Below are 124,397 nucleotides of genomic sequence, written 5' to 3' on the forward strand. Positions count from 1 at the left end.
ATTTTCGACGTATCGACAAGTGGGGTCTTAAATTCGACGGAACTTCGAAAACACCTAGCGTAGAAGATTTTGTTTTCAGAGTAGAGACTCTTAGAGCAGATTATAATTGTCCTTGGTCAGAAGTACTTAGGAATTTTCATCACTTTTTGAGTGGTCCAGCTTTAGAGTGGCTTTGGGATTATAGAAGGATGCATAATTATATGTCAGATTGGGCTAGTGTAAAAGACGCTTTGGTTAAGAATTTTCATAGATTTGAGAGTGACTTTGACATTCAAAGGAAGATTTTAGATAGAAGACAGATGAATAATGAACCTTTCGATGAGTTTTGTAATGCTGTGTTGCATTTGAGAAATCAACAACGTCATCCCATTGGCGAGCAAGATCTAGTTGATATTATGAAGAGTAATTTGAAGCCATCGATGATGCAACTTCTTTTTGCCATCAGACCTTGTAGTTTAGATCATTTTAGAGCAGAAGCTAGAAGAGCTGAAAATATGCTTAACAATCAACGAACTTTCAATCCTAGATATCCACAGAAACATGTTAATGAATTTAACTTCGTACAAGAAGATCAGAAAGTCTTCGAAGATGTAGATGCTATTAACAAGGAAAGAAAATTAATATGTTGGAATTGCCGAGAAGAGGGTCATACCTTTTTCGACTGCACTTCAGAAAAACTTAGAACTTTTTGTTATAAATGCGGATATGACAACACTGTCTATCCGAAATGTCCTTCTTGTCAGGGAAACAGAAACCCGAACGTTACTCGATCAGGGGTGGAGAATCGTTCGAGGAACCTGACAACCCCAAACCAATAATAAGTATAGCCTCACCATCTAAAGATTCTCAAATTAGTTCAAGCGGTCATAGCTCAGACGATTATGTTAATTCGAATTCGAAGAAAATATCCATTTTGAAAAGGGATGATTCATATTTACCTAGCAATAAAACTGAAAGCGAAGTTCAATATTATGATGGAGACCCATGGCATATTCGCATGGAAAAATATAATGAGGTTAAAGCGAGAATTTTTGGAACAACTTCCGATAAGATTGCAAAAACTAGACAGAGATATAGAAAGCGAAAAGAAATTAGAAAAGTAATAGCCTCCGCCAGTTTAAGCGAAGAAGCTGATGGCCGGATATATACCACGATTAAGATTAATGGTAATACTATTCAAGGTTTAATCGATAGTGGAGCAACAGTTTCTTGTTTGGGTGAAGGATGTTTAGATTTCGTTGAGATAGCAAAGCTAGTTATTTTTCCGTATAAATCAGCCATACGTACAGCTGATGGTAAAGCTAATCAAATTATAGGACGTGTTAGGTCAGTCATACATTTCAATGGACGCTCGAAACCAATAGATTTCTACTTGGTTCCGTCATTGAAAATGTCACTTTTCTTGGGAATTGATTTTATCAAAGAATTTAACCTAATTAGATTTGAAGTCAATAGTTTAGCTACAACAGAAGACAATTCAGAAGATGTTTCCGAGAGTTACCCTCGTATGCATATGTTAAATGACAGACAGAAAGCTATTTTAGAACAAACCAAATCTTTGTTTCCATGTTTTTTAAAGAAAGGTCTAGGAAAGACATCACTTGAAGTTCATAATATAGACACCGGTAACGCTGTACCTGTGAAAGAGAAACACTTTCCGATTTCGCCAGGAGTTCAAAAACTTATGTATGGGGAATTGGATAGGATGCTTTCACTGGGGGTGATCGAACCGAGTGAGAGTCCATGGAACAATAGAGTCACGTTTGTACAGAAAGGGGAAAAAGTTAGAATTTGTTTAGACGCTCGTAAGCTCAACGATCTTACAGTGAAAGACGCCTATCCTCTTCCCCATATAGAAGGTTTATTGAGTCGTTTAGGAGATACTCATTTTATCTCAAGTATAGATCTCAAAGATGCCTTCTGGCAAATTCCTTTGTCAGAAGCATCGAGAGAAAAGACAGCGTTCACAGTACCAGGACGGCCCCTGTACCATTTTACGGTCATGCCTTTTGGGCTGTGCAACGCAGCCCAAAGGTTATGCCGTCTTATGGACAGGGTCGTACCTGCCAGGCTGAGAGAAAAAGTGTTTGTATATCTAGATGATTTACTGATAGTGTCACCAACTTTTGAAGAACACATAGCGTTATTGACTGAAATAGCTAGATGTTTAGAAGACGCCGGACTTACCATAAATGTTAACAAATCTAAATTCTGCTGTAGTGAGCTAAAATACTTAGGATATATAGTTGGAGGAGGTTTACTTAAACCTGACCCCGAAAAGGTTAAAGCCATTGATAAATTCGTTTATCCAGTTAATGTGAAACAAGTTAGGAGTTTCTTAGGGACCACTGGATGGTACCGACGTTTCATTCGGGATTATGCCACCATCACAGCGCCCATCACAGAAACTTTAAAGAAGTCTAAAAAGTTCGAATTTAATGAAGAAGCAAAAACTTCATTCGACAAGTTGAAGGATTGTTTAATAAATAGTCCAGTTTTAGCGCAGCCTGACTTTGATCGTACTTTCTTTATTCAGTGCGATGCATCTGATGTAGGCGTAGGTGCCGTTATTTTTCAAGAAGATAGTGAAGGAGGAGAACATCCTATAGCGTATTTTTCTAAAAAGTTGACAACATCGCAGCGAAATTACACAGTAACAGAGCGCGAATGTTTAGCGGTCGTCTTAGCTATAAAGCGTTTTCGCCCTTACATTGAGTTATCAAATTTTGTAGTGATTACTGATCACTCGAGCCTTAAGTGGCTCATGTCACAAAAAGATTTATCTGGACGTTTAGCTAGATGGAGTTTACAACTCCAGGCATTCACTTTTGAAATAAAACATCGCAAAGGAACACAAAATGTCGTACCTGACATGTTGTCGCGGTATGCGTTAGATGAAATAGACATTGAGAAAGATATTATGATTGATTTAGAATCCCCAGCTTTTAATTCTGAGGATTATAAGAATCTTCGAGAATCAATTTTAAATGAGAAAGGTATGTTGCCAGATCTTAAAATAGTGGACCAATACGTTTATAAAAGAACTACTCCGTATACGGGGAATGCAGATCAGGAAGTCCATGCCTGGAAGCTATGGGTTCCGACTGAGCTTACCAGAGACCTTATTAGAAATGCGCATCAGCCACCGAAAACTTCACACGGAGGCATCGCAAAGACCATTCGTAGACTCAGAGAGTATTTTTATTGGCCACACATGAATGTTCAGATTCGAGATTTTATAAATAGATGTGATACTTGTAAAGAATCTAAGCCATCTAATACAATTTTACGACCTCCAATGGGACGTGAAGCTGATGTAGGCAGACCGTTTCAGCGGTTATATATAGATTTTTTAGGACCTTATACGAGATCCAAGAGAGGAAATAGTTGTATCTTTATTGCGATGGATTATTTCTCAAAATATGTTTTCTTAAAGCCAATGGCTAAAGCAAATGCCAGAAATGTAGTTAACTTTCTAATTCAAGAAATATTTTATAAATTCGGTTGTCCTGAAACAATCATATCGGACAATGGAGTTCAATTTGTGAGCAAAGAATTTGCCGATTTGACAAACACATTCGGTATAAAGCATATTAGAACAGCGAATTATGCGCCTCAAGCTAACGCAGCAGAGCGCGTTAATCAATCGGTTCTTGCCGCAATTAGATCCTATCTGAATGATAATCAACAAGATTGGGACTTACACATTTGTGAAATAGAATGTGCGCTTCGTTCGTCAGTACACTCCGCAATTGGGGCTACACCCTATTTCATTTTATTTGGAACCAACATGATAACTCATGCCTCGGCATATAAACTCGCCAGACAACTTGACCTGCTAGAGGATGCTGAAAATCGGATAGAAAGCAGACATGAATATTTAGAAATCATTCGTGATGGAGTAAGGAAGAACTTGCATCGAGCCTACGAAAAGAATGCGACAAGATACAACACGCGATGTAAAGAAACCAGATTCTTGGTCGGACAAGAAGTCTTCCGGAGGAATTTCCAATTGTCGGATTTCTCAAAACAAGTTTCAGCAAAACTCTGCAAGAAATTCATAAAATGCAGAATAGTCCGTAAGGTCGGAAATAACCTATACGAAGTCGAAAATTTACAAGGAAAGTCTCAGGGAGTATTCCACGCCAAAGATCTGAAGGCATAATACCCGGACCAACTACCTGTATTCATCGTGTGGTGGTGATAGATTCTCAATGTGGAGATTTATCATATCAGCAAATTGTGTTTGCTGATATGATAAACTTTTCCAAACCGACTTTGGATGTGTGTACCGTGTCATGTGAAATGCCACTTCGCAAAGATCAACGATACATCATCCAGTAATTGCAAAATGGCAATCACAAAACTACATACGACTCTGCAAAAATTGAATTATAGCAAACCTGAAGTTGGTTGCAGTTCGTATAGTGGACAGAGAAATGGACAAGAGTTGCAAAATTTAGCAATCACGACCAACTTAACTTGCTTTCCTGTTTGAATCGAGGTCGTGTTAACAAGGTCGTTGTCGGTCGGCGAAAATTAATAAAGTGTGGCGTTGATTTATTGGAAGGGCCATGTGCCGTACTCAAATCGGCCAAAAACATAAAAATCTTGTCCGAGGACAAAGGAGTAAACGCAAATAAATAAACCGAACTGCATAAGAACGACGATAAACTAAATATTTCGTGTTTTTCTGGATGCAAAAATAATATCAAAAAAATATTGGAAAAGCAGATTTTGCAATTTTAAGAAGAATACGAACGGCGAAATTATATTTTATTGCAAAATATGCAAAACCATTGTTCCAGTTTGAATATATTCAGATTCATAAACGCAAATTATCATTTTGATTTGACGACTCTTCAGCGACAAGACATCACACACGCACATTCAACGGAAGCCGCATCACAAAATCGTCCGCAGAACACACCTCTATGATTCACCACAACTATCCAGAAACATCAATGAAAGAGCCCTAACAACATCAGCGTCAAGCCATCAAAACCGTCTGTGGCCATAGCATAAGCCAATTTGCTCTTTTCAAACAGACTCAAACACCACTGCATGTGCCCGCTAGCGAGCCAGCAACATCATCTTTAACGGATTCTCAACAACCATCATTAGTCTACTTCAAGCAAAGCCAAGAGAAAATTGCCCCGAAAGGGCAACAACAACAACACCATATATGTCAGTGCTAGTGTAGACCGACTTAAAATAGCCAAAGAGAGAAAAGAGTGGTTAAGTGTATTTGTTTCCAACGGTGAAATTCGAAAAAAATAGGAAAAAATAACATCATAATCTCCAATACCAAAACTAGAATACACCAAAACAGAAATTTCGGGTGTTTTTATTATTCAATGTTTACAAAAATCAAAACACAAAAAAAAAGAAACATGCTATGAAACATCCAAAAGCCACCAAAATAAGACAGTGTTTTTATAAAGCCAACAGGCCATCATCGTTGCAAACCAAAATAACAATCCGTGCATAGTGAAGCAACATTCATAATCCAACAAACAGCCGAAATAAACAGTGAACATCTTTTATTTTATCCATCACTCGAACCAAAGAAAGTAAAGAAATTAAAGAAATAGAATTGAAAAACAGTGATTAAAGATTGTGAAACACAGTTGAACAACACCAAAGAAAAAGATGAAATCAACGAAAGAAAATAAGCACCAACAGTGATCAAATTCTTTACTACAAAAAAAAAGAAAAAAAAAGAAAGAAACCAAAACAAACCATCAAAGCTAACGAAAATGTGAGAAAGGAGTAGTGATTAGTATCGATTAATCTAGTTGGCAACGCCAAGCAAACCCGAAGAGAAAATAAGAAACGAAAAAGAGAGAGATTTTGTGTTGTTGAAAAAAACTGCTGAAAACAAACAAAAGGAAAAAGTAAAGTATAATATCAAACGAAAGCAGTGAAGTTGTTTTGTTAGTACAAATATGAGCTAAAGCACACAAAATAAAAACAAGAGCACCATTAAACAAAACAAATAATTGAACCGATTTTGTGTACAAGTAACGAACTTTTCAGTAATAAAACGAAAGAGAAAGAAAAGTGTCAGATTAAATGAATAATTATTGATATACTATCGGATTCAAAATACGACAAATCAAAACAAAAAAAAGTTCCAAAGTAAATAGCATTGATATTGTGTTTGTTTCACTTAGATTGTCACATCCCACTATAAGAAAAATTAAGCGAATAAAACGAGGACTACAGAAGAAATTAGTGATTCGATTTTGACGTAAAGCAACATAAGCAAGAAAACAAATATACGTGAATCGGTTGGAAATAAAGATTTTGCACTCTTACGAATTCTATGACAAAGTCACCATAAATAGAGTGTCAATACAAAAGAGAAATAAACCGAGCTTTTGGGAAACAAATCCAAATATCAGCAAAACAAAAAGAAATAAACAGTGTTTTCTTAATACTCCTGATGAGCTAGTGCGGTTATATAAAATAAAAATCGACAAATTTAATAGACGAAGGCAAGACGGAAACAGCGATCGGATTCGCTGACATCGAATTTATACGGAAATACCACAATTAAATGTTTTTGCCAGATTCGTTTTGCATCGTTGTGTTGTTGAACCAATTGCAAGTTAAATCATTGAAGAGCGCAACAAAATACAGTTTTCATCAATTATCAACACTTATCATCGAGAAAGACATCATCTAGAAATCAACTAACTGCGAGAATAACACCTCATGAGATGAGTTCATCGTCACACAACATTCAACAAAGCAGCTGATTTAACATTTGCAAATATTCTGTACCTAAAATTGTCATACCAGCCTCGAGTAAGTACCTTTTTTGCCGAGTGCGACCAAATGGAGACCTGTCGGTCAAAGCGGTCATTTGGAGAGCAGCCTATATGATGTCATGTTTTGTTTACCTGCAATTTTCTTCAATTATATTTATACTTGATTCTACAATTTAAAGTTATAAGCCAATTATAAATTATACACTAGCTTTATTAATTTTTGTGGGTGGTTTTATACCGCAGTCAAATTACTGCGTAACTCTAAATTTTACAAAAAAAATCTACATGGTTACAACGCTTAAAAAGCGATTCAAAATTCTGAAGTTTACCAAAATTCTAAATTGTTTAAATGTAAACGTTGATTAAAATCTTAATTAAACCTATTTGTTTTTAAATAATTCATTCATAAATATTTTCTTTCAATACGAGATTTTAGTTTCGCCTGATGGATATAGTTTATCTATGAATTTATTGACAGGAATACCTTAATATAGCGCTATAATAGGGTCCACATTGATTTTCTTCCCCCTTAAAATATGATGTCGAACTAAGATTTCGTTATGAACGCATAAACGAACTTAAAATGAAGATTTATAGGAATATCGATATAATTACCTATTTATAAGTATATAATCATTTATAAGATAATCTAAGATTGTTTTATAAGAATAAAATGAAAATTGAATTTGAAATTTCTCTTGATGTCTGAAGATAACTTCAATATGGTTGGGTAGGAACAACGGATGGTAGGTATTTGGTGAGTGGTTGAATCAATCGTTTAGGTTTTGGGACAGTCCTAAATCAGGCCAAGGATTGTCATGGAAGGTTATAGGTGAGTAACCGTGGGAGGGTAGCCGGTAGACAAATAACATCTTACGTCACAGTAGGTTTACAACTAGTAAATATTTTCACCATGGATTTGGTACGGATGTTTGATAAAGCGAGTGACGAATGATTGAACTGAAAAGAGAACTTTGATTCATAGCCCCGTTTCTTTTTAATTTCTATTGTTTCTGGGAACACACTGGTTCAACTAAATTATATATTGACCATGATGTTTCTTCTCCTGGCTGCAACGAACACCCCCCAATGCCGACGAGCTCAAGCCGCACACCTATCGACAAGTAGCCAGTGTAGCAGTCAGAAGGAAGGCAGTCTTGTAAAAGTCTGAATCGTGACAAATGTTTTGCGCAAAATATCCACAAAAGGTATAAGAAAACGGTAAAATATTCTTCGTGAAGCTTAAATAAAGATGTTGTACATAGATATTCTTTAGAGAAGAGAAATTTTTGTTATTTATATTTGATTAAAAATATGTTTTGACAGCAAATGAAGACATTCAGGGCAATCACGAATTTTTCCCTCGGAATTTTCCGCACGGAAATATTTTTAAAATGAATCTACAAAAATATTCTTTTTAGGACATAAATATGGAAATAAAAAATTCTGAAATTGGGGAAAGGGAAAAAATTCCGCATGGAATTTTTATTCGTGATTGCCTTGATTAGTTGGTATTATTGTATCACCATCTTTCTTGCAGCATTATACCAGTGTGAAATATTTGTTATTTTACCAAAAAAATTAAATTTTTAACATTTTGTTGTTTTATTTAGGAATTTATCTCAAACATCTTATAAACTTCTTCATTTCGAGATTTAAAGAAGGTTTGAAGTTTTTTTGTGCCCGCGTTAGGTTTAGCTATCGCATATTTCAAGTTCAAATTCTCTTTCGTATTTAAATAATCATCTTCTGAAGAAAATATCACTTTAATATTTGGTACATTATTCGGTTAGGATACCCAGTCATACAATTCCCGAGCTGTAGGTATTTGATCATAAATTTAGTTAGATTATTGTCCAGCTGGTGCAATAATTGCTAATCCATTTTTAAAATCGAAAAATGACGCAGTTTTTATGATGTTTAATCGTTCGAATTACTACCAAACTCTTGTTGTTGAATAAAATGTTTGATGGAAAACAAAAAATTTTTCAAAAAAGACAGAAGTTAGGTTGTAGTCCGAACGAGTTTGTTTTCGAATCGTTTTAGTGAAACATTCCATAAATAAAACAACAAAGCAAATTTTGAAAAAAAAAATATTAATTTTGTTGGTGAAATAACAACTATTACACACTGGTATAAAGAAAAAATTTTATTGACAAATTATAAAAAAATAAGAAAAAAGTAGTTATTCGAATCCTACTACCAAATAAGACTTAAAAGTTTTGCAAGTTTTGATTTTAAATATTACATCCAAGCCCACTATGAAAAAAGGTTATCAATTTTTTTATTAGACGCTTTAAAAAAATAAAAATTACAAAAAAAATCTATTTGGACCAATATAGTTTTTACAGAATTCGACTTTTTCAAGTCGCGATATCTCTGGAACCGTAAATCAAAAAAATCTGAACATATTCTGAAATGGTTTGCTGATGAGCAAAAAAAAAAAAAAAGGAAATCAAAAACCACTTTTTGCAAAAGTGTCCGATTTCACTCAGAAATCCATTCTTGATAAAGATAAAATTCTGAGTCTATATACCCATGTCCTTCTGTTGTAATCACTCTAGCGTAAGCAATAGTTGAGCTGGAACGCTATATTTTTGCATCCGATTATCTTTTTCAATAAGAGGTCAAGTTCAAAGCCCCATTTCAGGTATTTTGACGATTTTAGCTACAATTTCTGACCGAACTACCTGTAATTTGGCGTTTGAGGTTCCTAGTAGTCACATAAGGTCTCCACCAAAAATGTCAACATTGGTCCATGTTTTTGTATAGCCCCCATATAACGGTACCTCCCATTTTTCGGTATTTTGAGTATTTTAACTACATGTTTTCACCGAACTATCTGCAATTTAACAGGCCCCCCACTTGCTTATGTCCCTGGTCATAAAATTTCTCCACCACCAATTTTCAACATAGGTCCACACATAGGTCCAACATAATGGTTGCGCCGATCGAAAAAAAATGAATACATTTTCCGGCGCTATATACATACGTATGTAGCTCCAAACCGACTGGAACCAGTAGGGAAAGGGTCAAAGTCGGTCGGGGCCGACTATATGATACCCTATACCACTGTGAATATTAGGCCGGGACGATTTGCAAACCTTAACGAGCCCTTCGCGTTTCTGATTCCTGGGATTGATTTGAGCAAAAAAGTCCTCTGGACCATAGATCTACCGTGAAAATCGAGCCTCCCGATTTTAACTTTAAGTTTTTTATTGACGCATATATTGACGCATATAACAGCCAAATCATTAAGATTTTCGATCCAACACAAAGACAAAAATTGTAGCCAAGACAGTAGTTGAAAACTCTCTAATACATCGCAAAAGCATTGAAAAGCTCCTTCAGGCAGTTTTGCCTTAAGAATGTGCAAACTTTTCGGAAAATGTCGATAAATGACATTGTGCTACAAAATTTGAACAGAAAGTTATTCAAACGTTCTGATGCAAAATTCCATTGTGTTGGGATCCATGGAGAACGAAAATGCCTTTACTTCGTTTGGGTCACTTCGTTTTATTTTTTTATAACAGTAAAAGTAGTGAAAATCTGAGTTTCTTATATTTTCAAATTTAAACGGGCATATCTTATTTTTTCATCAAAAGAAATCCGTTGTGGAAAAAATAAGATATGCCCGTTTAAATTTGAAAATATAAGAAACTCAGATTTTCACTATGTATTAGAGAGTTTTCAATTACTGTCTTGGCTACAATTTTTGTCTTTGTGTTGGATCGAAAATCTCAATGGTTTGGCTGTTATATTTCAAAATATCCAAAAAACGCCAATAAAAAACTTAAAGTTAAAATCTGGAGGCTCGATTTTCACGGTAGATATATGGTCCAGAGGACTTTTTTGCTCAGTTCAATCCCAGGAATCAGACACGCGAAGGGCTCATTAAGGTTTTTTTCCTTCCACACAAATCGCCCCACCCTAGTGAATATGTATAATATATATGGGAGATATACATATATAAATCTGAACTGATTTCGATATCATATGTTATACTTATTACTAGACCAAATTCCGTCACACATTCCCGGGTGTTTGATGCAGCAAATACGTGAAGTAGGTCGAAACTATATTCATATGGGAGCTATATCCAAATCTGAACTGATTTCGATATAATTTGGCACATTTATTTTTAGACCGAATTCAGTTACACATTCTAAATTCCATTAAAATCAGACGTATGGTAACATGGGGCGCCTTCGCCACTGGGGCGGGTACGCCAGCGCCGATTTTCTCGCAAAATACAAATGCTAGAAAAAATCCGTTAAAGGCAAAATTGTGAGTTTAATGAATATCTATCACCCCTCAAAAGTTGGCAGATGTGTCATAAGTATGGTATCGGACGCACGCGGTTTTGTGTTTTGAGGGTATTGGGAAAAATAATTATGGGAGGTGTTTTTTGTGATATCTTCTTTACCTTTTTGATATCAAAAACATATTTTATACCGTTAGAAAACAACTACTGAAGAATAGAAATCCCAATAATATGCATGAAAAAACAATAACAAATATCAATATATTCATATTATGAGATATGTTCGGGGTGGGGCGCCTACGCCATGATAGGGGTGTGGTGGGTTAATGTCAGAAATTTGTCATGTTTAACTTCAATTCTTTATGCCATAAATATAGCACACTATAATGTGAAGTTAAAATCAAATAGTATCATAAACGTATCTTGTTCTAGTTATATCATGATTTTTGTACCTAAATTCAAGGAACTATTGCAATTAACCGCTAGAATCGGTTACTTTTTGTGAATTTTAGAATCATTTTTGATTATTCAATAGAAAACATGTTCCTTTTTCGCATAATGTTGATATTTAAGGAAAAAGTATGGTAAATTACAATTTTAGAGTCCGTTGGAAAATGTTCAATATCGATACTGCCCCATGGGTGGGGAGGCTTCGCCACTTTTTAAACATTTTGTAAAATCTCAAAAATAATATTTTAAAAACATAATTATAACCATTTATATATCAAAACTTATAGTCAAGATATGTTAATATTTGTCCCAAATATAATGTTTGAAAAAACTTTAACGTTGTCGGTATGAGAACATTTTGAACAAAAACGTGGCGAAGGCGCCCCATGTTACCATATATAACGTGTTTGGTGTAGCAAATAAGTGAAATCGGGCGAAAATATATATGGGAGCTATATCCAAATCTGAACCGATTTCGATATAATTTGGCACAAATATTTTTAGACCGAATTTAGTCACGCATTCTAAATTTCATTTAAATCGGACGTATATAGCGTGTTTGGTGCAGCAAATACGTGGAATCGGCCGAAAATATATATGGGAGCTATATCCAAATCTGAACCGATTGAGATATAACTTGGCACATTTATTTTTAGACCGAATTCAGTCACACATTCTAAATTTCATTAAAATCGGACGTATATAACGTGTTTGGTGTAGCAAATAAGTGAAATCGGCCGAAAATATATACATATGGGAGCTATATCCAAATCTGAACCGATTTCGATATAATTTGGCACATTTATTTTTAGACCGAGTTCAGTTACACATTCTAAATTTCATTAAAATCGGACGTATATAACGTGTTTGGTGTAGGAAATAAGTAAAATCGGCCGAAAATATATATGGGAGCTATATCCAAATCTGAACCAATTTCGATATAACTTGGAACATTTATTTTTAGACCGAATTCAGTCACACATTCTATATTTCGAAATCAAACATATATAGCGTGTTTGGTGCAGGAAATACCTGAATTCGGCCGAAAATATATATGGGAGCTATATCCAAATCTAAATCGAATTTCGAATTGTTTACGATATCGGTTTCATATTCCACTGTGTTCTATAGAAAATTTGATCAAAACAACGTATGCTGCAATCCGATTATCGTTTATTTTTCTCGTTTTGAAAACGGTCATATTTTTGTGGTCGATTTATAAACGATGTAATGAATTTTGAGAACTTTTTCGGAAAAAAGCTTGAAATTTAAGCACGCATATATAGAATAGATACATTTATTTTATTTATTTTTGGTATTTTTTGTTACGAAAATTTTTGATATTTCGATAAAAAGCACAAATCAAAAATCTACTTTTAACATTTTTGTTTTCTCCAAATTGGTGAAGACACCCGCTCAAGCGGAGTACACACGATCAGTTTTGACTACCAGTTTTTCTCAAATAATCGGTTGCTTGCCACACGTTTATTTTTGTCAGTCTTTAGTCAACCACAAAATATTTTGATGTTGCTGGACAGTTTGAAAGTAATCGATATTTCCGAAAAATAGACAGTCAAAACTGATCGTGTGTACCCCGCTTTAATATTGTTGCATTGTTTGTAGTTCTCATATAATAGGACAAGAATTTCCACACTAAACTTCCAAAGCCAATTTAAATAAGAACACAAATTTATTTTATTTCTTATTAAATTTTTTCGGCTTTGCCATCGCCAAGACTAAAAAAGTGTTTTTATTTCTATTTTTCTTCTTTCAACTGCAGATTAGGGATCACTCGTCCGTTTTTTGTTTTGTGGTAATTTAATGAAATTAGGTCTGTACGATAACTTCGCAAGTAAAAAGTACTTGCAAGTACTCAGCAAGTTCTCAGTAACTTCTCCACTTATTATACTCCACTTATATTACTCTATCGAAGCTACAAATTTGCAGAGTGTTATCGAACAAAAAAATTGCAAAAACTTGCAAGAAGACAGCTGATTTGACAAACAAGAATTTTGGCGGATGAGATTTAATTTAACAATCGATAATTGTATACGAAAATTGTTTGATTATCCATTGCTACAAAAATAATTCTCTTTCCATATCATAAATTAACGGCTGGCCGACCACATGGTGTTCCTCCTACTCCATGGATGCGCCGCTTTTTGCTGGGATTTGATACCTTAGAAATAAAATAATCGTCACATACTACAAAAAAGTTATTTTACAAAATCCATAAGTCTTTCCATAATTTGTTTTGTTATCTCTTCTCCTTTTTATCACATACCTGTATGTACCCAGCAAACCAAATGTCTGATGTCCGACACGTGTGAACAATTTCGGAAGCAAAGTCGTTCAGATTTCGTTTCGATTTCTAAACGATTTTTCGGAGAGAAAATAGTTTAGATTTTGTACCGATTTCGTCCGGATTTCGGAACGAATGTTGGAAAGAAATTTCCTTTCCGAATTTCCCAAGGATTTTCTTCAGATTTCGTTACGAAATCGGACCGAAATCGATCCGATGTCCCTCCGACATTTCGTTCCGAAATTATGTCAACCACTTCATACAACTTTCGTTAAGATATCGTTACGATTTCGGATCAGATATCGGACGTATCGTCCGAATTTCGTTCCGATTTCGTTACGATGTCGGTACGATTGGTTTGCTGGGTATATGCCGAGAAGGAACTATGGATCTACCTCGTTTCTTTTTGTATGTAACATACAAATACACAGAGCATATCGTCGGTGTCATGCTTAAGTGTGCAATACGCCATTTTCCGTTTTGAGATAATCGCATTTTAAAGTTTGCGTCAAAACTGCGTGGAGCGGACTAAAGAAGATATTTATATGTTTGACTTGAATATATTTGCAAAAATTTAGAGGATTATCTGTTGAAAAATAAAAGTTATAGAGAATTTTTTAAAAATAGAATTTTTGTCGATTTGTTCCATATCCACACTTATGACGCAAATGTAAAATACGGTACATCACATGGAACAAAGTGACAAACAAATTTTCTATCTTTGCCACAATAAATCGAAAATATAAGTTCTGATTTTTGAAATGCATTTTTAAACATGTAAGTTTTTAAAATATGTATCGATCTCATACCTGAAGAAAACCTAAGCTTCCTCGTCGAAACGTGGATATCTCGGAAAAAAGTCGTTCATGTTAAAAAAGCACATGATTATTAATCATTGATTAATGATTAAGAACGATTTTGATGAGTAGTTTATAAAAAGCAGTTGTAAAGTAGCGGATGCTTATCGTTAATTTTAAGTAAAACGCATCTTTTGATATATATAATATTTTCTTTATTATATTTAGTTTTTTTTCGCTTGTTTATAAGTTACTATAATACATACATCTAAATTTTCAAAAAATGAAGTTATAATTTTTGCATTTTTTATTCATCGTTACAATTTTTATTTTTATCTTTGAGTTTAATTTGTCTCATTATGGTTACAATTGAAAGAACAAATTTTATATACGGGTTTTCTTTTTTCAATTTTAGTTTTTATGCTGTAAATATTACACTTTATACAATTGCATACATATCTACAAACGTTTTATAAAAACAGTCACACACTGATAGATTACATACATACTTTTCGAAGACAACTGCAATTGGAATAAAGTTAACAAAAATAATTGTTATTTCTTTTAGTTTGTTAATAATGAGCACTAAAATGGAATATTTCTATTTTTTAAAGACTATAATTAGTAAAGTTTATGAATTTTTGTTTAACATCACATAGGATACCGAAATTATTGTATTTTTTGTTTTTTATTTTAGTTGTATGTTAAATTTATAAATTGCATTTAATGCATTTCACTCAAAAAGAATATTTTTGATTTGTATGGGGGTGAAGAAGATGATTATATTTTGGAAAAAAAAATAAAATCGAATTAATTTTGAATTGAACTACGTAACACTATTATTTGATTGTTTATGGGAGATAAATTGACATCGGTTATTTAAATAGAAAACAACCAATGCCATCTCACTTTCAACATCTCGCCTTGTTATAAATGAACAATGTACACGATTTTTTATAATTAATTTTCAAAAATGTAAACCTTTCAATTTTGGTTTAACTATATTTTTTATTATAGAACGAGTAAGTGAAAGAGATAAATTCCCCGTAAATAAACCGTTTGAAATTGGGTTTTAACAGTAATTTACCATCGAATTAAGCTGAAAATTCAATAAATATCCTCGAATTGTACGTCTCCTATATAAATCACCTTTCACAATCGAAACGCAATAATTCTGTTACATACGGGTATGTGATGGAAAACGATTCGACTCGTTTTGCCATAAATCGAAATCGTATATCTCTAATTTTGGTGAATATTTTAATGAAATTGAAAATGGATTTTAAGAGTATTATTCAAATAAGGGGCTTTTGCGAAGCAAAACTATATAAATCATCAACGGCACTCCGATTATATACCATTTCGATTCTGCAAATCGAGTCGATTCGGTTTTCATCACATACCCGATAGTTTTCTTTACAAAATAACATGAAAACGACAATTTGTTCATACATATAAATAAATTGATTTATAATAGATTTTAAAAGTTATTTTTATAATGTTCATAATAATAGTTTTTCAATTAATTTATTTCTTAATTTTGTTCTATAATGTTTTGTATGTATATATTATGTTTGTTGCATTTAAAATTGTTTCCACTGAATAATTTATTATTATTTTTTGTATTTGTTTTTTTTTTATATTAATAATGATTCCCATATATGCATGTAAATTTATCATAAGATATCAAACATTCCAAATATATATAAAGTCTTTCATTTAAGTATTTTAATTCTTCCAAAAATACACATACCAAAGTCGAATTGTTTTTCTAATATTTTTAGATAATATTATTTATATATTTTTTTCCATTTTTCATAAAATGTTGTGGTCTTATATACTTATAGTTATGAATATAGTTTCTTTTCATGCTTCCATTTCGTAACAGACTTAACAGTGAAAATGTTACATAGGCACATTTTCGTGTATTTCTATAGTATAGAGAAATTTAGAACAAAAGAAAATTATTAGAAATAAATATGGAAACTACAGCTTTATTAGGTATAGAACAGAAATATTATTAACATGTGTCTAAAACCTGTTTCTGTTACTTTCTTAAATGAACGAATATATAAAAGAAGTTTGGAAACAACATAAAAATCCTCAAGACTCCTTAAAAAGTATACTGGTGAACACGAATTTTGTTCCATTCGATTTCTTTACAGTTCATAAGTCGATACCTACATTAGGCAATATTCCTTGTGGCAATTGCAAGTTTGATGGGGAGACAGGTGAGTCATACACAGAAAAAAATATTTCAAGAATTTTTACATATTTTCGTTCGGGATGTATTTTTTTCATACTGTACAGGTACCTCACATAAGATATATTTGCAGTTTCTTATTTCCATCTGAAAGTCACTATTTTTCCAAAAATGTGTAAGATTTTCATGAGATACAAAATCACTTTCCTATTTTTCCCGATATTCCACTATTTACTCTCATATTTCCTCTCTTGGTTGGTAAATGCTCTCAACTTTGTTCTCGTCGTCTCACCATCGTATTGACAATGTATTACAAACCACAACACAACCCCCACCATCGTCTCACCATCACATTGAGACTATATCAACAACCTAGCAAACCAAATGTCTGATGTCCGACACGTCTGAACAATTTCGGAAGCAAAGTCGTTCAGATTTCGTTCCGATTTCTATACAATTTTTCGGATAGGAAAAAGTTTAGATTTTGTACCGATTTCGCTCCGATTTCGGAACGAATGTCGGAAAGAAATTTCCTATCCGAATTTCCCAAGGATTTTCTTCAGATTTCGTTACGAAATCGGACCGAAATCGATCCGATGTCGCTAAGACATTTCGTTCCGAAATTATGTCAACCACTTCATACAACTTTCGTTAAGATATCGTTACGATTTCGGATCAGATATCGGACGTATCGTCCGAATTTTGTTCCGATTTCGTTACGATGTCGGTACGATTGGTTTGCTGGGAACCTACAGTGGTAGTTTGGGTATGTGTTGTGGTGTGTATGTGTTCCCAATAGAAAATCGAGTCTTCGATGACATTTTCGTCGACGATTCGTTGACGAATATTCCGAAATTGTCATGTACGACAACTTGCATGACCATGTCTTGCATTGTGTCTTGGCAACAAACCGAAAAATGCTCAAAAGTGTGCTTTGAAACAATTGTACACATATTTATCCAAATATAAATTTTTTGATTTGTAATAAATGAAAAATTATAATGTCATAAAATTCGGAAACCGCGTTACTGATTGAACAATTTTTATTTATACAAACGGCATTATGTAAAAAACGGTAAGCTAGAATAAATAGATTAAAATGCTTTAAAATTAATTGTAGTTATTCTTTGAATAGGTGCATGTACGTTCCAGTCATGGAGAACATTGAAAATTCCAGCGACTGTAAAATACAACGTCTGTGGTATATGGTAAGATTATAGAACATTTAGTGGATATTCACAGCATTCATTTAAAACCGTTTCTTTTTCCAGAATCCAAAAATAAAGAGAGGTCGCCTTATGGTCAGGTGGGGTAAGACGTGTATGGCGTGGTAAAGCTGGAAGAAAATGTTGGATTGCGGAACATACGGGAGCTAAGTATTATTAATTAATAAACTAATTTATTTTGTAAAAATAATATATTTTATAATTAAATAAAAATTTGACACCCGACAACATAAACGAAAATGTCTTTAGTTGGGTCATCGATGACTAGTAGCAAGACAGGGTCGGTGAAGCAGTCGTCGACGAAATACGGGGATTTTAGTCATCTAGATCGTCGTCGACGACAACTTCGCTTACCCTGTCGCCCAAGTTGTCGTGCATGAATACTGGGACACTTGTGTGAAAATGTCGTCAACGATCCCAAAGGGCTGTCTGCAAAGAGTCCTCAACGAATTGAAAGTGTCGTGCACGAGTCATCAATGTTGTCTTGAAGACACTTTCTACTGGGTTTGGATACACACCACAACACATACCCAAACTACCACCCCAGCAAACCAAATGTTTGATGTCCGACACGTCTGAACAATTTCGGAAGCAAAGTCGTTCAGATTTCGTTCCGATTTCTAAACGATTTTTCGTAGAGGAAATAGTTCAGATTTTGTACCGATTTCGGAACGAATGTCGGAAAGAAATTTCCCTTCCGAATTTCCCAAGGATTTTCTTCAGATTTCGTTACGAAATCGGACCGAAATCGATACGATGTCGCTCCGACATTTCGTTCCGAAATTATGTCAACCACTTCATACAACTTTCGTTAAGATATCGTTACGATTTTGGATAAGATATCGGACGTATCGTTCGAATTTTGTTCCGATTTCGTTACGATTGGTTTGCTGGGACTGTAGGTCCCAACAATTTTGTTCTTAGTTAACTGACAAACCAAACAACTACAGTGCGTTTGGTGTTGAAAAAACAAAGTGTTGGCTGTATAGTTCGCAAATACAAATTTTTAATTTCTTAAATATAAAGGCAACATCTAATATCTTAACCTAGTGCTGATAGACTCAATATGTATGTACATATGGTTCGTATTGTTCTGCTATGTTCACAAGACGATAACAACTACAGTGAAAATCATTAGAAGAAATGGTAAGTTACAATAATACAAAATAAAAACATTAATTAATAAAAAGCAGCAAAATGTGTCTCTGCTTTGGTTGGTGGTGTTGTTGTTGGTGGTTGTTAGTCAATAATAACAAAAACAACTCGCCAAAATTGTTTTTTTTTTAACCTCAAAGCAGTATTTTTTTTCTTGCTTTATGAAAGGCGTTCATGAAATGCACAAATTTGAACCTTGGCAAGACTTTATGGACACTATTCCTGAAATGCAGTAATTATTTTTTCTGTGTATGGTAACCATTTGCCTCTCAACACCCTCTTCCACGGACAAACTGACAATTGCCGCAAGGAAAATTGCCTAATGCAGATATGGACTAACTCAAATTGCCGAGTTATTTTCGAAGCCGAAAGCAGTTTTTCTCCATTAGCTGTTTTTTGAAATATAGTTCAGGGTCCGTTTTACGATTTTTACCCAGCTTTTCTTTTTCCTTGGTCATGGATATCTGATATTGTATGTCAAAATGCATGGGACGTCTACGGCTATCTTCATTCGCCACTGTGACCGGTCTGTTGTACGGCTTTTTGCGTCCTTGACCGTCCGCCTTGGAGATAACTTTTCCAGCGGATGTGGATGCCTTTTCCGTACTCAGTTTCTTCCCCTTGGTTGTACGCTCAACGGTTGCAGCATACGAGGTTGATGGTTCAACTAGCTGAGAAGTCATCGTCTTCTTAGGTGAGGGTTGTGGACCTTCGGTGGAACGAACGCGCTTCACAGATTTATGCTGTGGGGCATTGTTCGTTCAACCAGAAGACAATGTTTCCTTAGCTGGCATTACCATCTCCCTGTTAAGACCGGCATTTCCAGCCGCTTCACCTTTGCTTTTCGGAGCAGAATCGGGCTTTGAGGCAGAGTCCTTTACCGGTCGATCACCCTTATGGGTGCCCGTTGGTTTGGGGGTGCACTCAATAGCCTCGGGTTAGGCTTCGGAACTGAATTCGGCTCAGGACATTTGCCAGAGGCAGTGGGCTTAGACGGCTCTACTACTTTATTCGGGAGGAAGATCCTTTCCACCTGGAGCTCGCGATGAATTTCAGCTTACCCCTGATGAGGTGGACCTCCCTCGCCGAATGCATGTTCGCATCTCTCCCTACGAACTTGCGAAGATAGGATACGGCACGTTTAAATTGTGTAACAATTCCTCACTATGCTCATCCCGGACAAGCCTGTCGAGGAGTTCCCTGCTCTGTCGTCCCCGACCATAACTGCGGTCCTGTCTGCCGTAGACTGGTTTTCACCAGCCCTGGCTAAATCGTGTTCCATTAGAATTTCCGGGTCGTAATCTATTATGGGGGTAGCAAGTACAGCTGTAGCTGCCAAGGCATCCACACCTAAAACAGCCGGATCACAATCACTTGATTTCGACGACACATGGCTTGTGGTCTCACCAACGTTTGCCGCCGGTACTGGGTTATTAACTCCCTGCACCGTAACTTTATTTCTCATATTCGTTCTACCCATTTTAGTTCATTTGTTTAAGGGAACTAAACCGATCCAATTTTTGGTCCACGAGGGGTCCGAAGACCCCCAAGGTTTCCACGATGTGCAGGGTCGGTTCCGGCTTTGGTTGCCCTAGGTCAGCTCCGACTCCACACATCGCAGAGACCCTCTTCCCATCCGCCACCCGGGAAGAAGCGCCTAGTAGGAGAATGGCAAACTTAATCCACCGAATGGTTGTGGGCATTATTGTGATACAAATGGTGCTAGAGAAGGTATTTTTCGGCTTTATTGCATTTTTGTGGATGATGCGATTGCTTTGCGTAAGGTCAAATCTGGAGCTATTGGTGTTGATGGCATCCCTATTAAATTTTTTAAAAGTGTATTTCCATATGTTTCATTGCAATTTTTGCACTTTTTAAATACGATATTATTTATGACGTCTACTTTCCCATAGTCATGGAAGGTAGCTCGAACGGTTTCGGTTCCGAAAAAGGGGGAGGTGTATGATGTTTTGAACTTGCGCCCTATATGCATCTTGCTGCAATATCTAAAATTGTGGAACATATCATTAAGGACGCTATTGTTGAATACTTAGATGGCTCCAAGTTTTTAAATAGTTCGCAGTTTGGTTTTCGCCGTGGACATAACTCTGCTACGCATTTGCTGTGTCTCACTGACCTTATCAGTTTTTAATACAACTGATGTTGGGTTACTTGTTGGTCTTGATTTATCAAAGGCCTTTGATTCAATAGATCACACTCTATTACTTGAGAAGCTAAGGTTAAAGTTTGATTTTGCCCCTTCAGCGTGTAAGTTGGTGTGGTCGTATTTGTTGGGGAGATCTCAATTTGTTGAGCACTAGGGAGTCAGTTCTGAAGTTTGTAGTGTTCGCTGTGGTGTCCCTCAGGAATCTGTTTTAGGTCCCTTATTGTTTATAATGTTCGTTAATGACATTGTGAGCTCTGTCTCGGACGATAGATGTAGTTTGTTTTTATATGCCGATGATGTCCACATCTTCTTTTGAGGTGCGAGTATTCCTGAATTGGAGTGATTAGCCAGTACTACTTTGCAGTCTTTTTCGGCATGGAATAAAATCATTGGATTGATTTTTAACAGTTCTGGTGATGTTTCGGCGCCTCGTGTCCTTGTGAATTCTATGGTTGTTAACGTTGTAAGTGAGATGAAGTGTTTGGATTTGATTGTTGATAGTAGACTAGATTTTAATAAGCACATTGATATGGTAGCGTCGCGCGTGAGATTCCAGCTTCGGCGTTTATACAGTCTACAGGTGTATTTACCCTTACATGTCAGGAGGATCGTTGTTGTTGTTGATGTCGCATGTTAATTATTGTTTGGAAGTTGTATCTGGTACTTCTTCTTATGAAATTCAGCGTGTCCGTAAAATTGTACATTCTATTGTCCATTATGTGTATGGTTTGCATCAAAGGGAACATTTTTCGCAGTTTGTGGTTGACTTACTTGGATTGCCTTTTGATAAGAATGTTGATTTTCGACTTCTCCAGTGCCATTACCGAATTATGAAGAATTCTTCCTCCCCCCTCCATTGTAAAATTAGATATTGGCCATATTGGCTTCTTTATATTACTATGTAGAAGTAAATAAATGAAAATACCACAGAACCAAGCCGCACACCCGACGACTGCCGAGCCGACAGCAAACCGAATAGCACAGAACCGAACCCCAAACCCGATTACCACCGAGCCCCAAACCCGATTATCACCCATATGATTGCCATCAAGCCGGCAGCAACTACCTTAGTGTCATCGAGTCGACATTAACATGCCGATTGCCATCGAGCCGAAATAAAAAACCCGATCACCATCGAGCCGATTACGACATCCCGATTACCATCGAGCCGACTACAACATTCCGATTATCATTGATCCATTGGTTATCAAACTCACATCTCATCTTTATTCCTCACACATATTGTTCGTATGTCAAACACCAAGAGTTTTATAATAAACATTGAAATTGCAAACACTCGTGTTTTACTTAAGGGTTGTTGGTCCTTAGGACGACCCTGGCAGCGACTGAGCTTACCTGAGCCGTAGACAAAACCACTCGTTATAGGTTCGGGAATGTCTTAACCGTCGTCCACAATTCATTTATTATTCTTCAGTTGATTTGTTCCGCTTATGCTCATCTGTTCCGCTATGCTCTCAGACCGACCTGTTAACTTCCGCAGGTATGTAGCGAGCGGATGCCGCAGTAATAATGTCTCATGATTGATGAAAAAGCGACGTTCAGAGGTGATGAAATCTCAATTTCTGTGTTCTGTATTGTAGCTTTGTTAAACTGATTAATCCGTATTCACAATAACCCCCAAAATTGTTTAGTAATTATTTTCTTTGGGATGGCAATGGAAGTAGATTTGAGCCAATCTTCTGGATATTATGCCGTGTCGCATCTATTGCTCATTGGATGTGTTTATATTGCGTAAATCTATTAGTTTAAATCTTCAGAGTGAATTTCTGAATCGGTAGCCTTTTTTAAGTTTGTATGACACGTTCTTCATCCCTGATGGCCAAGCCATTGCTGCTTACGCAATTAGCAGCAGACACAACAGCAACCACCATTTGTGGCCCTTGTCCTCACAAAGGCATTCGATACCGTCAACCATGCCAAGCTGTTCGAGGATATAGAGAAAACCAATCTCCAGCCATGTTTGAAACGTTGTGTAATCAACTATATGTGCGGACGCCAGTCGTTTGTGGAATTCAGAAACAAGAAGTCCAACCCCGTAGAGTGAAACAGGGAGTTCCCCAAGGAGGGGTGATATCTCCGGAACTGTTTAACCTCTAACTTTCTGAAATTCCACACCCTCTAGACGGCATAGAGATCGTGATGTATGCGGATGATTGTACGATCTTGGCGTTGGGTCCTAACGTCGATGACATATGTGTAAATGTCTACATAACTGACCTAGTGCACTTCTTCCATCTGAGGAATATGAAAATATCCGCCGCTAAATCCACTGCCACACTGTTCACCACATGGACGGCTAAAATGAGGCTCCAACTGGACATATTGGTCGATGGTAAAATGATTCAGACCACTAACTACCCCAAAATACTGGGTGTAACGTTCGGTAGCATGTTTAAGTCGCCCGCGCATGCCACAGCTATTTGCGATAAGATCAGAAGTAGGAACAAGGTGTTCAAGTCGCTGGCCGGCAGCACTTGGGGAGCTGACAAAGAAACCTTGTTGACCACATACAACGCAATAGGCCGGTGTGCGGTAAGCTATGCGGCGCCAGCGTGGTCTGCAAAGGTTAGCATTACGCAGTGGAAGTAGATTCAAACCTGCCAGAATGCTGCCCTGAGGACTGCAACAGGGTGCCTCCTCATGACACCAGTGGACCATCTTCATGGGGAGATGAAGATTTTACCGGTGCGTCGACACAAAAAGATGTTTTCGATGCAGTACATGCTTTGTGTTATCGCAGTGAGCATCCCTGTCATGGACAGGCTTCCTCCACCCAGGCATGTCAGGAGAGATCTTCATGACCTAGAGAGAGAGAGAGAGAGAGGTCCAAAGGTATAAAAGAGAACCTCTGGACCAACGAGCCTATCAGGCAGGCTTGGATAGCATTCACACTGATATGGTTGCGCAGGCAGTACAGGCATACAGTGTGAATGCCGTACTTGGAGACCACCCCCCATCAATGGCAGCAGAAGAACGCCAGCTGCCAGGCAAACACGAGTGGTTTTAGCCCAGTTGAGATCCGGACGATGCAGCAGCCTCAATTCGTATTGGGCCCGAATTGACGCCACGATATCCAACACATGCCCAGTAGGGCTATAACCAAAAAAAATACCACCACATAGCCGTGTAGAGCATGACAAACTATTATGAAATGTGGTGTCAATTTTTCTCTACCGCGAAAAAAGTTTCCGCACCAAATGCATTGAAGTTCTGTGATGCATTTTTTAATTTTATCTGTGATAACAACATATTTGCTTTTCATTAAAATTTTTATTTTTTTGTAATCTAATTTAAAATCATTATCAAAGCGTTCTGGACCAATTTGTTGTAAAATCGCGCCATTTCGGACCATATTAAGATTTTTTGACACTATTGCAATTTTTGGTTTTTCTTTATAAACTCGTGAATTTTATGTTTCTATTTTTTTCACCTATCGGACCAGGGAATATGGGGTCATTTGCAACGAATTCGCGAAAGTTACAGGCTGTTTTTGTTGACTTTGCTTGTGAGAATCGTATTTGTTTTCTACAAAAATACAACACCAGTACCATGTGGGGAATTCTGTCCTAATAATGAAAACGCGTTTCTAAGATCGATTCGGTGAAAAAAGTCTCCGCACCAACTTTGATTACTAAAACCCTTTTGATGCTTTTTCTACTTATAATTTTAAATTTGCTTTGTTTGAATAAATATTTATAGAAAAAAATACAATTCTCACAGGCAAAGTCAACAAAAACAGCCTGTAACTTTCGCGAATTAGTTGCAAATGACTCCATATTCTCTTGTCCGATAGGTTAAAAAAATATAAACATAAAATTCACGAGTTTATAAAGAAAAACCAAAAATTGCAATAGTGTCAAAAAATCTTAATATGGTCCGAAATGGCGAAATTTTAGAACAAATTGGTCCAGAACGCTTTGATAATGATTTTAAATTAGATTACAAAAAAATAAAAATTTTAATGAAAAGCAAATATGTTGTTATCACAGATAAAATTAAAAAATGCATCACAGAACTTCAATGCATTTGGTGCGGAAACTTTTTTCGCGGTAGAGAAAAATTGACACCACATTTCATAATAGTTTTTCATGCTCTACACGGCTATGCGGTGGTATTTTTGATATTTGCAAAAAAGTGCAAAAAGTTATATCCCTAATGCCCAGCATGTGGATTGGGACTACACGATATACTGCATTTTTTTAGCTGCCCAGCTAACCCCACTCACCTGTCTTCTGATTCCTTATGGACGCAACCAATCCAGGTTGCAGGATTCTTGAATCTGGATACAGAGGAACCTGATAACTGAAATAATACACAAACGAACACATTTGCGTTGCTACAACAACCATTTATTTTACACACAATCAAGCTACGTTATCGCAAGCAACACAAATGCCTATGCACGCGTGCATAGGAATTTATTTCTTTTCTCTGCTGGCCACCAATATTCTAAATACATAGCTATGCTTCTTTACCCTGAGGTAACAATTGATTTTGACCGACAACTTGTTGGGCACCCTGAGAGAAGAGTATTGCCACTTTAAATTGCTCAATCATTGACTTTTGAAAGAGAGGGGAGTCTTTTTTATTGCCTCAAGGCAAAACTGTTATCATCTTTTGATCCCGAGGCATCCCGACGCAGTAAAAAATATGTTTGCAGAATATTTAACTAAAAATGTGTATTGAAATAATAAGCATTTCTTAAATTTAATTTTTTTTTTTGTAATTTATTAATGTTAAATTTTGTTATTTTAAATAACATTATTATAATTTATTTTTTTATTATAGCGAAATACAGTAAAGGAATATTTTTTATTTTAAATAATATTTAGTACTTTAATTTGTATACCTAATAAAACTTTGTTCCTATAATGTGTTTAGGTTGAAATTAAATATGTAGATAATTTTTGTTTTGACTATTTTCTTTTGTTGTTGATTGAATATTTTATTACTTTATGGAAAAAGAGCTGTTACAATTACTATTTGTTCCTTGTTTCTTATACAAGATGTGATGTGTTGTTGTTTTAATTTTTAAATATTAATTTGTAGTAATTCTATAATTTTATTTTCTTTTTTGTTTATGGTTTATTTTTCATTTGTATTTGGCACAATTGTTACTAATTTAAAATTAAAAAAAAAAAACGTTTTCTTTATTTAAACATGACATAAATATTTATATATAGGCTTAATTTGAATTATTATTAAATATATTTTTGTTTCGTATCTTTTGTTGTATTGCTGGGCAACGGTAGTGATATATGTTTGTTTTGTTTTTTTTTTTGCTTTGTTGTATATGGTCATATTATTTTGCTTTTAAGAGTTATCCTTCTTTTTTGAATTTATAATTGAGCCGAAGGAATTGGATATGCATAATTTAAAAAAAAAAAAACAAAAAAATAATTTGCAAAATCATATATACTATGTATATATGTATGTATGTAAAAATATGTAATTGGAAGATACAAGACCAATATTTTTAAGTGTGTGGGTGTGTATAATTTCTTTTGATTAAACTAAAAAGAATACTTTATAAAAGACTAGAATTCTATATAAAACTAATTAAACAAGTAGTTCAAAAAATAGATACATTTTGGAATATAATTAAAAGCAATTTTTTCTATTTTATATCGTACACAATATCAAAGTTAAAGGCATATACTTTTCAGAATAACTTTTCGAATGAAATATGATCTTAAACTGCATCAAAGTGCCTTGAACAATGATCGCTCTATAGAACATCTTGGAAGCTTTCAAAGAAATAACTTAATTTTGAGTTGTTTGAGTCAAATCGAAAATCTTTGACTATAGCGAATATCTCCTCATTAAACACTATGTAAGTCAACAAAAATTATATACCTTTCTTTGCGGAATTGTGTCATTAACTAAACTAAAGACCATTGTATTAATTTAACTATAAACCATTTACATTCAGTACCATGGATTTACACATTACCTCCCACTTGAATTAATTGTATGTTATATTGTTTAATTTTAAAATATTTAGAATTTTTACTTAAAATTATTTATCGTGTTTATACAAAGGTATAGAAAAGAACTTGTTTCTTTTTAGGATGGGAAGATCACATGCAGGAGGGCATCGCTGCAGTATAATATGGACTATAATGATGTAAGTATTTACCTTAAAATTGAAAACGACGAAATTTAGTCTTGCCACATGGCCTTGGCCCTCCTTCATCCTTATACAAAATGCATTAGATTAGATTTAGAAACAAATTGTATGTATGTAACTTAATTATGTCTTTGACGTAACTTGAACTTATACAAAATTAAATTGTAAAATATAGTACAGAACTTACAAAAATTATATGTATGTATATTATTGGGTGAATAGATAATGAATTTGCTTCATTTCTCATTATGTTTTAGTTTTTTTTTTCTCACATAAGTTATCATTTTGATAGAGGCAGCCATATTGTAAAATTTGGTATTAGTAATTAATAAAAAACACATTATTACAATAACACATACCCGACTTCAAAAAACCATTTTGCCCACCTTTGGTCATGCATTTTGTTTGTTTGTTTAGTTTAGTTTTTGCTTGTTTCATTAAATGGCTTGGCCAATAAAATGGATTTAATCATCCCATTCATCATCATTACCCGATGATTCAGATTCATCATCGGATGATTGCATAACACGTCCACGATCTAATAGCGCTCTTCTCAGAGCATCTGCTAAAGCATCGGTACCCGAAACAGTTTCATCATTAGCGCGACTTGAAGGAATTTCACGACTACTAGCCGGTTTAAGTTCAAAGCCCATACGAATTTCAGACATTAGATCAGTATGTGAATCTCCACTGCCAGTACTAAGGGCTGATGTATCCACTTTCTGTAATGAGAGTGAGAAAGATAAGAAATTTATTAATTAAAACAAAACAATTAAATAGTAATTAGTCATTATAATAAAGGATTTTAAGGGATACTTTTATAAGGGTTATATTTATAACGGCAGAGGGTATACCTCAATCTAACAAATGCGTTCAAAATTGACAGGAAATGTAGTGAAAACTTTAAACAGAACAAAACCTAATAAAAAAGAATAAAAGTCAGCCACGAGACACCACAAAGAAAGTGTAAACATTTCAAAATACAAGCGGTAGAAAATATCGTAAACGCAATTTGTGTAAAATAGTGCAATTTAAATATTATGTAAAATTAGGTATGTATGTATCTTTGGGTATATTTTTCAGTTAATAAGGGCACAACAAAAGTAATTGAAAAACATCTTACCTTAAGTTTGACGCCTTGACGTATACTATCCATAAGTTCACTACGTGTATCTGATACAGGTGGTAAACTAGACGGTACTTTAGTTTCAGTTTTAACATGCGTTGTTGTAATTGAAGGTACTTCACCCATGGCCGGAGGTGGTGGCGGTGGTGGAGGAGCAAATGAAGCCGCTGGTGGTGGAGGAGGTGGTGGCTGAAATGATATCATAATAAATACAACGATTATTGTATGTCCAAAAAATATAAATTAGGATTTATTAATTTACCGGTGCTGTACTAGGAGCTGGAGGTGGTGGTGGTCTAGAGGGTGGCGCAGGAGCTCTTGAAAGACCAGGCACTGTTGTAGGTACTGGTGGTGGAGGTTGTCTAGCTGGTGGAGGTGGTGCAGATCTTGGTGTTGATGTTGTTGTAGTAGTCGTAGTATTGCCATTTTGAGTCTAAAGTAAATTAAGAAGAGAAATAATTAATTTAAAATATTTTTATTTTGTTTTTCAAAATAGTCAGGCTTAATCCCATAGTCGTTGTTTTAATATTTTATTAAAACAACTTTAATTTATTAGTGGGAAAAAATTGGCGATGTTTACCAAGGGGTAAGGCAGGGAATACTATAGTTTCAGATCTCGCCACAGATCTTCATCAGTTCCCTTATTTCTTGTTTTTCAACAAGAAACTTTTTATACCCAAGTGTCAATTGCTAGCTCAAATAGATACGTGCGCAAAGAAAAACTCTGATCGAGAATTTCTTTGGCACTACCTAAACTCTAGCAACTTCACTTGCAAACAAATCCAAATTTTTCCCACTGCTATGCGTTCGTCGATTCTCGACGAAAAAGCACATAACTAATTTGTTGGTATTGCATACTACAGCAATAAACAACATTTTGACGGTGCCCGGTCTCACAATTAGGAGGGTTGGCGTTTTTTGTTTGGGATGACGACTTCTATTTTGTTTTTCAAAATAGTCAGGCTTAATCCCATAGTCGTTGTTTTAATATTTTATTAAAACAACTTTAATTTATTAGTGGGAAAAAATTGGCGATGTTTACCAAGGGGTAAGGCAGGGAATACTATAGTTTCAGATCTCGCCACAGATCTTCATCAGTTCCCTTATTTCTTGTTTTTCAACAAGAAACTTTTTATACCCAAGTGTCAATTGCTAGCTCAAATAGATACGTGCGCAAAGAAAAACTCTGATCGAGAATTTCTTTGGCACTACCTAAACTCTAGCAACTTCACTTGCAAACAAATCCAAATTTTTCCCACTGCTATGCGTTCGTCGATTCTCGACGAAAAAGCACATAACTAATTTGTTGGTATTGCATACTACAGCAATAAACAACATTTTGACGGTGCCCGGTCTCACAATTAGGAGGGTTGGCGTTTTTTGTTCAACATCGCCAATTTTTTCCCACTAATAAATTAAAGTTGTTTTAATAAAATATTAAAACAACGACTATGGGATTAAGCCTGACTATTTTGAAAAACAAAATAGAAGTCGTCATCCCAAACAAAAAACGCCAACCCTCCTAATTGTGAGACCGGGCACCGTCAAAATGTTGTTTATTGCTGTAGTATGCAATACCAACAAATTAGTTATGTGCTTTTTCGTCGAGAATCGACGAACGCATAGCAGTGGGAAAAATTTGGATTTGTTTGCAAGTGAAGTTGCTAGAGTTTAGGTAGTGCCAAAGAAATTCTCGATCAGAGTTTTTCTTTGCGCACGTATCTATTTGAGCTAGCAATTGACACTTGGGTATAAAAAGTTTCTTGTTGAAAAACAAGAAATAAGGGAACTGATGAAGATCTGTGGCGAGATCTGAAACTATAGTATTCCCTGCCTTACCCCTTGGTAAACATCGCCAATTTTTTCCCACTAATAAATTAAAGTTGTTTTAATAAAATATTAAAACAACGACTATGGGATTAAGCCTGACTATTTTGAAAAACAAAATAGAAGTCGTCATCCCAAACAAAAAACGCCAACCCTCCTAAAATATTTTTATTAAAAAAAGTAACGTCTCTACAACTTACATGATGATGATGCCTTGTTGGTGGCGGTGGTGGTGGTGGCGCAGCTAATGCTGTTGTTGTTGTCCTAGGCTTCTCCACATTTTCCTGTTTCACAATATCCAAAACATTTTTATTTTGTATAAAGTCATAGATAAACGCTCTGGTGTCACGATCACTCAACTGATGTTTAGATACGCCAGCCTTCGCAAAGAACTGTGTAAGAACTTCATCATTTTCATCACCCTGACAATCAAAGCCTTTATCATCATCCCAACCCACATGGGATACGTGACGGAAATTGGTTGGTGCACCAATATCACATTTATTAACTTTTGGTTTTTGTTTTTTACTATTGGAAGACGATGACAGCGAAGAGAATAGATGTTTCGATGTTGGTTGAACGGGTGCTGGAGCTGGTGTAAAATTGATAGTACCAATTTTTGAGGCATTATTACGTAACTGTACAGTATTTGAATCGGGTTCTTTGGGCAATGGTGCTAGAGGAGCTGATGGCGCCATTTGTGATTTTCGTTTATTGCGTTTTTCTGTTGGCAGGAGGAGGGGAAGAAACAAAATAAATAAGAAGAAGATAAGCAAATTTGTTTCTCTTTTTCAAAAAATAAGTTTTGCTGCAACATGTAGGCGTTAACACAAAAAAGTAACAAATCTAATTTCTATTGCGATAATTATGACATTTAAACATTATGACATGGACGCTTACAACTAAATTTTAATTGTATTATATTAATGATTGGGCATTTACTTATTTTGAAATTTAACACTTTAAAAAAAGCTTGCGGGAGACAGACAGACAGATACTACGTAGAGTTCAGTTCGTACTTACTTGAAAATAAGGTATTTAGAGGCAAAATGTATTTCGACATGGGCATATGAAAAATAGTCCTTAAAGGTATGTGGAAGTCGAATGAAGAATATACTATCTAACTAATATTTAAGATGTTAAAGTTATGGAATGACAATTACAAATAAACGACACTGCATTTGGCTTAACGGCAAACATTCCATACATGATGTTCAACATGTATTTTTTCAAAGTCTGATATAATCGTGTGTTCGTTTGTGGAATATGTCATTGCTGGTTGTGGCGTGCTTGAAAGATGCTTTTTGCACATGGTCTTCAATCCTATCATGTATCATTTGAGAGTTAGGAGCAAAGATTGAAGTGAATCCTCGTAAGAAATCTAGCGACTATATATCTTGGTAAGAAATCTAGCGACATTGAGATCGTAACAAAAGCGGATCATTGTACGATTCTGGCGTCAGATACATTCCCTGATGTCATTTATGTAAGGCCGAACACCTATTTGACTGATCTTACCATCTTTTTTCACGAGAGGAATATGCAAATATCCGCCACTGAAACTACGGCCACATGGATGGCAGAGGTGAGAACTCAGTTAAATGTGATGGTCGAATTTCGACCACAAGCAAACCCAGAATTCTAGGGTCAGATTCATGTCGAGGGCGCACGCCACCCAGAACCCCTAGATCAACAACCTTATCAAGCATGTTTAAATAGCATTTACACGACTATCGTGTGAAAGCGGTCCTCGGAGAACACCCCCCATCTATTGCAGCTGAAGAGCGTTAGCTTCCACGACATACCAGAGTAGTTTTGGCTTAACTACGCTCGGGATGGTGCAGCCGTCTGAAATCCTATAGGGCAAGGATGGACATTTGCATTCGGCACAGGCCCGCACGACGCTCAACATACTCCAGAATACCTGCGATTACATTCCATCTGTACTTAAAACCATCTCTAGCCTTGAACTGGAGATAGACCCAGAGCCTGATAAAGCAGAAAAACGAACTTACCAACATATCATACACTGTTACAACAACAACGAACAAGAGAAAAATGAAATCATTAACCTTACTAATTCTGGATGGAGTCACACTAGGGCTCTTTTAAGAAGCCAAGTAATTCCGAATCATTCCTCACCACCAACTAAAGCGGAAAATAAATGTGGAAGAACGTGCCAAGATAGGTCTATTAGCACTGCAAGAACTCCTTCGACAAATTTAGGAATAAGACCAGATGTCATCTATTGAATTCTTGCGACCATCATACGACCAATTCTTGCCTATGGAACTCTGATGTGGTGGAACGTCTTGAGCAAAATATCACATCTAGGTAAATAGAATAGTGTCCAAATAGCGGTAACAACACTTATCATCGGTGCTACGAAGAACATTACAAAGGCTGCTCTCAATTTGGTACAAGATCTCCACAATCTTGTAGTGCAGGAACTGGCATCTAAGAGTGCCAGTTCCCGCCTCTAGATGGTATGGAGATTTGTAACGATGGCTTTAAGGCGGAAATTAGAAAAGGAGCAAGCGTCTATAGTGATATCATCAACTTTCGACTCGCAATATTTGAAATTAAAAAAGGAGTAAGACTCATAAACAACATGAAAACGGACATATTTGAACCGGTGACTATCTACAACAACAACATTTATTGGTTCTCTGGCCATTCCAACATGGAAGGAAATAAAATAGCGGATGAAGTGGCGCGTTGCGGATCGAAGTCAACCGGTAGGGCAATCGACAACTCAATCATGCCACCCTTGCGCCATTGCGGCAGTTGAAACAAAGATTTCGGGATAATGCTAGCCAGAAATGACAATATGGGATATCCTCTCCAAGGGAAGCACCACATCTCTACTTTCCATAAAGTAATCCGACCTGAAACAAACGGCAGCAATAATTACGGGCCACTGCAGAATAAGATCAATGTCTTGCAAGTGAAATTGTAGAATACTGCAGTTTATGCGAAGATAAAAAAGAAACCATGACAATTGAACACTTATGTAGCTGTCCAATAGTCACAACCAAAAATACTGCAAATTATGGGTGAACACACGATCCAATCTCTGACAGCCTTTGCCAAACGGAGCCAACAAGTCTGCTTCTGCTCGCCAAGGGTCTTAGATGCCTGCAGCGAGAAGGAACTACCGTAAAACGAAACATGGCAAATACTCAATTTTCTTTATACCTAAATTCTTCAATATCTTCCTTAAAATTCTGTAATATCCCAGCAAACCAATCGTACCGACATCCTAACGAAATTCAGACGCTACGTCCAATGTCGGATCCGAAATCGTAATGATATCCTAATGAAAGTGTGTGAAGTGGTTGACATAATTTCGGAACGAAATGTCGAAGCAAAATCGAATCGATGCCAGTCCGATCTCGAAACGAAATTGAAGAAAGTTCTTAGGAAATTCGGAAGGCAATTTTTTTCTTCCGAATCTTTGTTCAGATTTCTGAACGATTTCGGAATAATGTCGTACGAATTTTCGTAAAGATTTCTGAATGATTTCGAAATAATGTATAAACATCGAATGGAATAAAATAGTTTTCTCTAACGCCTTTTTTATTGACCAATTTTTTTCTATCATGTTTTTTATCGGAAGATTGTAATTTCAAAAGTTTCTAATAATTTTCACTGTTGTTATCATTTTGTAACTGTTGTTATCATTTTGTAGTTATACTAGAACCATGTAAATTTTGTGTACGAATATGCTGTCGATCAGCACAAGATTCAATTATTATATGTTGCATTTATATTTAACATATTTAAACATTGTTCACGCGAATTTTATGACAAATTCAAACCCTTGTTATTAGTTGTTACACAAAGTGACGTTGGTGTTTGTTGTAAGAATGAAAATTTGTTTCCGACATTTCGCTCCGAATTCGCACCGAAATCGGAAAGAAACATTGGTATATTCGAAAAGAAATTTACTTCCGACATTCGCTCCGAATTCGGAACGAAATCTGAACGAATTCCCCTACGAAAAATAGTTTAGAAATTGGAACGAAATCTGACCGGTTTCACTTCCGAAATTGTTCAGATGTGTCAGATGGTTTGCTGGGATCTTCTCTCTGTCCACAATGTCTATTTTCTATAACTTCTTTGATGAACATATTTGATGTTGCTTGCCCTTCCTTTACATAATGAATTTATTCGAGACAAGCCTGTGTAAAGACCCTTCCGTGTCATGGTCTTTTCTGGTTAATATGGCCCAGGCTTATCGAATAGGAGATCTTTTTCGACCTGTCATTTTGGTATGGTTCTAAAACTTTTATGTTTTTATAAACGCCTTAAACTTAAAATTGTGGTTGGTGTTAAAATGTCTCTCAAGTTTGCGTTAACATTGGGTTTATTTCATAGATAAATAAACATGAGTTGTATCAATAAAAAGAAGTGTTGCGGTAAAAAGGCATGAACGGCTGCTATTTTCTTATTGCTAATTTGGAATACAAAAATTAATTGTTTTGAAGGTTTTTTGTTTGTTTTAAAGGTAGGTCACGGGGCGCCCTATCCTACCAATGTATCTGTCATACACAAAACTCAAAATATTTAAAAATTAAAACGAGTCCTTTTTCATTGAAGAAAGATGTGCACTTCCTGAAAATGGTTAATTAATGTTTTTTATATAACGATGAATGTTGTGGTCGGTTGGTTAATCACTTCGAAAAAAGTATGATAAATAATATTCAATAAAAAGACACGAACAAAAACACAAACAACAAAAGCAGAGCATAAACAAAAGCTAACCTAATTTCTTACGGTTTCTTGTTTCAATGGTTTTATCCACAGCACGGTAAAATGAGTCACATTCATCTTCGGAGACAAAATTTAAAGCGATATGACCATCCTGAAAGAAACCAAAAAGAAAACATATTACGATAAATAGTTTTGTTTTCTGCAATCATCTCGCACACACACTTACCTGACCCTCAAATGTCAATAGAAATGATCGGGCTTTATTTATTTTCATTGCATCGTACAGCTCATGCTCCCATATCAGTTCATGTTTGATTAGGCAAAATGCTCGTAAAAAATAGGAACGCAAATCCCAATCTTTGACAAAACACACAACGCCGGTGTGTTTCTTTTTCCAATGGGAATGAGCGGAAGCTTCGGTTTTGTAAATTTGTACCACGGCTGTATTGAGAGTCTGTAAGGAGAAAAAAGGAAGAAATTTCAATATTAGATTTGAAATAAAGTAGAGAATATTTCTTCTTAAAGCTATAAATGAAAGCGGAAGAAGTGAACCTACTCAAATGCTAGTCTGGAATATACTAAACAAAGTGACGCTTCTGCTAATCCTTTCAATTTCATGCATTCTCCTGTTTTAAGTTTATTTTTAAACCAATATTCATGAAGTGTAATTTCCTCGACCAACACCTACCATCATGCCTAAGAATGAACAGTGGTTAAATGTTCTTAAAAATATATGTAGATAAATGTATACATAAAAATTTAATATAGTTTCGGAGACAAAAAAATGGGTCACTATCACGCACGAACTATAATAATTCGCTCTCTTTAAGTTGCTATAATTTTAAGCTTTACACGCGTGACACGACATGCGTTCTTTTTTAAATGGGACTATGTACCTTTAAAATCCCCGTTCTCGTACAAACAGAATCCCAATTAGCGGTCCACACGAACTATAAAAATTCCCTTTATTTATGTTTTGGCGGAGTACAAAATTCTAGTATTTATGTTGCTAAAAATATAAGTAGTTCGTATTTAGGTTCTGAAAAAATTACTCACGACAAAAAATGTAATGTACACGAGTGTCACGAAGGAGGTTACGTCATCATAATAATTAGCTTAATTAGCTCTTTTATTGTTTTGATATACCTTTGAAAATAATGACGGACGAAAAAAGTGTATTGTACACGCGTGACACGAAAAGAGGCACGACGTCGGTTCTTTTTTAAAACTTTGGGCAGCCATTCCATGGCCAGGCATCTCGAATATAATCGTAATTCCTCAATTTGTTACAAAATACCTAATTTTAATAAGTGGGTACTGGATTTTAGGGAATTTTCTGAACCCTTGTTTCGGTAAAATACGGGCTTCCCAAGAAAAAATACACCATTCAAAACAGGACAACAAAGACTACCGGCAATAAAAAACCGTGAAATAACTGCACTTTTGAGCGAATGGTGTATGAAGTGCCACCCTTTATTTATTTGAACATTTCGGATCCAAGTAGGAAAGTATATGCTGATAACATGGACTTTCTGCTATTAAATCTTAATCACGATCCAAAAAGTGACACTCTTCACTATCCGAGAGGTGGGGTTGCATAAACTGGATTTAATAGCACAAGTATTGAACTTTTGTGGAGGAGGTACCTGAAGGACATAGTCCATTTTAGAACATGCTTTTATCATGATAGTCACTCCTTTCGATAATTATTGGCGGGCACGAGCAGTTGAAAAGATGCAGCGCATCATGCGAACTCATGTTGCATGCTGGTCAGATGGTATTTTTTTATCTGCTCCCCAAGTCCTAGGGACTTGAGGACCTTGTTCCTGCTTCTGTGGCATGTGTGGAGGACTTTTACATGCTGTCAAATGTGACCCCAGTACTTTCCGCCGTCCGTCCATGTGGTGAACAGTTTGGCTGTTGACTTCGTGGCGGATATTGTCATATTTCTTGCGTGGAAAAACTCAACATGATCAATGAGATAGGCGTTTAGACTGACACAAATGTCATCGACGGTGGGACCTGAGGCCATGAGCATACACTCATCCGCGTACGTTATTAACTCAATGCCGTAGGGAGAGCGTGGAATTGCAGTAAGGTAGAGGTTAAACAGGTCCAGGCATATCACCCTTCCTTGGGGACTACAGGACTTGCTTGGACTTCTTGTTTCTGTATTCTACGTATGACTGGCGTCAGTCCTATGCTACCCTCACTGTTCTGTGGTACGGTCTGTTCTCGTTGAGGCGTGCAGTGTTGTTGTGGTACTATACTGCTTCCGGAACTCAACTGTATAACACGCTCTTATGCTGGAGAGGAGTAACACATCAAGTATCTTTGCAACTTGGAATAGAAGTGAGATCGGCCTGTATGATTCCCCTTCTTTACCAGGTTTCAACAACGGGACCACCTTGTCCATTTTCCACGCTTCGCGAACTATTTGTGTTGCTAAAGATACGTTGATGACCTTGCTCAAACTGGTCTGGATAAACATCTGCAACATCATCCATCGTAAATTGTGGTGATTCCTCATCAAGTAAAACACTTCTATTCGCCCGTTCGCTATCTGGGTGCTCAATAAATTGTCGGCAAAAGTAACCCTAAATTTAGGAGGGTTGGCGTTTTTTTTTTTTTTGGGATGACGACTTCTATTTTGTTTTTCAAAATAGTCAGGCTTAATCCCATAGACGTTGTTTTAATATTTTATTAAAACAACTTTAATTTATTAGTGGGAAAAAATTGGCGATGTTTACCAAGGGGTAAGGCAGGGAAGACTATAGTTTCAGATCTCGCCACAGATCTTCATCAGTTCCCTTGTTTCTTGTTTTTCAACAAGAAACTTTTTATACCCAAGTGTCAATTGCCCTCTCAAATAGATACGTGTGCAAAGAAACACTCTGATCGAGAATTTCTTTTGCGCTACCTCAACTCGAGCAACTTCACTTGCAAACAAAACCAAATCATTCCCACTGCTATGCGTTCGTCGATTCTCGGCGAAAAAAACACATAACTAATTTGTTGGTATTGCATACTACAGCAATAAACAACGGTGCCCGGTCTCACAATTAGGAGGGTTGGCGTTTTTTATTTGGGATGATAGCAGTGGGAAAGATTTGGTTTTGTTTGCAAGTGAACTATCGCAGTCTCCTCCAATCCTGGAGGAGCGTCCTCATTCACGGTGCAAAATGTAATATATATGTATAATGGTTCCACAAATATCCCAGAAGGGACGAGGGAGACTTCTCTCATATCAATGAGTGCCGATTCATATTAGCTCAATGATATGGGACCTACAGTTAATCGCCAAGTCCGTACGGCGTGTCTTAAGACACCACTTATAGATAAGTTTACATGGCTAAAATACTCAAGAAATGTCGCCAACATTACTGAGAGGTGTTTTGCCACTGCTGAATATTTGTGTTGCATGGCCTTAGCGACCCTTCTGTGTCAAGGCCTTTTCTGGTTAACATGGCCCAGGCTTACCGAGTAAGAAATCTTTTTTCAACTTGTCATTGCCACCATTGAAAAGTTTTGATGTTGCCTGTCCGGGGAATCGAACCCACGACCTTCAGGGTGCAAGGCGGGTGTGCATACCATTGCACCACGGTGCAAAATGTGGAGTTATCACTTTGCTCAGCCAGCGCTATGCCTCTCTGACCATTCACTAGGGTTGAATGCCATAACTCATGATGCGCATTAAAAACTCCTAGGACCAGCCGGTTATCACCATTCAACAATGGCCTGATGTCAGGCGAATAACGCTATTAATCGGCGGGATATACACATTTAGCGGTTCCACACTTTATCACTACCCCCATACACTCCAAGTATGGATCACTAAAGTCGAGCTCAAGCGAGAGCGTTGCTGGACAGACTGGTGCAATAGTATTGCAAGTCCACCATCCCCACTTCTCGTACGATCCAAGCAAAGAACGTTGTATCCATCATAACTCTAGGTGTTTTCAGCTTCGTTTCCTGAATCGCCGCCGCGACCATTAATATTTCTTCGACTAATAATATTCATGATCTCATTGAGGTTCCCACGAAGACCATCGTATTTAAACTGCAGGAATGTCACATTGTCAGGAACTGGAACAGCAATACGCGGTGTAAAAGACTGCCGCTGCTACTGCTGTTGGGGAGATCGCTGGGGAGTTCAGTATTCCGATGAAGACGACGAGGTACCACTGGGGTTTATGGTTGGCGCAGCACAAAGCAACATAATACCTATCGCTAAACTCCCTCAGGAAGGTCAGGGGCCGGTCGATTTTTTCATTCACGAGCAAATACTCGATCGAATCGGAAACCGAAATTAGGCTCCAGGCCTGAACAATTCCTGAAATGCATCCGTTGCATCACACCGAAACCGACCTATGGTGTACGAGACGCTGAAAAACTTGTCAAAAGCATGGTGCGGGGTTAATCTCTACCACGGCACGGACCAGAATAATCCGGAGAAGGTATTCCGGGACATATCGCTCCCAAAATAAATATAAAGACGAACATGTAGTTGCTGGGTTGAAAGTGCCTGGCTGAGATAGTGCTTCCTCGCGTTAATCTGGTACATAGAACCGGCTTTCGCCGGATTGGGTAATTTAAGTTGTTGTTGTTGTAACAACATATGCTATGTTTGTATGTTCGTTTTCCTGCTTAATATGGCTCTGGCTCTATCTCCAGGTGGCTGCTTCAATGGGTTGTACGCTGCTGGAGTTATTAGAGTAGGTTTGGCGGGACATTTGAAAGGGTGCAGTATATCGTGCGGGCATATACCGCATGCTGGGCAGATGTTTTGCACGGTGTTGTCAATCTTTGTCCAATATTAAGGCGGATGTACCATCCCTAAAGTAGTTGATCGATTTGTACTTATGTTCGCGGACCACATTGGCGCCGCATAACTTACCACATATCGTTATATGTGGTCAACAAGTTAGCTACGTCTGCCCTTAGATTCTGGAGGAGAAGGAATTCTGTTAGCAACGACCGGGACGTTCAACTCTGTGCTCATGTCCGCAGTCCTTGTGGTGAAAAGAGTGAGGACTTAGATTTAGTGGCGGATATTTGCATATTTTTCGTAGGGAAAAAAGACGGTAAGAACGATCAAGTATGAGTTCAGCCTTTCAAAAATGACATTAGGGAAGGTACCCGATGCTATGATGGTACAATCATCCTCATACGTAACGATCTCAATACCGTCTGGAGGGCGTGGAATATAGGAATAGTAGAGGTTAAATAACTCCGCAGATATCACCTCACCTTGGACAATCCCACATTTCTGATCGTTATATACGCTCCGTAACCGGAGAGGGTATGGAAGGTCAGGTATTCCTCTCTAAAGAATATTCTGATCCGACACTCCTACCATAATATGGTGTGGAAGTAAAGTAACTATTACTAAACCACTGTTCCAAATAACAAACGAAAACAAAATTACCTAAGAGTAGTCGTCGTCCGTATCATAGCCAAAGTAACATCATTTTATTTCGTATCAATTCATATGCGTGAATACTGTTGCATACAAATGAAGTACGGACGACGAAGTACTGTGGAGATTTGTTTGTTTGACTGCAATCACCACTTCCATTCATATACCAACGGCCACTATAGTGGGGATGGATATTTAAATATGGCATGTTGGATAGATGTTTATGGCTAATAGACAAATGATTGGACGTGTGGTAAGACACTGCACAAGCAGCAGAGTAGTGGCAGCTGTTTGCTGCAGTCTCTAATAATAATGAAAATAAGGGTTATAACAACGACGGCAACGACGATGATGACAACGAAATCAAAAATGTGTAGATATTGCGTTTTTTTCTCCATTGGCATGTCAGTCACGTTTGAATAATATCAACTATTGTCGCCAAGTGTGTTGTTGACAGATAGTTAAGCAGAGAGCTGGTAAAACAGCAACATCAGCTGCAGCAGAGGTAATTTGTGTATTATGGCCACAGTTATAATGCAAAAATATCAGCAAATGTATTTTTAAAAGATTTGCATTGTCCGCATCCAAAGCTATTGAGCAGAGGTTGTGTGGCTTGTGTATGCTTGGCAGAGGAGAAAATCTTCTGCAGTAGCTGCTGCTGAATATGTTGTTATCAAAAAATTGTTGGTAGCCAACAAATAATGTCTTCTTTAGAAATCATGTTTATTGCGAGGCTACTTTGGGTAATTAGGAATGACTTAAAATAAATGCATAAAAATAAAAAAATAAATAGTCCATAAAAATAAATAGTCCATTTTTGAAATAAGATGTGCAGAAAATTATCATTCCTCAGAGACTGAAGAAACCCTCAAAAATGGGTTCGCAAATTTGAATCATAGAAACGCCATTTACTGAAAATTATATTTGCAATAACGTCACCTTACTGCAACTTTCATACCTATCCCTCGAAGTTCATGTTCGGCTTAGGTTTTTATTAGCTAAAATTCTGTCAGGACATTGACGGTGGTATATGATGACAAACTTCGACAAGAAGGAAGTTTCTTTACAATTTACATGAGGTCGCGGTCAGTATATCTTTATAGATAGGGGTGTTTGAGTGTGTAGTACATGAATAGAATGTTGGACATAACCAATGCTACCGCCTTAAAAAGGAAATAATATAGCAATGACAGTGACAATGCCTAAGAAGAGTTAGTAGAAGAAAATCAAATAAAAAACTCCATAAAATGGAATTCATTTATTAGAATAAAATTCAATTTAAATATAGAGAACATTGAAATTAAAGAAATACCGATTTTTTTACTATGAAGCATATGATGGGTGGAATGTTAACTTTGCCGTTCCCTTTGAATTTTCGGACGAAATCCGTTTCAGGCGGTTTGGAGCTCCCCGTATGTCCCGATTTACATTAGGCGATTTTCCTTGTGGCAATTTTTCTCGTTCTCTTTTAAACTTGCCTCTATTTCTGCAGATTTTGTTTTTAAAACATTGGAAATAATGTCAAAAACCAAAAATATAAAAGGAATTGCCTGAAAATTGACAGTACAAGCAATTTTATTCCATTTCCATTCCCCTAACGTGTCTCTCCAACAAACTGAGACTTGTCGCAACTATACTTGCCTAATGTAAATTGGGACTTATTCTGACTGGCTGGTACGCATGATAACTCTTGAATGAATAAACCGATTTAATTTAAACTTTGCACCTCGTAATTTGTTGTTCGAACTTAGATCAAGTTAGAAGATTGGCTATATCGGACAACTCCTTCGGGAACTTCCCCCAAAAAAGTTCAACATTTCTCGCTAAAATGTTGCGCACGGGAGCTCTAAAAGAGGAGTACCCTTGACGGCACGGGCCAATATGGATGTACTCGGTTTGTACATCGATGAAATGAAATAGATGCCGGGAGTGGGTTTGCTCTGGACTCGCCCAGATCCGGAACTACGACATGGACTATGTTGTTGAATGTTGAACACATCCCCCAGTCGTCGTCATCAGAATACGAGACTAGTATTCGTTTTTTAGCCACAATAAATAAATGGTGAAGTTTTCTAATCGATTGGACCATAATTCTTTCAAAATTTTTGGTGAATATGCACTTTGGTCCCCATACAAATTAGAACCAACTTTCTAAGTTATCTACAGAAACACCATTTCCAGTAAGAGTCTAAAGAAGCACCTTTCGTTCAGAAAGGATCTAAAGAAGCACCTTTCGTTCAGAAAGGATCTAAAGAAGCACCTTTCGTTCAGAAAGGATCTAAAGAAGCACATTTCGTTCAGAAAGGATCTAAAGAAGCACCTTTCGTTCAGAAAGGATCTAAGGAAGCACCTTTCGTTCAGAAAGGATCTAAAGAAGCACCTTTCGTTCAGAAAGGATCTAAAGAAGCACCTTTCGTTCAGAAAGGATCTAAAGAAGCACCTTTCGTTCAGAAAGGATCTAAAGGAGCACCTTTCGTTCAGAAAGGATCTAAAGAAGCACCTTTCGTTCAGAAAGGATCTAAAGAAGCACCTTTCGTTCAGAAAGGATCTAAAGAAGCACCTTTCGTTCAGAAAGGATCTAAAGAAGCACCTTTCGTTCAGAAAGGATCTAAAGAAGCACCTTTCGTTCAGAAAGGATCTACAGAAGCACTTTTCTTTCCAAAATGTTCTATAGAAGCACCCTTTCTTTCCGAAATGGTTTATAGAAGCACCCTTTCTTTCCGGAATGGTTTATAGAAGCAACCTTTGTTTCCGAAATGGTCTATAGAAGCACCCTTTCTTTCCGAAATGGTCTATAGAAGCACCCTTTCTTTCCGAAATGGTCTATAGAAGCACCCTTTTTTCAAGTAAGGGTCTGAAGAGGCACACTTTCTTCAAGTAAGGGTCTAAAGAAGCACCCTTTCTTCAAGTAAGGGTCTGAAGCAGGGTTTCGGAGTCGGAGTCGGAGTCTACGAGTCGGAGTCGAGCAATTTTGCTGGAGTCGGAGTCGGAGTCTGAGTCGAAAAAAATAACTCGACTCCGACTCCGGGCAAAATTTTTTTCTACGTTATAGATATATAACCTTAAATTTGGAACAAGAACATTTCTTTAAAATGATTATTTATTTTAAAAGAAAGGTAACAGATAATATATATGCAAATTATATATTATACTAAGTTAAAGGACAATTCACAGGATATTTATATATCAATCGAATTAAGATAGGACCTTTAACCTCTTTCGTCAAAAGTCTTACTGGTCTTCTCACAAAGGTCTATAGGTATTCCCATCTTGTTTTTTTTATGAAAAGTCATCATTGTCTTCTAATAAAGGCACTGTGGTCTCTATGGGAAATCTTACTGAATACACTGTGACACAAAGCGGAAGTTAAGATCTGGGGGAGGAAAATTCCTTTTGGGAATGAAAGCCCCAATTGAGAACCCCAAAGGATCCCATAGCTGAAATTTCTGAGTCATGACATAATGATTTTTTTGATTGACCCTCATCAATCATTGAAAAAATAGCTTTATATCTCTGTTTGGAGATATTGTTTCATCATTGTTAGATTACATGTTTTCAGTTAAATGGAATGACGAACCTTTATGTCAAATATGCTGTCCTAGCTTAGTTTATTTCTTGTCCTTTTTGTTCTTGAACTCAAAAAGTAAAACAAAATGAAATTTTCTACAAAAATGTTCCACCGAAAATTATATGTAGGTTTTCCATATCCAAGAAATCGATATTGTCATGTTTTAATTGTCCGTTATCAGTTTTACCCGTTACTTTCTCAAAAAAAGAAACGTATGTTTATGTGTATTTCGGTAAATTTCCCATAATCTATTAACTATATATCAAATTCGGATGGTTACGCTTCTGAATTAGGCATCATAATTTCGTTGTTGGTTAACAGAAGCCTCACAAACGGCGAATCTTTCATCTAAGATTCATTAAATACTAAATGAGGGCTTTAGATGTAGATATTCAAATAACAGAATCTGTCAGAGTTTTCTGCACATTCAATTGCATATACGAAATTCAATGAAATACATAATCATAGAGTTTTCATAAGAAAGGATCGGGTAAAAGTGATAAAAGACAATAAAAACATGACAACATCGATTTCTTGTCCTAGTGAAGCGACACTACATAAAATTTTCCTAGCAATATATTTGTAGTCTATTTTCATGCACGAAATCTCATCGTTTGCTAATTTTTCAGTACCAAAAAAAAATCCATCTGCCTTCGTGCTAAGTGGTGTACACAATATATCTCAAATATTTCAATAAAATTATCCACTCCATACCAAAGCTCAAAATGTGAGTGCTGTATTTTAGTTTAAGGGGTGATCCCTATTTATAAATTTCAGAAAAGGTAGAATGTATAAATAGCATAGAATATGTGGTCAAATTTTTAAGTCGATCGGAACAATATTGCCTCAGTATGAGCGTTGGATGGGAGCAATTTATTTTATTTTGTATGCAGCATATAAACCTTGTTTTTCTCGAAATCGGCCACAAAAATATATGACAATTGGTTTATTACTTTTCGAGATAGAGTTGGCACCGCAAAATGTTTTAATGAAAACAAATTTTCGTAGACGACCTCAAACCTTCGTAAAAAAAATTCAGCCAAAAACTTACGTAGTTTTCTCGAAAAAAATCATGAAAAATGACTTTTATTGAGCTTTACAACTGGTCTCCTTTTAAGGCTAAGCACACTAAATCGTAAATTGCTTATAGTTTTTATTGCATGTAGTCCTTACGATTTGTATTGCCCCATCATTTTCAAATATTTTGAAGGCTTAAAGATTTCCTCACTCGGAAGAAATCCGTCCAGAATATACTCGTGCAAAAAAATGAAAACCGACAACAACTTTCTAACTTTGCTATTTTTCAATGTAAGATTCGGCAGAAACAGTATTGATATGTTCGAATGTATTCGAACCAATGCCCTTTCTAATGAATAAGTAAGAAAAAACTAACATATTAGCCTATATCGGCCAAAATATAGGAAAAAGTTAAAAATTTGTGCACATTTTATTCATTTTTAGTGGTATAGGAATTCACTCTCGGAGTCGACCCGGAGTCTGAGTCGGAGTCGGAGTCGTGAAAAAAACTCGCCTGGAGTCGGAGTGGGAGTCGAGCCAAAAATACCTCGACTCCGAAACCCTGGTCTGAAGAAGCACACTTTCTTCAATTAAGGGTCTGAAGAAGCACACTTTCTTCAAGTAAGGGTCTGAAGAAGCACACTTTCTTACAGTAAGGGTCTAAAAAGCACCCTTTCTTCCAGTAAGGGTGTAAAGAAGCACCCTTTCTTCCAGTAAGGGTGTAAAGAAGCACCCTTTCTTCAATTAAGGGTCTGAAGAAGCACACTTTCTTCAAGTAAGGGTCTGAAGAAGCACACTTTCTTCAATTAAGGGTCTGAAGAAGCACACTTTCTTCAATTAAGGGTCTGAAGAAGCACACTTTCTTCAAGTAAGGGTCTGAAGAAGCACACTTTCTTACAGTAAGGGTCTAAAAAGCACCCTTTCTTCCAGTAAGGGTGTAAAGAAGCACCCTTTCTTCCAGTAAGGGTGTAAAGAAGCATCCTTTCTCCCAGTAAGGCTCTAAAGAAGCAACCTTTCTTCCAGTAAGGGTCTAAAGAAGCACCCTTTCTTCCAGTAAGGGTCTAAAGAAGCACCCTTTCTTCCAGTAAGGGTCTAAAGAAGCACCCTTTCTTCCAGTAAGGGTCTAAAGAAGCACCCTTTCTTCCAGTAAGGGTCTAAAAAAGCACCCTTTCTTCCAGTAAGGGTCTAAAGAAGCACCCTTTCTTCCAGTAAGGGTCTAAAGAAGCACCCTTTCTTCCAGTAAGGGTCTAAAGAAGCACCCTTTCTTCCAGTATGGGTCTAAAGAAGCACCCTTTCTTCCAGTAATAGTCTAAAGAAGCACCCTTTCTTCCAGTAAGGGTCTAAAGAAGCACCCTTTCTTCCAGTAAGGGTCTAAAGAAGCACCCTTTCTTCCCGTAAGGGTGTAAAGAAGCACCCTTTCTTCCAGTAAGGGTGTAAAGAAGCACCCTTTCTTCAATTAAGGGTCTGAAGAAGCACACTTTCTTCAAGTAAGGGTCTGAAGAAGCACACTTTCTTCAATTAAGGGTCTGAAGAAGCACACTTTCTTCAATTAAGGGTCTGAAGAAGCACACTTTCTTCAAGTAAGGGTCTGAAGAAGCACACTTTCTTACAGTAAGGGTCTAAAAAGCACCCTTTCTTCCAGTAAGGGTGTAAAGAAGCACCCTTTCTTCCAGTAAGGGTGTAAAGAAGCATCCTTTCTCCCAGTAAGGCTCTAAAGAAGCAACCTTTCTTCCAGTAAGGGTCTAAAGAAGCACCCTTTCTTCCAGTAAGGGTCTAAAGAAGCACCCTTCCTTCCAGTAAGGGTCTAAAGAAGCACCCTTTCTTCCAGTAAGGGTCTAAAGAAGCACCCTTTCTTCCAGTAAGGGTCTAAAGAAGCACCCTTTCTTCCAGTAAGGGTCTAAAGAAGCACCCTTTCTTCCAGTAAGGGTCTAAAGAAGCACCCTTTCTTCCAGTAAGGGTCTAAAGAAGCACCCTTTCTTCCAGTATGGGTCTAAAGAAGCACCCTTTCTTCCAGTAATAGTCTAAAGAAGCACCCTTTCTTCCAGTAATAGTCTAAAGAAGCACCCTTTCTTCCAGTAAGGGTCTAAAGAAGCACCCTTTCTTCCAGTAAGGGTCTAAAGAAGCACCCTTTCTTCCCGTAAGGGTGTAAAGAAGCACCCTTTCTTCCAGTAATAGTCTAAAGAAGCACCCTTTCTTCAAGTAAGGGTCTGAAGAAGCACACTTTCTTACAGTAAGGGTCTAAAAAGCACCCTTTCTTCCAGTAAGGGTGTAAAGAAGCACCCTTTCTTCCAGTAAGGGTGTAAAGAAGCACCCTTTCTTCAATTAAGGGTCTGAAGAAGCACACTTTCTTCAAGTAAGGGTCTGAAGAAGCACACTTTCTTCAATTAAGGGTCTGAAGAAGCACACTTTCTTCAATTAAGGGTCTGAAGAAGCACACTTTCTTCAAGTAAGGGTCTGAAGAAGCACACTTTCTTACAGTAAGGGTCTAAAAAGCACCCTTTCTTCCAGTAAGGGTGTAAAGAAGCACCCTTTCTTCCAGTAAGGGTGTAAAGAAGCATCCTTTCTCCCAGTAAGGCTCTAAAGAAGCAACCTTTCTTCCAGTAAGGGTCTAAAGAAGCACCCTTTCTTCCAGTAAGGGTCTAAAGAAGCACCCTTTCTTCCAGTAAGGGTCTAAAGAAGCACCCTTCCTTCCAGTAAGGGTCTAAAGAAGCACCCTTTCTTCCAGTAAGGGTCTAAAGAAGCACCCTTTCTTCCAGTAAGGGTCTAAAGAAGCACCCTTTCTTCCAGTAAGGGTCTAAAGAAGCACCCTTTCTTCCAGTAAGGGTCTAAAGAAGCACCCTTTCTTCCAGTATGGGTCTAAAGAAGCACCCCTTCTTCCAGTAGGGGTCTAAAGAAGCACCCTTTCTTCCAGTAATAGTCTAAAGAAGCACCCTTTCTTCCAGTAAGGGTCTAAAGAAGCACCCTTTCTTCCAGTAAGGGTCTAAAGAAGCACCCTTTCTTCCCGTAAGGGTGTAAAGAAGCACCCTTTCTTCCAGTAAGGGTCTAAAAAGCACCCTTTCTTCCAGTAAGGGTCTAAAAAGCACCCTTTCTTCCAGTAAGGGTCTAAAAAGCACCCTTTCTTCCAGTAAGGGTCTAAAAAGCACCCTTTCTTCCAGTAAGGGTGTAAAGAAGCACCCTTTCTTCCAGTAAGGGTGTAAAGAAGCATCCTTTCTCCCAGTAAGGCTCTAAAGAAGCAACCTTTCTTCCAGTAAGGGTCTAAAGAAGCACCCTTTCTTCCAGTAAGGGTCTAAAGAAGCACCCTTTCTTCCAGTAAGGGTCTAAAGAAGCACCCTTTCTTCCAGTAAGGGTCTAAAAAAGCACCCTTTCTTCCAGTAAGGGTCTAAAGAAGCACCCTTTCTTCCAGTAAGGGTCTAAAGAAGCACCCTTTCTTCCAGTAAGGGTCTAAAGAAGCACCCTTTCTTCCAGTATGGGTCTAAAGAAGCACCCCTTCTTCCAGTAGGGGTCTAAAGAAGCACCCTTTCTTCCAGTAATAGTCTAAAAAAGCACCCTTTCTTCCAGTAAGGGTCTAAAGAAGCACCCTTTCTTCCAGTAAGGGTCTAAAGAAGCACCCTTTCTTCCAGTAAGGGTCTAAAGAAGCACCCTTTCTTCCAGTAAGGGTCTAAAGAAGCACCCTTTCTTCAAGCAAGGGTCTAAAGAAGCACCCTTTTTTCAGTAAGGGACTAAAGAAGCACCCTTTCTTCCAGTAAGGGTCTAAAGAAGCACCTCGTTTTCAGAAAGGGTTTAAAGAAGCACCCTATCTTCCAGTAAGGGTCTAAAGAAGAATCTACAGAAGCACCCTTTCTTTCAGAAATGGTCAATAGAAGTACTCTTTCATTCAGATCTGCTACCCTTTCTTCCAGTAAGGGTTTAAAGAAGCACCCTTTCTTCCAGTAAGGGTTTAAAGAAGCACCCTTTCTTCCAGTAAGGGTCTAAAGAAGCACCCTTTCTTCCAGTAAGGGTCTAAATAAGCGCCCTTTCTTCCAGTAAGGGTCTAAAGAAGCACCCTTTCTTCCAGTAAGGGTCTAAAGAAGCACCCTTTCTTCCAGTAAGGGTCTAAAGAAGCACCCTTTCTTCCAGTAAGGGTCTAAAGAAGCACCCTTTCTTCCAGTAAGGGTCTAAAGAAGCACCCTTTCTTCCAGTAAGGGTCTAAAGAAGCACCCTTTCTTCCAGTAAGGGTCTAAAGAAGCACCCTTTCTTCCAGTAAGGGTCTAAAGAAGCACCCTTTCTTCCAGTAAGGGTCTAAAGAAGCACCGTTTCTTCCAGGAAGGGTCTAAAGAAGCACCCTTTCTTCCAGTAAGGGTCTAAAGAAGCACCCTTTCTTCCAGGAAAGGTCTAAAGAAGCACCCTTTCTTCCAGTAAGGGTCTAAAGAATCCCCCTTTCTTCCAGTAAGGGTCTAAAGAAGCACCCTTTCTTCCAGTAAGGGTCTAAAGAAGCACCCTTTCTTCCAGTAAGGGTCTAAAGAAGCACCCCTTCTTCCAGTAAGTGTCTAAAGAAGCACCCTTTCTTCCAGTAAGGGTCTAAAGAAGCACCCTTTCTTCCAGTAAGGGTCTAAAGAAGCACCCTTTCTTCCAGTAAGGGTCTAAAGAAGCACCCTTTCTTCCAGTAAGGGTCTAAAGAAGCACCCTTTCTTCCAGTAAGGGTCTAAAGAAGCACCCTTTCTTCCAGTAAGGGTGTAAAGAAGCATCCTTTCTCCCAGTAAGGCTCTAAAGAAGCAACCTTTCTTCCAGTAAGGGTCTAAAGAAGCACCCTTTCTTCCAGTAAGGGTCTAAAGAAGCACCCTTTCTTCCAGTAAGGGTCTAAAGAAGCACCCTTTCTTCCAGTAAGGGTGTAAAGAAGCATCCTTTCTCCCAGTAAGGCTCTAAAGAAGCAACCTTTCTTCCAGTAAGGGTCTAAAGAAGCACCCTTTCTTCCAGTAAGGGTCTAAAGAAGCACCCTTTCTTCCAGTAAGGGTCTAAAGAAGCACCCTTTCTTCCAGTAAGGGTCTAAATAAGCACCCTTTCTTCCAGTAAGGGTCTAAAGAAGCACCCTTTCTTCCAGTAAGGGTCTAAAGAAGCACCCTTTCTTCCAGTAAGGGTCTAAAGAAGCACCATTTCTTCCAGTAAGGGTCTAAAGAAGCACCCTTTCTTCCAGTAAGGGTCTAAAGAAGCACCCTTTCTTCCAGTAAGGGTCTAAAGAAGCACCTTTTCTTTCACAAAGGGTCTATCGGAGCACCCTTCCTTCCAGAAAGGATCTACAGAAGCACCCTTCCTTTTAGAAATGGTATACATTTCTTTCAGCAAAGGGTCTAAATAAGCACTCTTTCATTCAGTAAGGGTCTAAATAAGCACCCTTTCATTCAGTAAGGGTCTAAATAAGCACCCTTTCATTCAGTAAGGGTCTAAATAAGCACCCTTTCATTCCGTAAGGGTCTAAATAAGCACCCTTTCATTCAGTAAGGGTCTAAATAAGCACCCTTTCATTCAATAAGGGTCTAAATAAGCACCCTTTCATTCAGTAAGGGTCTACAGAAGCACCCTTTCTTTCAGTAAGGGTCTAAATAAGCACTCTTTCATTCAGTAAGGGTCTAAATAAGCACCCTTTCATTCAGTAAGGGTCTAAATAAGCACCCTTTCATTCAGCAAGGATCTAAAGAATCTTTCTTCCAGTAAGGGTCTAAAGAAGCACCCTTTCTTCAGTAAGGGTCTATATAAGAACCTTTCTTTCAGCAATGATCAAAAGAACCTTTCTTCCAGTAAGGGCCTTAAGAAGTACCCTTTCTTCCTCTAAGGGTCTATAGAAGCACCCTTTCTTTCAGAAAAGGTCTACAGCAGCACCCTTTCTTTCACTAAGGGTCTAAAGAAACACCATTTCTTCCAGTAAGGGTCTACAGAAGCAACCTTTCTTTCAGCAAGGGTCTGAAGAAGCGCCCTTTCTTCCAGTAAGGGCCTGAAGAACCTTTCTTCCAGTAAGGGCCTGAAGAACCTTTCTTCCAGTAAGGGTCTAAAGAAGAACCCTTTCTTTCAGTATGTGTCTCTATAGAAGCACCCTTTCTTTCAGTAAGGATCTATAGAATCAACCTTTCTTTAAGAAAGGGTCTAAAGAAACACCCTTTCATTCAGTAAGGATCTAAAGAAGTATCCTCTCTTTCAGAAATGGTCCACAGCAGTACTCTTTCGTTCAGTAAAGGTCTAAAGAAGCACCATTTTTTTCCAGTAAGGGTCTATAGAAACACCCTTTCTTTTAGGAAGGGTCTAAAGAAGCACCCTTTCTTTCAGTATGAGTCTATAGAAGCACCCTTTCTTTTAGAAAGGGTCTAAAGAAACACCCTTTCTTTCAGTAAAGGTATACAGAAGCACCATTTCCTTCAGTAAGGGTCTAAAGAAGCACCCTTTCTTTCAGAAATGGTCTATAAATGGTTCTATTAAAGATAGGTGCATTACAGTGCAATTATTTTTGCCACCACTGTATATGCTGTATTACTAAAAATATGTATAGCGACATAAAGTTTTATTAAATATCTACAATTAAGGTCTGCCATACCCAAAAAAGTATTTCCCAGACCACTAAAAACGTTGTCGTACATTGTCGAAAAAGGCCATTAAAATATATTTGTTATATTTATTATTTAATAATAAAGAAGATATTTAATACCCATCTTCACCTAAAAAAGTGTCATAAAAGTTAATATTTATGTCTGCAACAGATGACAAATACGCAAACGTCACTTTCTAATTAAATGTTATTTTTGTTATGTGTCGTTGTTTTGTAAACAAATTTCGTAGTGGTTTATCATCTAAACGTTCGTTCGCTTATTTATTCATTGCCTCCGTTATTTATGTGTAATTTCCCATTTTTGGCTTAGCCACCATGGCATTAATGTGGCAACATAATGTTTAAGCGTAAATGGTCAAAATAAAAAAATTACAACAGCTGAAACTAAAACAAAACAAAAAGAAAAACAACATCAGGTATCAAATGCGTGTTAGAGTTTTATCATCAGATTACAAGTACAAATGTGTGACATTTTTTAAATCGATTAGGGGGATTCGATTTATGTAGTAAGCTTTTATTAAACAAATAAAAAATCTGTCCATATCAATCCATGTATTAGATAGCAGCCCATATTTCTTTCCTCTGGATATTTTTTCACAATCTTTACATTAACATTTCATGACTTTTATAGACATCGTCTGACAACGGACTTTCATGAGTTATTCACCATTCGATTTCAACGAAATTTGACCCTTCGGACAGAAATTTGGACGTCGAAATGTGGACAGAGAAGATTTCCAGAGAACTCGAAAATACAACCTACAGCTGAATCGGTTCGAAATTTGACTAATGCCATACCCCTGCCCAATTACAGCTAATTCCTATAGAAAATGTGGCTAAAATCTTAAGGTTTTATGCGTCCTTTACCAAATTATTGACCTATGTCAACATTTTTTGGTGAAGTTGGGGACATTTGGCATCTCAGCTTGTCGCAGATAGCTGTAGCATGCGCGGACGACATGGACATGCTTTCGAAGGTGACCTCCAGAATCTTGGGGTAGTTATATAATATAATTGTTCCATAAACATCCCAGGCGGCACAGGGGAGACTTCTCTCATATAAATGAGTGCAACCCGATTCATATTAGCTCAATGATATGGGACCTACTGTTTATCGCCGAGTCCGAACGGCGTGTCTAAGACACCACTTGTAGAGAAGTTGTACAAGGCTGAAATACTCCGAAAATGTCGCCAACATTACTGAGGGGTATTTTGCCACCGTTGAAAAGTGTTTGATGTTGACTGGCCGAACCCACGACATTCAGCGTGCAAGGCGGGTGTGCATACCATTGCACCACGGTGGTGGGGTAGTTAGTGATCGGAATTATGTAACCATCGACTATGACATTCAGGTCTGTCCTCGCCTCAGCAGTCCATGTGGGGAACAAAGAGATATTTCCATATTACTCGCGCGCAAAAAATGGTAAGATCGATCTAATAGTAGTTGAGATTTAAGGGAGGTATGCGACGCCAAGATCGTATAATCATTTGCATATTTTTCCATATCAATGTCGGCTGGAGGGCTTGTATTCCGGAGAGGTACAGGTTAAATGGTTGCGGAGATATAACCGCATCTTGGGGAAATCCTTGTTTCACTCTACGGGGCTAGGACTTCATGTCACTGAATTCCACTTACGACTGGTTTCAAACTTGGCCGGAGGGTAGTCCACTCAAAGTCTACAAACAATGTAGAGTGCTTGACATTAGCCACGGAATCCATGCTAATGATGGGCAACTGGATAGCTATTTCTGACACAGGGGAGGAGTAAAGCCTCAAGAGTCTTTGCTAAGGGCGACAAAAAGCGAAATCGGTCTGTACGATTCAACTTTCCTGGCTACAGTAGCGGGACCACTCTACTCATTTTCCACAATGTGGGTTGAGTACTTTGGTGCTATAATCAAATCCCGGCTCATCCAGCTGTTTCAGCATACCTACATCATTCATTTTAAATTGCGGAAGAGATATTCATTGCGACTGAGATCCTAACTTCCTTCTTTCCAGGGTTCGAGAGTGACTTAACCGTTGCCCTCAATTAACTTATTCCGGATCCAATGTTGCAAATCTTGAGATGATTTAATCACTCGTTAACTTTCATTGTCAGCTCCCTGATTCTGGGGTCACTGGGGTTGGTTCGACGAAGCTCATCACGCTCATTTGCTCCGCCTCTGCTGGGAAGTTTGTCCTCACTTCGGATATTCGACCAGCAGGTATATGGCGAGCGATTGCAGCAGTTATGGTGTCTCGGAACGACCTTTCCGCCACCCGAACATCAGAAGGGGGAGATGGTCTGATCCAAGTGACACGACTGGTTGGTAGGTGACGTCATTTGTCAGACCAGTAGTGGGATTCTGTAACTCATTTTTGCTGTTACCGACAAAAATCGGTAAAATTAAATCGCAAAATTATGACTAAAAACATAAAGAAAAGTTGACACCACTGTTTGTGTCGGTAGAGGCTAGCGACTACTTTTTATTCATCGTTAACTTACCGAAAAATTTCGTTAATTACACTGGTCAACACGACTTTTGTTTCAACCGAAGTTGTTGTTGTTTCTAAATGAAATCGGCGAACTATTTTCAAATCTGGTAACGGTTTTTCTCCATCAGCTCTTGTTCTTGAGATATAGTTCAAAATCGGTTTTTACTAGTTTTACCCAGAATTTCGTTTTTTTCGGATACAAACAAATATTTTTTGCGGGTTTTTCGACACTAATATATTAAGAAGATGTTATACGCTCGATACAAAACTTTTTTTGAAATAATTATGGCGAATATATATCAAAAAATATAGAAAACATACGATGAATTTCGTAAATATTGCATATTTTGAGTATTTTTAGCTGTAATTACGTCATCGGGGGAAGTCATAGGAACTTCATATGGCATTCCGGATATGCTCAGGGTGTCTACTATATAGTCCTGTATTCAAATATATAATATAAAGTTCATAGCGCCCACGATTCGCCCATAACCTAAAAATCGTCATAAAGACTGCTAAAGGGAAATCATTTACCTGTGATATCATGACCACATAAGCCATTTACATTTCAATGGCAGTCTTCATGACGATTTTTAGGTTATGGGCGAATCGTGGGCGCTATGAACTTTATATTATATATTTGAATACAGGACTATATAGTAGACACCCTGAGCATATCCGGAATGCCATATGAAGTTCCTATGACTTCCCCCGATGACGTAATTACAGCTTAAAGTTCTCAAAATATGCAATTTTTAAAAAATTCTTCGTATGTTTTCTGTATTTTTTGATATATATTCGCCATAATTATTTCAAAAAACCTTTTGTATCGAGCGTATAACATCTTCTTAATATATTAGTGTCGAAAACCCCGCAAAAAATATTTGTTTGTATCCGAAAATAACGAAATTCTGGGTAAAACTAGTAAAAACCGATTTTGAACTATATCTCAAGAACAAGAGCTGATGGAGAAAAACCGTTACCACAGTTGAAAATAGCTCGCCGATTTCATTTAGAAACAACAACAACTTCGGTTGAAACATTCAACTTTTTCAATTTTGTTGAGCAGTGTTATCGAAATTATAAGCATTTTAATTTTACCGGCAATTATCGATAACAGCAAAAATGAGTTACAGAATCCCACTACAGGTGGTTAATCTTGCGAACTGTGACACTCTCCACTAATTCTGGTATGGGCGCCCTCACTGACCGTGCAAAACATAGTGATGTGAATCTTCTTAGCCAGCACTATACCCCTCTGATCATTACTTACACGGAGAAAATGAGGCAAACAAATAATATGTTTGGGTCCAAACAAATAATATGTTTGTGTCCAAACAAATAATATGTTTGGATCCAAACATATTACTTGTTTGCACCCAAACATTTTATTTGTTTGCTGCATTTATTTTTCTGTCTGTTGGACCGAATTTCACAACTCATGATGAGCATAAAAGTCCCCCAAAAACAAGTCGCTTATGACTTTCCAAAAGCCTATAACCTGGAGTACAGCCTATTCATCGGCGTGATGTATACGTTAACAAACTCTACCTCGGCAGTTCCACACTTGACTGCTACCACCTCCGCTTCTGGTGAGATCCATCCTCAGTACGATGTAGCCAACACAAAACTATAAGCAGCAGTATTTGTTAACCTTCGTTTCCTGTACCGCCGCAACCATGAGTTTCGTCCGACTCATAAAGACCAATAATTCCTCGATCTTACGTCGGAGTCCTTTGTAATTAAATTGCAAAAATTATGCATTTTCAAGGACTGGAACAGCAACGGCTGGTGTTAAGTGCTGCGTGTGCTGCTGCTGATTGTAGCGTTTGCGGAGAAGTTCAGACCAACCCCTGAGATACACCCAATCCTAGCATATATTGCATCTAACCGAAGTTTGAGTGTGGGGACATCCATATTGGTTCTGAGTTTTCCTCCGACCAAAACAATCCGGAGCATGCTGTTCCAAACACAGAAAATGATACGTATACAAACATATACATGGGTGTTGAGTGGTTCCAGGTCAATTTGTTATGGAAGAACCCGCTGCCGTGGGTGTCGGTAATAACATTGCCGAACCAAACAGCCAAAAAGTCAGGGAATTGATAACGACAGTCAATGGGTTTCACCCATACACCCAATCAAAAAAGGAACTGAATCATCTGAGTTTTTATAACTCTACAAACAAAATACTCTCTTACTCGCCGACCAGGCTTCAGCCAGACTTGGCGACGTCATAATGAGGCGCGTAGGTTATTTTAAACGACAATTTTTAGAGCAGGGAGAAGAAGTTTGTTTATAACCTAACCTATGGAGGGCATATTAAGTTTGATTTTCCATTTGTAACGCATTGAAATAATCATCAATATATCAATATATATTTCTTATCAGCGTAAAATTCTGAGTTGATCTATGCATATACTTCCGTCCGTCTATTGTAATCAATCTAGCTTCCACAAAAATAGGGATATATATAATAATTGTTCCACAAACATCCCAGATGGGACAAGGGAGACTTCTCTCATATCAATGAGTGCACGCCGATTCATATTGGCTCAATGATATGGGACCTACTTTTTATTGCCGAGTCCGAACGGCGTGTCTTACGACACCACTTGTAGAGAAGTTTTTCATGGCTTAAATACTCAGGAAATGTCGCCAGCATTACTGAGGGGGAATTTTGCCACCGTTGAAAATTTGATGTTGCTTGGCCTGGGATTCGAACCGCAGACCTTCTGAGTGCAAGGCGGACGTGCTAACCATTGCACCACGGTGGCCCCCCAAATAGGGATAGGACGCAGAAATAGGGATAGGACGCAGAAAATTAACAAGATGGAACTTTTGTTTGCAGGTAGGTTAAGTTCGAAGATGGGCTATATATCGGTCCAAGTATAGCCCGATTTGAGGAATTTTGGCGTTTTTAAACACATTTTCCGACTGAATTAGGTATAATTTGTCATTTAGGGTCCTAGAGGTCACAAAACTTATTTATAAAAATTCTTGACTTAGATCCATGTTTTGGTATAGTCCCTACATAACGGTACCCCGCCCGATTTAAGACAATTTGGTGTTTTCAGCCACATTTTCAGACCGAATTAGCTAGAATTTGGCATTAAGGTTCCTAGAGGTCACAAAACTTATGTACCAAAAATTGTTGACATAGGTCCGGCCCGGCCGAACTTAATGCTTTTTTACTTGTTCTACTTTACAAACGATATCTTTGAGTCGAGGAGGTACGCCAACATTTGACGATTCATGTTGTTGCAGATGCCATCCGAAACTCTAAATCACCCAACACGTTAGAGTTAGAAGTCGAGTATCTTACGAAAGTTCTCAACCTGTCGTTATCTACCATCATCGTTTCCCAAGTTTGGTGATAAAATTCTTCGATAAACTGTTGACCGACCATATGCATATACGGAAACTATCATGGTCGTATGACACAAAACCACTAAGGCAAAGGTTACTGGGTTAGGTCAAAATTTATACTAATTTCAGCTTTGGGAACCAACCAACCTAACATTATGTACGCCAGTGTAACATGTGTAAATGTAAATTAAATGAAATCATTCAATAACTAACGCACCGCACCGGTTTTTGATTTTAAGCGTTAATCAAAAATCAGTTCACTTTGTTGTCGTTTGTTGATGTTAATGACGAAATAGGAAAATACTTCTCTATAAGCGATTCAACAATAAAAAAAATCCAACGAGCAAAAAAATGACCATTTGTGCGATACATACTCGACACGTCTGATACATGTGTTTTTGTAAACAAAAGAAATAAAAAACAGAGAAATAGTTTATAATAATATTTTTTTTCTTCTACTTCTACACACAAGTGGAGTGTATAAAAAGCAAAATATTTAACATAATCTTTAAATAATTTCGCACATGCTTGTTTTTCTGCTCTGGAAGTGCGAACAACAGCCAGCTATAGCTTTGCTATATGTGTGCGCTGAGGAACGACAACGTCAATTTCTATAAGTTGAAGTGGTGAACTGAAGCGTAAATAAATGACCAGCCGCAATCTGTCTATTGGTTGAATGGTTGATCTGACGCGGCGTAGGTTGGCATTAGAAAGGTTATTCTTAGATGTTTACTTTTTTCATAGAAGTGCTGGAGAAAATTTACTGATGCTGATGTTGTCCCGTTAATGGAAGTGTTGGTGGTGGTTAAATGTTAAAGTGACTTCTTAATTAAGCCGGCATGAATGGGTAGCCCAAATTGTTACGTTGTCACGCATTTCCATTACGATAATGAGAAGGTACATTCGTACGTAAAGAGAAATATGTTATTTTATGACATAACAATCAACAGGGAGCGTAAACATGGAGTATTTATCAATAGTTCGAATATAAATTACATATTTTTTTAACTGCAAAGTAGAAACCTATACCATAATAAAAGCCACAGAACCGTGCCCCAGCAGCCCCTGGCTACGTCGGTGCCTCCATTTAACTTTCTCATGATTACTGAAAGTACGGCATTCAGATCTGATAATGGAGACGATATTAGGGAAATAATAACCAGTTTACACCATTGCTATGGCTGGCGAACTGTTGTTGTTTGTATATTCATTTCCTTCTTAATCTGGCCCCAGTTCTAGGAATGTGCTACTTCAATGGGTTGTAACCATAAAGCTACTGGAGTTAGTTGCGTATTTTTGACAGCTGAAAATTGAAGTGTGTCGTGCGGGCATGTACCGTATGCTGGGTTGATGTTTTGCTCAGTGTCATCCTTGCTCTATAGAAATTTAGACGGCTGCACCCTCCTGAACGTATTTGAGCCAAAATTGATCTGTAATTAACCTGGTTTTTTATTGTTGTAACAGTAATCTGGCTGTGTGCCTATCTCCAGTTCTAAGAATGCGCCTGCTTCGATTGGTTGTAATCACAAAGTTGAGTAGAATTGGCAGGGCAGTTGAAAATTTGCAGTGTGTCGTGCGGGCCTGTGCCCTATACTAATTAAGACGGCTGCACCATCCCGAGCGTAGTTGAGCCAAAATTACTCTGGTTTGTCGTGGCAGTTGATACCCCTCAGCTGCGATATCTGGGCGATATACTCCTAGGAATGGATTCACTCGATAGTTGTTTATGGCATTTGCGACAGCATCCGTGTGAATGCCATTTAAACCTGATTGATAGACTTGTTGATATAGGAGTTCTTTCTTGTAACGTTGGACCTCTTTTACGAGATCATGATTATCCCTCGGGACATGTCTGGGTGGGGGGTTCTATCCACCGTATGATGATAAGAGCATGGCATTGTGGTGTACTGGAAGAATCTTTGGCTCCGTATGTAGATAGTCCACTGACGACATGAGGAGGCAGCCTGTTGAATTACTGTAGGCAGAATTCTGCCAGTTTTGAATATTTTTTCTATAACATTGAACTTATACTCGCGGAGCACTCTGCCGCTGCAAAGCTTACCACTGACTGACTTATCGCATTAATGTGCTCAACAAGGTTTCCTTGTCTGCACCCTATGTGCTGCCGGATAGAGACTTGAGGACCTTGTTTTTATACCCTCAGCATTTATGCTAACGAGGGTATATACCTATGTAAAATAATTATATGTGCAAACAAATATTGTGATATTTATTGTAGAAAACAAAATATATTTCCAATATTCTTTTTACATTTTAGTTAGTGCTTACGATTACTTTCAAAATATAAAAGAAAATTGAGTTCTTATTAATTTCATATTAAAGAAAAATAATTTACAAACAATTTTTCATAGAAAATATTTATATGTGCAATAACGAAAATTTTTAAAAAATGCATAATAATGAACAATATTGTTGTACATTTAACATGGTATTGTATTGACCTTGTAGATTAGGACTTGTAGCCTTCGTGTCATAGAACCGACTAGGTTTCTTAAGGTGTTAGTGGTGATATACTCCCATTCCGCCAATAATAAATATTTCAATTCTTTCGGCGTCATGCACTGCTTTGACTTCGCGAAAACTTTGGCAGATAGTATGCCCCGAAGGTCTTCAATAGTTTTGTGGCCATGAGCTAAAGCTGGCCACTCCAATAACGGTACATTTCGTGCCTTTGAAAACTCCTTTGTATGTCGAACAGGGTGATTCGGGGCATTATCCTGCTGGAAAGCCAATTATATCCGTACATTTCTCCAGCAAAATCTATTAAGTTGTTATCTAACAACTCAACATATGTTTCTCCACTTATTTTTGTCGGAACCAAACTTAAAGTAGGCTTTCGTCGATGTTAAATGTTCCCTTTATGACGTGACAGGCGCGAATGTTTTATAATTCCCATATAATTATTTTTTATTGATTTGTAAATTAAAATCGAATGTCTCAACTAACGGGATTGCAAATAAAATCCAAAGAAGATATTACCACTAAGCAAAAAGTGAGAGGACATAAGCAAAATGTAGAAAAAAATTAAATTTGATACTGTTAGAATTTATTTGAGAATTGCGAATTTTTCGCGGAGGATCTCTTATGGTACGCGCTGCATTCGGAGCCCGACGAAAGCCTAATTTAAGTTTTGTTCAGACAAAAATGAGTGCCGAAACATATGTTGAGTTGTTAGAGAACAACTTAATAGATTTTGCTGGAGAACTGTACGGATATAATTGGACTTTCCAGCAGGATAATGCCCGAACCACCCTGTTCGACATACAAAGGAATTTTTAAAGGCACGAAATGTACCGTTATTGGAGTGGCCAGCTTTAACTCATGACCAATGAAGATCTTCGGGGCATACTATCCGCCAAAGTTTTCGCGAAGTCAAAGCATGACGCTAAAAAAGTAATCGTAAGCACTAACTAAAATGTAAAAAGAATATTGGAAATATATTTTGTTTTCGACAATAAATATCACATTTGTTTGCACATATAATTATTTTACGTAGGTACACTTTCACACTCTACCAAAGGACTACAGACCAATTAGTCTTTCTTCCTTTCTTTAAAAAAACGTTAGAAAGGTTGCTGGATCTTGAAATTAGAACACAATTAAACCTCAATAACATCAGCAAATCACAACATGCCTACAGTAAAGGCAAATCAGTGGAGACTGCCCTGCATGAGGTGGTCGCGCATGTTGAGAAGCATATGGAAAATTCAGGCTTCACGCTGGCGGCCTTCCTCGATATAGAGGGGGCTTTCAATAACGTGAAGCTTGAATAAATCCACAATGCTCTCAGCAACATAGGTATTTCCTCCATCCTTGTGGAATGGATTGATGAGATGCTGAAAAGTAGAATCATCAACTCATGCATAGGAGAGAATTCCGTGAGGAAATCTGTTAACAGAGACACTCCGCAGGGAGGTGTTCTCATCCCTGTTATGGCTTGTGGTAATAAATGAAATACTTGTGTGCTTCGACCGGCTGAAGATCAAGGTGGTTGCCTATGCTGATGATGTGGTTGTGCTGATAAGTGGCAAATTCCTGCAAACCTTGTCTGAGCTCATGCAAAGAGCCTTAGTACAACTTGCAAACTGGGCCCAGAACAACGGTCTGGGAGTAAACATGAAAAAAAAACAGAGCTTGTACTATTCACTAAGAAACGCAAAATTCCCAATTTCGAGCCTCCAGTCCTGGACGGGGTGGCCCTGGAACTTTCTTCGAAAGCTAAGTACCTCGGCACTATTCTGGACCATCGCTTGTCATGGAAAAGAAATGTTGAGCAGCGAACGAAGAAGGGACTCATGGCACTCTACTCCTGTAAGAACTACATTGGGAAAAGTTGGGGATTGAGACCACAGATCATAAACTGGCTGTATGTAACCGTGGTCCTGCCCATACTTACCTATGGTGGACTGGTCTGGTGGCAACCTCTTGGGAACAAGGCGTTACTCTCCAAATTATCAAGTGTACAAAGAACCGTGTCACTGCTGATTACCGGATCGATTAAAAGCACTCCTCAAGCTGCTTTAAACGTCATCCTGGATCTCCAACCTTTGAATATCCTAATCCAGTTTCAGGCGGCGAGAACTGCTTTTAGACTCCCGGGAGTCGGGATGTTGGCGTGGTTCACACTTTGGACACTCGAATGTCCTAAAACTAATTGATAGTCGACTTGAATTAGGTGACAATGGTTGCATAAGCGATTATGTGCCTACCTCATTCAAGTTTGACTCCTTAACCGTTATCTTCCCAAGCAGAGACGCATGGGCTGAGTGCATATCTCCTCTGGACGGTATGGCAATTTACACAGACGGGTCCAAGATGGAAGAAGGCGCTGTCGTCTACTGCGAGAATCCACTAATTAAGAACTCATACAAGCTCAACGATAACTGTAGTGTTTTTCAGGCGGAGATTCTTGCTATCAGGAAAGCAGCTGAATTGGTGAAGGGGCTTGAAGGCAGCCTTACAGGACCCGTGACTATATATGTCGATAGTCAAGCGGCCCTCAATGTTCTCAAGTCACCGACCATAAATTCAAGAGCTATTCTTGATTGCAGGAGAGCTTTGCAGGATATACACCATATCGTAAAGCTATGTTGGGTTCAGGGTCACAGCAACATTATGGGAAACGAGGTAGCAGATGAACTAGCTCGAGGTGGCTCCAGGTCTATCGACTTATCAGTTGATGAAACCGTTCGGCCACCGATGGGCCACTACATCGACAAACTTCGGGAGATCTTCAATGAGAGAGCACATCAAAGATGGCTATTGGAACCTGGTTGTAGGGTATCCAAGGCAATCTGGCCTGTGGTTTCTCGTCGAAGAACGGCTTCCCTCCTCTCACTTGATAAGTAGAGATTAAAATCGCGGTGGGACTTATAACAGGTCACTGCAGAATGAGATCTCTAACTTCAAAATGGGACGACTGTGGCATTGACTACTGCAGACTATGTGAAGATGCGGAGGAGATAGAGAGTGTCGAACATCTGCTTTGTAGGCGCCCCTTGTTGCAAACAAGGTGATACCGAACACTCAACTTTGCCAAACATCTATCATGGCTTGGCAAAGGTCCATAAAAACCAATAGTAATCAGACTCTTTTCACTCTTCCAGAACACTTTCATCTATACATTGGCATCACTCTCTACATCTCTGCTGCACCATCAACTCAATATCTCATACACTCACCATCATCTCATCACCTCTACCCTATCATCCTCATCTCATAAACTACATCAACACTCTAAATCTTCAGCAATAACCCACACTGTGCTGCACCATCAACTCAACATCTCCTACACTCACCATCATCTCACCACCTCAACCCTATCATCCTCATCTCATAAACTACACCAACACTCTAAATCTTCAGCAATAGCCCACACAGGATGAACACAATGGACCAACGGTCTCCGAGTGGAGCAGTCACCTATACCACTAGACGGCTGCGCATCCTTAAACCTAACCTAAGGTAGTCTGGAAGGTAGTTCTAAAACACGATGGTTATATGTCTGGCAAACTGTGATACTTTCCGCTAATTCTGTGCAAAACGTTAAAATATCAATCTGCTCAGCCAGCACTAAACACCTCTAGTTATTGCCGAGGACCGAATGCCACAACTCATGATGAGCCTTAAAGTCCCCAAAGCCAATCGGCTATTACATTCCAAAAGTGGACTAATTTTGGGCTTATGATCTGGAGTTCAGCTATTTATCGGTGGGATGCATACGTTCAGCAACTCTACCTCAGCAGTTCCGCACCTGACTGCTACCCCATACATTCTATGTACCGTTCAATAGAGTCTGGCCCAATCAAGATAGGTCTTTATTGAACAGACTGGTGCAATAGGAAAGCTAATCCCCCCTCCCCACTTCTAAGCTGCAATTGTTGTTGAGTTTGGTTCATAAAATCCACTATATTTTCGATCTTACCTCGGAGTCTATTGTAAATAAATTGCAAAAAGTAAGTTTTTTCAGGGATTGGAATTGCCCTTCTGTTAAGTGTAGAGTTGGGCAATATCCTTCACTTGAACGATCCGGATCACTGTGCTCATTCAAAGACGACATCATAAAAACGCACGTGTGAAATTAAGTATACGCAGTTTTGTCAAAGAAATTACCGATGTCCATTGAACGAGATAGTGATCCGGATCGTTCAATTGAACGAGATTGCCCAACTCTAGTTAAGTGCTGTGTGTGCGTCTCATGTTAGGGGACTGCGGGGGCGTCTCGTATTCTGATGACGACGACGGGAGGGACGAAGGTTTTAGGGTAATTATCACACCGAAATTGCAGAAATTTGGCATTTTGTCTTCGATGGGGGGAATAAAACATTGCAGGAGAAAATTGTCGGCATAGATCCACGTTTTTAGAACTCCCGATTTTCGAAATTTTTAGAGGTTCAACCTCATTATCCCACCAAAATAGGCGAAGCTTTGTATTTAGTATTCGTTGCGGGTATAAAACATTCCGCTGGAAATTTGTCGGTATAGGTCCACGTCTTCATAAAGCCTCCATAGAACGGTCCCTCCTGATTTTCGGTATTTTGAAAGATTTTGCGTCATTATTAAACCTAAATGGCTCAAATTTAGACTTCAATGGGGTATAAAACATTCCAGAAGGGAATTGCCGGTGTAGTTCCGCTTTTTAATGTAGCCACCATAAAGCAGTCCCTCTTGATTTTCTATATTTTTAAGATTTTAGCCACATTATCTATCCAACAGAAATAGCTAAAATTTGGGATTTTGTCTTCACCCGCAGAACGGTACCTCCCGATTTTCGATATTTTGAAAGTTTTAGTAAAAATATTTGTGGTGGAGGGTATAAAAAGTTCGACTCGCCCGAACTTAAGGCCGTTCTTACTTGTTATAATTGTATCTGATTAGAATTTAATATTGGCCTTAAAAACTTCTCAATTCGCTACAACAAAATTAACTCACTCAAGAACTTATACCAGGTGAATCACTTTAAAATTTTCTATCAGTTTTATAAGGTGAAATTCAATTAGTTTACCCGTGACAAAATATAAAAATAACACACAGTTCCCTCTTTTTCCCTTAGATTCGTTTTACATTTGGAAAGGTAAACCTTTGCTTTGGAAATAAGGGGGAAACGGTGGTCAAACATACAGACATTGGTTTTTGTTGCCAATATTGTTAATAATCGATAATTTTCAGAATAATCTCCATGCTATACTGTAGTTGCTTTGGTTGTCTACAAAAATATAACAATGACCGACCATACCAATGATAGGGGAAAGCCAGTGGATTTACCTTGTGCAGAAGAAGAAAAAACATGAAATATGATAAGAAATTCTTATCTAAAAGTGGCAAATAATCGCGATAACAAATAAATACTTCGGCCAGTCAGTAAATAGAAAAAAATATATAAATGGCATTTCAACAATTATTTCAACAAACAAAGAAATGCAAAAATAGAGTTGAGGAGAGAAGCAGATAAAGAATATTATTAGTATTAAAGAAAAAAATTAATTTATATAAATACACATATCTTTTTATTCTTGACAATGATGTAATGCCGTAATGAATAACATTTTTTTCTATTTCTTGTGTGGGAGCAGATTATGAAATGCTTGTTGAGAAAAGTATATCTTTCTCCACTTCCTCACATCACTGTGATTTGTTATCGAAAATGTTGCACCTTGAGAATTACTCGTTAAATAAGTTGATCATATTTTCACACATTTTGAGGTGAATGCGAAAACAAAAGAAAAAAAAGAAAAAAGAATCAGTTGTCCAAATATTATGCGCATTAGAGTCTTTCAACTTAGACCATTCGTGCCTTATCTTATCTAATCTAATTTATAATATGAAAATATGAAAAAAATATCGAACATTTTTTCGCTAAGAAGTATTTGAAACTTTGTAAATAATACTTTAAAAAACCAGGTACATAGAAACAGAGAAAAATAAATGATTGTTACAAAAAAAGCAGTGACAAAACATGAAACCTTGACTAAACAGGTTCTGTTTCAATCTTCAGAGCAGCCTTGACAGTTTGGAAACACACAATGATTCAGGAGGTATATAAGCAGTTTTCATCGGATATTTAAAAAGTTGGCTTTTCACCAGTGCCAGGTTGTTGATGTTATTCACCCGAGTTGCACAACACCGAGCTGGATGTTCTTCCGCGTTATAAAATCAAAAATTTTTCAAGTAAAAAAATATGTAGTTGATTTTACATTGACTGAGAACCGACAGTTTACCACAGATCGACATATCGCAAAGAAAACGGTAAACACGGTTCTTTATTTGGACCAAGCTCAATTACAACTGCAGCTTGAAGCGTTGTGATGATTACGACGAAGGACTGGTAGGAGCTTTCCTATTGTACCAGTCTGATCAATACAGACCTATCTAGCATGAGTCAGGTGTGGAACTGCCAATAGAAGAAGACATCTTGGAGTCTTCTATAGACCGAAAACTTTCTCTTGATTTCTCCTATAGACCAAAAAATACCTTATGAAAGCTTCTATAGACAGAAAAATACCTCTTGTGCACTTCTATAGATCAAAGAAGACCTCTTGAGGCCAATAGACCTTTTGGGTCTTTCATGCACAGAAGAATACATCTCCGAAGACTATTTCTTGATATCTCCTATAGACCGAAGAATACCTCTTAATGCTTTCTATAGACATAAGAAGACATCTCGAGGCCTTTTATGAAAGGTCATAAATTACTGGTCTTGAGGGACTTTAGGGTTCACCATGAGTTGTGGCATTCGGTACTCGGCAATGATGAGGGGTATAGTGTCGGTCAATAAGAAGGCCCCTACCAGATATTGTCAAAATTCGCCAGATGTAACCATGGTGTAACCTGGTCTAACAAATGGAGTTACCTGGTGGAAACCCGGCGTTTCTCTTTGGTCAGACCATCTGCCCATAATTGTCTCCATCAGAAGACCGCCCGATTTCATTACCTCCGAACGCAGCTCTTTCTTCTCAATCATGGGAAAGTGAATTCAGAGATCTACCCAACCCTTTTGATGTTCGGGCAGCAGAAAGGACGTTACGAGACATCAACACTGTTGCAGCAGCTCGCTATATACCAGCTGATCGAATAACTGAAATCAGACCAAACCTCCCGGCAGTGGCAGCGGGACTAGCAAATGAGAGTGATGAGCGATGGTGACAAGTGAGGGAGCTGACACTGGAAGTTAATAGGTTGGTCGGTGAGCATAAGTGGCTAGATCATCTGAAGAATTGCAACATTGGAGCGGAAATCAACGAAATGTGGCAACGGTTAAATAATTTTACAACTCTGGGTAGAAGGAAAATTGGACCCCCAGTCACCTTTGGGGACGTTAAGCTGACTGATGCGAAGATGTGCGCAAGTTATTTTAATCGACAGTTTGTCGAGCATTATTGGAATGACAGGAAAAAGAGAAGAGAACTGCGTTGAATTAAATCTCTTCCTGCCGAGGAGGAACCTCCATAATTTACAATGGATGATGTTGCGAATGTCATCTGGAACGCTAGATCATCCAAAGCGTTGGGCTATGATGGAATATCCATGGTAATAAAACAGCAGGATGAGCCGGAAGTTGAGTATTTTACTACAGTTCTAACCACCCACATCGTGCCTCAAGTCTGAAAAATGGGCAGGGTGGTCCCGCTACTGAAGCCAGGCAAGGATGCCAGCAAAGTTGAATCGTACAGGCGGATTTGGCTTTAGCTACCCATCATCTGCGTGGATTCCGTAAGCCGCACGACAACGGCGCTGCTCACCATCTCCACACAAATTGGTCGAGGACTCCAACAGAGGCAAGCCGTGCGATATGACTGTATTGGTGGCTCTCGACTTATCAAAAGCCTTTGATACCTTCAAGCTCTCCACGCTGTTTGAGGACATTGGGCAGACTACCCTGCGACAAAGTTTGAAACGATGGATAATCGATTGTACGTGTGGTCGCCCGTCGTACAAAACATGGAGTTCCCCATGGGGCGGTGATTTCTCCGGAAGTATTTATCCTATACCTCTCCTGCATTCCACACCCTCCTGACTGCATTGAGATCGTAACGTATGCAAATGATTGTACGATCTTGGCGTCGGGTACCTTTCTTGATGTCATTTGTGAAAGGCTGAACTCCAACTTAACTGATCTTTCAACCTTTTTCCGAGCGAGGAATCTGCAAATATCCGTCACTAAATCTTCGTCCACTCTGTATACCACATGTACTTCAGAGGTAAGCAAGAAATGTCATGGTCGATGGAAGCAGAATTCCGACCACTCACTAACAGATGTCAGGATGCATGTTCATGATCTGTATATCAGGAATCATATAAAACAGGTTTGAATAGCATTCACACAGATGCAGTTGCAAATGGTGTATCAAACTATAGTGTGAATGCGGTCTTCGGAGAATGTCCCGCATTTATCACAGCAGAAGACCGTCAGCTGCCACGACAAACCAGAGTAGTTTTGGCTCAATTGCGTTCGGGATGGTAGAGCCCTCTAAACTCCTATGAGGCAAGGATCAATGACACATGCAAAAAAAAAAAAAATAAAATAAAATAACATTTGTCCAATATGCAGCACAGGCCAGCACGACACTTTTTTAATTGCCCTACCAAATCTACTCAATTAACTAAAGTAGCTTTGTGGTTAACCCATCGAAGCAGCCGCGTTTTTAGTACTGCATGACACAACGTTTTTGCCCCTTAAAAACTCAAGTCCGCTAATCCAGTGGCCCATTTTATCCCACTTGTCGTTACAAGTTGTAAATGTGATTGGGATAGATCGTGCACCAGCCATGGTGTGGGGGTTTAGTTCAGTTCCGGCTCGGAGTAAAAACTACAAAGCAGATATTTCGGTCTCATAAACGAATGTGGCATATAGCCAAAGCAAACCTTGTAGCAAACCTTGCCATTGTTTTATTTAAATCAGCCCCCGAAGAGGTGACTCCGAGATACTAGACTCTGTCGTCATACTGTGAGGTATGTGGATGTTTGCATCCCTTACAATTTCCGTTTGGGTTCTTCCTGCAACCTTCTAATTTTCATTATAATCCTCACCTAACTAGTTTTGTGAATATAATAATTCTTGCCAAAATAACTAAAAAACTAACAATGAACAGTAAATCTTTAACAAATAACCCATATTTGGTAGACATTATGGCGCTGTTTTGTTATTGAGACAACTTCCTTTTTTTCTACGCGACAAGCAAAAAAAGTGAAAATTTCATAACACACTGCAAGTGCCAAGCAGTGCAAACAAGAATTACATTCATATTTACACATTGCACACACAAGGAGGAAGGACTCCTCAACATTGGTGTGACACCCCTCTTATTCTTTTCCATGTCATGTGCCAACTATAAAATCTATTCCTAGTAGAAAAATAAACATACTATATCTCTGGTGGACAACATTTGTTGGTGCAATATCACCACGTGAATAAAACGACAGACATAACCTATGCCAAAAACCGACAGACCGATAGACATACATTGCAACTTTATCAGCTCATGTGCCTGTTAAATATTTAAGACTTCATGGTTTGAGATTAGGATGCACTGCAGTGTAAAGAAAAGCCAAGGAAAAAGAAATAGTAAAGGGGATGAAAGAAAAGTACAGCATCATTTATCATCCATCAACAGCTTTCAACATGAAAAAACGAGCAAGTACATACAAACATACTGTAAAAAGTCCTTCGTCCTGGCATCTACATATGTTTTTTTCTTTTCTTGAACAAAAACCTTTGAGTGAAATTACATGTTCGAGTTTTGTGATTATGGCCATTAAATAAATATACAACAAATGTACCAAACAAAAACAGTTTTTAAACTAACAATTTAATTGACTTGCATTGCATCGCATAAAAAAATGATGTCAATACTGTTGACATAGTTCTCAAATTACTTCATAAATATCCATAACTGTGAGCTTTAATAAGTAAATATCCATAATTGTCTATTAAAAAAGATAGTGAATTTAAATACTCAAAACCATACACATACACATATGTACGTTCCCACAACATCCCCGAAGGGACAAGGGAAACTTATCTCATACCAATGAGTGCACCCCAATTTATATTTGCTTAATGATATGGGTTTTACTGCTTATTGGACAGTCCGAATGGCCTGTTTTACGACACCACTTGTAGAGAACTTTTTTATGGCTAAAATACCCAGGAAATGCAAGCCAACAAACATTACACTGAGGAGATTTGTCACCGCCGAAAATTTTCATGTTCCGTCAAGGAATTCAACCGCACACCTTCTGAGTGCAAAGCGCACCTGCTTACCAATGGACCACGGTGGCTCAAAGCCATATACGTCGACTAAATTTATTGTATACTGAATTGCAAGCAAAGCCATGGAATATATAGGAGTAGCAGTCACGAATGGAACTACTGTGGAAGGCAATAACCGTCCGGGTTCTTCGATACCAGTATGACCTCACCTCAGTGTACATATGTTTGTATTTGTATCGTTTTTCTGTGTTGGGTGCATCATATCCCGGAATGCATGTTCCGGATTCATTTGGTCCGTGTCGAAACGGAGGAAAACCCAGGACCAATATCAACGCTCGATTTATCACACCCGCATTCACTTCACTCAAACTTTGGTGAGATGCAATAGATGCAGGGAGTGGGTGCATTTCAGGTGTTTCCCTGGCCTCGGGTCTATGTTGCCTAGATAACGTACTGAGAAAGGATCGCACAAGAAGTGGATGTGGGATTAAATTTCATATTGCACCAGTCTGCTCAATACAGACCTATCTTGCTTGAGACAGGCTCTAATGACCCTCAACATTAAATGTGCGGGGGCAGTAGTCAGGTGAGGAACTGCCGACAGAAGAAGATATCTTGTAGTCTTCTAGAAACCGTAGAATACTCTTGAGCTTTTCTATAGACCGAAGAAGAGGTCTTTCATGCACAGAAGATGAACTAATAGACAAAAGAAGACATGATAAAGTCTTCTATAGGCCGAAGAATAACTATTCAGATATCCTATAGACAGAAGAAGAACTCTTGATGACTTCTATATACCGAAGAAAACATTTTGAGTCCTTTTATTGACAGAAGAAGGCCTCTTGAAATGTTCTCTTGGTAAAAGAAGAATCTTGAGTTTTCGCTTAACGTATATGTTCCGCCGATAAAGAGCAGTACTCAAGGTTATAGGCCCAACATTAGCATCTTTTATAAGGTCAGAACTGACTGGTCTTAGGTAATGAGAAGAGGGGTATAACTTGCAGATTGATAGCTCAACCTTGTACACGGTCAATGAAGACGCCCCTACCAGAATTAGCGGAGAGTGTCACAGTTCGCCAGACATAACCATTGTGTCACCTGGTCTGACAAATGCCGACACCTGGCAACCAGTCGTTTTTCTTGGATCAGACCATCTTTCCATAATTATCTCCATCAGCAGACAGCTAATTGGACTAGTTTCGGGGAGTACACCAAACTTCTTATATTCGGAAAGAGGACGTTCCAGACATCATCACTGCTGCAGCCTCTCATATGTCTGCTGGTTAAATACCCAAAATGAGACCAAATTTTCCAGCATAGACGGCTGGATTGGAAAATGATCCCAGGCCAGTGACCCCAGCGCCACGGAGCTGACACTGGAAGTTAACAGGTTGGTCGGTGAACATAGTGGTAAAAACATCTGAAGAGTTGCAACATAGGAGCCGGAATAAGTCAATTTTGATTAACGGTTAACGAACCCCAAAAAGGAAGAAAACAGGATCTCAGTCACGTTTGGCGACGTTACGCTGACTAATCGGAAGAGGTGCGCAAGTTATTTCAGTCGACAGTTTTTCGAGCACTCCTGAAGTGACAGGGCGAAGAGAAGAGTACTGTGTCGCATTAGATATCTTCCTGTCGAGGTGGAACCACAACAATTAACAATGGATGATGTTGCAAATGCCATTAGGAACGCTAAATCACCTAAAGCGTTAGGCTTTACTGGAATTACCATGTTAATGCTGAAACAGCTGGATGATCCGGGATTTGAGTATCTCAGTTTTCAACCTGTCGCTAGCCAACCACATCGTACCCAAAGTTTGGGAAATGGGAAGGGTGGTCCCGATACTGAAGCAAGGCAAGAATGCCAGCAAAGGTGAATCGACGCGATATGACAGTGTTGGTGACACTCGACTTATCAAAAGCGTTTAATACTGTCAAGCACTCCACACTGTTTTGAAAAGTTGGATAATCAATTACATAGTTGGACGCCAGTCGTACGTAGAATACTAGAACATGCCGTGCAAGCCCTGTAGGGTGGAACAGGGAGTTCACCAAGGTTAGGTGACATGCACGGAAGCTCTACCTCTCCTGTATTCCACCTCTTGGCGATGGGTACCTTCCTTGATGTAATTTATGAAAGGCTGAACTCCTATTTAATCGATGTTACCATCTTTTTTCAACAAAGTTTATGAGAATATCCACCACAAAATCTATGGCCACTCTGTTTATCACACGAATTGCGGAGGTGAGCACTGAGCTGAATGTCATGACCGATGGCAGCAGAATTCCGACCACTAACTGTCCCAAGATTCTAGAGGTCACATCCGACAGCATGTCCATCACGTTGTCCGCACATGTCATAACTATCTGCGACAGCCCGAGATGTAGGAACAGTTCTCAAGTACCTAGCCGGCAGCAAAAAGAAACCTTGTTGATCGGTCTGTGGTAGGCTATGCGGCGTCAGTGTGGTCTGAAGTTAATGCCAGAAGGGATCCTTTATGATCTAGAAAGATGTCCAAAAAGCCTATGAGGCAGGTTTAAATAGCATTCACAGGGATGAAGTCTCAGATGTCATAAATAACTATCGTGTGAATGCGGTCTTCGGAGAACATTCCCCACCTATCACAGCTAAGGACATCAGCTGTCACGACAAACCAGAGTAGGATTTTGCAGTCGTCTAAATTCCAATAGAACCAAGATTGATGACACCGAGAAAGACATCTGCCCAGCATGCGGCACAGGCCCGCGCGACCCCTGCACCTTTGCAATAGCCCTGCCAAACCTACTCAACTTACTCCAGTCGCTTGTGATTGCAACACATCGAAGCAGCCACATTCCTAGATCTGGAAATAGATCCAGAGCCAGATTAAGCCGGAAAAATGAACTTACAACATACGTTATGCTATTACAACAATCAACATCGATCAGCAATAGTATATACCCAAAGATCAAACAGGTAATACTTACACAACTATGGCCCGATCAGTCTTCCCTCTACAAATCATATTACCCGCATACAACTTCCGATTCTGAGGACTCATGTCCTGACTTTCGGGAAAGTCGACACGATGCATCGCATTAAAGGCCGTTTGATCTATGGGTTAATCCATTAGGAGTAGGTTAATACGTCCAAATCATTAGTCAAGTGCTGATTGTATTTTCAACGTAAGGGTAAATGTTGTTCGAAACGTCAGTTGCTTTATATTCGTGTATTAAACTAGGGTTCTTAGATCCAGTTCTCCACTACTGTAATTTCATAAAATTGCTCTAATATGAAACTCGATCTAAGAACCCCTAGTTTCAACCTAACTACACAAAGTCATCACGGTACCCAAAGATCATTCTACAATTGCACTTCTTGACTTCACAGAATATATTTCAATTTTACACTTTCTACTATATACAATTTTTCACAAACATCCCAGATGGGACAAGGAGACTTCTCTCATATCAATAAGTGCACCCCGATTCATATTAGCTCAATGATATGGGACTATTTATTGCCGAGTCCGAACGGCCTGTCCTAAGACACCATTTGTAGAGAAGTTTTACAAGGCTGAAATACTTAGAAAATGTCGCCAACATCACTGAGGGGTATTTTGCCACCGTTGAAAATTTTGATGTTCCCTGGCCGGGGAATCGAACCCACGACCTTTAGCGTGCAAGGCGGGTGTGCATACAATTGCACCACGATGGTACCCATTTCTACTATAACATTTGTATTTCCTGCTCTTCTTAGTTTTTCTTTTCTATTTTTTGCAAGTGGTATTCCCTCAAACAAATGTTATCAACATTAATAGCGTGTCTAGGATAATTAATCCTTTTACATAATCTGTATGGCAATGATGAAGATAAAGATGTTTATGAATGAATGTTGTTTCCATTATTTCAGCACACATGACATACATTTGTGAAAGTAGCAAACTGTTCCGAAAGGTAAATGAATAGCTAATTTCATGATGAATCCCTTAATAGATTGAGTATAAAGGAGAATGACATATTGCATGGTAGTTGGGTACTGCTAATGTGGCAATGAAGTTTGTTTAGTCGTAAAACTCTAATGGTGATCAGAGGAGGAAGCCAGTCGGCTGAAAAACGGCGGCGCGCCGCCGCCGCTCGTTTTCTTCGAGTTGAGCCGCCGCCGATTTTGTCGGCTCAAATCGGCTAAAAATCGCCAGTCGTCAAATCGGTAGAAACGGCGCGCGCCGATAATTGGTAATACTAAGCACAAATCGATCATTCGATCTTTTGATTCTTACTTAGAACTCACTTGGATAAAAGAATCGTTCGATCGAGATGACTCCTTAGTTGAAAAAGGAACGTTTTAGTGTACAATGCTTCGCGTTTAACACTGCCGTACAGAGGAGGAAGCCAGTCGGCTGAAAAACGGCGGCGCGCCGCCGCCGCTCGTTTTCTTCGAGTTGAGCCGCCGCCGATTTTGTCGGCTCAAATCGGCTAAAAATCGCCAGTCGTCAAATCGGTAGAAACGGCGCGCGCCGATAATTGGTAATACTAAGCACAAATCGATCATTCGATCTTTTGATTCTTACTTAGAACTCACTTGGATAAAAGAATCGTTCGATCGAGATGACTCCTTAGTTGAAAAAGGAACGTTTTAGTGTACAATGCTTCGCGTTTAACACTGCCGTACCGTTAGATTAACTGTATATTTCTGTATATTTCATTTTCGTGGTACTTTAAAAAGTTCTTCAAATCAAAAAATCGAGGAATCGATTACTCGAAAATCGACTTGCGTATCCCTATTTCCCCTGTTGTTTTTGCAACAAATATTAAGCAGAGACCTGCGCCGTGGAAATTTGTCGGCGGCGGCGGCTTAAAGTCGACTTTGAGTCGACGTTTATTAAATTAAATATTCAAAAAAAAAATTCAGTATTGACATCCCTATTTTCCTATTCAGCAAGGGACTCAGTGTTGACATCCCTATTTTCACTGTTTTCAACGAATGGAAATACAAAACGGAACAACGTCTGGAAGCAACGAAAATTAAATTCGTTGATTTCCAATTTCCAATTCCCATAGATAACTATTCCTGTCTCTCTCTCTCCGTTACGTGATTTATCTATTCCGCAAAGGGAAATTATCTTATCAACGAATTTTTTTGGAATTATGGGAATGCGAGAAGAGGACGGGCTATCGGAACAATCGGAGACTGGAGGAAACGGCAAAAATAATTTCTTGTTTGGATTTGATTTGTTTGGAGGGAAAAAAATTCTGGAGGATTTTGTGATTGGATTGGAGCAAAATGTTGACGACAGTGAGTAAGTATCGGTAGTTTTTATGGAGCATGGAGAATTGTTACCCTGATTCCTTATTACAACTGCACTTTTCCGTGTTGATGTGTATACTTCCCGAGTTATGGGCCTCCAAAGATCCACAAAGGCCGGCCCTAACCTATAACTTTGGCCTATATCTCGGAAAGTATACATACCCTTCAACAAAAGCAATACATGGTTGGAATCGGGATAAAAAGCGCTATGTTGTAATTTAATTTTTTCATAATTTTCTCAGTGGTTTGCCAACATATTATACTAGGGCCTTTGTGGAACTTTGGAGGCCCATATCTAGGGAAGTATACTTTTCCGCAACAAAAGCAATACATCATTGGAATCGGGATAAAAAACACTATCTGTGGTAATTTTTATACCCTACACCACTATGTGGGGAGGGTATTATAAGTTGGTTTTGGCCAAAAAGTTTGTAACGCATCGAAATAATGGTCATAGACTCATACTTATATATACCAAAATTAATGTCTCGACGAGCTGAGTCGATCTGGCTATGTGTGTCCGTCCGTCAGTCCGTCCGTCTGTTCATCTAAACCTTGTAATCACGCTACAGATCGCAATTTTGATGGGATCGTCACGAAATTTTGGATGTTGATGGTGGTCCCGGAGGGGAAGAAGCCTATTGATTTTGGTGATGGTTGGATAATATTTAGGGGTCGGAATGAGCAAAAAATTTATTTGGAGAAAAAGTCAATATTTTATTCCAAAGCAAATATTTCAGCGTCTATAAGTGGTATACAAAAAGCAAAACCTGGCAATGAAAGAAAAAAATTTCACCTTTGGGAACTTTCTAAAAGAAAGTAGAAAATCGCATCTTTAAAATTATGCAAAGGTTGGCGTAGGTGGGCATATAATAGTAATGCATCCCTTTTTTCCACTTTTTCTGCAATCACACTACAGGCCGGAATTTTGATCGCTCATCACGAAATTTTCTCACAGAGATAGAAGCATATTAATGTTGGTGATGTCGATAGTAGTCAAATATAAAATTAAATATTAATTATTTTGGTTCAGTTCGCCTTAAGTCATTTGGTATAAAAGCCAGATAGGTGAAAACTTTCGTTTCTCCCTAAGTCCCGGTCCACACTATCGTGAATTTCATTATAAAATTTCATGAAATTAGGTGTTCTTAGGCCGAATTCCCCATTACAGCAATTTCATGATTTTACTCTACTATGGAACTCAATCTAGAGACTCATAATTTCATGTTAAAATTTCAGTGAAATTATTCTAGTGTGGCCCGGGACTAAAAGATATGTTTTCGAGTGAAACGACAGAAGTAGTGGTGTAGGGTATCACATAGTCGGCCCCGTACCGACTATAGCCTTTTCACACTTGTTTTTTTAATTTTCTGCGGTGGGTCGGTAAAGGAAAGATAAGCCACCGAAAAAACCGGTTATTGGGTCGGTTAACCGGCTTAAAAAATAATAATATTTTTATTCTTGAAACGATCCTATTCAAGAAATGACATTTTGTCCCAATTTACATTAGGCGAGTTTACTTGCGACAATTGTCAGTTTGATGGAGAGAGAGGTGAGGCATATGGTAACCCTTTGCCTCTCAGTCCCCTCTCTCACCTACAAACTGACAATTGCCGCAAGTAAACTCGCCTAATGTAAATTGGGACTTTGCTTTCTTAGTAATTTTATTAAATTTCTGTAGGTCCCGGGCCACACTACAATAATTTCATTGAAATTTTGATATGAAATTATGCGTCTCTAGATCGACGTCCATAGTAGAGTAAAATCATAAAATTGCTGGGGAATTCGATTTAAGAACACCTAATTTCATGAAATTTTTTAATGAAATTCATTCTAGTGTGTACCGGGACTATGTTTAAACGACATGTTAACTAAGCTGAAATTTAGCCGCGAGTCGGTAAATAAGTCGGCGCGCCGCCGCCGATTGTCTTGCACAGACGTAAGCGAGCGAGCCGAAAAAATCGGTCGGCTTCGTTGTCTGCTGCCGTACCGTTAGATTAACTGTATATTTCTGTATATTTCATTTTCGTGGTACTTTAAAAAGTTCTTCAAATCAAAAAATCGAGGAATCGATTACTCGAAAATCGACTTGCGTATCCCTATTTCCCCTGTTGTTTTTGCAACAAATATTAAGCAGAGACCTGCGCCGTGGAAATTTGTCGGCGGCGGCGGCTTAAAGTCGACTTTGAGTCGACGTTTATTAAATTAAATATTCAAAAAAAAAATTCAGTATTGACATCCCTATTTTCCTATTCAGCAAGGGACTCAGTGTTGACATCCCTATTTTCACTGTTTTCAACGAATGGAAATACAAAACGGAACAACGTCTGGAAGCAACGAAAATTAAATTCGTTGATTTCCAATTTCCAATTCCCATAGATAACTATTCCTGTCTCTCTCTCTCCGTTACGTGATTTATCTATTCCGCAAAGGGAAATTATCTTATCAACGAATTTTTTTGGAATTATGGGAATGCGAGAAGAGGACGGGCTATCGGAACAATCGGAGACTGGAGGAAACGGCAAAAATAATTTCTTGTTTGGATTTGATTTGTTTGGAGGGAAAAAAATTCTGGAGGATTTTGTGATTGGATTGGAGCAAAATGTTGACGACAGTGAGTAAGTATCGGTAGTTTTTATGGAGCATGGAGAATTGTTACCCTGATTCCTTATTACAACTGCACTTTTCCGTGTTGATGTGTATACTTCCCGAGTTATGGGCCTCCAAAGATCCACAAAGGCCGGCCCTAACCTATAACTTTGGCCTATATCTCGGAAAGTATACATACCCTTCAACAAAAGCAATACATGGTTGGAATCGGGATAAAAAGCGCTATGTTGTAATTTAATTTTTTCATAATTTTCTCAGTGGTTTGCCAACATATTATACTAGGGCCTTTGTGGAACTTTGGAGGCCCATATCTAGGGAAGTATACTTTTCCGCAACAAAAGCAATACATCATTGGAATCGGGATAAAAAACACTATCTGTGGTAATTTTTATACCCTACACCACTATGTGGGGAGGGTATTATAAGTTGGTTTTGGCCAAAAAGTTTGTAACGCATCGAAATAATGGTCATAGACTCATACTTATATATACCAAAATTAATGTCTCGACGAGCTGAGTCGATCTGGCTATGTGTGTCCGTCCGTCAGTCCGTCCGTCTGTTCATCTAAACCTTGTAATCACGCTACAGATCGCAATTTTGATGGGATCGTCACGAAATTTTGGATGTTGATGGTGGTCCCGGAGGGGAAGAAGCCTATTGATTTTGGTGATGGTTGGATAATATTTAGGGGTCGGAATGAGCAAAAAATTTATTTGGAGAAAAAGTCAATATTTTATTCCAAAGCAAATATTTCAGCGTCTATAAGTGGTATACAAAAAGCAAAACCTGGCAATGAAAGAAAAAAATTTCACCTTTGGGAACTTTCTAAAAGAAAGTAGAAAATCGCATCTTTAAAATTATGCAAAGGTTGGCGTAGGTGGGCATATAATAGTAATGCATCCCTTTTTTCCACTTTTTCTGCAATCACACTACAGGCCGGAATTTTGATCGCTCATCACGAAATTTTCTCACAGAGATAGAAGCATATTAATGTTGGTGATGTCGATAGTAGTCAAATATAAAATTAAATATTAATTATTTTGGTTCAGTTCGCCTTAAGTCATTTGGTATAAAAGCCAGATAGGTGAAAACTTTCGTTTCTCCCTAAGTCCCGGTCCACACTATCGTGAATTTCATTATAAAATTTCATGAAATTAGGTGTTCTTAGGCCGAATTCCCCATTACAGCAATTTCATGATTTTACTCTACTATGGAACTCAATCTAGAGACTCATAATTTCATGTTAAAATTTCAGTGAAATTATTCTAGTGTGGCCCGGGACTAAAAGATATGTTTTCGAGTGAAACGACAGAAGTAGTGGTGTAGGGTATCACATAGTCGGCCCCGTACCGACTATAGCCTTTTCACACTTGTTTTTTTAATTTTCTGCGGTGGGTCGGTAAAGGAAAGATAAGCCACCGAAAAAACCGGTTATTGGGTCGGTTAACCGGCTTAAAAAATAATAATATTTTTATTCTTGAAACGATCCTATTCAAGAAATGACATTTTGTCCCAATTTACATTAGGCGAGTTTACTTGCGACAATTGTCAGTTTGATGGAGAGAGAGGTGAGGCATATGGTAACCCTTTGCCTCTCAGTCCCCTCTCTCACCTACAAACTGACAATTGCCGCAAGTAAACTCGCCTAATGTAAATTGGGACTTTGCTTTCTTAGTAATTTTATTAAATTTCTGTAGGTCCCGGGCCACACTACAATAATTTCATTGAAATTTTGATATGAAATTATGCGTCTCTAGATCGACGTCCATAGTAGAGTAAAATCATAAAATTGCTGGGGAATTCGATTTAAGAACACCTAATTTCATGAAATTTTTTAATGAAATTCATTCTAGTGTGTACCGGGACTATGTTTAAACGACATGTTAACTAAGCTGAAATTTAGCCGCGAGTCGGTAAATAAGTCGGCGCGCCGCCGCCGATTGTCTTGCACAGACGTAAGCGAGCGAGCCGAAAAAATCGGTCGGCTTCGTTGTCTGATGGTGATATTCCTTGGTGAATTCCAATGGGAAGTGGTCTAGTTTATTATGTATGTAAGTTACCCTTTTGCAACCATGTATTTTGTGACTATCCCTTAACATTACCTTAAAATATTTAAAAGTAAAAACTCACATTTAAAATTCCAAAAGAAACTTGCAATTATATTTTTCACTCACCTGACATTTTTCGCCGACCATACGAAAGACAGCTTCATTTTCTTCATGGGTCAATAAAGAACTTGGAGCATTGGGTTTGCGTCGCATGACTGGTCCGCCATGACCCCCATCCTGTTGTCGCATGTTTCTGCTCATTTGAGCTTTTCTTTTGTTACCGCTGTTGTTGTTTTTGTTGATATTATTAAATTAAATTAGAATTAGGCGCGCACACACGAATGTTGCTTAAAAATATTTTGATATGATAAAAAAACACTTCCACACAACTAAAACATTTGTCGAACATGTGAGGGTTTCTTTCGTATTATAGATGGATTGCTGTTTTCGTATAAAAAACGGGCGGAAGGCAAAATTTGTTATTATTGAATTAAATAAAAATTCTTTTTTGTTGTTGTTGCTTTTTCTAGCGTAGTTAGAGGCCAAGTTGCAAATTATTCCATAAATGTGATGCATATGAGAATGATGTTTAAAACGAAAATAATGGCCAGATTCCCATTCAAATGATGGATGTGTTCAATTTTGTTGTTGTTGGTTGATAGTTTTGCTTCTATTTTTTGGGGGGATTCTGCTGCTATTTTTCATACCACCCATCAATTACAAAATATGGAGCAACTCTCTTTTCTATGCCGCCAATACATGATGATGATGCTGCTGCTAATTGCAATTGACATTTCCAATGTAAATTGTTTGTGAGAGCAAGAGAAAGGCCATCAAGAGAGGGATCCAATCAATGCACTCACAAATGTTGATGCAGGCAAATGACAGAGAGATGGTGGTGTGTGTTTGGGGCTTGGTTTTTTATTTTGCTACTTCTTTTTTTGTGAATGAATTGTAAAAGTAGCCACAATGACAACAACAACGAAAGCTTTAATGGGGATTGGTGATTTTTTTTGCAGGTTGCGAGGTGATGTAGAAGAGACGAAGAAGAATGTAACAAACCGCAACAAACAAAAACAGCTGTTGTTGTAGCTAAGCCAAAGCAAATGTAAAGTAGCAAAGCTAATAATGAGACTGATGTTGTTGTTCTTTTTGTTTTGTTTTTCAAACTGGGCCTGAATTGAAATGATATTGATGATGGTGTTTATTGTTGTAATTGGTGTATTTATTGTTGTTGTACAATCAACAACGTTGACAAAAACCAAAAAATGTCAGGGCAACAGCAGCAATTTTACAGCAACGACCGACAGCGAGAGGCGATATTTGTATGTATGACTGACCGAGAAGCAGCTGTTGAGTCACCAGCAGCAACAAAACCAAACCAATGTTAATTGTTCGTTCGATTCGCCCAAAAGCTAAAACGGTGATAATAATGAAGGACTATAAGTGTGGAGTAGATTTTTGTTTGATTTGTTGCTTTATTCGCCAAGATATGATAACAAAGCGATAAATATATTAATCACATTTCCAGCAAAATGTCCAACAAAATAAGGTGTTATTGGTGACAGCTACAGCACCGCACCTGTATTCTTTGCTACGATTTTCCTTGCGCGATCAATCAATGAATAATAGAAAGGTAGGATGACAGCAAGGGGGACGGTGGGGGGTAAATGCGGCAAATGATTAATTTTTGCAGACGATGGATGACTGTGTGAGACTGACTAACTTGCTACCTCTATTTTCTTCACAGCGCGTTTAGACAAAAACAGTATCGTGTAATGCGATTTCAAGGTGATAATGTTTTTATTTTGGAATCTATCTTGAATATTCACTCTGCTTTGACACACAAAAAAATAAGCACAGCACAACGATAAAAAGCGAACAAACATTCACACATAGACATACACGGCCCCGGACAACTAACGTCACTCTCAACACTAATGTTAAGCTCTTCTTCACAACAGCAAAAAATAAGAAGAAAAGAAGAGTACAACAAAAATCTTATTTCCCCTTTCTTGGCTTTTAATTCACTTAATTGATATTAGTTTTATTCAGTGTTGGCTTTTTTTCTTTGCAAAATTTCACTTTTGTGCCATATTTTTGTTGTTTCTTATTTTGCCAAAAATTATTTTTTTAATTGTCTCTGTTTGTTTTTCTCCACACACACAGTTTTCAGTTTTATGCCCCAACTTCCAACTTTACTTCACACTTCTGTTTTATTTCTACATTTATCTCCGATTTGCAACCTATTTTTTATAACACAATTTGCCAAATTCTCAGACTGATATTGGTATGTATTTTTCGAATATTTTCTTTGTTATTTTTATAATAAAATCAATCAATATTTCTATTGATTTTTTCCACACCAAATTTTCTCACTTTTTTCTTGACAAAATGAATATGAATGACAGCCAGTCAAAGGAATACGCAAGTCGACTTTCGATTAATCGATTAGTCGAGTTTATTTTGTGCAAAGTCGAAATATCGTAGTCGACTATTGGTTAAGGTGAAAATCGAAATTTCGACTTCTCATGGTCGACTTTCGGTAGGTATGTACGATAACTCAAAAGTTTGTATAAACTTTTGGTCTGTTCCAGTACTGCAAGAATCTACTAAAGTGGGGTTCAGACTAGAGCTGGCAAAAAATCGATGGCACTATCGATAATATCGATTGTTATTTAAAAATTCAATATCGATAGATAGTTTTGTCTATCGATATTATCGGAATAAAAACCCCTAACCTAAAATCCATTGAAATAAATAGAAATTTCACGGCTTTTCGGTTATGTGTGTGTAAGAAAGTAAGTCCGTAGTCACACGTACACAATGTTCGGTAAAATAAAATTTATTTTTTTATTATTTTTAATAAATTAGAAGCATTTGTTTATTCTCCTTTACATTTCTGTGAACTACTTTAGCATAATTTCAAGAAAATCATTGACATTTCCGCCATTTTCATCTCCAAAATAATGGCGATGACAACTTAACGATAATATCGATAGCAATCGATATTTTAAAACATTATATCGAAAATATCTAATGTTGGGAATATCGATGGTTTGCCAGCTCTAGTTCAGACGATCTGTAGTGGGATTCTGTAACTCATTTTTGCTGTTATCGATAATTGTCGGTAAAATTAAAATGCTTATAATTTCGATAATTAACGAAATTTTTCGGTAAGTTAACGATGAATAAAAAGTAGTCGGTAGCCTCTACCGATACAAACAGCGATGCCAATTTTCCTTTATGTTTTAGTCATAATTTTGCGATTTAATTTTACCGATTTTTGTCGGTAACAGCAAAAATGTGTTACAGAATCCCACTACAGTTTTGACTGACAGCTTTTGGTCAAATATCGATTGCTTCAGTTTTGTTGTGCTGTTCGTAGCGGCCAAACAGTCATTCAAGTTGGATGACAAACCAACAGTCAAGTTGAAAAATTACTGTGTTCACATAGCTATAAAATCATATAAATAACAAATTTTATTAATAAATATGGATGACAAAAAGATTGGATGTGCATTTTTGATCATTTCGCTTTTAAGGGGAGTACACACTAACAGTCAAAACTGACAGTCAACGTACTTTAAGGACAATTTTCTGGCAAATAACAAATTTTATTGCGCTAAAAACGTTTGAAATACAATATTTACGGTGTTATTTAGAGAATATAAAAGAAATTTTTCAATTAGGCTTTGATATTCACGAAATAGACCTCGATGACTGTCAGTTTTGCTTGTAGAGGAAGAAAATAAAGTGACAAGAAGAAGGAAATGGGTAAGAAAATGGATAGCCTCCCGAAAACAATATTCACATGTGAATATTTTAAAAGAAATTCGAGATTCTGAGCCAAACACTGTCTACTCCAGCTCCAGAAGATTCAGATTGCTTTATTTTTTTTTTCAATTCCCTTCTGTACGATGAGCGGATTACGTTTATTTTCTTCTTGACGTCGTCAATAGAATAATCCTTATAATCCTTATTGTATTTATAATCCTATTTGTATTTCTTCATAACATTTATTAGTTCTCCATATGCTTTTGTTTTAATGTCGCGCATCATATATTCTGGACTGGTCCCAGAGGCACCTTTGCATTTCGTAGCAACATAAAAATTTCTTTAAAAATTCATTTTCGTTGTCCATGTTTGTCTGCAAATTTTTGCTTGGCCGATATTAAAATGAAGGAAAAGATTTTTGTCTGCTATTTTTATCTCTTATTTGCAATAATAATCAATCAAATTAATAAAAACACACGACTGTTTTAAATTTTATTTGATATTTACTCTGCTAATTTTTTCCTTGACTGACGTGGTCTCATTCACACGGTCAAACAAACAAACAACCAACAGCTGACTGTCCAACATCCACAAAAAATTTTGTGGTTGCCTGTAGTGGGATTCTGTAACTCATTTTTGCTGTTATCGATAATTGTCGGTAAAATTAAAATGCTTATAATTTCGATAATTAACGAAATTTTTCGGTAAGTTAACGATGAATAAAAAGTAGTCGCTAGCCTCTACTGACACAAACAGTGATGCCAACTTTTCTTTATATTTTTAGTCATAATTTTGCGATTTAATTTTACCGATTTTTGTCGGTAACAGCAAAAATGAGCTACAGAATCCCACTACTGATGACTGACAAAAATGAACGACCACACTGGCAAGCAACCGATTATTTGAGCAAAGCTGTCAGTCAAAACTGATCGTCTGAACCCCACTTAATTTTACTATTTTTTTCGATAACATAAAGGAAAAAATGTTATCGTAGTACAAAATAGTAGCTTCTTGCAGGTTCTGGAACAGACCATTTTACAAAATGCTGTTCGATAACAAACTTGTTCAATAAAAGTGAAGTGAGAAGTACGTGCAAATAGTTGCAAGAACTTGCAAATACTTTTTACTTGCAAAGTTATCGAACAGGCCTTATGCTTGGTTTAACAACCCCAGTCGATTTAAATTGTCATTTTCATACAATAGACTATACATAGGCCCATTATTACATCCTTTCGGTAATTACATTTTAGTCGTTTTCGGACATATAACTCGGTTTTTATTCTTACATGTTTGCTTTAAGAATAAGTGTCAGATAAATTAAAAAGAACTTTGGGTACCATTTAGAATTTAATATGCGCCCGAGAGTATTCTTTACCAAAAACAAGAAAAAATTGAGAGCAAATTCAAAGCAAACAATCAGATTTGAGCCATATTTTTACAAAATGTAACATTTATTTTAAATTGCAGATGTAATAAATCTCTGGTAATGTGAACTTTATTCCCTACTTTTCTTAAAGTAAGGTATAACAAAAATTTACTTTAAAGACAAGATGTAAGAACATAATAATATAATACTACGTGTATATATAATCGGATTTAACCATCCCACTGGGTTTCAAATGTCAATTCCATTGGTTATATGTCAAATAAATCCTCACAAAGAAGGTTAACCCGACAAAAAAGCTGTAATGTGTACGGCGTTTAAGACTATACACTTATAACATGTTTAGGAGAATTACCTCGATTTATTTGACATAAATGCTCTGTTCCAGAACCTGCAAGAAGCTATTAATTTTTACTACGATAACGTTTTTTTCCTTTATGTTATCGAAAAATAGTAAAAATGAGTACATTCTTGCAGTACTGGAACAGACCACTATATTATATAAAAATGACAACTTAAATCGATTGGATTTGCTAAATCCTCCATAGTCAAAAGTTTAGACTCTAAACTTCCGCCTTACGGTGAGAACACAGTCAGCTCTTAGCTTAATTTTCCTGCTTAGCTTATTTCTTCAATAGGACGCTTATTTTTTGGTATCACACATCCATGATACAATAAGAAGGTAGCATTATCAGCCCAGCTGATGGTAACATAATGTGTCAATTGCATTGAATTTATGCCTAATTTTGACAACTTATGTTACCAAAAACGGCAGTTGCTGCTACCTTCTTATTGTATCATGGTAGGATTAACAAATTTTTTGAAATTTTTGTAAAAATAAGTGAGATAATAACTGAAATGTGTTGAAAACAAAAGAACATGAACAATAACAAAATAGCTGTGTTCCAGAACCTGCAAAATAGTACTATTGTGTACTATTTTTACAATTTTTTGATAAAATGAATTTAAAAAACTAATAATTTTTCACATTTGAATGAATATTTTGAAAAACATGAATGAAAATGCGTTACATTTTCAATTTGAATGTTTCCACATCATTCCACTAAATGCATAATTTCTCGCAGAAAGTAGAATTCTTGCAAAAATGTTTGGGGTCGCTGGAAATTCATTGAAAAAGGAGAAGCTGGTTCAATCTTTTGTTCTTGAAATCAAAGAAGCAGAAGTTTATTAGGGCTTTATTCTTTTCAAGTTTAACAAAATACCATGGTTAGGTTAGGTTGCGCAGCTGCCATGTTGACAGCTACTCCACTCGGAGACCTTGAGGTCCATTGTGATCATCCAAACTATTAAAATTATGTGTGTTGTAGAGGTGGAAGATGTTGTATTGATGTGTGTTGTGTGGTTTGGGCTATTTGATTGTAGATGCTGGATATGGCTGTGTGTGTTGATGTTGGTTGAGTTGTAGGTTGGTGATGATATGTAACTGATGTGAAGATAAAGGTGGTGTGGAGGACAAGTGATGTGGTGCCTGTTGTGGATAGAGCTATGTGGTGCTGTGTGACTGTGGGTGATAATATAAGTCTGTTGATGTGCTGTGCTTCTAGCTGGTGATGATGTGTAGCTGATGGTTATATGGTGATTTGTGCATTCAGGTGATGACAAGGAGATATGTTATATATATGTAGATGATGATATGTGGCTATTTAGATGATGATAGTGTATGTGAAGGTATTGGTGATGTGGAGGACAAGTGATGAGGTGCCTGTTGTGGATAGAGCTGTGTGGTGCTGTGTGCCCGTGGATGATGATATATCTCTGTTGGTGTGTGTGCTGTGTGGGAGGAAAGTGATTAGGTTGGAAAGGTTGGACAGGAAGGGAAGCGGAAGTTGGTATGACAAGAGAGAAGAGTAAGAATAATTAGAGAATGATTAGTGACTGTATTGGAGAATTCAGGTTAATTAAAGAGGGAAGATGATTTAGTAGCTAACTACGATTTAGTTACTAATGGTTTTAGGTCTGTGTTGGCCTGCCCCAGAGCATCTTAAGGCTCTTGCAGTAAACCACCAACACTGTGGGGTCAATAGAGGCGAAGTAGGAAAGAGATTCAATCACATGTTCACCAAATAGTCTATGTCTTTTGACCATCAGTCTAGGACATCTGCATAGAAGGTGCTCGATTGTCTCCGTTTCCTCCTCATCCTCACATAACCTACAGTACTCAATGTTGTTGCCATCCCACTTGCAAGTCATGGATCTTATTCCGCAGCGACCGGTTATTACCCCCACAGCGGTTCTGATTTCCGATTTGCACAGCGAGAGGAGGGACGAAGTTCTACGCCATGAGATAACCGGCCAGATTGACTTAGATACCTTGCAACCAGGCACATCCTGCCAAACTTTAACGGTTTCCTCTGCGTAGAGCTTACTGAGTTTGTCGAGGAAGAAGCAGAGAGGTGGCTTGACACTATCCTCTACCGTGAGGTCCGAGGATTGGGATCCTCTTCTAGCCAGTTCATCAACTATCTCGTTTCCCTCAACATTGCAATGCCCTGGAACCCAACAAAACCTAACAACTATGCGTAGAGCTTACTGAGTTTGTCGAGGAAGAAGCAGAGAGGTGGCTTGACACTATCCTCTACCGTGAGGTCCGAGGATTGGGATCCTCTTCTAGCCAGTTCATCAACTATCTCGTTTCCCTCAACATTGCAATGCCCTGGAACCCAACAAAACCTAACAACTATGTTACATGTTTTTAAGAGAGACCTGCATCTTTGAACAATCCTGGATTTAATACTGTATGACCCTAACGCTTTTAGGGCAGCCTTGACTGTCCACGTAAACAGTGACTGCCTTATCTATAAGGTCCGTCATTCCCACTATTAATTCTAAGGCTTTCAAAACCGCAAAAACTTCTGCCTGAAAAACACTACAGTTGTCATTAAGCTTATATGAGTTCCTGATGTCTAATTCTTCACAGAACACACCAGATCCCGTGCCTTCCTCCATCTTCGATCCATCGGTGAAGATCGACAGGCTGTCGGGAAGTGGTCTGCCTCGTGTCCACTCACTCCTGTCGGGGATTAGTACGTCAGCTGTGTCAAAGTCCAGGCTTGATGAGATGTAGTCAGTCTCATCTCCCCTGGCTCTTAGTGCAATCTGGCTACAAGTCCGCTGTAGAACACTAGCATGTCCAAGATGGGAACCACGCCACAGATTTAGCTCTTTAAGCCTCAATGCAGATCGTGAAGCTCGATACTGTACAAGTATGTCCAAAGGTTAGACGTTCAGTATGGCAACAAAATACCATACATATTAACAAATATTGTACCGCCTCTATAAGCGGTGTTTTAGTGTGCGGCATGTCGTTCGGATCTGGAGGAGGTTACATGTCAATGATATGAAGGAGTCTTTATGGGAAATAGTTTTTTTTTTGTTTTCTGATGAATAAATTTGTTCTTCAAAGAATATATATCCCTAATATACATCGAACATAGAAATCTTTATATATAAAACTCAATTGTCGTTTGTTGGTAATTGAATCAGTTGAAAACGGCTGGAGCGATTTGGATAATTTTTTGTGGAAATGTTAGTCATAGTCCAGTTTAGGTTTTTATGCAAAGAAAAATTGGCCACGCCCACTTTTCCGCCCACTTTTATAAATATGTTATATCTACGAAACTACTCAACAGATTTTTCTGAAATTTTCAGGGAACGTAGAGTGATGGCCCCCTGTTGAAATAGGCTACATATTTGGTTGAATTTCGGATCGAGCGGGGTACCTCCCCTATGCCCTATTTTTGTAAAAATGCAATATTTGCAACAATTACAAATGTATCGCTTTGAAAATCAATTTCCGAGTCAATGGCGATTGTGTCTCCGACCATACGTGCTTATTTAGGGCATTAAGACTGGACAACGCCCACTTTTTTAAATATGTTATATCTACGAAACTACTGTATCGATTTTCCTGAAACTTTCAGCGTATGTACAGGGTTGGTCCCCGATAAAAATAGGCTACATATTTTTTAACTTTCGAATCGGGCGGGTACTTCCCCTATGCCCTATTTTTGTAAAAATGCAATATTTGCAACAAATACGAATGTATCGGTTTCGGAATTTATTTACGAGTCAATGGCAATTGTGTCTCCAACCTTACGTACTTATTTTGGGACTTAAGATCCGACCACTATCACTTTCTAATTAGGTTATATCTACAAAACTACTGAAGTGATTTTCAAGGAAATCGCGATTTGTCTAAACTTTTAAATCTTTCAAAATAAAAATCAAATGTCGTTCGTTGGTCATGCCATCAGTTGAGAACGGCTGGACCGATTTCGATATTTTTTATGCAAAGAAAATGTACGCCCACTTTTTTCAATTTAAAATTTTTATCATTTCTACAAAAACTACTGAACCGATTTTCCTGAAATTGCAAGGGAATGTACAAAGATGGCCCACGCTTAAAATATGCTACAAATTCAGTTGAATTTCGGAAGGGGCGGGGTACTTCCTCTATACCCTACTTTTTTAAAAATTTTTATTTACAATAATTACGAATGTATCTATTTCGGAAGACCTTACCCATTTTTAGGATCCAAAGACTTGACCACACCCACTTTTTAAAATATGTTACATCTACAAAACTACTGAACCGATTTTCCTGAAAATGACAGGGAATGTACGGGCATATTTTCTTGAATTTTGAAGGGGGCATATTTGAAAAAAACGCTTTACCTTTATGAATAAAAATCAAATGCTGTCATGACCCAACATAGGTTTTTTGGAAAGAAAAGTTTACCACGCCTCCCGAAAACAGGTTACATATTTTATTGAATTCCAGAGGGAGCGGGGTACCTCCCCTATGTGATATTTTTAAAAAACGTTATATTTGCAAAAATTATGCATGTATCGGATTAAAAATTTACGGATTAATCTACAATCTAGGTACTTCTTTAGGGCCTATAGGCCCGACCAAGCCTGTTTTTTTAATATGTCATATCTCCAATACTACTGAAGGGATTTCCCTAAAATTTGCGACAAAAGCTCAATGTTTGCCGTTGTTATGTATATATTATGAATTTCGGAAGAGGTGGGGTACCTTCTTCATGCCTTTCTGTTAAACGCTATATACCTGAACCTAATATTCAGAAAATGTTCAGGAATGTCCCGTGGTCCAAAATTCTATATATTTGTAGACGAATTTCGGGGCCTATTATTTTATAATCGCTATATTTGCTAAACTTATGAGTGCATCGGGTTGCAAATTAGTTTTCGAGACAACCACAGCCCAGTTGTAGTCTTAAGGGGTGAGTACATAAGCTGCCTTGCCTGCTTACCTTGCTTGCTTCTGATAAAAGAAGAAAAAAGAAAAGGGCAACCTAGTTCGAAATTTGCTCGGCCTTCTTTATTCTTTTATTTTTATTATGTCAGAAATGAAGCAGTGTGCGGCATGTCGTTCGGATCTGGAGGAGGTTACATGTCAATGATATGAAGGAGTCTTTATGGGAAATAGTTTTTTTTCTGATGAATAAATTTGTTCTTCAAAGAATATATATCCCTAATATACATCGAACATAGAAATAAATATATAAAATGTCGTATGGAATTTGACACTTAACGCCTGCGTACATAAGCTGCCTTGCCTGATTGCCTTGCTTTCCTGCTTCATTTCTGACATAATAAAAATAAAAGAATAAAGAAGGCCGAGCAAATTTCGAACTAGGTTGCCCTTTTCTTTTTTCTTCTTTTATCAGAAGCAAGCAAGGTAAGCAGGCAAGGCAGCTTATGTACTCACCCCTTAAGACTACAGCCCAGTTCAGTCAGCTGGGTATTGCTGCTACCTTTACTTGTTCTACCATGATTTAACCCCTTAAATTTATTTATTATATCCAAAATATATTTCAGACACCCAGAGACATTCGCCAAAACAATAAAATGTGTAAATTTTGCTGCTAATTCCATAAATTTTAAGGTAATACACATATTTCCTTGGGGTGTATGTAAACTTTCGTCCCTATCATTTTTTGGTTTTTGTAAAATTTACCGTTATTTGTATTATGGAATATACTTTTGTTGTATTAAATATTGTTTATTATTGAGAAGAAATAAAACTGCATACTCGGAATTTCATAAAAAATCATTTCTTACCCTAAAACCCAAGATTTATGGGGTGTATGTAAACTTTTGTCCCTAACTGTATGTCGGAGAAGAAAGTCAGAGTATTTATCTCATATCTACCAAATAATCGGTGTCTCCTCGTAAAAAGCGAGGAGCACCTACACAGTAGATGTTCGACCATAGCTTTTTCCTCTGGATCTTGACATAGCCTACAGTAGTCTGCACTACTGTTGTCCCATCTTGAAGTTACGGATCTGACCTTGCTATGACCGGTAATAAGTCCAACAGTGGTTTTTATCCCTAACTTATTAAGTGAAAAAAGGGAGTTTGTTCTGTATTGAGAGTAGTTCGGCCAGATTGCCTTGGATATCCTGCAATCAGGTTCCTTTTGCCATCTTTGCCCTGATTTCTTATGAAAGAAACCACGAAGTTTCCGGAAGTAGTAGCAATTTGGTGGTCTGATAGATGACTCTACTGGTAAGTCCGTCGACTGAGAGCCACCCCGTGCTAGTTCATCTGCCTCTTCGTTCCCCGCTATATCACTGCGTTCTGGAACCCAGCAAAGAACAACGATATCACGTACATAAAGTAGAGCATCCCTGCTAGGAATTGTCACGTTTATTGGATTAAAGTTGAGTGCAGTGGGTATGTAGTCACTAATGTGATTAAGTCCACTGAACTCAAGTAGTTCATTAAAAGGAAATAGGACCTTTGCATGTCCAAATTGTGAGCACTGCCACACTCCAGTCTCTCTGAGCCTTAAAGACGTCCTCGCCGCTTGGAAATGAGTCAGGATATTCAAAGGTTGGAGATCAAGTATCACATTCAAGGTGGCTTGAGGTGTGCTTCTGATAGCCCCAGAAACGAGCAGAGATGCGGCTCTTTGATCACTTGATAGTTTGGACAGAAGTGCACTATTCCCGAGAGCATGCCACCAGACAAGCCCACCATAGGTAAGTATGGGTAGAACCGCTGTTTCATACAACCAGTGTATGACCTTTGGTCTGAGACCCCAAATTTTGCCATTGGAATTCTTACAGGAATAGTGTGCCAGAATCCCCCTCCTCAGTGTTCCTTTTCCAGCTTAGACGTTGGTCCAGGATCACACCGAGGTATTTGGCTTCCGAAGAAAGTCCTAAGGAAACTCTGTCCAGGTCTGGTAGCCGGAATTCGGGAAGTTTGCGCTTCTTCGTGTATAGTACAAGTTCCGTCTTAGCTGGATTCACTCCCAGTCCATTGGCGCGAGTCCAGCTAGACAGCTGCACTAAAGCACGTTGCATATGGTCTGATATGGTAGGCAAGAACTTGCCACTAATGAGGATAATAACATCGTCCGCATAAGCTACCACCTTCATCCTTAGCTTGTTGAAATTTGTATTACAAGGAGCCAAAGAAGGGGTGATAGAACTCCTCCCTGTGGCGTACCCCTGCAAACCCCTGTCGAGGAAGGCTGCAAGTGTAAAGCCCGATCCCTCCATATTCCTCTCAATATATCTACTGACTTGCCTTTAATATTGGCATGCTGCGAGTTGCTTATAATAGTGGAGCCTAATTGAGACTTAATATCGTAGTCAAGTAGTCTTTCTGGAATTTGTAGGAGGAAGGAAGAAAGACTTGATATACCTATAGTCTTTAGGTAAAGTCACACATTACCTAAGCTTCCCAGCTTTAGGGATGTAAGTAACCGTTACCTCCTTCCAGGAATTAGGTATGTACGACAGAGCAAGCAAGCCCTATATACCACCTTTAGGGTTACCAATACCGATTCAGACACGTTTTGCAGAATAGCCGGTATAATGCCAGCTGGTCCAGGGGATTTATAAGGCCGGAAGCTGTCTATCGCTCATTTAAGTCTTGGGATGCTGGTCAACCTATCAATCAGTTGCTCGTCCTGTGCCGTACAGCCCTGATTTTAATCTGTTTGCTGTAAATCACCATCAAGATCAGTACAGCCTGGAAAATGCACCTCTGACAAAAGATTTAGAGTCCCAGAGTTAGTCCACGTGCCGTTTTCCCGTTTGATACTACCGATGGGTTTGGGGTCCTTGGATAGAATCTTACGAAACCTGGCAGCTTCGTTAACTCCTTTTATAGACTCAGCGAAGCAGGCCCAAGATCTCTGTTTAGCCTTCTTAATTTCACTGTTGTAATTATTGAATTTAACCCTATAGGCATCCCAATCTGTACTGAGAGCAGATTTACTGGATTTATTATATGATTTCCTGGCTGTCCTGCGGAGGATAGCCAGGTCTTTATTCCACCATAGCGGCTGAGATTTCTTCCCAGGGTAGGTAATTGGGCTGGAATCCTCATAGCAACTCAGGAGTGACTTATTCAGGACATTTACAGTTCCATTGACTTCCTTTGCTGAAGACAACCTTTGGGGACTGCTCTGTGCCGAAGTCGTTGGTGAATTGTACTTGTTCCTGTCTGCCCTACTGGGATTCCTGTATGGTTTTTGTCTCTCCATAGTTATAGGGATTTTGAAGAATATCATCTTGTGATCAGAAAAAGAACACTCTTCAGATACCTTCCAGTCAATAAATTCGGTGTCGTCCATATTTGTTAGAGTGATGTCTATGACTTCCCTTATAGATCTGTTTTGGAAAGTAGGTGAGGTACACCTGTTACAGATTCTTAAATTATTTAATAAAATAAATTTGAAAATGGACTCACCCCTAGTGATGGTATCGCTACTTCCCCAATGGAAGTGATGAGCATTTGCATCACATCCCTGAATAACTGGCCTATGCTCCCCATTTCGTCCATCAGTTCCTTCACGATGCCTCCAGGTGGTCGGGGTCTTCGTAAGGCATGTACAAAGAGGCCATTATAATGGGTTTCCTATGCCCTCTGTCTATCCTTGTGGTTGTGATGTCTCCCCTGCTGAAGTTGGAGAGAAGCATTAATTTAAGCTCTTTTTTGCAACTACACATGTCTCCGTTCGAGGCAGAGAGGACAGTGTAGTTGTTATTGCTCAGTCCTGCGACCTTGTTGTTATACCAATAAGGCTCCTCGATCAGAGCCATATCAATGTTTGAGGTCGAGAGAGCTAAAAGGAGTTCGGCAGCAGCAAGGATGCAGATTAATCTGCACCACACTGAGCTGCTTCTGCCTACCTCCTACTAGTGCTTTGGTAGGATTTTGAAGCATATCCTTCCTAATCCGATGTTAAGCACCCTCGCGACTGCGTCGATATGTTTCCCCGCTGACATCCGTTGCAAAGCGGATGACAAGACCGACGTTCTTCGAATAAGAACCGAGAATTCTCCAATTTTCCATCCGAAGACCGTCCTTCTGCTTATCTACTAACTTCAGCATTTTGTCCAGATCCATGGATAGAGGAGGGACCCATACTGAAATGATCATCCCACACGGAATCTCAGCAACGAGCTTCACTTTGATGCGGTCCACCTAGTCTGAGATGAGGACGTCTCTAAGATGACCCTAGATTTGCAACCAGTGACCCATACTGATCCGCCCATTGGGGTCAGCCTTGTCAATGATGGCCACTCTCAGGTCATCCGGAACTGTCAGTCGCACAGCGTTATCACCTTGCCTGGATGTGCAGGGTTTGTTAGGAGACTTGCTAGCTGGTTCACAAGGTTTGTTGTGAAACTACAACAACTGTGGAAATATTGTTCTTCCCTGTGTTGTCCTTCACACTATCCTTGATCCCCACCGTCACGCAAGGTTTCTGCGAAGTGACAGCTGCTGTGGAGTTCTTGGTTCCACAGTTGCTATCTCCTGCACTAACCTTGTTAGCCGTTACAGCAGAGATAGATGAGTTGATAGGTTGTGACAGCGTTGATTTCTTGGCAGCTGGAGGTTGCTCCTCAGAAGACCTCATCTTCTTGAATTAGCCGCTGAGGATGCCTTTGAAGATGCCGACACTGCCACAGACCCATCATCTCGTTTGACGTGCTTCCCCCTGCCCTCAGCTGACCCACATCCATCACCTTGTTTAGGGGCTTTGAAGGAGGGGCAACAGAGGGGGTGGGGAGGCATCTGTTTTTTTGGGCCTGGTTTTTGACCTTTTTGGTTTCTTCACAACCTGTAAGGGCTGTGATTTAGCCATGTTAGCTGCGGGTAAAGCACGGGGGCATTCTGTCGTCACTTCCATGTGAGTTTCGACAGGATTCCCTCCCTCACACGACGTGGGAATTTCATTAATTGGAAAATCTTTAATCGTTAAGTGAGGATATTTTCTTCCGAACCTCGTCACAAACTTTAGGTTCTTCCGAATTAATTTAAATTCTCTTACGGTGATGTCTTTTGGGTCTTTTTGACAAATCCTTTGCAACACGATATCGCAAAACGATAGTCTTTTCCGTCCATTGCTTCTTTACTCGCGGCGCTTTTAGAGGTTGAAGGTTTTTGTGACTCATCCATGTCGTCCATGGTTGCGTCACTCTCTCCGAAAACCTGATCCACCGCGGTCTGTCTGGGAAGCAATGGTTTGTCGCATTCGTCCAACACTGATAATTTCCCCCCACCTGTACAGTTTGGAGATACGACCTTGTCAGGCAAAAGTGGCAATTCAGCTTGACCAATGGAGGCAACAATAGTAATACCCATTGTTCATTCCTCATTGGTTAGAGTTGAGTCATTCACATCGTCGCACAGTGGTTCAGAATCGTTTTTTCCTGGTCAAAATTCTGTAACTTTTGAACGGATAGAGATATATTCTCTCAAGTTCGGCCTGGTAGTTGCAGAGAAATTCAAGGTCAAAGTTAAACTTTTGAGTTTTTTAACTATTTTTCATCAAAATATGAGTGTTTTTGTGGTTTTTATATCTTGTATTAAAGATGGTCAAACACCAACAAATAAACAAAATAATTACCAAAAAAACTAAAAACAAAAATTCGAAAAAATTTCGAAAAAATTCTTTTTCAAAAATTTGTAAACAAAAATTTTACCAAAAAAATTTAATTTTTTTCAAAAATTAAAAAAATTCTCCTTGGGTTTTAATAAAACTTATATAACTCGTATAAAAACTTATATACTCAAAAAAGTTGTAATTTGTGTCAAAAAACTGTAATTCATATGGAAACAGTGTAGAAAAACACACATTTTTACCCATGTAATTTCAATAAACTGAAAAAAGTGTTAAACGGACGGAACGGGACGGGTACAAAAGTATATATGGGCTGGAAGACGAGACTTTCGGGCATCTTTCTGTGATAACAGAACTTTGTTCCATGTTGTTCCAAAAAAGTTCTAGTCCACTAAATTTGGAATTTCATAAAATTTGGTACCCGAGGAAAAATAAAATAGATCATGTTGTGTAAACGCTACGGTAATTTACTAAAACGATTTTTAAAGGCCACAATCCTACCTATCTTACAAAAAAACAATGTACACAATAACTGTTATAGTTTTAGAGAAATAGCTTCGTCTTTCCCCAGAAATTTGCAAAACTGACGTATTTCCCAAAAATGGGGAAAATGCTCGTCTTTAGGGGCACGCCACGCCCACACCTTCCAATATTTGGGCCTAATTTTTTGGTTTCCTTAGTTTCAATATGTTTACTATCGAATCCCATATAGAAATTAAATATCTTTGACAAAACAAAATTTCGATTTTTGGCCAGGAAAATCGATTCCTGAACCATTGTGCGTCGACCTGTTCGCTCTCCATCTTGTTTAGTGGGAGAAAATTTTCCTCAATTTTTGAGAGAAGTTCCCTGCTGTGTCTGTTTAGACTATTGTTGATGATGTCCAAAACCGGGCTGTCATCCCCGCCCTTAGTTGGAGCACAGTGCGAGGTGTTAGGGGAAATTGAGGAAGAATTGTCCGTGTCAATGTTCCTAATCGTCACTGAGAGGGAGGTAGTTGCACTTGTAGAAGTGAAGACTAAGGGTGCCAAGGCATCCAAGAGGTCAACCGTGGCATTGCCTCCTTACCACGGCAAGGGCTTGACAAACCAAGTCTGTTACCCTTTGATTCGCCCATGTATCAACGAGGCTCCGTTCAAATACAGTTTATAGGTACCCCAATGCAAACCTTGAAACACCGATAGGCACTAGTATTACGCATAACCCCCCGTGTTGGGGGATCTCTGATAGCTAGGAGATCGCTACCTGGATAACCTTTGCGCAGTCTCACTTTTTCTTTCTCAAAAATTCATGTAGAACGGAAGTAAAATCTCCCGTTCAGGATTACATATCGAGTACCGAGAAATTGCGACTAACACGCCGTGACAACATTTTTTTCCCATATGTTTTCAAGGACGCGGGTTCAAATTCCAGCTAGGCTCAGCCTGTTTTTTATTTTTTTGAAATTTTGCCTGTTTGGGCGAAGATAATTGCTCTGTTCCAGAACCTGCAAGAAGCTACTACTTTTTACTACGATAACATTTTTTCCTTTATGTTATCGAAAAAAATAGTAAAAATTAGTAGATTCTTGCAGTACTGGAACAGAGCAAATTTTTTTATTTTTCAGAACTTTTGAAAATTGAATAGTCACTATGTGTGTTCGTTTACTCAAAATTTGTTCAAATTGTTACGGAATGTTGTTCGTTTACTCTTCAGTACAATGCAAAAGATATTGGCTGTTTACAAGAAGTTACTGGACTTGTACAAATTTGTACAAATTATTGAATAAACGAACACACCGTAATCCGATATTTAACTAAAAACAATGTATAGGAGCACACGACATAACCAAAATAACATAACCGTTTAGGCCGCGGCACATACGGTCCGTTGAGCTTCGCGTTACAACAACCACAGGAAAACATCAAGAACAAAATTGGCATCACTTACACATTTTCATGTGGTTGTTGTTTTCAACGCGCAACGCGTCACACAACGGACCGTATGTATTTGCCCCTTTTGTTTCTCAATAATTTTATCGCTGCATTATTATATATACATATACATATCATTTTATATTATATATAACTTTATTTCATTTATCATAAAAATTAAAAGTGGTTTGTGTAGGACCTTTTTCAATATTTAAATGGAATAAAAGTTATTCCATTTAAATATTATAGGGTGACGTAGGGGATGGAAGATACCAAGGAACGGTCCTGACCGGTTTTAACATGGCAAAGCCCAGGATTTATCTTGGTCCCTCTTTCATCTCAAGTGGACACTGACCTCCCCGTGGTGTCACCTGGGGAACTACCTTTAACACCCGTTAAAGGTAGTGAGCTAACATGTGCCGCGCGTTCACCCATAAGAACGTTAAAAACTTGGGTTTGGGCGTCGGGTTAGTAACCCTCCCCTAGAAAAACAGCCTACTATGAAAACACGAAAGAAAAGAAAAACAAACCCCTCTAAAGTTGACGAACCTCGCAAACGTTTTAAGGACCATGATCTGCGAATCTGCACCTGGAATGTTCGCACTCTTTATAGAGAAGGTGCAGTCTTCGCATTGGCAGACGTACTTGAAAAGTACAAGGCCGATATTACTGCCATACGAAATACGATGGATTGGGAAAGGCGTCACAACAACACCTAAAGGTGACGCACTGTATTATAGCTGCCATGACGTAAAGCATGAGTTTGGTTGCGGATTTGTAGTTAGTCGGAGACTAAAACATCTGGTATCCAGCTTCACCCCAGTGAATGAAAGACTTGCTGCAATTCGAATAAAAGCTAAATTCTTCAACATCAGCTTTATTTGCGCTCATGCTCCCACTGAAGAAAAGGACGAACAGACCAAAGATATATTTTACGAGCGCTTAGAAGAAACATATGACCGTTGCCCTGCCATTGACATTAAAATCATTCTAGGCGATTTTTCCACAGGGAAACATCTGACAATGGCATGAGGCTGATAGACTTTGCAGCTGCAAAAAACATGGTAGTTAGCAGTACCAAATTTAATCATCTCGATATTCATTAGGGCACCTGGCTGTCTCCAGATCAAAGAACAAGTAATCAAATTGATCATGTTGTGATAGATGGAAGACATTCATCCAGGAGTGTCGTGCTGCTACCGAAGAGAAAAATGCGGCATATAGAGCTACTTTACAATCAGTAGCAACGCGTAGCGCACGAGAGAGATATTGGGAGAAAAGGAGAGAAGAGAAACGTCTTTTCCGCCAGAAAAAGAGAGAAATGGAAAAGTGGGAGTGTGAAAAATCGAGATGTACAGGAGCCAGAATGAAGTCCGCAAATTCTACCAAAGAGTAAAGCATCAAACAGAGGGCTTTGGTACAGGCACATCCTCCTGTAGAGACCAGCAAGGTAATCTGGTAACAGATACAGATAGCGTGCTCAGGATATGGAAGGAACATTTCTCCAATCTGTGGTATCCAATAGTAGCGAAGGCGATGATCCAATCCAAACCACAGATCCAATCCCAGAAGATGGTATAGAATGTATACCGCCCGGCCAAGATGAGGTAAAAACAGCAATCAACCGACTGAAGAATAATAAGGCAGCAGGAGCCGATGGCTTACCAGCCGAGCTGTTTAAAACCGGAGGCGACGCGCTGATAAGGTGTATGCATCAGCTAGTTAGCACCATCTGGCAGGAAGAACGCGTACCCGACGATTGGAACCTGAGCATCCCATGTCCCGTCCACAAGAAAGGAGATAAGACTGTATGCTCCAACTATAGGGGCATAAGTCTTCTCCCTATTGCCTATAAGATAGTGTCAGGGATATTGTGCGAACGACTAAAGCCAATGGTCAACGAAATAATTGGACCATACCAATGTGGCTTTAGACCTGGCACCATTGACCAGATATTTACCCTGCGGCAAATCCTAGAGAAGACCCAAGAGATGCAGATCGACACATTTCACCTTTTTGTCGATTATAAAGCAGCATTCGACAGTCCCCTCCGATCAAAGGTATTCCATGCAATGTCTGAATTTGCTATCCCCGCAAAGCTCATCCGGCTTTGTAAGATGACTTTAACTGATACTAGGTCCTCAGTTAAAATTGGAAAGAACCTCTCCGAAGAATTTTTTACCAAAAGAGGTTTCAGACAAGTGTGACCTATTCAACATTTTGTTGGAAAAGGTAATACAAGATGCAAATGTCAAAAGAAATGGCACAATTTACACCAATAGCCACATGTTACTTGCCTATGCTGATGACTTAGACATCATGGGACGATCAGTAGAGGAAGTAAATGATACCTTTAGGAAGGTCGAAGCAGAATCTGCGAAAGTGGGTCTGGCGGTAAATGGCGAAAAGACCAAATTGATGGTGTCGACGCGCAAAGCGTCCATAGAGCTCGGATCAACTGTGGAAGTTGGTACCTACAATTTTGAGGTAGTTAAAGACTTCGTCAACCTCGACACTGCCATAAACACAACAAACAACATCAGTTGTGAAATAAGAAGAATTGTATTGGCCAACAGATGCCTCTATGCTTTAAGTAAGCAATTTAAAAACAAAGCCACATCTCGTCAAACAAAAATAACACTATACAAAACGCTGATACTACCCGTGCTAATGTATGGCTCCGAAGCACGGGTACTTGCGCAAGCAGATAAGGCAGTGCTTGGTGTGTTTGAGAGGAAAATTCTTCGAAAGATCTACAGGCCGATTTGCGTTGACGGTGAATATCGACGTCGTATGAACCACGAGCTATATAAGCTATACAAAGACATGAATATAGTTAAACGTATCGAGATGCAACGATTGCGTTGGCTAGGCCATATCATGAGAATGAGCGATGATGAACCCGCTAAAAAGGCGTATGAATACATGCCACATGGCGGTGCACGCAGAATCGGCAGGCCTAAGCTTCGATGGAACATACAAATGGATGAAGAAATGAAAAGGCGCGGTATTCCAAAAAGTCAAGCGAAAAACAGAGAGGAATGGAGATCTTTTCTTAGTTCGGTCTATGGAACAAATGTTCTGTAATGGGCCAACTAAGTAAGTAAGTAAGTAAGTAAAAGTTATTTCAATCATCAATCTGCAAAAGGTCATTCATTCGTGCAACAATAAATAATTTTTTGAGAAAAAAGTTTATTTTTTTTCATGTCATAGTATTTTTTTCGATTTTTTGTGGTCTGTGCGGTTTATAATAAAAAGGAATGAATGTTATTTTAGGCATTAATAGGCAAAAATTCTTTCATTCTCACTACAGAAAATCATTTTGGAGAAAAAATGTCGAAAAAGTCATTGTAAAAGTCCAGTAACTTCTTGTAATCGACTAAAGTCTTTTGCATTGTACTGTAGAGTTCATATTAAGGTAAAAGTATCAATTGTTGACAACATGTTACAGGGACTGAACATTGTTATCGTACCGAATTTTGTACAAATTTGTACAAATTTTTCGGTTAACAAACAGACCTATTGAAAGTAAATTTCTGTCTTCTGCTAGATAGTATTATCTATTTATCTATATATCTGGTGGTTTGGTTCGGTTCTGGGATTGGGATCATTATTGCCGAAATAACAAGGGATTTTGGCAATAATTTTTGATTTATAACTTTATTGATAGCTATCTTTATTTTTTAAAAGTTAACTGACTAAATAAATAACTGAACTTTTCATGAGCTTCCAACAGCAACTTCACAATTAAATAAAGTTTAAGACATTGCCAATACTGAACATTTAAAAGTTAAGAGAAGAGAGCTTTTAAATTTCATATTCTGTTAAAGAATAACAGCTTAATGTTAATAGCATAATAGCAACATCTGGAAAAATGCGATTTTACAGAATGTGTTGAGAGTTTTAACATAGACTAATTAATGTAGAGACAAATAATGGCTCTCACCATTTTTCTGCGGCGACATAGATGTCGTTTACGCATGTTTATGGTTTGAGTGAATGCTAATAGTTTCACTCAAACGAAAACTCCTAAAAATATTAACATTTACGAAATATATGCCTATCAAAAAGAGTGGCATAGTTAATTTCATATGTAAAGTACATTTTAAAGTGTCGAAGTTTGCAAACAGAGACCCTAATTGGTAGAAAAACAAATAAATTGTTTTCGAAGTTGAGTCATTTGACTAGCCCCAGTCTGGCTTGAGTCAGATGACTAGCCCCAAATCGATTCGTGCGACATCTGGTTGAGAATGAAAAATGAGAGCGTTCGTAGTCTCTACTTAATTAGTCTATGGTTTTAATAACTAACGAACGAATACTTGATAACAAGTTTTAATTTGTATATTTTAAGAAGATTAATTCTTCTTTAATACATTTAATCATTAGAAATTCTACATTTAGCATAAACAAAGCTAATCGCTTCTATTAAATATGCTAAGCTTTGCATATGTAAATTTAGTTAGTAACGCATTATGCAAATGTTGTCATAAATAAAGAAAATGCTTGAGTGGACAAAGCATCAGTATTAGATATTATCTTGTTTGATAGACAACTTAATCCTCAAATGAAATATATAATTCGAGGAAATATAAAAGTTGCTAACTAGAGAATGAGGAGTATTGGACACAATTAACTTCTGTTTGCTTGACAAAATGACGGAAAAACAATAAACTTTTTTTTGTAGATACATATGTGAATCAAGAGGCAAGCAAAGCCCCACAGCTAAAATGGTAATGGACCAAAGTATTGAAAAACAATCATGTAATGCAGTTGATACATCAACATTGACTTTAACATATTTAGCAAAAAAAAAAAAAAACTACTCTCATTTAGTCCCTATCAAGACCAATGAAACCAAAAACATTGAACAAAAATGTGAATTTGCTGAGCTCCTTGCTTGTTCCTACGGTTGTAAACGTTAGCTGAAGGAACTTTGCGTCAGAATGTCTCCCTGATGTCGTCTCAAACTTTGTTATAATCAGTGGTGGTGGAAGAGGATGAAGTCTTCCGAAGGTCAACAACCTGTTTGTATATTCCACTGAAGGAATTAAAATCTCTCCAGCTGGTAGAACCATAGATGGTCTGTCGGAAATTATGACATATCTCACATACATTTCAGATGTATGTATATTACATACGCCAGAAACGTCGTAAACCTAGCCAAAAAACAAGATTTTCGACAGAATAAACAATCGAATTTTATAACCTAAAAATCGATATTTTTCACAAGAATAAAACTCAATTTATTACGTCGTTTGAGATTTTACTTTATGATAAAACATCGATAACATCGCAAGTAAAAAGTATTTGCAAGTTCTTGCAAGTATTTTCAACTACTTCTCATTTCTCTTTTATTGAACAAGTTTGTTATTGAACAGCATTTTGTAAAAGTTTGTACAAATTTGTACAAATTTGTACAAACTTTTGGGTTATCGAACAGACCTAATGTAAAAAAGATTTCATTCTAAAAATATGTATATTAGATCTGTACGATAACTCAAAAGTTTGTACAAATTTGTACAAACTTTTACAAAATGCTGTTCAATAACAAACTTGTTCAGTAAAAAAATGCAAGAACTTGCAAATAGTTTTTACTTGCGAAGTTATCGAACAGGCATATTATTTTACCCGCAGAATGTGTTGTAGATGGCGTACAAAGTGCGTTATCCAATTTATTGTTATTTTAGGAAATAATAAAAATAATGTATTCAAGCTTGGGGTCAAAGCTTTTGTTTTTTTATTTATTTCATAATGACTCCAATATTTCGAAATTCATTGAAATTCATCTTCTGGGGGATTTGTAAATAATTATATTAATAAATACAAATCTCCCTGAAGATGAAATTCAACGAATATCGAAATATTTGAGTCATTATGAAATAAATAAAAAAACAAAAGCTTTGACCTCAAGCTCGAATACATGATGTCTGTACGATAACTTCGCAAGTAAAAAGTACTTGCAAGTAAGGCCTGGGCACATAATCAGCCTTGCCTGATTGCCTTGCTTTCCTGCTTCATTTCCGACATAACAAAAATAGAAGAATAAAGAAGGCCGAGCAAATTTCGAAATGGGTTGCCCTTTACTTTTTTTATTCTTTTATCAAAAGCAAGCAAGGCAAGCAGGCGAGGCAGCTTATGTACCTAGGCTTGTACAAACTTTTACAAAATGTTGTTCGATAACAAACTTGTTCAGTAAAAAAATGCAAGAACTTGCAAATAGTTTTTACTTGCGAAGTTATCGAACAGGCATATTATTTTACCCGCAGAATGTGTTGTAGATGGCGTGCAAAGTGCCATCTCAGTAACTTCTCTTCACTAATTTTACTCTCTCGAAGCTAAAACTTTGCAGAATGTTATCGAACAACAATTTGCAAAAACTTGCAAAAAGTCAGCCAATTTGACAAACAAGAAGTTTGGCGGAAATGATTTAATTTAACAATCGAAGGTTGTTTCCAAAAATTGTTTGATTACACTATGCAACACTGAAAATGCAGACAACTTCTGTAGTGGGATTCTGTAACTCATTTTTGCTGTTATCGATAATTGTCGGTAAAATTAAAATGCTTATAATTTCGATAATTAACGAAATTTTTCGGTAAGTTAACGATGAATAAAAAGTAGTCGCTAGCCTCTACCCACACAAACAGTGATGCCAACTTTTCTTTATGTTTTTAGTCATAATTTTGCGATTTAAGCCCTGTTCCTTTACGTTCAAGAATATTCAAGTTTTTCCACTTTTTACTCGAAAAGCGTTCCTTTACTTCAGACACCATATAATTCATATGAGAGCAGTTTACAACTTTTCCTACTTTTGCCGGTTATACCACTTTCTAAAGTAAAGGAACAGGCCGTTAATTTTACCGATTTTTGTCGGAAACAGCAAAAATGAGTTATATAATCCAATGCATTTTTTGAAAGTACATATTGAGGCTACAAAAACTCTAGTAGGGTTTTGTTCTGTCAGATCCAGTTCGGATTTTATGGCCTCATCTAAACCGGGCTAAAACTACAGTTTTTTCATTTATCGGGCCTTTATGTCAGGAACGAACAGGATTCTGGCCTTGCTGCCTTTGGCAATTTTGTAGCCCTAAACTAGTAGAACTTATCTTTTGAACAGACCACATAAGAAGAACTCCATCTAGGGCATTAAAATCGATATAATATAGAAAATTTTACATAATTTCGGAAATTCTGGTCAGTATCAGCTAAAATATTGGGGCTTGAACCTAGTTACCATTCGCAAAAATCTTCCAAATAAAGTTCTCAGCAATTCTTTAGAACATTCTGAAACTCTAAAATGCTTTCTTCATGTTGTTTCAATGGTATTTTGCATCATATCTTTTACAAGACGTATTTCAAACACAGTTCACACCAACAGTTTATTCTCGCATTTCGGATTTCACCACATTATTGAGATATTTATTAAATCGTCGTTGAAAAATATACTGAAAACAACGTTATAGAGGCATTTTACAACAATGGCATGTTAAAAAAATTAACGGTTTTGGAGATATGGTGCGAAAGGATACAAATTATGAAAATTCTCGAAATTTTATAAAATTTGAGGCAATAAATGTAGTTTTTCGAGTTCACTATTAATACAAATATTTTATTCTTGCCCTTATCTACAAATTTGCTTCTGAGGTGAGATGACGATTCGCATAGGTTTCAGAGATATAACCCAAAATTTCTTTAAAAAGTCAATATTTAACCATGTTTAGATGGAACCATAAAACCCAAGCTGGATCTGACACAACAAACCCCAACTGGGATTTTTGTAGTTTGGGTCTGTACTTTCAAAAAAATCCTCAGCTCAAATTGTTTGCACAAGATTACCTTAAAATAATTCCATAGGCAAATAAAAGAATAGACAAAGAAATCCTCTCACCTAAATTCTCTTACTGAGTGTGAATTGAGCACTCTCTTCGAATTTCATCTAATATTACGATATTCGGGAGTTGTCGTGCGCACCAGCCACTACACATGCTGGCCGTAGGTTTTTTTACAGTTTTCGGGCCATTTTCTCAAGAAATATGGACTTGTTACTGAAAAAAACTTGTACCATCGTAATAGGGGCCTTGAGTGCAACCTGTTGCAAGAAAAATCAAACGGAGTTCCAAAGCTGCACTTTTCCGAAATTTGGTGTGGAAGGTACCCGAAGTAGTTGACATATATGTATAGTCCATATTCGAACCTGATCTATGTCTCGTAGAAATATTACGATGTGCAAAGTATGGGCCAAATAGGTTACTGCCTTCGAGAGTTATCTTGTGCACCATTTTAGCGAAAAGTTTTGAACTTTTGTGGGTGAGGTACCCAAAGGAGTGGACTTATAAGGTCTATGTTAGAACTTGATTTAACTTTTTTTAACTCATCCACAACACATGGTGCCATAGCGGGTTTTTATACCTTTCAGGGGGCAGCGAATACAAGTTGTTACAACAAAAATCAAAAGGATTCAAGAGCAGGTCTTAAAATTCACTTTTCCGAAATTTTGTGTGTGATGTACACGAACGAGTGAACTGATACAATCCATATTGGAAATTTATCTATGACTAGTAGAAATCCTTGTCAGTTTGCAGTAGCGGGATCACCCTGCCAATTTTCCAGGTTTCAGGCGGCTACCGATAGGTTGAGAACCGCGCTCAGATACTCGACTCCTGATTCATCCAACTGTTTTAGGATTACCATTGAAATTCCGTCAGATCTGTCACAACCACGCCATGATAGATGTCCGATAATGATTCTCAATGTTCGATAACGACTAAACCGTTATCCACAATTTACTACTACCGGTTCAAATGTTGCAGCACTTCTGATGGTCTAGCCACTTTTTTCCGCTTGTGCTCACCAACTAAACCACTGACTTCCAATGTCAGTTCTCTGACTCTTGGGTCGCTAGGGTTGGTACGGTAAAGCTCATCACCCTCATTCGCTAATCACGTCGCCTCTGTTGGGAAATTAGGTATTAATTTAGGTATTCGGCCAGCAGGAATATGGTGAGCGGCTGCAGTAGTGATAATGACTCGGAAATTCCTCTCTGCTACCCAAACATCAGGAGAGCCGCCGATGCAATCACGTCCGCCTTGCACTCAGAAGGTCTGCGGTTCAAACACTGACCAAAACATAAACATTTTTGGCGCTGTCAAATCCCCAGAACTAAAAAGTTTTTACACATTTAACACATTTTGCACATTTTTTCCCGAAATGTGTTCCCGTACACCAAAAAAGTTGCAAAATGTTCACCTCTCTTTGAACAAAAATGGCGCTGACTGGCTCTCTCTTTAGAAACTTTTTACACGACAAATTTGGGCGGTCAAAAATGTGCAACATGTTTGCCGGCTTCTGATTGGTTGATTCGCCGACTTTGACATTTGTTCCAGCTTTTTTGACGTTACCGCCATTTTTCCGTTCCCGTACATTTTTGAAAAATGTGTATGTGGAACTCATTTTCGACAGTTTCCTCTTTTGACACTTTTATCATTAAAAAAGTACTGGAACGAACATTTTATTATCTTTGCATTATTTTCTACTTGGCAATGACAAATAAGAAATGTAAAAATGGGACGCGAGAACAAAAATTAAAAGAAACTGGTGTTATTAAAAGTGAGTAAAAAAAATAAAATTGAAGGGGATCAACTTTTATTATTATAATTTATCTTATGTACATACTATTTTATTTTAATACTTTACGTATACGTTTTCACTAATTCATTTAATATTACGAAACATATGCTTAAATATTTGAATTTAACAGCTAAAAATGCAACCATGTATGTACGTATTTTGTAAATAGTACTATTTATTACATCTTTGATCTTAATACCATTTTGTACGACTAATACTATTCGCGTCTCATACTAAGTACTTAAGTAAATCAAAATTTCAGTATAATCGCTCTCATTCTGTAGCTAGAGTTGAAGGCTTAACGTCAATACCACGCTTGCCCAAGTTGATGGACTCAGATGTTTTGCTGGAAATAATAGCTAAATGTCAAGTACCATTTTAAATTAACTTCATTGTTTTGTTCTTCTTTATTGGCGCCCAACGTGGGGCCATGTAAGACGACCACTCCATACCGTAAAATGTGAGCATCAGCCGAGGGCAAAAACACAAAATTTAATGCGAAGCGTACGTATCTGGTGAAGATCAGTTGGCACAGTTTACAAAACTTATCCAGGCAATGCGTTATGATGACAATCCCATGCGTTTTGTACTAGGCGATCCCAGAAACATAGAGATGTCTCTGTTGTGTATCAGTTTTGAACAACATCCATCGACAATCATCCGGATTACGCAGCAAATTTGTGGATTGGCTTAAACAAGAACGTCAACTCCTTCGATCAAGCAAAGGCATTGATCAAAAACACATTTACGTACAAGTATGAATGCAAGCAGCAAAGACGACGCAGGCACATTCATCTGTATGAAAATGAGGGTTGAAAAACAACATTGTGATGATGTACTACAACAACCACACACAAAATATCAAGAAGAAAACGCACAATGGTGAACCGACGCACATCAAGCAAGAAAAACAACGTCCGCACACATCAGCTCAAAATGTGCGTAACGTTCAGCCGAGAAAATCAACGCTTGCTGTGTGTTGCATGCAATAACGCGAATATTAGAAGATCCCAGCAAAAAGATGTTTATCCAGGCAATTTGTGACAATTGTAACTGTGTACTTACTGTTGAAGAGATTATCGCTGTATTTGGACAACCTTAGCAGCCAGAAGATTCGCAGTTGTTTTTCAAGATTCTGTTGACTGCCAACCGATGACCTTAACATATCATAGCTTTTCCGATTCATGGAGCAAAATAACTCTAGAAGGAGATTATGAGGAGTTTTACCAGCTTGTTTGGAGAACCAACAAGACTTGCGCCGCTTTACTCCAGGGGGAGATTTCGATGACAGTCCGTTACATAGTTTGGAAATGCAACAACAACAAAAAGACCATTATTGCAGTGCTATTGAGGACATACCCGATTCAACAACCCATAAAAATCATGCAGTTTACCGCAGCAGATTCAACAACTTATTGTTTCTGACGCTTAATCGGGATGATTGGAGCATCAGAAGGGGGAGACTGAAGCGGATCAACTTTTATTATTATAATTTATCTAATGTACATATTTTATTCTAATACTTTACGTATACGTTTTCACTAATTCAATTAATATTACGAAACATATGCTTAAATATTTGAATTTAACAGCTAAAAATGCAACCATGTACGTATTTTGTAAATAGTACTATTAATTACATCTTTGATCTTAATACCATTTTGTACGACTAATACTATTCGCGTCTCATCCTAAGTACTTAAGTAAATCAAAATTTCAATATAATCGCTCTCATTCTGTAGCTAGAGTTGAAGGCTTAACATCAATACCACGCTTGCCCAAGTTGATGGACTCAGATGTTTTGCTGGAAATAATAGCTAAATGTCAGGTACCATTTTAAATTAACTTCATTGTTTTGTTCTTCTTTAAAATAAAATAAAAACAAAATAAAAATAAAATAAAATAAAAATAAAATAAATAAAATACAAATATTTTTTAATAAAATAAAATAAAAATAAACATAAAATAAAAATTTAATGAAAATAAAATAAAAAGAAAGTAAAAATAAAATAAAACAAAAAACTCTGAAATAGAGTTTTGTCTAAGTGATTTGTGGGGTGGTTCGGAGGTTGGAAGTTCGGAATGGGGTTGTTCTCAGGGTGGAAGTTCAGAAGGGTGTGGTTCGCAGGGTGGAAGGTGGGAGAGGGAAGTTCAGTTATAATTTCTTGTCATTAACGTGTTTTCAATATTTCCGAACAAAATCTCACTTCATAACATTTCAAAAACTTTACTTATTTTAACAATGTACATTGGCAAAGAGAACTTTTACCCCGCAAATTTTAGGCAAACTTATCAAAATTTTGGTCTGCAAAAACAAAATGCAAAATTGCTCAATTTTTTGCAAAATTTTAGCAAAATACACTTTGCAGTTACAACTTTTCACTTAGCAGAAGAGGACGTTTGTGGAACAGAAATAAGAAAGAGAGCAAAAATTTTTTGAAAACCTAGCAAACTCAACTTATCATTAGCAAATTATCACTTATCAAAAATAAGGGTTCTGTGGAACGGACAAATTTGCGAATTGTCAAATATATTGCTAAGTGCAAAATGGAAAGTTGATAAGTTGTTTCGTGGAATAGTGCCTTGGTGACACGATGTATGTGTCAGTCTCCTCTAATCCTGGTGGGAGCGTCTTCGTACACTATGCATAGTGAGAAGCTATCTATTACTCGTACAATGCTACGCCTCTCTAGTCATTTCCTAGGATGAAAATCTATAGTTCAAGATGCACATTTAGAAAAAGCGCATAATGCGGGACACAGATGTTAGTCGGCGGCATATTCAAACTTAGCAGTTCTATCTCGACGGTTCCAAACTTGACCGCTACCCCCTTACATTCCAAGTATTGGACACTAGAGTCATGATTAAACGTGATAGGTCTGTACTGAACATAGTGGGATAGTAGGATTACAAGTTCACATCTCCACTCCTCGTACGATCTAAGCGTTCATTTATCTTCCCATGAAAACCATCTCAATTAAACTGCAGGAAGATCGTAATAAGTTACACCCAAATTTAGATAAAGTTGCAAGATGGATCTGTCGTTCCATTCCTTTGATATAACTAAAGGAACAGGCCGAAAAGTGCATCACTTTTTGTGTTTACATCTAGTGCAAGGTCACTTCACGGATCGTGCTGAAATGTTAATAGGTGGTAGTACTTCTGACCATAACTACAATAGTATAGTTATACCCTCCACCATAATATAATTAACTTTGTCATTCCGTTTGTAACACACCGAAATATTCGTGTGAGACCCTTAAATTCCTTAAATTCTTAGTCGATATAACCATGCCTGGCAGTCCGTCCGTCTGTTGAAATCCAGATACTGCCCCCAATTTTTATGGTAGTATTTTATAAGTTGGTAAAGAGGATATTTGGTATTAAAAATGCGCTATATCGGTCCACGTTTTTATACAGCCCCATAGAAAAGTACCTCCCGATTTTCGTAATTTAAAGGTTTTAGACTCATTATAACAACGAAATGGTCGAGATTTGGTATTAAGTCTTCGTAGGGGATATTAAACTATCCACTTGAAATGTATCAGTATAGGTCCAGGTCTTTATATAGCCCCCATAGAACGGTACCTTCCGATTTTCGGTATTTTGATGGTTGTTGTCTCAATATCCCATCAAAATGGCTGAAATTTGGTATTCAGTCTTCGTTGGGAGTATAAAACTTTCCCTCAGAAGTTTACGTTTAAAGGTCTACGTTTTGATATAGCCCCCATAGAACAGTACCTCCTGATTTGCGATATATTAAAGGTTTTAGCCACATTATCTTAGCGAAATGGCTGAAATTTACCATTTAGTCTTCTTTCTTTAGGGCTAAAATACTTCCTACCAAGAAATTTGTTGGTAAAGGACAACGTTTTCGTCCAAATGGACTGACTGGAAATACTATAACATGATAAATTGGTATTAAACCTTGTTGTGTAAAAAGTTCGGCCCAGCACGGAACTTAATGTCATTGGGGATATACAACATCCCTGGAAACTTCGAAAAACTTTTTTGGCGTACAAAAAATTCGTTTGAAATTTAGGGATCTGTTTATAGGTTTTTAGATCCACCATGTTATTTTTTGTTTGGCTGGGTCTATCGGCAAAGCCGACTAATTCCGTTTTACATGTACATATTTCATAATGTTGGATTGCAGAACCAAAGCTTATCGTTCTTATAAGTGAACGTTTAAATGTAACCCATTCATTTTAGATTGAAGAAAAACTATGTTAAAACCGTTCCATGGTACCTATCATCCACTACATACATACATCCACCGACGTAGCCAGGGGCCCCGAAATGATTTTCGTTCCCATAGGATATTACCTTATGTTACACATTTTTTTAATTTTTGAGTAAAATGTTAAACTGTTTTAAATTTTTCAAGAAATATGTAAAGTATTTGGATGAAGTATTACAGAGAATTATTTAACTACATTGGTATACATTATTGTCCAACATATTGGAAAGTATAAAAATAAGGAACACGTTAGGCTTTTTGAGCAATTTTCTGCATAGTTGTTGTTAAGTTTTAAGCTGTTAAGTTTTAAGCTGTTGTTTAAGCGTTTAATTGTAATTTTAGGCTGACTGTAAGTGTTACTGAGTTCAGAACAAGACGTTTATTTGTATTTATTGAACGTTTGCAGCATATTACGTCCAATACTTTGGCTTAAAAAACACCATTTGGAAAAAATCTTCCAATCTTTAGCTTTTTTGAAAAGAACAATAAAATCTTAATGCTTAAACTTTGTGGTTTTAAATTTTTGTATAGAGTCTCTAACACGTTTTTGTAATGAACTATTTTGAACATCATAACAATTACAAATTCTTTATTATGTTTGAAATTTGCAAAAAAAAACTATATCAACAATTTTTTATGATATAATTTCTGTTCCAACGCAGTTTCGTCCGTTGAGATTATTTGATACTGGTCTCTTGCTACTCATTACTAAATGTCTATTGTATAAAAAAGGATTTTTCTGTCGTATTTTTATGTTTTGTTCGAATGTTATATTCGAATGTTAATAAAATCAAGGTTATTGAGATTGGGGTCAATGTTTATATTTTATTTATTGCATATTATTTCCAATATTTCGAAATTACATTGAATTTCATCTTCAGGGATTTTTCTGTCGATTACTCTTTTAATTGTATTTTGGGAAGTACTTTCAATCGATGCACATTTCTAGAAATGTTCCTTTTGCCTTCTTCGGCAAAGGCCTTTGTAACGACAAACGAAATCAGAAAAAAGCTAATCGGAAACAGATTCGTCTTCGTCAAAATCTTAACAAGTATCAGTCGTCTTTGAGAACGGGAATATACCCTGAGCCTGTGTGAACTGAAACTTTCATCTATGGACAGATCGAATAGCGGCTACACAACCAAAATCGTTTAACCAAAAGCTATGTATTGGGAGATTTTCAGAATTGTGTAGTCATTTTCGGACGTATGAACTTGCCAACAAAATATGGATTTTATCATTGACCACAAATGCTGCTGTGGAGGTACCCGAAGAAATGGACCGGACCGACATAGTTAATTTTGGAAGTAAATCTTATTTTCGGAATCATTCCTTTTAAAAGATATTGCGGCCACCAGTCATTTCAGTTCGTCGCGTATAATTTTCAGTTTTTTTCAGGAAATATGGACTTGCCCACGAAAAACATAATACCGCTCTAAACACAAGGAATTCCTTCAGTAAAAATTGCTAAGGATCCTCGAACAGACGTTAAACTGCATTAAACAAATATTTTGAAGGTTTTCGAGATAAATCTAAGTCTGGACAAAATATTACTAAATCCAAAGTTTGGACCAAATCTGTTGCTCCGTCCAAGGAAAATCGCACATACCACATTCACTAAAATTCTTCAAATTTGGGGGAAAATCACCATCTTCGAACTTTATATAAGGTTCGCAGGAATATTGTGATAAACAAAGTTTGGACCAACGCAGTATCCGGTTCGAACGTTGTCGTGCGCACCAGCCACTACACATGATGGCCGTAGGTTTTCTTTACAGCTTTCGGGTCATTTTCTCTAGATGTATGGACTTGCCCCTGAAAAAACTATAGTACTATAGTAATAGGGGCCCCGAGAACACTTGTTACAAAAGAGCAAAGCTTTTCAGAGAGGTATTTTTATTTATTAATTTATTTATTTCATATTTCTACTTATAACTAAATTATTAGCATAAGGGAAGTGAAGCCATGACTACTGAGGTCTTAAGATTACACAGATGTTTTTACTAATTATCCAGAGAGGTCTTAAACTGCACTTCTCTGAAAAATTTTGAAATACTCTGTGGAAGGTCACCGAAAGAGTGGATAGATAATCGATTGAAATTGATCAACATTTTGAAAAAATATCACGATGGCCAAATTTTGGAGCGAATCGGTTGATCTTTTCGAGAATTACGTGTTCTCCAGGCAGCCAGCCAGACGGACGAACATAGCTAGGTCGACTCCAAGTTTTATGAAATAGATTTGTTCCAAAAACACGTTGGCCCTAAAACCATTATTTCGATGAGGACTAAAGGTTGAGAGTATAATAAATTTAGATTGGGAAAAATTGTGTTTGTGGATTTTTGCTAAAAGAATGTATACATGTATAGAACTTGGATTGGGCGCCATAATTTCATTTTAAAAGAATTCAAGACTAGTTGTCAGAGTTTTCCTAGTTCCTGATCAATTTATGAGAAGATCCACGATAGGAAACCAGAATTTCTATAAGAGAAGTCCGAAGTTTGGACGCCGAAATTAGTCTATTGACAGATGCACGATTGGGCGACAGAATTTGTCATTTACATATTCGCGATTGGGTGCTAGAATTTCATCATGGATAGACTCGCTATTGCTCAGCATTATTTCTCTATCAAGAAAACCACTATCGGCCTTCAGAAATTCTTTGTGATGAGATCTACGATTGGACACCGAAATTTCTTTGGGAAAATAACTACAATTTTTTTATGGCAATAACAACGATTGGACACCTGACACCAATTGAAAAATTGAGCATATTCTGACACCGCAGCGTGATAAGAGACCAAAAAAAAGAGCACACGCGCCTCGTCGTTTTTTCCTTCTAAATTCTACCGGTAAATATGAAAAATACTAGTGGATAACGCCATGATATCCAACGATCCCTCTGCATAAATCAATTCTCTACTAATCCCATATTTTTTACTCAATAAAATTGGAGTAGAAAATTGAAGCCGTGATTTTGAACTTTTCTTAAGTAGGAAACAAAGGAAATGTCCTCAACATTCCATGTAAAAAAATGAAATGTTAAGATATTTCTAAGGTAATCTGATAATATACTCTTTCTTCACTGAATTACACAACATTCACTGTAGTTGTGAGTTATTTGATAAGTGATACACCCAAAAATGTATGCGATTATTAATATATCCATTGTTTTGAACATATCATTATACATATTGTCAAAAAAGTTCTGAAAACTAGGGTAAATTGGGCAAGAAGTCTTACGTAATTTTAATTAAAAATGGCAATGCAAAATTTTTCATCGGTAATATATGTCTAAAAAGGTTTACATCTTTGCTAAATAAGACATTTTTGCTAACATGAACTTTCAAAATTTTTGTCATGTGGGCCCCCCCCGAAATGAAATCCTGGCTACGTCCCTGCATACATCACCCGATTATATACTTACAATGTATTAAAAACTTGTTTCACTTGATAATTTCTTGTTATTGATTTGATCGTGATATGAACATTTATCTCTCATTCGTCTAATTAAGCGTTTTATTGAACTTCAAATCCGCATCAATCGTTAAGGTCGTATTACCTTTGACACGCCACCTTCTCAAGAATCAATTAATAATCAATATTCCATTAAATTGTCTGGGCACTTCATTTGCACCAGCTGCGTCGTTAATCCGGAGTTGATTTCGATTACGATAATCAATTAGTTTTCCATTATTTCTATTTTCAATTCCAAAAGCTAAAAATAGGAAGTATTTAACCGATAAGCAACAATAAAAACATAAAATGTATTTATTTTAATTAGCGCTTACAACAATTATAACAACAACATCACGAATTGTCGCATATATTTGAATGTTATATATTAACTTGTCTTATTTGTTGTAAGTTTTAGCTACAGAGATTTGAGAGGTTAACGATGTTTTTCATATTGTTTGTAATAAGAAAAAAAATAATAAAATGATTTTAGCAATATTCTGGGTTACAATAAAAATGAGTAATTAAAATAAGTAAAAACGGCGCACAATGTTTCAGAATCGTTTTTTTTCCTAGTCAAAGTTCTGTAACTTTTGAAGGGATAGAGATATTTGATTTTTGTTCGACAGAAAACAATCAATCAAAACTGATCAAAATCAGTGCAGTAGTTGTAGGGGAATTCAAGGTCGAAGGTAAATTTTTGAGTTTTTTAATAATGAACGTACAGAATTTTGTGGTGCACATTTCCCAAGGATCTTCGAACAGACCCTAAGCTGCACTTAAGTATATAAATGTTGAACTTTTGTGGGGGATGTACCCTAAGGAGAGGACCGATAAGGTCCTTGGACAGAATATTAGGAGATCAAAAGTTTGGACCAAATTGGTTGCCCCGTTCAAGATATATCGTGCATACCATTTTATTGACATTTTTTAAATATTGGGGGAAATACCGATATTGCCCATCTTCGAATTGAAACTAAGTTTGGACAAAATATGACGAAGACCAAATTTTGGACCAAATCGGTTGATCCGTTCGAGAGTTATCTTGCGCGCTAACCACTAAACACGATGTCATGGGGTTTTTTGCACCTTTTAGGCTATTTTCTCAGGAAGTATGGACTTGCCCCCGATGAAACTTGTACCGTCGTATGGGGGCAGTGAATACAAGTTGCTACAGCAAAAATCAAAGCCATTCGAGAGCAGGTCCTAAACTGCACTTTTCCGAAATTTTATGTGGGAGGTACCCGAAGGAGTGAACCGACTGAGTCCATATTGGAACCTCGTCTATGTCTGGTAGAAATTTGACGATGTGCAAAGTATGGACCAAATCTGTTTCTCTCTTCAAGAGTTATCGTGCGCACAAATTTTCCGAACATTCCCGAACTTTTGTGGGGGAGGTACCGGAAGGAGTGAACCGATATAACCCATATTCGAACTTAAACTAGGTTTGGACAAAATATTACGAAAGCCAAATTTTGGACATAATCGATTGATCCGTTCGAGAGTTATCGTGAGTTCCAGCAAGCCTGGCGGACAGACAGGATAAGTCGACACACTTTCGTTCCCTTCTGCTCTGTCGGAGGTTCGATCGAACTTGCATGATAATAATTGGTTGGAGGCTCGCGGTCGTAAGAGAAGACGTCGTGTTATTGCTGTGGGTGATAATGTTTCATTGGATCTTCCTGTTGCTGTTAAAAAGAAGTATGTACATATTTCGTCTTTTCAAACGAATGTGACTGCACAACAAATAATTTATCACATTGTTAAGAATGCCAAGATTGACAGAGAACATGTTGAATGCTATCTGCTTGTAAAAACACTTAAACATGTAAACTTTAAAGTCTGTATTTCGTCTTGTTGCTACGAGGAATTGATCAAACCTTCACTGTGGCCAAAAGAGGTGAAGATCAGACCATTTATTTTTTTCGAAAAGAAGCCGGCGACTCTGCCCAATCAGTAAACACAACCTCTGGTTTGAAGATTTTTTATCAAAATGTTGGAGGAATGCGTTCGAAATGTGAAAGTTTGTTTACATTTTCGTCCAGCGAAGATTACGATGATTTGATTGGTTGCAGTCGAGGCGGTGGTGTTTTGGTTGCAGTAAAGAAAAAATTTCAAGCTCATATATTGCCAAATTTAAATATAGATTTGTTATTAGATCAATTATTTGTTTTTATCCCCATAAAGAATGGTAAATTATGTATAGCTGTTTCTTATTTACCCCCGAACAGTGACTCAAAATTATATTCAATGCATTTAAATAATTTACTGCATTTGTATGAAGATTTCGATTATAGGACACAATTCTGCGTTTTAGGCGACTTTAATTTAAAGAATATTGTGTGGTCTTATTATGATGAGGTTCTAATTCCTACAAATGTAAATAAGGATTATGAAATCGATCTTATAGACAGCATGCTTGAAATGGACCTAATTCAAATTAATAATGTTTATAATCAGCTACATCGACTTCTGGACCTAATATTTGTTCAAAATGATTTCAAGTTCATAATTTATGAGTGTACAGACTCATTTTCTAAACGTAATATACACCATTCAGCTATTATAGTTGAGTTGGACATTGTAATTTATTTAAGAGATTCTTGCGATTCGACTTTGGAAATGTTTGATTTTAAGCACTGCAATTTTGACTTATTAAATTCAGCTTTATTGAATGTTGACTGGTCAAATTTATTAAACATCGATGATTTAAATGTGTGCTATGATGTTTTCCTTCAAAATATTATTCACACTTGTAAGCAATGCATCCCTATAAAGACTTCAAAACCAATTAGCCATCCGTGGTATACAAAATGGTTGCGTCAGTTAAAGAATAAGCGTAATAAACTATTCAAACGCTATAATGCTTCTTTAAATCCAATCATTTATAATGCATATGTTCAATGCCGAAAGGAATTTGACTTTCTTAATAAATTTCTTTATAAACAATATATAATAAATATTGAAAATCAGATTAAAATCATTTTGCAATTTTATTAATGCTAAAAAGAAATGTTTGGACTTCCCGGTCCCGATGTGCTATAATAATTCAGTTGCAAATAACCCACATGAAATCGCGGATTTATTTGCTTCCTACTTTAAGTCCAATCTTGAGAATTGTGACCCACTATTTTCCTGTAATCTATCTGAAGAGGTGTCTTCAACGCATTTAAGTTTTGGGGAGTTAACTTTGACTGATTATGATGTGATTCATGGTATTCAGAGCATAAAAAATTCATATACTAGAGATGTTGATGGCCTCTGTGCGTATCTACTCAAGCAATGCGCGTTTTCTCTGTATTATGCTCTTAAACTTCTTTATAATAAATCCTTGCATAATGGAATCTTTGCAGACCGTTGGAAATTTGCTTTTATAAATCCTGTTTTTAAAAGGGGTCGTAAAGAAGATATATCTTCATATCGATCAATCTCAAAATTGAGTGTTGTGTCTAAGATTTTAGAAAACATAATTCATGAAAAGTTTTTTTTTGCTGTGAAATCTTTATTGATCCCTCAGCAACATGGTTTTCATAAAGGTAGATCTACGACTTCTAATTTATTTGTATTCACGGACTACTGTTATTCATCTTTTTCTGCTGGTTGTCAAGTTGAAACTATATACACAGATTTCTCTAAAGCTTTCGATAAAATCGCTCATGATGTTCTTTTGAAAAAATTGCATAATTTCGGAATTCACTCCAATTTTTTTAATTGGGTTAAATCTTATCTGGAAAACAGAACATGTGTAGTTAAAATAGGTTCATTTGAATCAAAACCTTATAAATTATCCTCGGGTGTTCCACAAGGAAGCATATTGGGACCATTATTTTTTAATATCTTTATAAATGATATTTATACATGTTTTAAATATGCCCACTTTTTGATGTATGCAGACGATCTGAAAATCTTCCTTGCTACAAAATACCAAAATGACTTTTTGAAAATTCAATCTGATTTGAATAGATTCTCTGATTGGTGTAACAATAATCGTTTGAATTTAAATGTTAAAAAATGTGTTCATTTGTCATATTATCGTGTTCGCAATCCTTTGCACTATGAATTTACTATTGATCAGACAATTCTGAAAAAGGTTGAGGAATTTGAAGATCTTGGCATCATTTTTGATTACAAACTTTCTTTTACACCGCATTTAGATAAATTAAATCCTAGAGCTTATTCGTTATTGGCATTTATCGGACGACACAGCACAGGATTCAGTGATCCTTACACTTTTAAAATATTGTTCACTTCTATTGTGAGAGCAAAACTAGAATATTGTTGCATTATTTGGAATCCTTTTATTGCAGTAAATGTAAATAGATTGGAGAGAATACACAAGAAATTCTTAAAACTTGCTTTGTATTCATTACATTTTACACGACCTCTACCAACATATGAGTCTAGGAGCATGCTAATTGGTTTGGAAACATTGGAAAAAAGGCGCAAAATGCATTCATTGATGTTTATATACGATTTAATAAATAATAACATTGACTGTCCATATCTTATGTCTAAAATATCATTTAACATTCCTCGTCGAAATCTTAGATCACACAATATTTTCTCGATTGATTGTTACCGCCAGAACTATATTATAAATAGCCCGCTAGTTGGTGCTCTACATAATTTTAATAATTTAAACAGAATATCTGTTATCGACTTTAATACTTCAAGAGAGTCTTTTAAATCTTTTTTAAAGCAATTTTTAGATTAAAATATTATTGTTTATATGTTTAAATATATAATTTTGTACATAATTGTATTAAAATTTTAAAAAATTTGAAAATTAATATTATAAAATATTAGAATTTGTATTTAATTATGAATATTACAAATATCGCAGTCTGTAAGGGAATTTGCCCATAGACTTAAGAAATAAAGAAATAAATAAAATAAAGAAATTGTCTGAAACGGATATCCAAACATACTTGCGGTCTAAAACCATCATTTTGATGAGGCGCATTTTCATCGTATTAAAGTGAAGATATCCTCTAAAGGCTGAAGGTATAAAAACAGTAAAGAAAGGAACAAAGTCGGACGGGCCGACTAAATGATACCCTACCCAGCAATAAATTCAGATTCGTTAGTCATTATGTAACCCATTACAAAGTGATGTAAACAAAAATAACTACTTACTTCTCTACTTACTAAGTAATGAGTACATGGGTTGTGGGTTCAACGATCACCGTCGGCACTCGAATGGAATGAAGTTCAATGATGAAAAGTATGAAACGATGTACTAAAGGGTTTTTGGAAGCTCGAACTAAAAGTGTACGAAAAGTACTAAATTTAGTACAATTTGGAGTTGGATAAACGGATAGAGCTGGAATCCTAATGTTCGGAACGAGTGTCGCTGATGGAGAGTAAGAAAAATGTACCAAAGGGTTTTTGAAAATTCTAAATATATATAAATGTACGAAAAGTACTAAATGGTAGTAAATTTAGTACAATTTGGATTTGGGTGAACGGATAGAGCTGGAATCCTGGAATTTGGAGTGACGGTCACTCGTGAAGAGTAAGAAATATGTAACAAGGGATTTTGGAAATTCGAACTAAAAGTGTACGAAAAGTACTAAAAGGTACTAAATTTGGCGCAATTTGGATTTGTTGAACGGATAGAGCTGGAATCCCAAAATTTGGAATGAGAGTCACTGATGAAGAGTTAGAAAGTTGTACCAAATGGTTTGTGGAAATTCGAACTATAAGTGTACGAAAAGTACTAAATGGTACTAAATTTAGTACAATTTGGATCTGGGTGAATGGATAGAGCTAAAATCCTGAAATTTGGAATGAGGTGACTGATGGAGAATAAGAATGATGTACCACAGGGTTTTTGAAATTCGAACTATAAAACTACTAAAGGGTACTAAATTTAGTACAATTTGATTTGGGTGGCCAGATAGAGCTGGAATCCTGGAATTTGAAATGAGGGTCACTGATGAAGGGTAAGAAAGATGTACCAAAGGGTTTTTGGAAATTCGAACTAAAAGTGTACGAAAAGTAATTAAAGGTACTAAATTTAGTAAAATTTGGATTTATGTGAACAGATAGAGCTGGAATCCTAAAATTCGATTACTGTTGGATTATAGGATTGAGATAGTTTTGGAAATTCGTACTTATGGGTACGTAGAGTACTAAATTGTACTACATTTGATACAATTGGAATTCGCATGAACGGATAGAGCTAGAATCCTGAAATTTTTATTGAAAATTCGTACTTATGGGTATCAAAAGCACTAAATAGTACTAAATTTGGTACCATTTAGATTTGGTGAACGGGTAGAGCTGCAATCCTGAGATTTTAAATTAAGATTAATGTTGGAGTTTCGAACTGAGGTTGTTTTGGAAATTCGTATTTATGGGTTCGAAAAGTACTAATGGTACTAAATTTGGTACAATTCATAATTGGGTGATTGGATGGAGCTAAAATCCTGAAAATTGGGATGAAGTAAGTACTAAATTTTGACTTGGGCCTACTGATAGAGTTAGAATTCTTAAGTTTGGTACTAGGGTCAGTGTTGCTGTGTAGGCTGGTTGAAATGTGGAGGTGGCTTTGGACATACGCACCGTACAAAAGGCATTAAATACTACTAAATTCCGGGTGTAGGGGGAGAAGTGTTATTCAGAAATTTGACATTAGGGTTAATGTGTAGGGTTGAGATGTGGTTATGGAAATACGTACTATAAGATTACGAAAGGTACTACATTTAGAATTAAATGGGCACTATATGTACGAAAAGCACTAAATTTGGTACATTTTAGTATTGAGCGGTAGGATAGAATTGGTATTCTTAAATTTGTAATGAGGGTAACTCTTGATGTGTAGGTTTTGAGATAAGAATATAAAGTACTAAATTTGTTACATTTTGGTATTAGATGAAGGAATAGAACTGGATAAGGAGGCGGTTTTGGAAATTATAGCTATAAGCAGTCAGCTGATTTTTGTTCATAGCACAACTACCAAGGTAGATGCATCAGCCCATCTGATCGAATTTGAAGCGTCTAAAGAAGCTGTTGTAAATTGAATTCGTCTCAAAAAACATACGGCAAATAACAAATTTATTGTTTCATATTGAAAATTTTAGCACATTATTGCTCTGTTCCAGAACCTGCAAGAAGCTACTATTTTTTACTACGATAACATTTTTTCCTTTATGTTATCGGAAAAAATAGTAAAAATTAGTAGATTCTTGCAGTACTGGAACATACCATATGCTACTAATGCTAACTTTGTATATCAAAGCAAATTTAATTTTTCGCCTTGTTTACAAATTTTGACATTTTAAATCACTTTTGTTATAGCAATTCACCGATGCATCTACCTTTCTTATCAGTGGATACAAAAAGTTCAATTCTGAAAATTGTAAATATTGGTCCAGACGCCCGATTTTGTTATAGTGCTTTGTTACACTTTACTTCTGAAGTGGATGTAAGAGGTAGTTTACACTATCTATCAATGTCATATGACACGAAATAAAAACATTCCATATTTAACCACGGAGGCAATGTGGAGACGTAGTTTTTTTACATTTTTGCTGGTGTGGACGCACAGAGTAAATGGCGTAAGGAAAATTTCCAATATTACACATATTAGCGAATATATAACGATGAAAAATTTCATGTCATATGACATTTACATATAGTGTAAACTACCCCTTACTTAGTATTTTGGAATCTCAATGGGTTGACAACCTTCACGCAGAAAATGTTCAATATAATGTGATTATCATCAGTTAAGATATTCTTCTCCTACAAGCAATAAGCTTTAGCGTAGATAAGAGCTTAGTAATTTTATTAACAAAAGGAAACTAATTGTTCCTATTTACTTTAAGCTTATTGTAAGAAATAACTTTGTCGATTCTGCCACCTTATCACATTAAGCTTGGGGCCTACAGTTTATCGCCGTGTTCGAACGGGGTGTCCTAAGACACTACTTTTAGTGAAGTTATATATGGCTGAAATACTCAGAAAATGTCGCCAACATTACTGAGGTGTATTTTGCCACCGTTGAAAGTTTGATATTTGATATTTTTGTATAGAATTATTTAAAAAAATGCTAAATTAATAATTACAAAATGCTAAGAAAAATGCTAAATGGAAATTTGCGGCTAACTATCAAAAAATAATGCTAAATCTAGCTGCAAAAATGCTAAAATGGTCACACTGCACTATAGGTAATTTGCCCTGTTTTTGAGGCAAAAAGTCGATTTTGCAACTTTTAATAATTATAATTTTTTAGTTGGCATTGAAAAAAGAACATGTCAAAATTTATTAATATGAATGACATTTTTCAAAATAGTGTCATTATCGCGGTTTAAATTGCAGTCAAAGTGAGAATTTCGAAGAAGAACTAAAAAAATATATATTGTAAGGCATATTTCAATGTACTTAAAACGGCGGAAAAATAAACCAAATATAAATATATGTAAAATGGGATAGATAGGCAATTGCGAGAGGAATTTATTTCATATATAATATAGCTTAAACATTTTGGGTAGCGACCAAAAAACACAAAAAGTCAGAAATAAATATTTTATTTTTCTTTAACTCACTTCATATAGACTTATACTAAATTGGCCGTGTTTGGCCGTGATTTTGCCACCAAGAACACAATACTGAAAGTCTTCTGCATTGGTATTATTAGGTTTCAAAACCCGATTTTGCCCGTTTTTTGATATTTATGAGATTTTATTAGGTTACTTCTCAATAAAAAGTCTTAAAATTGTGGAAGTTTGGTTTGAGGAAATAAACAAAAAATGTAAAAAATATTGTTGTTTACAATTTTATTGCAAGTAAAATAAGTAATGGCGACAAATTGTTCGGTATA

General features: G+C 37.4%; 1 protein-coding gene and 1 long non-coding RNA gene across 23 annotated transcripts; one reads left to right on the forward strand and one right to left on the reverse strand.

Annotated features, from left to right (window-relative positions):
• The first annotated feature begins 17,757 nt into the window (after positions 1-17,757).
• On the forward strand, positions 17,758-18,177 carry LOC141388765 (uncharacterized). The gene is made up of 3 exons (XR_012408926.1): positions 17,758-17,867; positions 17,928-18,000; positions 18,064-18,177. It is a non-coding gene; the product is annotated as an uncharacterized lncRNA (long non-coding RNA).
• Positions 18,178-26,421: 8,244 nt separating this feature from the next.
• WASp (WASP actin nucleation promoting factor) lies at positions 26,422-82,823 on the reverse strand. 22 transcript variants are annotated; one of them, XM_073959023.1, is made up of 8 exons: positions 82,625-82,823; positions 80,385-80,699; positions 35,387-35,614; positions 35,224-35,311; positions 30,645-31,168; positions 28,880-29,050; positions 28,615-28,806; positions 26,422-28,213 (listed from the first exon to the last, which is right to left on the reverse strand). In XM_073959023.1, the coding sequence occupies exons 2-8, from the start codon at positions 80,517-80,519 to the stop codon at positions 27,956-27,958; spliced, it is 1,596 nt and encodes a 531-aa protein (XP_073815124.1). In that variant the 5' UTR covers positions 80,520-80,699; positions 82,625-82,823; the 3' UTR covers positions 26,422-27,955. The 22 variants fall into 22 exon arrangements, with proteins under 22 accessions (XP_073815124.1, XP_073815120.1, XP_073815109.1 ...); XM_073959019.1 differs by having other exon boundaries at positions 82,638-82,815; XM_073959008.1 differs by having other exon boundaries at positions 35,212-35,311; positions 82,638-82,789.
• Positions 82,824-124,397: the final 41,574 nt, after the last annotated feature.

This window comes from Musca autumnalis, unplaced genomic scaffold (genome assembly GCF_047663935.1).
Source record: "Musca autumnalis isolate F117 unplaced genomic scaffold, ASM4766393v1 scaffold_1, whole genome shotgun sequence".
In the NCBI taxonomy this organism is placed as follows: Eukaryota; Metazoa; Arthropoda; class Insecta; order Diptera; family Muscidae; genus Musca; species Musca autumnalis.

What these genes read in the sequence shown, in the direction of transcription:
- WASp (XM_073959008.1), bottom strand. Translation starts at nt 80,519, where the DNA reads ATGAGCAGAAACATGCGACAACAGGATGGGGGTCATGGCGGACCAGTC. An exon ending in TGGTCGGCGAAAAATGTCAG is followed by an intron (nt 35,615 to 80,384) that starts GTGAGTGAAAAA and finishes TTCTCCTTACAG; the next exon opens with ACTCTCAATACAGCCGTGGT. An exon ending in GTCAAGGCGTCAAACTTAAG is followed by an intron (nt 28,214 to 28,614) that starts GTAAGATGTTTT and finishes CTCTCATTACAG; the next exon opens with AAAGTGGATACATCAGCCCT.